The 142,205-nt window shown below is 49.4% G+C and overlaps 6 protein-coding genes across 9 annotated transcripts in view; 5 read left to right on the top strand and 1 right to left on the bottom strand.

The window, feature by feature from the left end:
• Positions 1–9,715, top strand: part of LOC134339575 (solute carrier family 35 member F3-like) — a 27,592-nt gene extending 17,877 nt beyond the window's left edge. Inside the window, exons 5-7 of the mRNA XM_063036200.1 lie at positions 3,720–3,912; positions 5,739–5,828; positions 9,450–9,715. Of these exons, the coding sequence (XP_062892270.1) occupies positions 3,720–3,912; positions 5,739–5,828; positions 9,450–9,715 (549 nt within the window). The remainder of the gene's footprint in view (positions 1–3,719; positions 3,913–5,738; positions 5,829–9,449) is intronic.
• Positions 9,716–14,090: 4,375 nt separating this feature from the next.
• srr (serine racemase) lies at positions 14,091–41,118 on the bottom strand. 3 transcript variants are annotated; one of them, XM_063036539.1, is made up of 8 exons: positions 41,000–41,118; positions 33,974–34,146; positions 32,422–32,551; positions 28,800–28,903; positions 21,377–21,496; positions 20,770–20,844; positions 16,976–17,185; positions 14,091–15,329 (listed from the first exon to the last, which is right to left on the bottom strand). In XM_063036539.1, the coding sequence occupies exons 2-8, from the start codon at positions 34,139–34,141 to the stop codon at positions 15,135–15,137; spliced, it is 1,002 nt and encodes a 333-aa protein (XP_062892609.1). In that variant the 5' UTR covers positions 34,142–34,146; positions 41,000–41,118; the 3' UTR covers positions 14,091–15,134. The 3 variants fall into 3 exon arrangements, with proteins under 3 accessions (XP_062892609.1, XP_062892610.1, XP_062892611.1); XM_063036540.1 differs by having other exon boundaries at positions 33,974–34,142; XM_063036541.1 differs by lacking the exon at positions 14,091–15,329 and adding an exon at positions 15,588–16,425.
• Positions 41,119–41,134: 16 nt separating this feature from the next.
• On the top strand, positions 41,135–51,152 carry znrd2 (zinc ribbon domain containing 2). Its single transcript, XM_063036543.1, has 4 exons — positions 41,135–41,200; positions 42,363–42,514; positions 45,560–45,644; positions 48,747–51,152. Exons 1-4 carry the CDS (start codon positions 41,185–41,187, stop codon positions 49,088–49,090), a joined length of 597 nt encoding a protein of 198 aa, XP_062892613.1. The 5' UTR covers positions 41,135–41,184; the 3' UTR covers positions 49,091–51,152.
• Positions 51,153–55,223: 4,071 nt separating this feature from the next.
• On the top strand, positions 55,224–57,620 carry LOC134339774 (leucine repeat adapter protein 25-like). Its single transcript, XM_063036544.1, has 2 exons — positions 55,224–55,647; positions 56,457–57,620. The coding sequence occupies exons 1-2, from the start codon at positions 55,411–55,413 to the stop codon at positions 56,724–56,726; spliced, it is 507 nt and encodes a 168-aa protein (XP_062892614.1). The 5' UTR covers positions 55,224–55,410; the 3' UTR covers positions 56,727–57,620.
• A 20,796-nt stretch (positions 57,621–78,416) lies between these two features.
• LOC134339801 (RNA-binding protein 4-like) lies at positions 78,417–102,973 on the top strand. Of its 2 annotated transcripts, XR_010016449.1 has the most exons (4): positions 78,417–78,913; positions 81,312–82,021; positions 100,577–100,649; positions 102,956–102,973. XR_010016449.1 is itself a non-coding variant. In XM_063036614.1 (3 exons), the coding sequence occupies exons 1-2, from the start codon at positions 78,574–78,576 to the stop codon at positions 81,989–81,991; spliced, it is 1,020 nt and encodes a 339-aa protein (XP_062892684.1). In that variant the 5' UTR covers positions 78,417–78,573; the 3' UTR covers positions 81,992–82,021; positions 84,310–85,477. The 2 variants fall into 2 exon arrangements, 1 of the variants encoding a protein (XP_062892684.1); XM_063036614.1 differs by lacking the exons at positions 100,577–100,649; positions 102,956–102,973 and adding an exon at positions 84,310–85,477.
• On the top strand, positions 95,913–134,727 carry LOC134339802 (copper chaperone for superoxide dismutase-like). The gene is made up of 8 exons (XM_063036615.1): positions 95,913–95,992; positions 100,577–100,649; positions 102,956–103,093; positions 105,064–105,241; positions 109,947–110,007; positions 111,819–111,896; positions 125,886–125,989; positions 133,925–134,727. Exons 1-8 carry the CDS (start codon positions 95,963–95,965, stop codon positions 134,079–134,081), a joined length of 819 nt encoding a protein of 272 aa, XP_062892685.1. The 5' UTR covers positions 95,913–95,962; the 3' UTR covers positions 134,082–134,727.
• Positions 134,728–142,205: the final 7,478 nt, after the last annotated feature.

Below are 142,205 nucleotides of genomic sequence, written 5' to 3'. Positions count from 1 at the left end.
GCTCAGCTCAGGGCTAGCAACCTTGACTGCTTACAGAAACAGCAATGAAGAATCCTTCTACATCTAATGGCCAGAGAGGGATGAAGGACCTTCATTGCTGTCCTAAATGCCAGCGGTGTAAGAGGAAGTAAGTCCATACGTACCAACTTCTAGAACAGTACACTACAGGAATAGGCCCCTTGGCCCACAATACAGTACCAAGCTAACTAAACTAGTAATTAAATGCCTAACTAACTCGCTGTCGCTTACACACATCTGTATTCCCACGTTCTCTGCGCATTAAAGTGCCTGTCTTCAGCACCCCGATCGTATCGGCCTCCGCCACCACCCCAGCTAGTCCGTTCCATGCATCGACCACTCGCTGGCAAAAATAACTTGCCCCGCACACTCCTGCTTTGAACTTTTACCCTCTCACCGTAAACGCACGCTCCCCAGTGTCAGACATCTCGGCCCTGGGGAAAGCGATCCCAGCTGTTGACTCAACACTCACAACACGCTGGAGGAACTCAGCAGGTCGGGTAGCATCCGTGGAAACGATCAGTCGACGTTTCGGGCCGGAACCCTTCGTCAGGACTGTAGAGGGAAGGGGCAGAGGCCCTATAAAGGAGATGGGGGGAGGGTGGGAAGGAGAAGGCTGGTAGGTTCCAGGTGAAAAACCAGTAAGGGGAAAGATAAAGGAGTGGGGGAGGGAAAGCAGGGAGGGGATAGGCAGGAAAGGTGAGGAAGGAATAGGGGAAAGCACAATGGGTAGTAGAAGGAGGTAGTAGGCAGCTGGGGGAGGGGGCAGAGTGACATAGGGATAGGGGAAGGGAGGGGGAAGGAATTACCGGAAGTTGGAGAATTCTATGTTCATACCAAGGGGCTGGAGATTACCTAGACGGTATATGAGGTGTTGCTCCTCCAACCTGAGTTTAGCCTCATCATGGCAGTACAGGAGGCCATGTATGGACATACCTGAATGGGAATGGGAAGCAGAGTTGAAGTATGACCGGCTGTTGACTCGACCTGTGTCTACTCCCCGTTACGCTGCTGCCGCTGAGGGCAGCAATGGAGGTCCCCCATCTCTGGCGGTGCTCAGGGCTTCCTTCATCCTGTCAGTGGCTTCCTCTTGGCTTTCACTCCTTCAGGAATACCATCTCACATGGATGTAGAAGGATTCTTCACTGCTGTTTCTCTAACAGTTTTGTTTGACCAGTCAGGGTTGTTAGCCCTGAGCTGAACCCCCAAACTGATGGGCTACTCTTAGTCTGGCCTCTACCCTTTCACATAAGAACATAAGAAATAGGAGCAGGAGTCGGCCATCTGGCCCGTCGAGCCTGCCCCGCCATTCAATAAGATCATGGCTGATCTGACCATGGACTCATCTCCACCTTCCTGCCTTTTCCCCATAACCCTTAATTCCCCTTCTGTGCAAAAATCTATCCAACCTTGTCTTAAATATATTTACTGAGGTAGTCTCCACTGCTTCATTGGGCAGAGAATTCCAAAGATTCGCCACCCTCTGGGAAAAGCAGTTCCTCCTCATCTCCATCCTAAATCTACTCTCCTAAATCTTGAGGCTATGTCCCCTAGTTCTAGTCTCACCTACCAGTAGAAACAATTTTCCTGCCTCTATCTTATCTATCCCTTTCATAATGTTATATGCTTCTATAAGATCTCCCCTCATTCTTCGGAATTCCAGTCAGTACAGTCCCAGGCGACTCAATCTCTCCTCATAGTCTAACCCCCTCATCTCTGGAATCAACCTTGATCTGTTTGACTATGAGGCAAAGCACAAAGCCCTGACTCCAGCCAACAGAGCTCTCCGGATCATTGAGGCACGCAAGCCTCCAAACCCAACAACAAGGCTGTCTTTCGCAATCTTATAAATCTCCATCAGATCTCCCTTCAGACTCTGCTGCTCCAGATAAAACACCCCAAGTTTGACCCACCTCTCCTTGTAGCACCTACTGCTTGAATCCAGACAACATCCTGGTGAACCTCTCCAAAGCCTCTACCTGGTCCCTGTAACAAGAGGCGTGGTTGAGCTTTTCTCGTTGGAGCGAAGGAGGATAAGAGGTGACTTGATAGAGGTGTAGACTGAGAGCGTAGCTTTTTACCAGGGCAGAAAAGGTGAGGGGACATAACTTTAAGGTCCTCCGAGAGGAACACAACCTTATTGTTGGGTTTGGAGGCTTTTGGACCTCAATGACTTGAAGAGCTGTGTTGGCTGGGATCAGGGCTTTGTGCTTTGGCGCTTGGTAGGGTCACCCGTGCCAAACAGGTCAAAGGGTGGAGGCCAGACAAAAAGTGGCCCACCGGTCCTCCAGGTTCGGGGCTAAAAACCCTGACTGGTCAAACAAAACTGTTACAGAAACAGCAACGAAGAATCCTTTAATATCTGTGTGAAACTGCATGGACAGACAGAGTCAGAGGAACTTCATTGTCGCCCTGAACTCTAGCGGCATTATGGACAGTAAGTCACAACTTTCAGGTGCTTGGAGCAAAATTAGGGGAGATGTCAGAGGTACACAGAGTGTGATACATTAAGGACATTTAAGAGAATCTTAGATAGGCACATGGATGATAGAAAAATGGAGGGCTATGAGGGAGGGAAGGCTGAGCTTAATCTTGGAGTAGGTTAAAGGGTCAGCACAACATTGTGGGCCGAAGGGCCTGTTCTGTGCTGCACTGTTCTACATCCTATGTTCTAGCAAGATGTGCAGAATCAAATGCAATTGAATATAATCGCAGAATGGCATCGTTAATCTTAGAGGTGCTTGAGCTGTTTTCCTTCCTAAGCACATACTTATTGGCCTGCACGTCGCCCATCCTGGGTTCCTTTGGACATCGGTATACCAGATCACGTTAGCATTCATTTTGAGATGAGCAGGATGTAAAAGCAAGGACGTAGAATGCAGAGGCTTCATGAAGCATTGGCCAGAAGCCATTCGAATCATTGCGAGCAGTGAGAAAGGACGTGCTAGCGTTGGAGAGGGCCCAGCGCAAGTTCGCAAGAATGACCCTGGGAATGAAAGGGTTAACATTCGACCTCTGCCCTCTGATGCCTAAATGGACATTGAACCCATGGACACCACCTCACTTTTTAGATATATATTATTTCCATTTTTTGCACGATGTTTAATCTCTTCAATATACGTATACTGTAATTGATTGAATTATTTATTATTATTTTATTTTGTTTTTTTTTCTTCCATTTTGCATTGAACTGCTGCTGCCAAGTTAACAAATTTCAAATCACATGCCAGTGATAATAAACCTGATTCTGATTTGAGGAGCATTTGATGGCTGTGGGCCTGTGCCCGCTGGAGTTTTGAAGAATGGCAGGGTGGTAGCAGGAAATCCCATCGAAACTTATTGAACATTGAAAGGCCGAGATAGAACGGGCGTGGAGAAGAAGCTTCCCTTAATGGGGGAGTCGAGGGCCAGAGGGCACAGCCTCAGGATACAACAGCGTCCCTTTAGAACAGAGATGAGGATGAAATTTCTTTTGCCAGAGGGTGGTGAATCTTTGGAATTCACAGCCACAGACAGCTGTAGAGGCTGAGTCATTGGGTGTATTTAAAGTGGTGGTTCTCGATTGGTAAGGGTATGGGCAGAGAGCAGAGAGCAGGGTTGAGAGGGGTAATAAATCATGATCAAGTTATTCTGCTCCTCTGTCTCCTGGTCACATGATCTTGTTGCTAACGCCCTGTACCTTACCTCTCCTTGGTCCACAGGTCCTGTTTCAGCTCCTGCTCGGCCCTGCAAGGTTTGGCGAAGTTTTGTTCTTCCTCAGTTCAGTGGGCGTCTTCAGCCTCCTCTTCCTGACCTGGGTCTCGGTCGCCCTCCACTTCGCCGGGGTGGAGCCCTGGCCACCTGCCGGCCTCGTGCCCTGGGGTCATCTGTGCGGGCTGGCCGGTCTCCTCCTCAGTGAGTGCGTGACTTCCCCTGGGTCAGCGCAGGTCCCTCTAGCCATCTGGGGGGTGGTAAAGAGAAGAATGCCTTTGTGTTTGTGTAGCTGGTGTAAGGACCTGGGCTCCCCACTGCCCAAGGCCACGTGATGTCGGATAAGACCATCAGATGCAGAAGCTGTATAGGCCATTTGGCCCATCGAGTCTGTTCGCACCATTCAATTGCAGCCATTTTTTCAGCTCCATTCTCCTGCCTTCTCCCTGTAATACCAATGTTTGTCGTAAATATACCCAATGATTTGGCCTCCACCAGCTTTGTGCAAAGCCTCTGCCGTGGATGGCACCAAACCCGGATGCAAGGGAGGAGGGTTGGGCGTGGTGCTAACAACCCCATCCTGTAAAAGCCCAGTGCTGCAGAAACACCAACAGAAGCTCCGAAGACTTCATTCCCTGGGTGAGGAAGGATACACGGAGAAGATGGGCTATACGTGGAGATAACGTGAAAGACTGGCCTGGGACGGAGGACCCTGGCGAGCTACTGTCGGTGGCCCATGCCCGGGTAGAGGTGATGGGCCAAGAAGTATCTCAGTGCGAACAGATTCCGTAAGACCGTGGGACATAGGAACAGGATTAGGCCATTTGGCCCATCGAGTCTGTTCCACCATTTATTCTCCCTATCAACCCCATTCTCCTGCCTTCTTGCCATGACCTTGACAGCCCCTCCCCTTTACAAATGAAGGACCCATCAATCTCTGCCCAGTAATTTGGCCTCCACCAAATTTATGGCAATGGATTCCACAGATTCAGTTGACCTTATTGTCAGTGATGATGGGGCATAGCACCAGGAACAGCACTGAATTTGGCAAGTTACTCAGAGGCTAAGCCGATTGATGTAAAAATCCAGAGGCGGGTAGGGTCACACGGGCACTCATGAAATGCTTGGTGGAAAAGTAGAAGGAGTTTCACTCTGTGTGTGACCCTGGGAGTGTGATGGGATGGTGTAGAGGGAGCTTCACTCGGTGTCTGACCCCGGGAGTGTGTGATGGGACGGTGTAGAGGGAGCTTCACTCTGTTTCTGACCCCGGGAGTGTGTGATGAGACGGTGTGGAGGGAGCTTCACCCTGCGTCTGACCCCGGGAGTGTGTGATGGGATGGTGTGGAGGGAGCTTCACCCTGTGTCTGACCCCGGGAGTGTGTGATGGGATGGTGTGGAGGGAGCTTCACCCTGTGTCTGACCCCAGGAGTGTGTGATGGGATGGTGTGGAGGGAGCTTCACCCTGTGTCTGACCCCAGGAGTGTGTGATGGGACGGTGTGGAGGGAGCTTCACTCTGTGTCTGACCCCAGGAGTGTGTGATGGGACGGTGTAGAGGGAGCTTCACCCTGTGTCGGACCCCGGGAGTGTGTGATGGGACGGTGTAGAGGGAGCTTCACCCTGTGTCAGACCCCGGGAGTGTGTGATGGGACGGTGCAGAGGGAGCTTCACTCTGCGTCTGACCCCAGGAGTGTGTGATGGGACAGTGTGAAGTAAATTGACTGTGTATCTGACCTGTGCTGTGCCTGCCATAGGGAACGTGCAATAGTAAAATGTAGGGGGAGCTTTACTCTGTACTTAAACTTGGTGTTTCTGCCATGGGTACGTAGGACAGGGTGGCGTTGAGGAACTGACTGTCCAATGCATACAATATGTGTGTTGGGTGAATTTGATCAGATGGTGTAGACCGGGGGCGGGGGAGGAGGGACCTTTTTTAGCCGTGGGGTCTGTGAACCCCAGGTTGGGAATCCCAGGCATAGAGAATGTTAGGTCACTCCTGTAATGAGCTGACCCAGGCTTCTTTCTCTTGCAGTGTTCCACGTCCTCATCAACTGCGGAGCTGCCGTGACCTCGCCCAGCCTCGTGTCGCTGGGGGTCTTCCTGAGTGTACCTCTGAACACTGGTAAGGAACGTCGAGTGAGGTGCTGAATATGAACTGGGGTCCTCAGTCGCATCTGGGTGAGAGAGGAGGGAAACGTGAAAGGGTGAGGGGGGGGGGGTTGGAATGAAGCCGGGTTTCTGCTCCTGATAAATGTCCAATTCAAAGTCAGAGTAAAAGTATTATCAAAGTGTGTATTTACTATCGTGATATCCATTTTCTTATAGACATCATCATTAGGTGCCCTGTCATTTGACCTGACTGTCCTACAGAAGTGTTTTGCCATCGCTGTCTTCTGGGCAGTGTCTTCACAAGCCATTACCGATACTCTTCAGAGATTGTCTGCCTGGGGTCAGCGGTTGCATGGCCATGACTTGTGATCTGCACCGGCTGCTCAGACAACCTGCTCCCATGGGGTTCACCCTGATCAGTGAGGGGTGGGCTACACCTTGCCCAAGGGTGACCTGCAGGCTAGCTGAGATAAGGAACGCCTTACACCTCCATTGGTAGAGACGTATCTCCGCCCTGCCACGATAGAATCAATGAAAAACTACACACCAACAATCCACGTGCGAAAGAAGACTACTTGTTCAAATACAAAAAAAATCGAAAGAAAGCTGGATATATCAATAAATAATACTGAGAACACCAGTTGTAGAGTCGTGCAACGCGGTTGTGGAATCAGTTCAGAGTTGAGGTGAGTGAAGTTATCCACACTGGTTCAGGATTAGGGTAATAACAGTTCCTGAACCTGGAGGCGAGGTTCATCACGCTTCCGTAGTTCCTTCCTGATGGCAGCAGCGAAAAGAGAGCACGGCCTGGATGGTGGGGGGAGAAGGGGTCCTCGATGATGGACGCTGCTTTCTTGTGGCAGCGCTCCTTGTAGACCTGCCCGGTGGTGGGGAGAGCTTTGCTTGTAATGGATTACAGTGGTCACTGAGTTACATTGGTGGGGGGGGGGGGTACTTTGGTCAGCCTGAAACCTGTTGGCTTGCCAGCACATCGAGACGCCTATAGAGAGAAGCTGCCGACTGGATATTCCGAGCTGCTGAGGGAGGCTCTGACGTTTGGTGCAGCCACCACAAGGGCTCAGTGGAGGGAGGGTCACAGTGTGGGGTTCTTCCCCTATTGGGCAGGGAGGGCCTGGGTTGGTAGTAGTTTTACCACTCCAGGGGCCACATGAGCAGCAACAGCCCTATTGGTTTAAGAAACGTAACTGAACAATATTTAATGCATTGTCTATGCCTGTAAGAATGAAAAGGCACTGCAGTTTATTATAGTAAATAATTATTTCATTAAAATAAAAGTTACTTTTGAATAAAAAAGGGGAAATTACTATTTTCTATTTGCCCCTCGCCGCTCCGGGCGGCAAACTTGCCGTTTCTTTAGCATTTTGTCCGTTTATTTTTGAAACAAGACCGAGTTGCTAGCTCGACACTCAACCCAGAACGGATGGAAAGCGTGCAAGGAGCTGGCTGATTTGAACCCAGGTCCGCTCGCCTCGAAGTCCGGAGCTCATGCCAGCCCCTGTCTATAATAGGTCAGACCAAATGATCTGCATCACTGCAAAAGTCTGGTCATTCAAACAGCCAACGGAGCCATCTATAGAGCCTAAATGCATGGCAGAGTGCAGTCAACAGTCTACAATGTACAAACTACTTCTTAGGAGCCTCCATAAGTATCAAGGATAACTCAAAAATAGGCGGCTGCAGTAACATCTCCTGATAACACTGGACAACAAGTTTTTTGGAAGAGTTCCTTCCTCAGAATTTTATTTTGTTTATGATAGAGCGCTTGAAGCTGAGCATAAATATCATTTCAGACTACTTGTATCACATAGGAATTTGGAGAAACAAGAAATTAACTTTTATTGAATATAATGCATTTAATTGCATGACGGTGCTGGCGCTTTGCAATAGTTCAACTAAACTATAAATGTTTTGTTAATGATTTTCATTTGTACTGCATCTGGGGCTTCTCGCTTAAGTGTCCAACAATAATCAGCCAGCATTGATGGATTCCAGTTGCCCTGATACCATTTCTCCATGACCGCAATGTCCTAGTGAAAACTTTCACCGTGCTCGTCACTGACAGTGCCAAGTTTGGCAGGGAAGAAGTCTAAACGGGAATGCAGAAAGTGAATCTTTAGTGACATGTTGCACTTCATGGTTTTGTATGCTTAAAGCATGTTGTCAACCAGCTGCACGTAGTTTGGTGCTCTGTAGTTGCCAAAACAATTACCAACATCCTTGAATGCCTTCCATGCGATTTTCTCCTGTCCCCCTAGAAGTTCTTCGAATTGCCTGCCATTGATGACCTGTTTGATTTGTGGACCAACAGAAGTACCTTTCTTAATCTTGGCATCAATTATTCTGACTTGAATTATGTATTGAAATAACAGACATAAGTATTTTTAAAAAACAGTACGAGATTGTGAAATTTAATGATTGGCAGCCCAAAATCCAAAAATATTCAGGAGGTGAAAATCTTTATTGTCCATTGTAATTGAAAGGGATCTGTTCAACAATGTGATGAATGGAAGACAGCTCCAAGATGCAAGCACAGGCCGTCCGTCTCCAGGTTACATCTGGGTTCTGTTGCTATCATCTGTTCAGGTCTCACAATTTGCAAGTTGGAAATGCATCCGCAAACCAAGTTCCCACCCGGCAGAAGATTCCTGCAACCCTTTAGCAGCTGTGAAATCAATCCTACCGGTTTCCCACTCGGCGTATCTATCTGTTAAATTGTGTGTTTGTAATGGGGAGGACTGGAACCCAGGATAAAGTCAGTTCTTACTCACAGCAAGCATGACTGACAGGAAAAAGGATAAAGATTATTAGCTTTATTTGTCATACGTACATCGAAGCATGCAATGCAATGCCTCATTTGTCTCCCTGACCAACACACTCCGAGGATGTGCTGGGGGCAGCCCACAAATGTCACCGCACCTCTGGCACCAACATAGTATGCCCACAATTTACTAACCGTAACCGGTACGTCTTTGGACTGTGGGAGGAAACCAGAGAACCCAGAGGAGACCCACGCGGTCACGGGGAGAATGTGCAAGCTCCTTACAGCCAGCGATGGGAACTGAATCCCAGTTGCTGGCGCAGTAAATCATCCTGCGAACTGCTATGCCAACACGCCGCCCCAAATAACCAATTCTCTATCCTGGGAGGGACCCTACACAGAGCCTATGAACCAGTTAAATTGTCACCTTCCACAATATTCCCTCAGAATCAGAATTAGCTTTAAAATCACTGGCATATGTTGTGAAATTTGTTGCTCTGTGATGCAGTAAAATGCAATACGTTAAAAAAACTATAAATTACAATGAGAAATATATATGTATAAATTAAACGAAATACATTGCGCAAAAAAAAGTGTTCATGAGTTCATTGTCCATTCAGAAATCCGATGGCAGAAGGAGAGAAGCTGTTCCTAAAACACTGAGTGTCTGCTTTCAGGCTTCTGTACCTGCTCTCTGATGAGAATAGGGCATATAATGGATGCCACCTTTCGGAGGCATCGCCTTCTGAGGATATCCTCGATGGTGGGGAGGCTAGTGCCCATGAGGAGCTGAGTTTTGCAGCCCTCTGCAGCGTTTCCCAATCCTGACTGAGTCTCTCGCTTTTTCCTCTGCAGCCGCTGACGTGTATCACGGCACGGACTGGGGACCTGGGAAGGTGCGACTCTCCGCCTTGTTCGTCCTCTGCCTTGCCTTCCTGTTGCTGCTGCTTCCAGGGGAGTGGGACACCATAGCCCTGGGGCTCCTCACCAGGCTGAGGGGCCGAATGGCCAAGGAGGATCCAGGCCCTGAGAACTCAGAGGGCAACTTGCAGGCCGGCGGCTGGCCCGCTACCGTACCTGGTCCCAGGTGCTCAGAGATGAAGGATGCCCCAAGCACGTAAGAACATCTGGTTCCTTAACAATGAGTCTTCTGGCTCCTCCAAAAAATTTAGTGCTGTACCATCAAAGTTTGAGTGGATAAATCCTCCAAGTTACACAAAGCTAAAAGGGTTAATAAGATCATTGGAGTAGATTGAGAATATTCAGTCCATCTACTCTGCTATCTCATCATGGCTGACTATTATCCTCTCAACCCCTTTCTCCTGCCTTTTCCATTGACACCATCGCTAATTAGGAACCTATCAACCTCCGCTTTAAATGTACCCAGTGATATGGCCTTCACAGCTGTCTGTGACAATGATGTCATAGTCATACAGCACTGAAACAGGCCTTTCAGCCCATCTAGTCCATGCCTAATCCCAACAACCACAGCCCTCCATTCCACTCTCATCCATGTACTTACCCAAACTTACCTTAAACATTGAAATCGGACCCCCATCCACTGGCAGCTCGTTCCACACTCTCACCAGCCTGAGTGAAGAGGTCCCCTCATAAACAGTTCACCTTTGACCCTTAACCCATGACCTCTAGTTTTAGTCTCACCCAACCTCAGTGGGGGAAAAACCCTGCTTGCATTTACCCGATCTATACCTTTCAGTCTTTTTTTTTAAACTTTAATCAAATCTCCCTTCACTTTCCTACGCTCCAGAGAATAAAGATAGAAGATCCAATTGTAGGCTGGGAATTTGATAGGGATTTTCCATAAGACCGTAAGATAAAGGAGCAGAATTAGGCCATTTGGCCCATCATGGCTGATCCTTTTTTCCCCTCAGCCCAATCTCCTGCCCTTCTCCCCATCTCCCTTCATGCCCGGACCAATCAAGAATCTATCAACCTCTACCTTAAATATACATAAAGTCTTGGCCTCCACAGCTGCCTGTGGCAACAAATTCCGCAGATTTACCACTCTCTGGCTAAAGAAATTCCTCTTCATCTGTGTTCTAAAAGGACACCCCTCTATTCCGAGGTAGTGTCGTCTGGTCTTGGGCAGTTCCGCCATTGGAAACATCCTCTCCATGTCTATTTCGAATAGAAACTGTGTCTAGAAGGAGCCCAAAAGAAAGGAGGATGCAATTGTACTGTTCAGGAAAGATGTCATGGGATACCGTGCCAAAGGGTGGTGGGAGTGTGGTGCAGTTGAAATTGGGTGGGGAGGGGGAGCGGTGATGTGAGGGAGTAATACAGGCAGTTCCCAGGTTACAAACACCTGCTTTAAGTTCATTCCTACAGACCAACGAGCTCCCATAAAATTATTACATAGACCCACAGTACAGCACTGGACAGGCTATTCAGTCCATGACCTCGATGCTAATTACTACTAACCAGCACCCTCCTGTGTCACCTACATCCCTCCATTCCCTTCACATTCACGTCTCTATCTAAAAGCCTCTTAACCCCCACCAAAACTCTGAAGTACACGTGTCTTATGAACAGCAGAACCAGTTGCAATCTCTCTCCCTCCCTCCCCAACCCCGCATTTGGTGTTTGTAGGTCCTTTTCTTAATGGGTTCTTTTGGGTTTCTTGTGCTGTGGTTGCCTGTTGGGATTATGAATCGCAAGGTTGTATAATGTATACATATTTTGCTAGTAAATGTACTTTGAACTTTGAAGGTGTGGTTACCGTCAGCTGGTGAGTTTTGTTCTCTCACTTACGGACAAAATGGAATTACTGATATCCACTCAAAGTACTGGAGGAACTCAGCAGGTCGCTGGGAGGGAAGGAACGGTCGACGTTTCGGGACGGGGCCCTTCATCGGGACTGGGAGGGAAGGGGGCAGAAGTCAGAATGGGAAGGTAGTGGGAGGGAAGCTGCCAGGTAACAGATGAGATCCGGTGGATGGGTGGGGGAGGGAGAATGAAGCAGGAAGCTGGGAGGTGGTAGGCGGAAGAGACCAAGAGCTGAAGTGGCAGGAATCTTGTTAGAGAGGACAATGGGCCATGGAAGAAAGGGGAGGAGGATTGGGAGGCAAGAAGAATGGGCGAGAAGCGACCCAGAATACGAAATGGAGGGAGGGGAGAAGAAATTACCAGGTTGAAGGCGACTCAAACAGAATATAAGGTGTTGCTCCTCCAACCCGTGTTTGGCGTCCCTTCTCCTTTTTCCATTCCCCATTCTGGTTCCCCTCTCATCCATTCTCTTGTCCTCACCTGCAATCACCTCCCTCTGGTTCCCCTCCTTCTTCCCTCTCTTCCATGGTCTACTCTCCTCTTCTATCAGATTCTTTCATCAATCTGTCATCTCTTCCACCTATCGCCTCCCCAGCTTTTCACTTCATCTCCCCACCCTCACACACCCCACCTTCCCCCTCACTTGGTCTCACTTATCACCTGGCAGTACCACCTTCTTATTCTGGCTTCTGCCCGCTTCCTTTCCAGTCCTGCTGAAGTGTCTCGGCCCGAAACATCAACTGTTTATTCCCCTCCAGAGACGCTGCCCAACCTGCTGAGGTCCTCCAGCATTTGTCCCCGCTGGAGGGCACCAACTCCCTACACTTCTCTCCTGGGTTTGGATGACACCGCAGCTTGAGGCCTAGTCCCCACTACGACCGAAGCCACACTGCTCCCCCAACATCCACCAATAAATCAGTGAATCGGTCTTGCAGCATTCTACATTAACGAAGCGTCTCTTACTTCTGTATAGACAGAATCCTCTCATTACCTGTCCACCAATAAATCAGTGAATCGGCCTTGCAGCATTCTATGTTAACAATGGGTCTCTTACTTCTGTATAGACAGAATCCTCTCATTACCTGAACCTGATAGACCTTTGATGGACAAGGCGGGTGAGGTGGGATTGTAGACTTAATCTGCAAATTCACTGAATGACTGAACAGAGTAAAGGGGCTGAATGGTCTTATAGTCATGGTCAGAATTAAGTGTTATGCGTTTAACTTACACCTTTCAAAGTAAATTGTGTTATCAGAGTATATATATATATATGTATGTCACCATATACAAACCCTGAGATTCATATTCCTGCAGGCATACTCAGCAAATCTATAGAATAGTAACTGTAAACAGGATCAATGAAAGATCAACCAGAGTGCAGAAGACAACTGTGCAAATGCAAATATAAATAAAAAGCAATAAATAACCAGAACATGAGATAGAGTCCTTAAAGTGAGATCACCGGTTGTGGGAACACCAGAAGTAGAATGAGTGCAGTCGTCCCCTTTTGTTCAAGAGCCTGATGGTTGAGGGGTAGTAACTGTTCCTGAACCTGGTGGTGTGAGTCCTGAGGCTCTTGTATCTCCTACCTGATGGCAGCAGCGAGAAGAGAGCATGGCCTGGGTGGTGGGGGTCTCTGATGATGGATGCTGCTTTCCCACGACAGTGTTTCATGTAGACGTGCGCAATAGCGGGGAGGGCTTTAGCCGTGATGTACTGGGCCGAATCCACTACCTTTGGTAAGATTTTCCTTTCGGGGGTGTTCCCGTACCAGGCTGTGATGCAGCCAGTCAATATACTCTCTACTACACATCTATAGAAGTTTGTCAAAGTTTCAGATGTCGTGCTGAACCTCCGCAGACTCCTAAGGAAATGGAATGAAATGTCTTCTAGACTATTTTTTTGAATTGTTACTCCCATGACCAAAGGTAAATTAGTCAATGTTCCATGCACAGGTACCACTGAACGGAATAAAGCATTTACCGAGTCTAACTTGCCCTGAATTTGTTTCAGTGATTGAAATAAGTTGTGTGAGTGAGATCTGTTATGTGGACAAAAATTGCAAATTTGTGAGGGGGATCCGTTACGTGAATGAGATTGCTTATTGTGAGCGGTTCTCCTGATTGTGTGGGTTTCCTCTGGGTGATCCAGTTTCCGCCCAGAGTCCAAAGATGCACGGGACAGGGGGTTAATTGGTCATTGTAAATTGTCCTGTCATTAGGCTGGTGTTAAACAGGTGGATCGCTATGTGCATGCAGCTCGAAGGGCTGGAAGGTCTGCCCCGTGCTATATCTCAAAATAAATAAATTGAATATACTGATAAGGCAGGACGAAGGTCGCGGATGGGGCAGCTGAAGATGGCTGGGCCCAGGACGCTGCCCCACGTAACTCCTGCAACCATGTCCTGGGGCTCTGACACTGGCCCACACGCAAACACAACAAACTATATGACTCTGGACGGTGGAGGGGAGTTTCTCCTGGACGTCCACTGACTAAATTCTGTTTTATCCCAGGCTCCTGGCTGCCGCATTTTCATCAGACATTGTCCTGGCGGCGAGGGCAGTCTTCCCCTCACCTCGGCCCTGGAGTTCAGTTCATTGGTCTGACTTGTCGCGGCAAAAACTGATCCAAAATCAAAACAGCTGCTCTGTTATACGCGCATGGTACACCCACCACTCCAATGAATGCTGCAAAGAGTCAAAATTCCCTATTCCAATCCTTTATTAGCAATCAGCAAACATACAATTAAGCATTGTTGAGCGTTATCTCAGCAAAGTTAATCTCACCATTGTGCCTTTCAATAAAGTCAACAACGTCTAAGACAAGGTCTGGAACTTGGTCCTGAGGTAACCTAAACATGATTGGTTAGACTCGGATAACCTGCTCTCCGATGAGTCAGAAATCCCCCTGGCTCACTAAGTGATGCTTGCCATCCTGTCTTCCTGCCCACAGGGGAGGCTGTTCCACCTTCCCCACTCACCCTCCAGGACCCTGTGCCCCATCTCTACCCACTGGGCTGCTGGTCCTTGCATTCCCTCCCCACTCATCAGCACCCCAGTCCCAGTTAAGTCTCCCTGGTGGACGAGAATAACGGCATACCATCAGGAAAAAAAGCACAATGAACATCCAATATCCGTAAAATCCCTCAGCACCACGCACAAAAGGTGCTGGAGGAACCCAGCAGGTCAGGCAGCATCAACGGAGGGAAATTAACTGTCGGTGTTTTGGGCCGAGACTTTTCATCAGGTCTGGGGCAGAATCCAGAATAAGGTGAGGAGGATAATCCTGACCAAGGGTCTCAGCCCAAAGCATCAACTGCTTATTTCTCTCCATTGATGCTGCCTGACCTGCTGGGTCCTTCTTCAACGGAAGTTTCCAACCTTTTCATGACATTAACCGAGGGGCTCTGTGGATCCTAGGATGTGAACCCCTTACTCAATGTTTCTAGCATCTGCAGAACCTCTCTTGTCCTGGTAAACCCCGGCTGTGCCCGGCTATCAGAGCTTTTGTTTTTAATCAGAGTATTCAGCTCCCCGACTCTGCCCCAGAGCACCCCTTGCACACACAATGCCATTTTGTCCACGATCGGTTCTAGCCCGTCTCTTTGATCCAAGTATTGATTACCACCCCTGATTTATTGTTCACTGTAAATTCAACGAGGAGCCCCCCCCCCGCCCAGCGGCGCGACGGGCTCCACTTACGGACGCAGTTGGCACACCAGCCCGCCCTTGCGCCGAAGAGGTCGGTACCTTCTCAACTGGCGTCGCTGGGTGCGCGGAGCCACCCCAGGGAGTCCAGGTCGACGTTGCCGCCGCAGAGCACAACGCAGACGTTGCGGAGACTGCCGGGGAGGTCTCGGAAACGCCGGGACAGCACTGCCGCCACGCCCAGCCCAGCCGTAGGCTCGATCACCAGCTTCGCCCGCTCCCAGATCAGGCGCGTGGCCCGCTGCGGAAGACAGACCACCCCTCCAGATTTATACAGCGCCTTCCATGTCGTCACAAAGCCCTCTACAGCAAATGAAACACAAACCCCGTGCCACAGTTGTCTTTATAATACGAGGCTGGCAGTAGCTAATTTAAAAATGAAGATCATTTGTCACGTCGGAACATCAAAACATTCAGTAAAATGCGGTGTTTGCGTCAACGACCAACGCAGTCTGAAGATGTGCTGGGGAAGGGGCGGGGGGGGACAGCCCTCAAGAGTCACTACACTTCTGACGCCAATATAACAAGCCCTCAACTTACTAACCCTAATCCATATGTCTTTGGAACGTGGGAGGCAGACTGCGCAATCACGGGGAGAACGAAGAAACTCCAAACAGACAGCGGCAGGAATTGAACTTTAATCACTAGTTCTAACCACTGTTAGATTATGCAGAGCAAGATCCCGTAAATGTTTAAGGAATTTGCCAGAGATCTGCCCACAGACGGGGGACGAAACTGTTAGCGACGAGTTGTAATCAGGCCAAGTGGTCGTGGGACCTTTAAGATCCACCAGCGGGTTTGTTGGGGGGGGGGGTTTCAATTAGCTCCCCACACCTCAGCTAGTGTGGCACTCCCGGGATACAGCACCGGAGGGCTGGCCTGGAGTCGGTCCCCGAGGTGGGGATTGAGACGGTGGTCTCCCGACCCGAGGGCGAAAGGGAAGCAGGCTGATCCAAACCCCTTGCCGCTTGCCAGGGGCTGGAGTGGGGACGGCTGGGGGACGCGACCATTAAAGTGGGCTTCTGCTACACTTACTGACGTTTATCCAGTGAATTCGGAATTACCAGCTTCTGGGAAGATAACTCCGGAACCATTCTGAAATAGGACGCTGAAGCTCATCAGGAGAAACCCGCTCTTCGGCTCGGGCTGATGGCGTGCCGTATTTTTCATGGGGCAAGCCTGGAGGTTTAACGGCGTGCACGAAAGACAGGAAATCCTGCAGGCGCTGGAAATCTTTGAGCGACGAACGCAAAATGCTGGAGGAACTCAGCAGGTCAGGCAGCAGCTATGGAGGGGAATAAACAGTCGACGTTTTGGGCTCAGACCCTTCATCAGGACTGGAAAGGAAGAGGGCAGAATTAAGTGGCGGCGGGAGATTTCAAGCTGGCTGGTGATAGGTGAGACCAGGTGAGGGTGAAGGTAGGTAGGTGGGATGGGAAGTAGAAGAGGCAAAGGGCTGAAGAAGATATTCCTCCCCCCCCCCAGCTTCTTTCTTCACCCCTCCTCCCCCATTCACCCACCTTCCCACTCCCCAGTCTCATCTTTTACCTACCAGCTTGAACTTCTTCTCCACTCCCCACCTTATTCTGGGTTGAACCTCCTTCCTTTCCAGTCCTGACGAAGGATCTCAGTCCAAAGCATCAACTGTTTATTCCCCTCCACACAGATGCTGCCTAACCTGATGAAGGGTCTCGGCCTGAAACGTCGACTGCACCTCTTCCTACAGATACTGCCTGGCTTGCTGCGTTCACCAGCAACTTTGATGTGTGTTGCTGCCTAACCTGCCGAGTTCCTCCAGTATTTTGTGCGTGTTGCTGCATTTATCGCCTGGTGCGGAAATAGGGTGCATCAGAGTTGTGGGACGGTGGGGGAGGATAGATACAATACCTGGATCTCCTCCTCGCTGACGGTGAACACATCATCTACCAGGTCCCTGATGATGGGCCAGGTGTTTGTTCCAATGCTGGTCTTCACTGCGTCAGCCAGTGTCACAGGAGGGCTTGCGTTGGGCGTCAAGCAGCCGTTCCTCTTTGACTGGTAGCAGTCATCCGCATTCTCTGGCTCTGCCGCGTAGATCTTCACGTGCGGGTGCTGTGTCTGCGGTGGGTAGGGGGTAGATGGAAGTTGAGACGTTAACGCCAAGCTAGGCATTGTGCAAGTCAGTGGCCGCTTTATTAGCTACGCCTGCTCGTTACTGCAAATATCTCATCAGCCAATCGTGTGGCAGCAACTCAGAGCAGAAAAGCACGCCGACATGGTCAAGAGGTTCAGTTGTTGTTCAGACCAAACATCAGAATTTGGATGAAATATGATTTAAGTGGAATGATTGTTGATGCCAGACAGGGTGGTTTGAGTATCTCATAAACTGATGAATCTCCTGGGATTTTCACTCACAACAGTCTCTACAGCAGTGGTTCCCAAACATTTCTAGCTCCCAGACCACATCCCCAGTGCACCCCTCTCTTTCCGGCCATTACGTAAAAACTATAAAGAATTTTGATTTTCGATGCACAGTGAAAGAAAACAGGAAGTAGAAATTGAAAACAGTGATAAATAATTGCTTGGGCCACGAACTAGAGAACCGTGGTCAAGACCATATTCAGAACTTTACCCCATTGACCATCATGCCCTGATTCATAGAAATTTCATCACTGCGTGATTAGAGTATGGGAATCATACTAGCTAACCCTGTACCACAGTAGTGAATGGCACAAATGCCGTAGGCTGGCCTGGAAAGAGCACGATTTCTTCAGTCCAAGCTTCTCATGATATGCCAAATACAGAAGTGTCACTTTGCTCTTCAAAAACTGTGGTACGCTTTGAGAGAACGGCAGGTTTGCAAGAGCAATATGTGATTATTGTAATTGATTATGAAGCACTGAGGATCAAATGCTTATATTGTATAATTCATTTCTTAAATTAAGCCTGTAATCCTTCAGCTGCACCCCCCCCCCGCTACCAAGCGCCCTCCCACCACACCCTTTATCTTTATCGCCCCCTTAGAAACTACCACCATCTCAGGGAGGTGATATCGCTCACTTTGGAAACCACTGCTCTAGAGCTTGTCAATGAGAGGTCAGAGGAGAATGGCTAGACCGGTTCAAGCTGACAGGAAGGCGACAGTAACTCATTACCACAGCACGCTGAATGCACAACATGTTGAACCTTGAAGGGAATGGGCTACAGCAGCAGAAGACCATGCCGGATTCCATTCCTCTACCTAATAAAATAGCCACTGAGTGTATAAAATCACTAACAAGAGAAAATCTGCTGATGCTGGAAATCCAAAGCAACACACACAAAATGCCAGAGGAACTCAGCAGGCCCGGCAGCATCTGTGGAAAAAAGTACAGTCGATTTTTTCGGGCCGAAACCCTTCGGCAGGATTGGAGAGAAAAAGCTGAGGAGTAGATTTAAAAGGTGGGGGAGGGAAAAGAGAAACACCAGGTTTCTCTTATATATTGGCGAGACTCGACGCAGACTGGGAGATGGTTTCGCTGAACACCTACGCTCTGTCTGCCAGAGAAAGCAAAATCTCCCAGTGGCCACACATTTTAATTCCATGTCCCATTCCCATTCTGACATGTCTGTCCACGGCCTCCTCTACTGTAAAAATGAAGCCACACTCAGGTTGGAGGAACAACACCTGATATTCTGTCTGGGTAGCCTCTAACCTGGCTTCTCAAACTTCTGCTAATGCCCCACCTCCCCCTCGTACCCCATCCGTTATTTAATTATACACACACATTCTTTTTCTCTCTCTCCTTTTTCTCCCTCTGTCCCTCTGACTATACCCCTTGCCCATCCTCTGGTTCCCCCCTCCTTGTCTTTCTCCCTGGGCCTCCTGTCCCATGATCCTCTCTTATCCCTTTTGCCTATCACCTGTCCAGCTCTTGGCTCCATCCCTCCCCCTCCTGTCTTCTCCAATCATTTCGGATCTCCCCCTCTCCCTCCCACTTTCAAATCTCTTACTAGCTCTTCCTTCAGTTAGTCCTGACGAAGGGTCTCGGCCTGAAACGTCGAAACCTAGACATCTAAGATGCCAGATGTCTCTAGCATCTTCCTAGAGATGCTGCCTGGCCTGCTGCATTCACCGGCAACTTTGATGCGAACAGCAGGTAATCCATGCTTGCTGCACTTGTGCTGAACTCACCGACTTCATCCACTTTGCCTCCAAATTCCACTCTGCCCTCAAATTTACCTGGACCATTTCCCACACCGCCCTTCCCTTTCTTCATCTCTGACTCCGTAGACTACTTATCCACCGGTGTCTATTATAAACCCACCGACTCGCAGAGCTACCTGGACTATACCTCTTCACACCCTATTACTTGTTAAAATGCCATCCCCTTCGCTCAATTCCTCTGTCTCCGCCGCATCTGCTCCCAGGATGAGGCTTTTCATTCAAGAACAAAGGAGATGTCCTTCTTCAAAGAAAAGGCCTTCCCTTCCTCCACCATCAACACTGCCCTCAACTTCATCTCTTCCATTTCACGCACATCTGCCCTCACCCCACCCTCCCACCTCCCTACCAGGGGTAGGGTTCCTTTTGTCCTCACCTACCACCCCACCAGCCTCTGTCCAGCAGATAATTCTCTGTAACTTCCACCATCTCCATAAGGATTCCACCCAAGCACACCTTTCCCTCTCCATCCCCCCAACTTTCTGCTTTCCGCAGGGATTATTCCCTACGCGACCCCCTTGTCTATTTGTCCCTCCCCACTGATCCCCCTCCTGGCACTTATCCTTGCAAGCAGAACAAGTGCTACACCTGCCCCTACACCTCCTCCCTCACTACCATTCAGTCCTTCCAGGTGAGGTGACACTTCACCTGTGAGTCTGTGGGGGTGATTTACTGTGTTCAGTGCTCCCGGTGTGGCCTCCTATATATCGGTGAGACCTGACGTAGATTGGGAGACCGCTTCGCCGAGCATCTATGCTCCGTCCGCCAGAACAAGCAGGATCTCCCAGTGGCCGCCCATTTTAATTCCACTTCCCATCCCAGTATGTCCATCCATGCCCTCCTCCGCTGTCGTGATGAGACCACACTCAAGTTGGAGGAACAACACCTCATATTCCGTTTGGATAGCCTCCAACCTGATGGCATGAACATCGATTTCTCAAACTTCCAGTAATGCCCTCTCCTTCACCATTTCCCATCCCCTGCATCCCTCCCTCACCTATCTCCCTGCCCTCCCATCGCCTCTCTCTGGTGCTCCTCCCCCCTTTTTCTTTCTTCCGCGGCCTTTGGTTTCTTTCACCACTCAACTTCCCAGCTCTTTGTTTCATCCCTCCCCCTCCCGGTTTCACCTGGTGTTTCGTTCTCCCCTCCCTCCACCACATCTGCTCCTCAGATATTTTTCTCCAGTCCTGGCGAGGGGTCTCGGCCCAAAACGTCGACTGTACTTTTTTCCATAGATGCTACCCTGGCCTGCTGAGTTCCTCCAACATTTTGTGTGTGTGTTGCTCTGGAGTGTATATATTCCATACTGGATATAAAGTGAACTTTGTTAATAGATACAGTGCCCACTACCTGACTGAAAATTACCTGCACCCATCACTGCACGTGTCTTTATAATCCATCACTGAAAAAGACGTCATTACTGGATATTAGATGCCCTTATCTCAGTATGGGGCATTATCCTGGTTAGCAGACTGAACCTCTGGTTCACCTATCTCACCTTGACAGCAACCGCGATCCCCGATATCAGACCTCCACCACCAACCGGTACCACCACTGCCTGGACATCTGGGACCTGCGGACATAGGAAAGTTCAAAGTAAATTTTTTCATCGAAGCATATATACGGTAGTTCTTTCAGTCAGAGCACTACAACAGTGTAACAGGTCCTTCGGCCCATCTAGTACGTGCCAAACTATTATTCTGCCTACTCCCATCGACCTCCATACCACTCCCATCCATGTACTACCCAAACTTCTCTTAAACATTGAAATCGAGCTCACATGCACCACTTGCTCATTCAACTCTCTCACCACCCTCTGAATACAAAAATTTCCCCTTAAACATTTCACCTCTCACCCTTAGCCCATGACCTCCATGTCTAGTCCCACCTAACCTCAGTGGTAAAAGCCTGCTTGCATTTTCCCTATCTATCCCTTTCATAGTTTCGTAGATTTTCAATCAAATCTCCCCTCATTCTCCAACGCTCCAGGGTATGAAGACCTAAGCTCTTCAACCTTTCCTTGTAAATTTTCTCCACCCTTTTCAGTCTTATTGATGATATTGCTCCCAAGGCTTCCAAACCCCTTCTCCAACCCCTTCCATTACCTGTTCTAAAATCTCCAATCCAATGGTGCCCTGGCCCGCAATCACGAGAGGATCCTGATTGGGATGGACAAGGATTCCTTGGGTCTCGATGACTGCTCTGGACACGGTTTCCGCTCTAGACTAACAGAAGGAGAGTGTGAGTTGGCCACCAGCCACATCCCCGTGTGTACTCATTCCACACAGCATTTGAACGCAGTGGTCACTAAGTGCCTACAGGGCTCAGCCTGACTGGAACGAAACGGAACATTAGTTTTCTTATTCAGTCACTGGATGTTATTACTGACGCTGGCTGGCGTCGAACGCGGTGATTGCTGAGCCATTTTACACAACCATCTCAGAGTCAGAGCTGAAGAGGAAGGATGAGAAACTTCCTTCACAATCAGAATCAGGTTTATTATCACTGATAGACACTCAGTGACCACTTTATTCGGTAACTCCTGTCGCTGATAAAGGGGCCACTGACCGTATTTATATGTGTTCGTGGTCTTTTGCTGCTGTAGCCCATCCACTTTAAGGTTCAGACATGCTCTTATGCACACCACTGTTATAACGTGTGTTATCTGAATTACTGTCAGCTTCGTATCACGTTGAATCAGTCTGGCCATTCCCCTCTGACCTCTGTCATTAGCAAGGCATTTTCCGCTCTCTAAAAACTCTAGAGCAGGGTTCCCCAACCTTTTTCGCACTGCGGACCGATTTAATATTGACAATATTCTTGCGGACCGGCAGACCTGAGGTGGGTGGGGGTAGGGTTGCCAACGGTCAAGAGTAGCAATCAAATACGCTGTGTTTACCCCGAGAAAGACTACAATGACCATGAAGCCTTGCGCGGCACCATTGTGCACGCGTGACTTGCGCATACATGTACCTGCCGATTTTTGATCTGCAAATCGTTTTTGGTGATTCTGTTCGGGGGGGGGTGTTAATCACCACCAGAATATCGGTGATAAGTGGCTAATACACTCACTTTCATTTCTAAAAGGGTGTATCTGACGAATTTAATATTAAACACAGAGCATATTTTCCTGGCATGAATATAGTGGTAAGTCAATTATCAGGGGAGCTTGAAGTAAGTGTTGAACGAACTTCCAGTAGAAGTGGCAGAAGGTGGTTCAATATTATCATTTAAAGAAAAATTGGATAGGTATATGGACAGGAAAGGAATGGAGGGTTATGGACTGAGTGCAAGTCGGTGGGACTAGGTGAGAGTAGCGTTCGGCACGAACTAGAAGGGCAGAGATGGCCTGTTTCCATGCTGTAATTGTTATATGGTTATATAAGTCAATAGCATCATAACATTTTAAGTAACGTTTGGATATTAAACACACAGTGCATATTTTCCCCAGTGTGAACATATAAAATCATTGCAACACACCAATATCGCTGAATCAGTGGGAGCCCTGGGCTTGTTTCCCTGCAACAACACGGTCCCATCAAGGGGTGATGGGAGACAGCGATACTCGAAGGGGGTTCCTTATGTCCAGTCTATTCCGCAATTTAGTTTTCGTTGCATTCATTGCAGGAAACTCTGCTTAGCAGAGATATGATGTTGGAAATGGAAGCAACGTTTTCAGTGCTTTCGTGGCTATCTCAGGATATTTAGTCTTGACTTTGATCCAGAATGCCGGCAGAGATGTTATGTCAAGCATAGTTTTCAGCCCGCTGTCACTTGCAAGCTCAAGGAGTTGAATTCCTTCCCGCGCTGACATGGATGACGCGCGGGTCATGACCTCGCATGGGTAATGGCTCAACAGAGCTTGACAGGGAACGAGAAAAGGTGCAGCTGACTCATATCGCCAAATCATATCGTTCCCTCGCGGCCCGGTAGCACATGCTTTGCAGCCCGGTATCGGTCTGCGGCCCGGTGGTTGGGGACCGCCGCTCTAGAGACTATTGTGTGTGAAAACTCCAGCAGATCTGCAGTTTCTGGGATATTCAAACCACACACTGTCCAGCACCAACAATCATTCCACAGTCAAAGTCACTTAGATCAAATTTCTCCCCCATTCTGATGCTTGGTCTGAACAGCAACTGAACCTCTTGGCCGTGGCTGCATGCTTTTATGCATTGAGTTGCTGTCACACCACTGGCTGATTAGATATTTGCATTAACGAGCATGTGTATGAGTGTACCTAATAAAGCGGCCACTGAGTGAGTGTGTGTGTGTGTGTATATATATATATACACATATACACACACACACACATATATATATATATATACACACACACACACACACACACACAATATACATAAGTAGCACCAAAGAGTGCAATAAATAATAGATTATAAGCTACAGAAATATTTTTTAAAATATATTTAAAAATAAGTACATAGAACATGGAAATTTACAGCACAGTATAGGCTCTTCAGCCCACATTGTTGTGCCAACCATGTAACCTACTCTAGAAATTGCCTAGAATTTCCCTACTGCATAGCTCTCTATTTCTCTAAGCTCTAAGAATCTCTTAAAAGACCCCATTGTATCCACCTCCACCACCGTCGCTGGCAGTGCATTCCAGGCACCCATCACTCTCTGTGTGAAAAACTTACACCTGACATCCCCTCGGTACCCATTTCCAAACACCTTAAAACTATGCCCCCTCGTATTGTTGGGAAACAAAAAGCCCTCAGGGAGCAAGTGGGGAAAGTGAAATAGTTCCAGTCGAGGAACCGCTGAGTGGTGAGCGAGAGAGAAGTGATTTACTTGGGTGGCAGTGAAGCGGGGGGTGGGGAGGATTAAACCTGGGGAAATTCTCTATCACGTGGAAAATTGGGATAAGATCCAACCATATAACAATTACAGCACGGAAACAGGCCATCTTGGCCCTTCTAGTCCGTGCCAAACTCTTACTCTCACCTAGTCCCACCGACCTGCACTCAGCCCATAACTCTCCATTCCTTTCCTGTCCATATATCTATCCAATTTAACTTTAAACGACAACATCGAACCTGCCTCAACCACTTCTGCTGGAAGCTCATTCCACACAGCTACCACTCTCTGAGTAAAGAAGTTCCCCCTCATGTTACCCCTAAACTTCTGTCCTTTAACTCTCAACTCATGTCCTCCTGTTTGAATCTTCCCCACTCTCAATGGAAAAAGCCTATCCACGTCAACTCTATCATTCCCCTTCACAATTTTAAACACCTCTATCAAGTCCCCCCTCAACCTCTACGCTCCAAAGTATAAAGACCTAACTCATTCAACCTTTCTCTGTAACTTAGGAGATGAAACCCAGGCAACATTTTAGTAAACCTCCTCTGTACTCTCTCAATTTTATTGACATCTTTCCTATAATTCGGTGGCCAGAACTGTACACAATACTCCAAATTTGGCCTTACCAACATTACAACCCAACTCCTATACTCAATGCTCTGATTAATAAAGGTCAGCATACCAAAAGCTTTCATCACCATCCTATCTACATGAGATTCCACCTTCAGGGAACTATGCACCATTATTCCTAGATCCCTCTGTTCTACAGCATTCTTCAATGCCATACCATTTACCATGTATGTCCTATTTTGATTAGTCCTACCAAAATGTAGCACCTCACATTTTAAACTCCATCTGCCATCCTTCAGCCCACTCTTCTAACTGTCCTAAATCTCTCTGCAACCTTTGAAAACCTACCTCATCATCCACAATGCCACCTATCTTAGTATCAGCTGCATACTTACTAATCCAATTTACCACCCCATCATCCAGATCATTAATATATATGACAAACAACATTGGACCCAGTACAGATCCCTGAGGCACACTGCTACACACCATCCTCCAATCTCACCCACAGTTATCCACCACTACTCCCTGGCGTCTCCCATCTAGCCACTGCTGAATCCATTTTACTACTTCCATATTAATGCCTAACGATTGAACCTTCCTAACTAACCTTCCGTGTGGAACCTTGTCAAAGGCCTTACTGAAGTCCATATAGACAACATCCAGGGCTTTACCCTCGTCAACTTTCTTAGTAACCTCATCAAAAAATTCAATAAGATTTGTCAAACATGACCTTCCACGCACAAATTCATGTTGACTGTTCCTAATCAGACTCTGTCTATCCAGGTAATTATATATACCATCTCTAAGAATACTTTCCATCAATTTACCTACCACTGACGTCAAACTCACAGGACACAATTGCCAGGTTTACTCTTAGAACACTTTTTAAACAATGGAACCACATGAGCAATATGCCAATCCTCCAGCACCATCCCCGTTTCTAATGACATTTGAAATATTTCTGTCAGAGCCCCTGCTACTTCTACACTAACTTCCCTCAAGATCCTAGGGAATATCTTGTCCGGACCCAGAAACTTATCCACTTTTATATTCCTTAAAAGCACCAGTACTTCCTCTTCTTTAATTGTCATACTTCCCATACTACCCTTCTTGTTTCCTTTACCTTACACAATCCAATATCCTTCTCCTTAGTGAATACCGAAGAAAAGAAATTGTTCAAAATCTCCCCCACCTCTTTTGGCTCCGCACATAGCCGTCCACTCTGATTCTCCAAGGGACCAATTTTATCCCTCACTATCCTTTTGCCACTAACATAACTGTAGAAACACTTCGGATTTATTTTCACCTTACTTGCCAAAGCAGCCTCGTATCTTCTTTTAGCTTTTCTAATTTCTTGCTTAAGATTCTTTTTACATTCTTTATATTCCTCGAGTACCTCATTAACTCCAAGCTGCCTATATTTATTGAAGATCCCTCTCTTTTTCCGAACCAAGTTTCCAATATCCCTTGAAAACCATGGCTCTCTCAAACATTTAACCTTTCCCTTCAACCTATCTGAACCCTCAAAATTTCACCTTTAAATGACCTCCATTTCTCTATTACATCCTTCCCGAAAAACAAACTGTCCCAATCCACTCCTTCTTAATCCTTTCGCATCTCTTCAAAGTTAGCCTTTCTCCAATCAAAGATCTCAATCCTAGGTCCAGTCCTATCCTTCTCCATAATTACACTGAAACTAATGATATTGTGATCACTTAACCTGAAGTGCTCCCTGACACATACCTCCGTCACCAGCCCTGTCTCATTCCCTAACAGGAGATCCAACACTGCCCCTTCTCTAGTTGGTAACTCTATGTATTGCTGCAAAAAACTATCCTTGCACACATTTTACAAACTCCAAACCACCCAGCCCTTTTACAGAATGGGCTTCCCAGTCTATGTGGAAAATTAAAATCTCCCACAATCACAACCTTGCACTTACTACAAATATCTGCTATCTCCTTACAAATTTGCTCTTCCAGTTCTCGGTCCCCATTAGGTGGTCTATAATACACCCCTATAAGCGTCACAACACCTTTCCCATTCCTCAATTCCACCCAAATAGCCTCCCTGGACGAGTCCACTAATCTATCCTGCCAGAGCACCACTGTTATATATTCTCCGACAAGCAATGCAACACCTCCCCATCTTGCCCCTCCTATTCTATCACACCTGAAGCAACGAAATCCTGGAATATTTAGTTGCCAATCACACCCCTCCTGTAACCACATTTCACTAATAGCTACAACATCATAGTTCCAGGTATCAATCCATGCTCTAAGCACATCCACCTTTCTTAAAATGCTCCTAGCATTAAAATAGATGCATTTAAGAAACTCTCCACCTCCCACTCTCTGTTTATCCTTAATGGAGCAAACTTTGTTATCTTTTTCTCCCTTTTCCCCTACATCAACCTCCCCTCTCCTAGTCTCCTTAATTTGATTCCCTCCCCCCAACCATTCTAGTTTAAAGTCACCTCAGTAGCCCTTGCAAATCTCCCCGCCAGGATATTCGTCCCCCTACGATTCAAGTGTAACCCGTCCCCTTTGTACAGGTCACCCCTGCGCCAATAGTGGTTCCAATGATCCAAAAACACGAATCCCTGCCCCCTGCTCCAATCCCTCAGCCACACATTTTTCCTACACCTCATTGCATTCCTACTCTCACTGTCTTGTAGCACAGGAAGTAATCTCAAGATTACTACCTTTGCAGTCCCTTTTCTCAACTCCCTTCCTAACTCCCTATATTCTTCTTTCAGGACCTCTCCCCTTTTCCTACCTATGTCATTGGTACCTATATGTACCACGACCTCTGGCTCCTCTCCCTCCCACTTCAGGATCTCTTGGACGCGATCAGAAACATCCCGGACCCTGGTACCAGGAAGGCAACTACCATCCGGGTCTCCGGACTTCGTCCACAGAATCGTCTATCTGACCCCTTGACTATTGAGTCCCCTATTACTACTGCCCTCCTCTTCCGTTCCCTACCCTTCTTAGCTACAGGGCCGGACTCTGTGTCGGAGGTATGGCCAGTGTTGCTTCCCCCAGGTATGCTATCCCCCCCCCCAACAGTACGCAAACAATAGTCCAACATTTTCTACCTCTGTCTCTTCTCCTTACTCCCTTTCTCTGCCTTATCCTTCATTGTCAAGGATTAACGTTATTCACCAGATACATTTACACGTATTAGGAATTTGCTGTGGTGTGTCGGTGTGACGTGCAACACAAAACAACATGTAGCATATATAGAGAATAAAGAATTCTATAAAATAAGTTAGAAGTGCGTAGTGAATAAGTAGCCGTCAACCCCAGGGGATTATGGGTTTGCGCCTCTGGTGGACAGTGTCCTCTCCAGGGCGCAAGCCTGGGAGGGCAGATTTGAAGAACCAGCTGTGGCCCATGCAGCCGGCTCCCCCTCTCCACATCACCGATGTAGTCCAAGGGAAGGGCAAGCAACAATATAGCTTGGTGCCAGTGTCATCACAGAGGTTGCCAACGTCAACAGCCTGAGGGACCCTGGCTCTGGATTTCTTTCCCGGGGTTTACCCCCGAAGCCTTTCCCATGGGTGGGTGTGGCCGCAAGGCAGCGGAGATTTAGAATCAGTGTTTTCTTTCTCCTCATTCCCTTCCTCTATGGATAGTGAATTAAATGTACATAAATATATAAATGCTAGTATGTCATAAACACAACAGAATTTGCAGATGCTGGAAATCCAGAGTAATACACACAAAGCGCTGGAGGAACTCAGAAGGTCAGGCAGCATCAATGGAAAGGAATAGAGACAATGTTTTAGGCCGAAGTTGTCATCCCAAAACGTTGACTCTCCATAGATGCTGCCTGACCTGTTGAATACCAGCATGGATTTACAAAGTAAACAGCATTATAAAAACTGGTTTGAAGTGTTTACAGTGCGGTGACTGAGGTAACAGATAGAGGGGGTGGGGGGCTAACTGGAATGGTTGACCTCTCTTTGCAGATTCTGTTCCCTCCATCCAGTCTCCTACCTCCCTTACTCCTTCCCCTCGGCACAGTCCTCCCTCTCCTGTTCTCCTGCCCCTCCATCTCTCCTCCTCTTACCCTTGGTCTGGCCCTTTCCCAACCCTCAATCCACACTCCCAGCGGGCACCTCCTCACCTCGTCGGTGGGTTCACACTCCAGGAGGTGTGCGCCGTACTCCAGCATGGCGGCCTTCTTGCAGGCTGGGGCTGTTCGAGGTACAACCACGTACGAGGGAATTCCTGAGGAGGTTCAAAGGTATGGTTGTGAATGGTTGGAAATGCAGCAAGAAAGGAGTTTGAGCTCATTAGGTGAATTAACTGGCCCTCCCTCAGCAGAGCAGGGACCCCATCCTCCCTCCTCCTCCTCCCTTGGCATCTCCTTCTCAAACTCTCCCCTTCACAGCACTCCCTTCCCTAACCCCTCCCTCCTCTTCCTCCAACCCCCTCCTTCCCCAATCCCCTAACCTCCCCTTTCTCTAACCCCCTCCTCTCAATTCCCTTCCCCTTCCTCTAACCCCTCCTTCCCCAATCCTCTTCCCTCCCCTTCCTCTAACCCCCTCCTTCCCCAATCCTCTTCCCTCCCCTCTAACCTCCTCCTTCCCCAATCCTCTTCCCTCCCCTTCCTCTAACCCCTCCTTCCCCAATCCTCTTCCCTCCCCTTCCTCTAACCCCCTCCTTCCCCAATCCTCTTCCCTCCCCTTCCTCTAACCCCCTCCTTCCCCAATCCTCTTCCCTCCCCTTCCTCTAACCCCCTCCTTCCCCAATCCTCTTCCCTCCCCTCCTCTAACCTCCTCCTTCCCCAATCCTCTTCCCTCCCCTCTAACCTCCTCCTTCCCCAAACCTCTTCCCTCCCCTCCTCTAACCCCTTCCTCCCCAATCCACTTCTCCCCTTCCTCTAACCCCCTCCTTCCCCAATCCTCTTCCCTCCCCTCTAATCCCCTCCTTCCCCAATCCTCTTCCCTCCCTTTCCTCTTCCCTCCCTTTCCTCTAACTGCTTTTTCCAATTCCCTTCCCTCTTCTTCTAATCCCCTCCTTCCCCAAACCCCCTCCCCGCCTACCTCTAACCCCCTCTTCCCCAATCCTCTTCCCTCCCCTTCTTCCCTCCCCTTCTTCCCCAATTCCCTTCCCCTTCCTCTAATCCCTTCTTCCCCAAACCTCCTCCTTCCCCTTCCTCTAACCCCCTCCTTCCCCAATCCCCTAACCTCCCCTTTCCCTAACCCCCTCCTCCCCAATTCCCTTCCCCTTCCTCTAAACCCTCCTTCCCCAATGCCCCTCCCTCCTCTCCTCTAACCCCCTCCTCCCCCTCCTTCCCTAATCCCCCTCCCTCCCCTTCTTCTAACCCCTTTCTCCAATTCCCTTCCCCTTCTTCTAATCCTCTCCTTCCCCAAACCCCCTCCCCCACCTACCTCTAACCCCTCCTTCCCCAATCCTCTTCCCTCCCATTCCTCTAACCCTCTTCTTCCCCAATCCCCCTCCACCCCTTCCTCTAAACCCCTCTTCCCAAACACCCTCCCCACCTACCTCTAACCCCTCCTTCCCCAATCCCCTAACCTCCCCTTTCTCTAACCCCCTCCTCCCCAATTCCCTTCCCCTTCCTCTAACCCCTCTTTCCCCAATGCCTCTCCCCTCCTCTAACCCCCTCCTCCAACCTCCTCCTTCCCCAATGCCCCTCCCTCCCCTCCTCTAACCCCCTCCTCCCCTTCCCCAATCTCCCTCCCTCCCCTTCCTCTAACCCCCTTCTTGCCCCAATTCCCTTCCCCCTTCTTCTAATCCCCTCCTTCCCCAAACCCCCTCCCCCACCTACCTCTAACCCCTCCTTCCCCAATCCTCTTCCCTCCCCTTCCTCTAACCCTCTTCTTCCCCAATCCTCTTCCCTCCCCTTCCTCTAACCCTCTTCTTCCCCAATCCTCTTCCCTCCCCTTCCTCCCCAATCCACTTCTCCCCTTCCTCTAACCCCCTCCTCCCCAATTCCCTTTCTCCCTTCCTCTAAATCCCCCTTTCTTCCTTCACCTAACTCCTTCCTTCCCTAACCCCCTTCCTCCTTTCACCTAACCCTTTCCTTTCTCAATTCCTCCCTCCCCTAAACCCTTTCCTCTAACACCCTCCTTCCCTAATCACCCCTTTCCTCTAAAACCCTTCCTGCCCTCCTCTAATCTCCTTCCTTTCTCGAATCTGCCTCCCTCCCTTCCTATAAACCCCCTCCCCAGTCCTCCTCTCTCCCTTCCCCTGACCCTTTCCTTCACTAATCTCCCTCCCTAAACTTCTTTCCTTATCCCCCTGAATGCCTCCCTTAAACCGCTCTTCCTCCCTCATCTTCTCTAAACCCTCCCTCTTTCCCCCAGCTCCTTCCTCCCCTTACCCCCTCCCTCTTTCCAACTCCGCCCTCCCCTTAGCCCCTCCCTCTTTCCCCTTAACTCCTCCCTCAAGCCCCTCTCTCCATCCTCTCCCCTAAAGCCCTCCTCTCCCCTCACCTAATCCCCTCCCTCTTTCCTCCAACCCTCTCCCTCCCCTAAAATATCCCTCCCTCTCCCAATCCCCTCCTCTCTTTCAAAGGGGCAATGCCTGCACCATCACAGCAAATGGTGTTTGTTCTGGATGAACAGTGCCCATGTACCTACAGTGAACAAAGACCTCCGCTCTGGATAATGAAGTGACCCTGTACAGCAGGACAGTGAACAAGCCACATCTCAGATAAACAAACACATTGACTTAGAAGATGATCATTTTGGAAGGTCAAATTTGAAGACAGGATATAATGTTAATGATAAGACTCTTGGCAGTGTGGAGGATCAGCGAGATCTTGGGGTCCGTGTCCATAGGACACTCAAAGCTGCCGCACAGGTTGACAGTGTTGTTAAGAAGGTGTATGGTGAGTTGGCATTCATCAACCGTGCGACTGAGTTCAAGAGCTGAGAGGTAATGTTACAGCTATACAAGACCTTGGTCAGACCACACTTGGAGTACTGTTCTAAGTTCTGGTCACCTCACTACAGGAAGGATGTGGATACCATAGAGTGCAGGAAAGATTTACAAGGATGTTGCCGGGATTGGAGAGCATGCCTTATCAGAATAGGTTGAGTGAACTTTTGGACTTTTCTCCTTGGAGCGACGGAGGATGACAGATGATCTGATAGAGGTGTACAAGATGATGAGAGGCATTGATCATGTGGATAGCCAGAGGCTTTTCCCCAGGGCTGAAATGGCTAACATGAGGGAGCATAGTTTTAAGGTGCTTGGAAGTAGGTACTTGGAGATACGTTTTTCACACAGAGAGTGGTGGGTGCCTGGAGTACAATGCCGGCAACGGTGGTGGAAGCAGATACAATAAGGTCTTTTAATAGACTCTTAGATAGGTACATGGAGTTTAAAAAAATAGAGGGCTATGCGGTAGGGTAATCCAAGGCAGGTTCTAGAGTGGGTTGCGTGGTTGGCACAACATTGTGGTCCAAAGGGCCTGCGATGTGCTGTACGTTTCTATGTTCTATGAAGGAATGTGCAGTGATGTGAAAACATTCAGTCATAACTTATGGGATAATGGAACAGGGCCAGCACAGGCATTTAAAGGGGTGGCCGTGCTGTGGCCAGTTAAAGAGACGAGGGGCGTTCCCTCTGCCATCCCATTACCCCCCGATCTCTATGACTGAGTGCGCCGAGCTTCAGTACTGGTGCCACTGTATACAATGGGGCCTTCTTCTCACACCGTACAGCACCTCGGTGCAGGAAAGGTTAGCCTCCATGCTGCATCCAGCCCTCCGCACCTTTCATTCGGGCAGCGAGGGCCAGCGCCTGTCCATGGTTGCCACTGCTGTGGGTCACCGCCGCTCGGGCCTGGAGGCCTTCCTGCCCCCTCTCAGCGAGGCCGGACACCGCATTCAGGGCTCCTCGGATCTGCAACAACACGTACACCAATAAGACTGTAAGACGCAGGAGCAGAATTAGGCCATTCAGCCCATCGAGTCTGCTCAGCCAGTCCAACAAGGGTGATTTGTTGTCCCTCCCAACCCCGTTCTCCTGCTATCCTCACTAGTTAAGAACCTATCACCCCCCACTTTAAATATACCCAATGACAGCCTCCACAGCTATCTGTGGTAATGAATTCCACAGACTCTCCACCCTCTGACTAAAGAAATTCCTTCTTATCTGTTTGAAAGGGACGTCCTTGTACTCTGACCCTGTGCCCTCTGGTCCTAGATTCCCCCACTACTGGAAACATCCACTCCACGTCCACTCTATCTTGGCCTTTCAATAAGTTTCAATGAGATCCCCCCGCCCCATCAATCTTCTGAACTCCAGCATGAGGCACCAAATGCTCCTCATACATTAACCCATTCACTCCTGGGATCATTCTCGCAAACCTTTTCTGGACCTTCTAAAATGCCAGCTAGATTTGGGGCCCGAAACAGCTCACAGTACTCCAGGTGGGGTCTGACCAGTGCCTTATAAAGCCTCAGCATCACATCCTTGCTTTTATATCCCAGCCCTCTAGAAATGAACGCTAGCATTGCATTTGCCTTCCTCACCACTGACTCAACTGTTAGGAAATCCGGCATAAGGATTACGATGTCCCTTTGCATCTTGGATTTCCGAATTTGCTCCCTGCTTGGAAAATATTCTATGCCTTTATCATTTGAACTGAAGTGCATGACTATACTGTGTATTCCATCTGCCACTTTTTTTTTACCAATTCCACTAATCTATCCAAGACCTCAGCTCCCTTAACACCGACTGCCCCTCCATCTATCTTCGTATGGTCCGCAAATTTGGCCACAAAGCCAATATCCAAATCAAGTTTGAATTTAAGTTCAATTTAATTGTTATTTAACCATACATGAATACAGCCAAATGAAACAGTGTTACTCCGGGGCTAAGGTACAAAACACAATATCATCAGTCATACACAGCACAAGGTACACACCGCACCTGTAAGATAGCAGTAAATATACAGTCACACAAAAAAATATAATATAGCCCAAGTCCTTGAGTGTCTTGTCCTGTAGATTGAGGTTGTCGGCAATGACAAGCCCCCAGCAGTTTACTGGTGCAGCCACAGACAAACGCAATCCAGCTTATCTGCCAGTGAGCGAACACTGGAGGGCAGCATCGGCGGAGAGGGGCAGCCCCCCAACCCAGCATGGAGTCCTTTGGTTGGACCTAGAGTGGCAGTTGCAACCATGCGCGCCGCCGTCTGACCGAACGTTGACCTAATTAACTATACGTAAAGACTGACACACAGCCAAGTTGCAAGAGAAAGCGAATACTGTCTCCATTTGCCTTCAGAGGATTGCAGAGGTCTGGCCAGAGGTGTCCTACCTTGAACGATCCCGTTTTCTGGAAAAGCTCGCACTTGAGGAAGACCCGCCGCTCCGCCCGACGGTCCAGGGTGGAGTTGGTGAGGACAGGGGTTCGGTGGACCAGGCCACCAATGGTGGCCTGAGCCTTCTGCACGCTGGCCAGCGAGACGCAGTACTGAGGGAGCATCCTGCCTAGAACGACAGGAAGCGAAAAGACATTGTGAATCGGGGGGTAGGCCACTTGGCCGCTTTGTACCCACCCTGCCCGTCCATAAGGTAGAGTCTACTCTGCACCGCTTTCTTGCACGTTCATTAATATTCAAAAGTCTGTTTGCTTCTGCTTTGAAAACAGACCATAAGACTAAAACACAGGAGCAGAACTGGGCCCTTGTACCTACTTCCAAGCACCTTAAAACTGTGCCCCCTCATGTTAGCCATTTCAGCCCTGGGAAAAAGCCTCTGGCTATCCACACCATCAATGCCTCTCATCAACAAATGAGAGCGTTGCCAAGAATCAAGAGCCTGAGTTATAGGCAGAGGCTGGGCTATTTCTTTTCAATTTGGAGATACAGCTCGGTCACAGGCCCCTCTGGCCCAATGACCCCTCACTGCCCAATTACGTCCACGTGACCTTCTGGAACGTGGGAGGAGACCAGAGCACCCGGAGAAAACCCGCTCGGTCACGACCCTGGTAAAACTGACCCGGGGTCGCTGGTGCTGTGATAGCGTTAGACCATCTGCTACACAGTTAAGACTGAGAGGTGACCGGAGGGAAGGGTATTAAATAAAGGGCCTCCCCAGGATGAATGTGTGTAGCCTTTTCCCCAGGGACAGGGCATAGGTTTGAGGTGTTGGGGGGGAAGAGATGTGAAACGGGCCTGAGTGGCAAACTCTTCACACAGAGGCTGTCACGTCGGTGAAACCAGCGGCTAGAGGAAGGGACATGGATAGGAAAGGTTGTAGGGGTTCCCAACCTTCCTTTTACACCATGGACCCCTGCCATTCACTGAGGGGCCCATGGACCCCTGGTTTAGATGTATATGGGCAAAGCTGGGCAAGTGAGCTTGAATGAGCATCCTGGTCTCTTTACTCAGTTATTATTTAGCGACAGGGCACACACAGGCCCTTCTGGTCCCTCAAGCCGCACCACCCAGCAACCTGCCAATTTAACCCCAGCCGAATCACGGGACAATTTACAATGACTAGTTAACCTTCCGACCGGTACGTCTTTGGACTGTGGGAGTAAACCGGAGGGAACCCACGCAGTCACGGGGAGGACGTACAAACTGCCCACAAACGACGTCAGAATTGAACTCCGAGCTCCAATGCCCGAGCTGTAATAGCGTCCCGCTAACTGCTACGTGACTGTTGTGCCCAACAAGTATTATTACTGAATTATAGCATGCGAAATTTGCTGTTCTTTTAAAACTTTTAAATTTTATTTAGATACAGCACTGTGATAGACCCAGTGAGCCCGCACCACCTAATTCAATCATGTGAGCAATTAACTACCGAACTGTACCCCTTTGAATTGAACTGACTTTATTTCCTACATCCTTCATGTACATGAGTAAAAATCTTTACGTTACGTCTCCGTCTAAATGAGTAATTGATAGTATGTACAACAGGACAGTCAATATAGCTTAGAAATACAACTGTATCAGCCTGAATTAATCAGTCTGATGGTCTGGTGGAAGAAGCTGTCCCAGAGCCTGTTGGTCCTGGCTTTTATGCTGTGGTACCATTTCCCGGATGGTAGCAGCTGGAACAGTTTGCGGTTGGGGTGACGGGTCCCCAATGATCCTTCGGGCCCTTTTTACACACCTGTCTCTGTCAATGTCTGGAATAGTGGGAAGTTCACATCTACAGATGTGCTGGGCTGTCCGCACCACTCTCTGCAGAGTCCTGCGATTGAGGGGGGTACAGTTCCTATTTATTGCCATTTGTGCGATTTGCTCTTTTCTCTTGCACTTCGGGTGTTTGGGGTTTCTTTTGAACAGGTTCCACTGTGTTTATTTTGTGGCTGTCTGCTGGACAATTTCAGGGTGTACATAGATAATAAATGTACTTTGAACCTATATCAAACATATAGTGACATGCGTCATTTGCATTAGTGCTTCATCTACAACCACCCTCTGCTTTCTATGGGCAAGTCAATTCTTAATCTGGACAGCCAAGTTCTCCTAGAATACATCCTTCCCGACTTTCTGAATGAGCCTGACATGGGAAATCTTACCAAATACGTCTCTAAAATCCTTTCACCAAATACCTCTCTAAAATCCTTTCACCAAATACCTCCCTAAAATCCTTTCACCAAATACCTCTCTAAAATCCTTTCACCTTCATGAATAGAGCACATCCTCTTCCTTAATGTCACCATGTTCCAGCATACCAGCCTGTTTTATGCTGTTCACCCAAACGTCAAGCTACCCCTGAGGATGTCCTGCGAGCTTTGCCACACCTGTGCACAGCGTTCAGCGGAACAACACGCAGCTAATGTACGGGAAGGCAGACAACAACAGCAAAACAAGCCCAATCCTAGCCCCCCTCCCCACTGAGGGTCACAGGCTCCTCGGGGCCCACAGACCCAACCTCCTTCCTCAAGGATCGCTGGCCTTCGACCGCAGAGAACTCTGGGCCCACTGACCCGAACTACTTCCTCCAGGATCACTGGCCTTCGACCGCAGAGAACACTGAACTGGACTCCATCCTTCAAAAGGTAAAATTTAAAAGTTCTCATGGGGCTTAATCGGCATCATGCTGCCCCCTAGATGGGATGTCTAGAATTACAGATCACAAAGCAAGGCGTCAGCCCTCCAGACGTTGACCCACGCAACATAGAAAAAGGCACTTCAGCCCAATTCCCGCTCTGTCTGGAAGTTTACTTTCTCCCCGTGTGGATTGCTTCCACATTCTCCTTCCAGAGAAGAAGTCATCACCCTGACACAGTGCGTCAAAAAAAAACCTCTCCCTCAATGTTGCAAAAACAAAGGAGCTGGTTGTGGTTTACAGGAGGAATGGAGATGGGCTAACCCCTATAGACATCAATGGTTCTGAGGTTGAGAGAGTAAACAGCTTTAAGTTCCTTGGCATACACATCACCGAGGATCTTTTGTGGTCTGCACACACCAGCTGTGTGGTGAAAAAGCACAACAGCGCCTCTTTCACCTCAGACGGTTGAAGAAGTTTAGTATGCGCCCTCAAATTTTAAGAACTTCTTACAGGGGCACAATTGAGAGCATCCTGACTGGCTGCATCACTGCCTGGTATGGGAACTGTACCCCCCTCAATCACAGGACTCTGCAGAGAGTTGTGCGGACAGCCCAGCACATCTGTAGATGTGAACTTCCCACTATTCAGGACATTTACAGAGACAGGTGTGTAAAAAGGGCCCGAAGGATCATCAGGGACCCGAGTCACCCCAACCACAAACCGTTCCAGCTTCTACCATCCGGGAAACGGTACCACAGCATAAAAGCCAGGACCAACAGGCTCCGGGACAGCTTCTTCCACCAGGCCATCAGACTGATTATTTCATGCTGATACAACTGTATTTCTATGCTATATTGTCTGTCCTGTTGTACATACTATTTATTATAAATCACTGTAAGTTGCACGTTTAGACTGAGACGTAACGTAAAGATTTTTACTCCTCATGTACATGAAGGATGTAAGAAATACAGTCAACTCAAGTCAGGCGAGCACTAAGCACCAAACCATAGAGTCACTGAATAGTCCAGGCTTAGTTCCATTTAGTGCTACAGCGCCAGTCCACCCCCATCAAAATGGCACAAAATAGCAGTGCGGGAGTGACCAGAAACATGAACTACAGAGTCTCAATCCACAAACTGCACCGACTAAACCTTGCCCAAGACCCCGCCAAACATAGACATGGTGGTACTGAATGACCTCATCCATTCCCGTGACGGTGGCTAACAGCTTAACATTTGGCTCCAGTCAGAACAACTGCTTTTCTTTGAAGATACATGCAGGAGTAGGTCATTCAGCCCTTCGAGCCAGCACCACCATTCACTGTGATCATGGCTGATCATCCACAATCAGTACCCTTTTCCTGCCTTCTCCCCGTATCCCTTCACTCCGCTATCTTTAAGAGCTCTATCTCTTTCTTGAAAGAATCCAGAGAATTGGCTTCTGAGGCAGAGCATTCCACAGAACCACGACCCTCTGTGTGAAAAAGTTTTTCCTCAACTCCGTTCTAAATGGCCTACCCCTTATTCTTAAACTGTGGCCTCCGGTTCTGGACTCACCCAATATCGGGAACATGTTTCCTGCCTCTAGCTTGTCCAATCCCTTAATAATCTTATATGTTTCAATCAGATCCCCTCTCATCCTCCTAAATTCCAGTGTATACAACCCCAGTCGCTCCAATCTTTCAACATATGACAGTCCCGCCATCCCGGGAATTAACTTTGTGAACCTACGCTGCAATCCCTCAATAGCAAGAATGTCCTTCCTCAAATTTGGAGACCAAAACTGCACACAGTACTCCAGGTGTGGTCTCACCAGGGCCCTGTACAACTGCAGAAGGACCTCTTTGCTCCTATACTCAATTCCCCTTGTTATGAAGGCCAGCATGCCATTAGCTTTCTTCACTGCCTGCTGTACCTGCATGGACTAATCACACTGGACTATTTGTAAAACGTCTGTAAATGCCCCCTCATCCATCTGAGACTGTGGTTCTCCATTAGGACTGCTCTTCCTCTTCGCCACCCCCTCACAATGCGAGGCTTTCCAGCAGTCCCCCTCCCTCAGGGCGGTGCTCCCTACTCTCCACCTGTCTCACAATGTTAGCCTCCCTCAACAGCTTTCCTCCAACATGGCGGTGCTCCCTCCTCACCACCCCTCTCACAATGTGGTGCTTACTGAGCAGAGGTATGGGGAAATACATACAAAACAAATACAAACTCAATATTTCTACTCCAAAAGACAGTCATACGAATTGTAAATAAGGCAAGTTATTGTGAGCCAACCAATCCACTATTTATTCGACTAAACACTTCAAAATTGAACAAAATTCAACATTGAAAGTGGGCATGCAGGTACAGCAGGCGGTGAAAAAGGCGAATGGTATGCTGGCATTTATAGCGAGAGGATTCGAGTACAGGAGCAGGGAGGTACTACTGCAGTTGTACAAGGCCTTGGTGAGACCACACCTGGAGTGTGCAGTTTTGGTCCCCTAATCTGAGGAAAGACATCTTTGCCATAGAGGGAGTACAAAGAAGGTTCACCAGATTGATTCCTGGGATGGCAGGACTTTCATATGAAGAAAGACTGGATGAACTGGGCTTGTACTCGTTGGAATTTAGAAGATTGAGGGGGGATCTGATTGAAACGTATAAGATCCTAAAGGGATTGGACAGGCTAGATGCAGGAAGATTGTTCCCGATGTTGGGGAAGTCCAGAACGAGGGGTCACAGTTTGAGGATAGAGGGGAAGCCTTTTAGGACCGAGATGAGGAAAAACTTCTTCACACAGAGAGTGGTGAATCTGTGGAATTCTCTGCCACAGGAAACTGTTGAGGCCAGTTCATTGGCTATGTTTAAGAGGGAGTTGGATATGGCCCTTGTGGCTACGGGGATCAGGGGGTATGGAGGGAAGGCTGGGGCGGGGTTCTGAGTTTGATGATCAGCCATGATCATAATAAATGGCGGTGCAGGCTCGAAGGGCCGAATGGCCTACTCCTGCACCTATTTTCTATGTTTCTAAAATTACGAGATTTCGTAGATTTTAAAATGATACAAATTATGTATAAAGTAAAAAATGGACAGCTACGACAGTATCCAAAGGTTGTTTAAAATGAGAGAAAGCCAACATGATTTGAGAGGAACATGTATGTTTCAAAAACAAAGGATAAGAACAAATGTAAAAAAAATCATTGTACTTCAGTCAGAGGGGTGAATCTATGGAACGGTTGTCGTGAGAATTTAAAAACATGCACCACACTTAACAAGTTTAAAAAATTTAAAAATAATTTACTGAACAAATATAAAATACGTGATTTAAAATGAATGGGAGTAATGTAAATAAATGACACTTGGAATTGGATTTTGTGTTAAAGGATTATGTAATTTGTTTTGATGTGATGATTGACGCCAGGTATGTTGTTGTTTCAGTAAGAGGGGTAAGGCATAATAAGCTGTAGCTTCAGCCTACACTCTTTCGGGGGTTTAAAGAACATCTGGTTTTTGTTGTAATTTTGTCCTATGAAATTCTCGTTGAAAATGATGCTTTCTGTTATGTTTGTACTGACGGAAATAAATTTCTTTCATTCATTCATACAATGTGGTGCCTCCTCACAACCTCTCACAATGTGGAGCTCCCTCAGAATGTGAGGCTCCCTCAACACCGTCCCGCCCCGACCATGGTGCTCCCTCAGGGCTGCGCTCCCTCCTCACCAACCCATTCCAACGTGACGCTCCTTCACCAGCCCTCCTCCAATACAGCACTCCCTCCTCGTCACCCCTCCTCCAATACGGCACTCCCTCCTCGTCACCACTCTCTCAGGGGTGCGTTCCCTCCTCAGCGCCCCTCTCGCAACGCGAGGCTCCCTCCTCAGCGCCCCTCTCGCAACGCGAGGCTCCCTCCTCAGCGCCCCTCTCGCAACGCGAGGCTCCCTCCTCAGCGCCCCTCTCGCAACGCGAGGCTCCCTCCTCAGCGCCCCTCTCGCAATGCGAGGCTCCCTCCTCAGCGCCCCTCACGCAACGCGAGGCTCCCTCCTCAGCGCCCCTCACGCAACGCGAGGCTCCCTCTTCAGCGCCCCTCACGCAACGCGAGGCTCCCTCTTCAGCGCCCCTCACGCAACGCGAGGCTCCCTCCACAGCGCCCCTCACGCAACGCGAGGCTCCCTCTTCAGCGCCCCTCTCCTAGAACGGCGCTCCCTCAGCCCCTATCAGTTTGCACGGAGGGAGCGCTGACGGGAACACATGAAAAGCTCCCTACACCGAGCAGCCCGGGGGTGAGGGGTAACGACGGCCCAGGTATGAAGGAGGTTCCCCCAACCCACAGGCGGAGACGCCAACCTTACCCGCCACTGCCCAGACCTCGGGCAGAAACGCTTAACCCCGACCACTAGGCCGCAGCGTCGCCATGGAGACGCGGGCCGGGCCAAGCGGCGGCAGCCCCGCTTCCTCCGTTCACTGCCGCCCCCACCGCCCCACGTGACGGTGATGTCATTTCCGGCGTGGTTGGGGGGGACGGCCTGAAGGCAGAATGGCAATGAGTGGAGGTAGTGTCTGGGCGTCTTTGGGAATCCCGCGGTCCTGGGGGTCGGGGATCGGATGTGAAGGGGGCGCCCAGATTTCGGGGACGGGGGAAATAGAAGGATGGGGAAAGACTTGCCTTCAGAGATTTAGCGGAGCAAGAGCTAGGGAAGCAGCACTGCAGATCCCCACCATCCAGGCCATGCTCTCCTCTCGCTGCTGCCGTCAGGGAGGAGGTACAGGAGCCTCAGGACTCACACCACCAGGTTCAGGAACAGTTATTACCCCCTCAACCATCACAAAGGAGATACAAGAGCCTCAGGACTCACACCACCAGGTTCAGGAACAGTTATTACCCCTCAACCATCAGGAAGGAGGTACAGGAGCCTCAGGACTCACACCACCAGGTTCAGGAACAGTTATTACCCCTCAATCATCAGGAAGGAGGTACAGGAGCCTCAGGACTCACACCACCAGGTTCAGGAACAGTTATTACCCCTCAATCATCAGGAAGGAGGTACAGGAGCCTCAGGACTCTCATCACCAGGTTCAGGAACAGTTATTACCCCTCAATCATCAGGAAGGAGGTACAGGAGCCTCAGGACTCACACCACCAGCTTCAGGAACAGTTATCACCCCTCAATCATCAGGAAGGAGGTACAGGAGCCTCAGGACTCTCATCACCAGGTTCAGGAACAGTTATTACCCCTCAACCATCAGGCTCCCGAAAACAACTACACTCACTTGCCCATCCATTGAGATGTTCCCACAACCAATGACCTCACTTTAAGGATTCTTTACCTCATGTTCTCATTATTTATTGCTATTTCTTTATATTTGCATCTGCACTCTAGCTAATCTTTCACTGATCCTGTTGTGTAGATTTCCTGAGTGTGCCCACAATTTGTGGTGACGTACATGTACCCTGATAATAAAATTTACTTTGAACTTGAATATGGGCCCCATATTATAGGGGTGAAGTGAGGGTGGTGGGGTGGGGGTGAATAGCCCCCCCCAGTACAAGCAGGGAGTTAGGGTGTTCAGGGGTGAGTACCCCGTGGGACAGGAGGGCAGAGATGGTGGTTCACAAGTGACAGCCCCGTGGGTTGTGTGTTGTTCCCTTGGACGTGATTGACCGGTGAAGGAAGGGGCTGGCCGTGACATGCTTTCTGGCTGTGTCCCCCACAGGTGACGAGGAGTTCGCCTGGACACCCCCCACGGCGGCGGAGATGAAGGTGATCGAGGCTCGACGGGAGCGCCAGGACAAGATCAGCAAGCTGATGGGGGACTACCTGCTGAAGGGCTACCGGATGCTGGCAGACTGCTGTGCGGAGTGCGGGGTGAGTACTGTACAACTGCTGACTGAACACTTTGCCCAGAGTGCTAATCTCTCTGAATAAACAGTGACTGACCCTCACCCTGAATAAACAGTGACCCTGTACAGTTACACAGTGACCCTCCCCCTGAATAAACAGTGACTCTGTACAGTTACAGTGACCCTGTACAGTTAACACAGTGACCCTCACCCTGAATAAACAGTGACTCTGTACAGTTACACAGTGACCCTCACCCTGACTAAACAGTGACTCTGTAGTTACACAGTGACTCTCACCCTGAATAAACAGTGACTCTGTACAGTTACACAGTGACCCTCACCCTGAATAAACAGTGACTCTGTACAGTTACACAGTGACCCTCACCCTGAATAAACAGTGACTCTGTACAGTTACACAGTGACCCTCACCCTGAATAAACAGTGACTCTGTACAGTTACACAGTGACTCTCACTCTGAATAAACAGTGACTCTGTACAGTTACACAGTGACTCTCACCCTGAATAAACAGTGACTCTGTACAGTTACACAGTGACCCTGTACAGTTAACACAGTGACTCTCACCCTGAATAAACAGTGACTCTGTACAGTTACACAGTGACCCTCACCCTGAATAAACAGTGACTCTGTACAGTTACACAGTGACCCTGTACAGTTAACACAGTGACTCTCACCCTGAATAAACAGTGACTCTGTACAGTTACACAGTGACCCTCACCCTGAATAAACAGTGACTCTGTACAGTTACACAGTGACTCTCACCCTGAATAAACAGTGACTCTGTACAGTTACACAGTGACCCTCACCCTGAATAAACAGTGACTCTGTACAGTTACACAGTGACCCTCACCCTGAATAAACAGTGACTCTGTACAGTTACACAGTGACTCTCACCCTGAATAAACAGTGACTCTGTACAGTTACACAGTGACCCTCACCCTGAATAAACAGCAACTCGGAGAGAAGGAGGGTGAGAGGTAACTTGATGCGGGGGGATACCAGACGATAAGAGGCGTACGTAGACCTCCAGATATCTCCCATCCATGCCAACGTCTCTGTTGTCAGATGTAAGTGTTTCTGCAGAGTCGTGGGTGCCTGTGATGCACTGCTGGGGTGACAGTAACAGCTGGTATGTTAGGGACGTTTAAGATTGGGGTAATATTAGCTTTATTTGTGATGCGTGCATCGAAATGCAGCGCTCCTGCTCAGTCACATCAGCGAGCGTTACACCGGGCGGCCCGCAGGCATCGCCACGCGTCCGGCGCCCGCGTCGCGTGCCCTCACCTCGCTGACCTTTGGAATGAGGTTCGGGGTTGGTGGGCGGGGGGGGAGACACGAGCGCTCGCGGGAGACCCACGCGGTCACGCGGAGGACGTTGAAACTCCTTCCGGGCGGCGGCAGAGGGGAACCCCGAGGGGTGGCCGTTGGCTCTGCAGCCATGTTGTGCTGACCGTGCCGCACGCTCGTGAGGGAACGACAGAGGGCTGGTTAGTGGGGGGGGGTGGTTAGATTGATCTTGAAGTAGGTTAAAGGGCCAGTACAACATTGCGGGCCGAAGGGCCTGGACTGTACTGCAGCATTCAATGCTCTAGGGATGGAATTCGGTCTCCAGCTCAGCAACAGGCTCATTAGGGCTGGCATGGCTCCTCTGGTGGTTCACCTTGTGGGTAATTCGTTCATCACACACAAAATGCTGGAGGAACTCAGCAGGCCGGGCAGCGTCTGTGGAAAATAGTAAACAGTTGACGTCTCGGGCCGAGACCCTTCGGCAGGACCGGAGAGGAAAGGCTGAGGAATAGATTTAAAAGGGAGGTGGGGGTAGGGAAGAGAGAACCACAGGGGTGATGGGTGAAACCGGGAGAGTGGGGAGCGGGATGAAGTACTGAGCTGGGAAGTCGATTGGCGAAAGTGATACAGGGCTGGAGAAGGGGGAATCTGATAGGAGAGGACAGAAGGCCATGGAAGAAAGAAAAATGTTGGGGGGGAGGTATGGAGGTAAGGCGAGAGAGGGAAATGAGAATGGGGAATGGTGTCAGAGAGGGCGGGGAGTGGGGTGGTTGTGTTTTATACTCTATTCTTGGTTGGGGCAACCGTAACGAAAATCAATTTCCCTCAGGATCAATAAAGTATGACTATGACTATTTACCAGATGTTCATGCCCAGATGGAATATAAGATGTTGTTTCTTCAACCTGAGTGTGGCCTCATCCCAGCAGTGGAAGAGGCCACGGACTGGCATACCAGAATGGGAAGTGGAATTAAAATGGGTGGCCACCGGGAGACCCCGCTTTTTTCTGGTGGACGGAGCTGATAAGCTTGATGATGCGCTTGTACATCAGTCACTGAAAGTAAGCATGCAGGTACAGCAGGCAGTGAAGAAAGCTAATGGCATGCTGGCCTTCATAACAAGGGGAGTAGAGTATAGGAGCAAAGAGGTCCTTCTGCAGTTGTACAGGGCCCTGGTGAGACCCCACCTGGAGTACTGTGTACAGTTTTGGTCTCCAAATTTGAGGAAGGACATTCTTGCTATTGAGGGAGTGCAGCGTAGGTTCACGAGGTTAATTCCCGGGATGGCGGGACTGTCAGATGTTGAAAGATTGGAGCGACTGGGCTTGTATACACTGGAATTTAGAAGGATGAGGGGGGATCTGATTGAAACATATAAGATTATTAAGGGATTGGACACGCTGGAGGCAGGAAACATGTTCCCGATGTTGGGGGAGTCCAGAACCAGAGGCCACAGTTTAAGAATAAGGGGTAGGCCATTTAGAACGGGGCTGAGGAAAAACTTTTTCACACAGAGGGTTGTGGTTCTGTGGAATGCTCTGCCTCAGAAGGCAGTGGAGGCCAATTCTCTGGATTCTTTCAAAAAAGAGTTAGGTGGAGCTCTTAAAGATAGCGGAGTGAAGGGATATGGGGAGAAGGCAGGAAAAGGGTACTGATTGTGGATGATCAGCCATGATCACGGTGAATGGTGGTGCTGGCTCGAAGGGCTGAATGGCCTACTCCTGCACCTATTGTCTATTCATAAGTTACCCATTCCCCTCCGCAGACCGTCCTTCTCCAGGACAAGAAGCAGAAGACCTACTGTGTGGCCTGCCAGGAGCTGAACTCTGATGTGGACAAAGACAACCCAGGTAAAGGGAGCATCAGTGCGATTATGCTCGGACCGCACTTTGAGTGTCGCGGGGCGTTGCGTTGGCGCAGGAGGAAAATGAGGCGCTGGGGAGGGTGTCGGAGCTTCACAAGCCTTGGATGGTCCATTAGCGCAGGGGTAAGCTGGACAAACTGTTTTCCCAGAGGCTGTGGGGTGATTTGCCAGTGGTATAGTCGCATTCAGAGTTTCTCCAGTTAGCGGGCGATTTCCCTCCACGCCTCTCTGACGTAGTGGGGAACCGCGTACGAGGGAAGTTACGGCAGTGGTTTACTGCAGGGTGAGATCACCAGCTCGTAACCCAGCACGGATGGAAAGCGTGCAAGGGAGCCGGCTGGATTCGAACTCGGGAGCTTTCATCCCGAAGTCCGGCGGCTGATGCCACTACGCCACCAGCCAGGTGCTAACGGTACAGAAAACTTTAAAGTTTTTTATCAGAGTATGTAGGCGGTACAGCCGGCCGGCGGTGTAGTGGCATCAGCGCTGGACTTCGGGGCCGGCGGGCCCCGACTCAAATCCGGCCAACCCCTTGCGTGCTTTCCTCCGGTTTCTCTGTCGTGCCCCCCCCCCAGGTGGTAAACTGGTAAATCACCACAAGGCCGGCAGTGTCGGGCTAGCGACTCGGCCTCGTAACAAAAAAAAACGGACAAAACGCTGAAGAAACGGCAAGGCTCCTGTATCCCCTCCCCTGGCGGTAGCAGTGAGACGAGGGCATGTCCCGGGTGGTGGGGGTCCTCAATGCAGGATGAAGCCTCTTTTTGAGGCATTGCTCTTTGAGGGTGTCCTCATGGAGCTGTCTTGAGTTTTCACAACCCTCTGCAACTCTTTCCCAGTCCTGTGCAGTGGCCGCTCCGTACCGGAGTTGGAAAATGCTCTCCTCGGTGCATCTGCAGAAATCTGCTGGAGTTGCTGGCGGCGGTACCGTCCATTTCCTTCACCCTGTTATGTCGCTTGAGCGTTTAGGGCAGCGATGAAGGTCCCCTGTCTCTGTCTGTCCTCGGCCATCTTCCCTATGGTGCCCCAGGTGTGGTTCTGGGTCCTCACTTCTGCCTCTACGGTACAGAACCAGGTTGTCTTTGGTCTCCCACCTCTCCTCAATCCCTCGGGGGTCCAGTCAAGTGCTGTCTCGATGATGTTGGCCTCTCCTCTCATCACGTCCCCAATCCATCTCCATGACGCTGGTGGCCGTGTCAACAGTACAGGGCAGGGCATAAAGAGTCACTCTGAGCGACACACACACACACACAAAATGCAATAAGTCAGGCAGCACAGTCATAGTCACACTTTATTGATCCCGGGGGGAAATTGGTTTTCGTTACAGTTGCACCATAAATAATAAATAGTAATAGAACCATAAATAATTAAATAGTAATATGTAAATTATGCCAGGAAATAAGTCCAGGACCAGCCTATTGGCTCAGGGTGTCTGACCCTCCAAGAGAGGAGTTGTAAAGTTTGATGGCCACAGGCAGGAATGACTTCCTATGACGCTCTGTGCTGCATCTCGGAGGAATGAGTCTCTGGCTGAATGTACTCCTGTGCCCACCCAGTACATTATGTAGTGGATGGGAGACATTGTCCAAGATGGCATGCAACTTGGACAGCATCCTCTTTTCAGACACCACCGTGAGAGAGTCCAGTTCCATCCCCACAACATCACTGGCCTGACGAATGAGTTTGTTGATTCTGTTGGTGTCTGCTACCCTCAGCCTGCTGCCCCAGCACACCACAGCAAACATGATAGCACTGGCCACCACAGACTCGTAGAACATCCTCAGCATCGTCCGGCAGATGTTAAAGGACCTCAGTCTCCTCAGGAAATAGAGACGGCTCTGACCCTTCTTGTAGACAGCCTCAGTGTTCTGCAGACAGCATCCGTGGAGAGGAATGAACTGTCAACGTTCCGCGCCTCCGTCGGCGGCTGCCCGACCTGCTGAGTTCCTCCCGCATTTTGTGTGTGTGGCTTATTATTTTCAGCATCTGCAGAATCCCCTGTGTGTGTAAGATGGGTATAGATAGGGTAAATGCGTGCGGGCTTCATCCCCCCCCACCCCACCCCTCAGCTCGGGTGAGACTAAAGGTCACAGGTTTAGGGTAAAGGTGAAGTATTAAGGGGCAGCTTCCTCAGAGGGGAGCGCGAACATGGAGCGAGCTGCCGGCGGCCGGAGGCGGTGTGCGTGAGTTCGGCTGTAACGCTCGAGGGAAGTTTTGGTCGGGTGTGAGCCGGGGGCGAGGTCGGCAGGGGGCTAGATGGGCCGAAAGGCCTGTCCTGATGCTGCAGTACCCTGTGGGAGGGGTAGAGTGATATATTACCCCTGTCAAACGCACCCTCCCCTGCTTCTCCTGTCCCCGTGGCCTGTTGCCCACACACGTCCGGCCTTGTGGTGATTTACTGGTTTACCACCTTGAGGGGGGCACGGTAGAGAAACTGGGACCCCCCCGTGGGAAGGAAGAGGAGAAACTTGATTCTCGAGTACAGGTATACAACCCAACAAAACAACATTCCTCTGGAGCATAGAATGTATATCGCACACAAGATGTCAAACAAAATATTACCATTAACAACAGGAACCCTGCAGATGCTGGAAACTCAAGCAACACACATCAAAGCCGCTGGTGAACGCAGCAGGCCAGGCAGCATCCACAGGAAGAGGCGCAGCCGACGCTTCCTGTGGATGCTGCCTGGCCTGCTGCGTTCACCAGCGGCTTTGATGTGTGTTGCAAAATATTACCGTTAGTAAGTTATTAGAATATAGTTCAGAATGCCTGTAGGGCACCGGACAGACAGACAGTAAACAGCTCGGTGACGAGACCATGGTAGTGGCAGGGTATTCATTAGCCTCACAGCCCGAAGGAAGAAGCTGTTAACCAGTCTGGCAGTCCTAGTGCTGAGGCTCCTGTACCTCCTTCCTGACTGTCGAGGGTCAAAGAGATTGTGGGACACGTGGCAGGGGCCCTCCATCTATGACGCCCCCCGGTAAATGTGGAAGAGAGACCCCGGCGATCTGCTTGGTGTATGGGACGGTGATGGTGCTGTACGGATGCAAGTCTAACGGGTGCTGTTCACGCCTTCTTCGTCCCACAGCCTTGAACCCGCAGGCAGCGCTGACCCAAGTGAGGGAGCGGCAACGTCTCTACAACGGCCAGCCCGAGCAGCCGTACGGGAGCTGTCCCACCCCGGACCTGCAGGTGGAGGCGCGGTCCCCGGAGCGGCCCGGGCCAGCGGCCTCCTTCCCGGACGCGGCGGCCCCCCCTCGCCCGGCCCCGGAGGCCGGCGCCCCCGCCGAGGCCGAGCGGGCGGTGCTGCGGAAGATGGCTTGGGCCTGCGCCGAGCTGGAGCGGGCTGCGTCCGTCGAGTACAGTGCACAGCTCTGCGGCCTGATCCGGAGCTGCGCCGACTCCCTGCACAGCCTGAAGCGGCTGGCGTAGGCGCGGGCGGTGAGGAGCGTCCCTGCCTGCCCCCGGCGCTGGTTGCGCCTACCCAGCAATGGTCACGCCCCTCCTGCTTCCCACCCTGGGCAGTGGCCTTGCCCTCGGACCCCCTGCTCAGGAGCGCTCAGAACCCGCCGGGGGTCTCTTCTCGACGAAGGCCACACCCACTCTGCACTCGCTACGGCCCTCAACCCCTTCTCATCGCTGGCCGCACCTACCTGGAATCAGTCACGCCTCTTCATTCCCCCCCCCCCGGGGGTCGCCGGCCTCGTCCACTCAGCACCGGGCAGAACGCCCTCAGTCTCCCTCTCATTGCTGGCCAGTCACGCTCCTGACCCTCCTCGCACTGACCCTGCCTCCGCAGGCCCTCTCCCTCTCCTGCCCCCCCACCAGCATTTCCGCGCCCTGCTGAAGCTAAGGGCTATCGTTTGAAACGGTCAGTGCACCCTAAACTTCAGAGGGCTTGACATGTGGCCCCCCCCCTCTAGTGCTGAGCACACCCCACCCCCCACCCTTGGATAAACCCCGCCCCCGCAGCACGCGATTGCCTTGACGTACCGCGTAGCTGCAGTTTGACGCTCCCCGTGTAGGTCCCTGAACCCTGCCACCGTCCTGCTCCCCGCGGAAGCGGTCGTTGCGATTCCACGTCTGGGCTCCAGGGAGCGGGAACGTGAGCATCTGAGGAGGAGGTTCCACAGTAGCTCCACTTCACAGGCCTCCCCACCCTGCGTCTCTTGCCACTGGAGTGAAGGTGCCCACCCCCCCCCGCCCCACCAAGACATCACGTAACCAATGCTGGAAGCCTGGTTAAAAGCCGCATTGATCCGACGAGTTTGGGTTCGACTCCGGGCCAGCCACGAAACAAGCTGCTAGAGGAGCCCAACGAGGACGAGCAGCATCCGTGGAGGTAGAGGGACAGTGGAGATTTTGGATCGGGGTTCTGCATCAGGACTGCCCGACGCCCTGCAGTGCCTCCAGCCCAAACTTCCTGACAGCCTCACGCAGGAGCGGGCACCCACAGCAGTATTAAATTCTGTCGCCTGACGTAAGTGTATGCTTCAGTGTTGTTACTGCAAACAAAATCACCAGAGAGACACTGACACTAGTGGATCGGGAAGTCTTTATTCAACACAAGCAGGCGTCGTACCGGAGACGTTAGAACATCGGGAAGTTTTTGGCAAGAACCAGCCATTCGGCCCAATAAAGCTTGCCAAATTCCTATTCACACAGTGTGTTGAAATAACTAACGAGTTTAGATTTGAAAGTCTCTTAAGTTACTTCTCTCAACTACGCAACTAGGTAGTTTGTTCCCTGTGTCCACAACTCACCGTGTAAAGAAATGCTGTCTGAGGTTTGTCTGAAATCTCCCCTTAACCAGTCTCCACCTATGGCTTCGTGTCCTCATTGATGGATTAATTTTGAAATAGCAGCTGGCATCCACCTCACCTCTACCCTTAATGATTTTGAACACTTATCATTCTACGTCTACTTGGGCTAAACAGATTTAATCCTGTCAATCTTCCTTCATAGCTCATACCCTGCAGACCCGAAATGAGTCTCATCGCCCTTCTCTGCCCTTACATCCTTCACTCAACATGGAGACCAAATGCCTCATAAGTACATTATACAGCTTAAGGAGAACGTCCCTAGAGTTGAACTCTCACTGGGCGCATTATGTAGCCCAACATTCTGTTCGCTTTCCTCATCGCTTCCGTGCATTGTCCAGTTGACAGTGATGAGTCTATCAGAATACCCAAATCATTCCCATACTTGGACAGAGACCCGTAAACTCAAAGCACATCACATTTTTATACCCTTAAGATCAATCGTAACTCAATACATTTAAACCTTAACCAGGATCAATAGTTACAATAACATCATTTGCTTCAATACCTTGGGTTGACAATGCCTTCTTTGAGTTACATATAATTTCCAAAACACCTAGACCTTCACACGAACACTCCAGATGCACTGGTCCCCAACCTCCGGGCCGCAGACCGATACCGATCCGCGAAGCATGCAGGGGTGCAGCGGTAGCCGGAGCGCACCCAGCACATCTTTAAGAAAAAAGCCGAAATAAACAAGCTGATTAATTAGGTGCCGCCCCGGCACATAAATGTCAGCCCAGATCAGAGGAGATTGCCGATTGCGTAGAGCATGTGATGTAGAGCAAGGCGGCACCTAATTAATTAGCTTGTTTATTTCGGCTTTTTTCTTAAAGATGTGCTGGGTGCGTCCCAGCTACCGCTGCCCCCCTGCATGCTTCGCGGTCTGGTATCAGTCCGCAGCCCGGAGGTTGGGGACCACTGCACTAGATTGAATGTTATTTACTGCTGTCTCTGAGCTGCATTCATGCATATGCAGACATCTCAGGCCAGTAGGGTGTTTATTGCATTCATGCATATGCAGACATCTCAGGCCAATGGGGTGTTTATTGCATTCATGCATATGTAGACATCTCAGGTCAATGGGATGTTTCCTGGTTTGCAACTGACCCCAGCCTGCAACTCCAGGAAGACCATTGTTCTGAGCTGCATTTTAAATTCAGTCTGCAATCCACATTCAGATCTGAAGACTAGTTGCTGTTGAAATTGATATTTGCTGCATTCCATAACTCCAGAATACGCCCTAATGTTGGTTTCTGCAAACGGCAGAATTAGTCCCCTCCCTCCACTTTCGGTATTTGCCCTTTCTTCTCAGTCTTGCGTGTTTCTGGCACCATTCATTACACAACGGAGTTGCGGTACTGAGAGAGTTTGTAAATATATTACGGCCAAAAGTGACTGATGTAAAATCCGAACCCTTTCGCTACCTCAAGACAGCCTGTGGACTTCAATTTTTTTTTTGTGTACTGGCCAACATCGCAGACATATTTATGAAAGTTTCAATGCAAGACCAAGTGTCCTGCCTTGTCAACTAATCCCACCTTCTCTACACTCAAAATGTCAAAACATACTTTGTTGGTGACTTTGATGCATTATTGGTGGCAGTGCCGGCATTAATAATTACTCCTTGGTGTCTGAGACAATTCTGGAGCATTGGCCATTCAAATGGAGAGCTCTGCTGTTAGGCTGATGAAGGGTGTCAGTCTGAAACGCCAATGCTTTACTCCCATCCCCTGCCTGACCCGCTGAGATCCTCCAGCGGTCCGTATGTGCTACTCTGCCATCGTGCAGACTTGCTAACGTTTCAAAAGGAGGGTTGAACACGGCGGTGCGGATCTATGATAGGGAGGGGAGGAAGATGCAGTAAAGGTCAGTCGGGCTGTAACCTTTGACCTCGCGCATCTGTTCAGTACTCCTGGGAGAAATTTTTCTCCGTGGGGGAATCCAGGCTGCCATCCGCCCGTGAGGGAGAACCTTAAATCATATTCTCTTTGACAGGGGAAGTATTAATCTGCATAAAAAAACAGAGATCAGGCCAGGGTAAGTTGGGGCATAATTCAGTCTTAACCAAGTTCGAAGCCGATTGCAGGCTTTGGGTAGCTTCAGTGTTGTATGGACATCGGCCTCTGGGATCAAGTGTTCCCACTCATTGGAGAACAGTGCCCCGCCGAGAATGACTGTAATGCACGATCCTGGTTTTTGAATTTTAATTTAAAGCTAATAAAGAGTGTGGATTTAAAATTCAGAATTTATTGTCTTGAGTATGTAAAGACTCAGTGGCCAGGTACCCCTGCGTGCTAATGTAAATTTATTTGGTGACACAGCGCGGAGCTGGCCCTTCACGCTACATCGCACCAGCAACCCCAATTTAACCCTAACCTAATCACGGGGCACTTTACAATAAGCAGTTCACTTACCCGGTACATCTTTCGGCTGTGGGAAGAAACTGGAGCACCTGAGGAAAAACTACACATTCCACGGGGAGGACACTCCCAGGCGCCACCCCAGCATCGCGCTGATTCTGTGCTATCATGGTGCCCGCGGAGTCTAATATCAAAATAGCTAATCAGCCAATCGTGTGGCAGCAACTCAGTGCATTAATGCACACAGACACAGTCAAGAGGTTCACTTGTTCAGACCAAACATCAGAATGGGGGAAGAAATGCGATCTAAGTGACCATGATTGTTGGTGCCAGATGGGGTGGTTTGAGTATCTCAGAAGCTGCTGATCTGGGGTTTTCACGCACAAGACTCTGGAGTTTATAGAGAACGGGTGCAAGAAACAAATAAACACCCAGCGAGTGGCAGTTCTGTGGGTGAAAACACCTCGTTTATGAGAGAGATCAGAGGAGAACAGCCAGACTGGTTCAAGCTCACAGTAACTCCAATAACCACATGTTACAATGGTGGTGTGCAGAAGAGCATCTCTGAACGCACAACATATCAAACCTTGAATCAGCAGAAAACCACAAATACACAAAAGTGGCCACTTTATCTTGTACAGGAGGTGCCTATGAACCCTGTTCTTGCGGGCATTCGCGGTAGATCAAGGAAATACAATAGAAGCAATGAAAAACTGCACACAAAAGCTGACTGACATGTAAAGACAAACTATAAATACAAAACAAAGTAAATAATACTGAGAATATGAGTCCTTGAAAGTGAGTGGGCAGTGCTGAGGTGAGTGAAGTCATCACACTGGTTCCATTCAGGAACCCTGATGGTCCTCATTAACCACAGAACAGAGTTCCCAAATCCTGGGAGGGAAGGGGCGAACAGTGATCAAGCAGGGAAGATCTTGGCAAGAATATAATGCAAATCCATCTCTCGGTGTGTTGTGTGGGGTGGGGGTGGGGGTAGAGGAGCACTTAGATTGGGCTGCAGTGTTTCCAGACGGGGGCGCTGTAGAGTCAGAGAAGAGTACAGCACAGAAACAGGCCCTTTGGTCCATCTAATCCGTGCCGACCCTTTTACACTGCCTACTCCCCTCGACCTGCACCATGACTGCCCCCCTCACGGGAAAATCCTATTAAGGGAAGGTGGGGCAACTGTAAACCCTCCACAATCAAAGTTAATTTTACTATCCATGTACATGTATGTCACCGCATACAACCCTGAGATTCATTTTCCTGTGGGCATACTCTGCGAATCTACAGAATAGTAACTGTAAACAGGATCAATGAAAGATCAACCAGAGTGCAGAAGACAACAAACTGTGCAAATGCAAGTAGCAATAAATAACGAGAACATGAGATAAAGAGACTTTAAAGTGAGATCATTGGTTGTGGGATGAGTGTGGTTATCCCCTTTTGTTCAGGAGCCTGATGGTTGAGGGGTAGTAACTGTTTCTGAACCTGGTGGTGTGAGTCCTGAGGCTCTTGTACCTCCTTCCTAATGGCAGTGGCGAGAAGAGAGCATGGCCTGGGTGGTGGGGGTCTCTGATGATGGATGCTGCTTTCCCACGACAGTGTTTCATGTAGACGTGCGCAATAGCGGGGAGGGATTTACCCGTGATTGACCGGGCCGGATCCACTACCTTTTGTAGGATTTTCCATTCAAAGGCATTGGTGTCAATACACTGCACTACACATCTACAGAAATTTGTCACTGTTTTGATGTCATGATGAACCTCCTAAACAAGTAGAGATGGTGCTAATGTGTAGGTGGGATCCTGCTGCCCTTATTCTCACTTTTCCCGTCTAACAAGGAACTCCACCAACTTACTGGAGGAGTAACTCAGCATCTATGGGAAAAAGTACAGTCGACGTTCCGGGCCGAGGATCTCCACCGGCTGTTAACTGGAGAAAGCTATCTCCACAGAGCCCCCTCAAAATCAAATTAAAACGCCTCAGGTTGAAAGAAAATGAAGGGTCTCGGCCCGAAACGTCGACTGTTTATTCATTTCCGTGGATACTGCCTGACCCGCAGAGTTCCCCTGTGTTTTGTGTGTCCTGCTTTGGGCTTCCAGCGTCAGCAGATTTCCTCGTATTTGTAAAAAGAAAATCAGACGTTTTACTTTCTAAAAATAAGCGAGACGGCCCTCGCTAGTTCTGGGCGTTTAGTGCAACAATAGCCATGCGAAGGAAGTGTTGGAAAAACAAAATCAAAGTTTCGAAGTCGCGAGTGGCGGCGTCTCTGTCTTGGCGGCTGAGCTCGGGGCGTGCCGTTCAATAAACAAAGGGATTGGGAGCGCTTTGTACGGGAGGGCTGTAACCACACAGCTCGGGAGGGGAAAGCCGGGGTGGAGAGACCGAACGCACAGGAAGGGCGGGCGGGGGAGAAGGTTCCAAATCGTGACCGGGAGTCCGCGATGGACTAAGTTGGAGAAGGGGGCATCCATAAACCGGATGGAAACCGGATTAGCTCGGAAGCAGCGAGGCTCGCGGGACGATTAGGGGAACTTGCCAAGCGCTGCCTCACCCCGCTGGGGACATGGCGACAGCGCAGGCCGAGGCAGCGGCCGGCATCGAGGGGCTCCCCCCGCTGCCCAAGGGGCTGAGCGGGATCCTGAACTCGGCCGGCGGCTCCTGGAGGGAGATGGAGCGGCTCTACACCAAGAAGACTATGATCCAGGAGGAGCTCAGCCGTCCCCGGCCGGCCGCAGGCAACCTCCGCCGGAGCAGACCGGCCAACCTGGACGCGGCGCTCGCGTCCCTGCGGAAGGAGATGGTGAGTTCTCTCTCTCACACTCACACAGACAGTGGGGGGGATCTCTCTCTCTCTCTCTCACACACACCCCCGGGGGGGGGGGATAGGAAATGTGTCCCATCCACCACTGACCCTCCCATCCATTGGAAGTCAAGCAGAGGTGAACTTGCTGGGAACTCCGGAGCTGAGCCCGAGGGGTGCGTTTGCCCCGTCTCTCTCCCAGCTCCTACACAGGATGCGGCAGCAGCCGCTGAGGGAAGTGAGAGCGTGATACGGGAAAGGAGAGAGGACCCTGCAGGTGCCGAGGTTGACACGGTTACCCGCTCCGGGCAGCTGCCCCCTGCTTACTTCATTCTTTCTGTCCCATACCATTATCTGCCTCGCCGAACCCTGGCGGATTCACCCCCACCCTCTCTCTAACCCAGTGACGGGGAACAGGAACCCTGACTGATTCCCCCTCTCTCTCACCCAGGGGTGACCGGTCAGTGATGGGGAGCAGGAACCCTGGCTGTTTTTTTTCCCTCTCTTCCCCCCCCACTCTCTCTCCGCTCCTCACTCCCTCCTCTCCTCACTCCCTCCCCTCCCCTCTCCCTTCCCTTCCCCCTCTCCCTTTCCTTTCCCCTCCCTTCCACTCCCCCTCCCCCTCCCCTATCCCTCCCCATTCCTTACCTCTCCCTCCCTCCCCCTTCTCCCCTCCTTCCCCCTCTCCCTCCCTCTCTCCCCCCCCCCCCCTGGATTACAGGGCATTTGTGTCGGTAACAAGCTGGCTACTGGGCCCCCTGTCAGACCATGCCGTGCCCCTCACCAGTTCTGTCCTCTCCCCTCCGCAGGTGGGCCTCCGGCAGCTGGACATGTCCCTCCTGTGCAAGCTCTGGTCGCTCTACGAGGCCATCCAGGAGTACAAGGGCCTGTACCAGGACGCCAGCGCCGCCGCGGCCCCCGAGGGCCCCTTCTCCCCGGAGAACAGCTACTACGAGGAGGAGGAGGAATACGAGGCCGAGCAGGCGGGGGACGAGGCACCGCGCAGCAGTCTGAAGGTTCCCCACACCCAGAACTCCCGGGACAAGTGGCTGGAGGACTCCTTCCACATCACGATATGAAGTAGAAACCGTTGGGACTGGTAGTTTCCGTTCTGAAAACTGGTTTTGGTCACCTTTTGTGTTCTGCTGTCTGACACCTTGACTTCACTGGGAAGCGTGGCGGTTAGCGCGACGCGTCGCCGTACCAGCGTCCCCGGGTTCCATTCCCGCCGCGGCCTGTGAGGTGTTTGTACATTCTCCCCGTGACCGCCTGCGTGTCCACCGGGGGCCCCCACTGTCTGAAGACGTACCGGTTGGTAGGTTAATTGGTCATTGTAAATCGTCCCATGATTAGACCAGGATTAAATCGGGGGATTGCTGGGCGGCTCGACTTGAAGCGCCGAAAGGGACTGTTCCACATTGTATCTCAATACGTAAATAAAACTTACACCCTAAGGTATCAAATGCAGAGTTAGTGCATTCAGACCATTCAAACATGCTAATTCCCTTTCTCAACCTGCTCTTCCTGACCCTTAAACCCATTACCAATCAAGAACATGACAACCTCTGCCTTAAGTACTTGGCCTCCACCATCTAAATGGCAACAAATTCCACAGGTTCATGGCCCGAGAGTTGAAACATTTTCCTCGTCTGAGGCGGTGCCTTGGGACGCTGCACTCTCCTACCGATGGAAGCATCCTCTCCAAGTTCACTATGTCCAGGATTCGGTAGATTTGAATGAGGTTCCCCCAGGGTTGGGCGCTCCCTGGCCTCTGGGTCAGTGGCGGTGGGGCAAGGCCACAAGAATAGCAGATTGACGTGGGAAATACAGAAGTGGTCCCTCAGGCACTTGGGGAAGGCTTGGTGGGACAGTGTGGAGGCAGATTCACTCTGCGACTGACCTCCTTTTTCAAAAATACAAAATATCTTTTTTACAAATTCAGTGCTATATATACAAAACAGTGATGAACACAATTACTTCACTACAAATAAACAATACACTTTAAACATCTCCATCTCTGTCATTGATAGCAATAACTCCCCATGGAGCCCAACGGTCCTGGAACGCCTCTAAGGTCACCGTGGACTGCGCGTGTTCCTTCTCAATATTTACCCAGGCACGAATATACCCCCTAAACATTGCCAGGCAGTCTAACCGGGCAGATCCTCCCACCACCCGTTCCCAAGACCCACGGATGGCTGATTTCGCCAGCCCCAGGAGCAAGTTGACAAGGACATCCTCATCCCTCCATGCCCCCCTCCTTACTGGATAACCATATATAAATAGGTGGGGCAGCTGTCTGATCCCGGGATTATGTGATGGGACAGTGTGGAGGGAGCTTCACTCTGTGTCTGACCCCGGGAGTGTGTGATGGGACGGTGTGGAGGGAGCTTCACTCTGTGTCTGACCCCGGGAGTGTGTGATGGAACGGTGTGGAGGGAGCTTCACTCTGTGTCTGACCCCGGGAGTGTGTGATGGGACGGTGTGGAGGGAGCTTCACTCTGTGTCTGACCCCGGGAGTGTGTGATGGGACGGTGTAGAGGGAGCTTCAGTCTGTGTCTGACCCCGGGAGTGTGTGATGGGACGGTGTGGAGGGAGCTTCACTCTGTGTCTGACCCCGGGAGTGTGTGATGGGACGGTGTGGAGGGAGATTCACTCTGTGTCTGACCCCGGGAGTGTGTGATGGGACGGTGTAGAGGGAGTGTGTGATGGGATGGTGTAGAGGGAGTGTGTGATCGGACGGTGTAGAGGGAGTGTGTGATGGGATGGTGTGGAGGGAGCTTCACTGGCTGTCTATCCCTAGGAGTGTAAATTCATTGAAATGGACTATGTTGATGATAATTTCCATTTTTGATCTACTTGCTTATCCGAGTTAAGGCAGCACAGTAAGGTTGCAGCTCGGGGTGTTGGAGTCCATTCTGGTGCCGTCTGTCTCCTTTCTGTAACTGCGTGGGTTTCCTCTCACAGTCCAAAGACATACCGGTTGCCAGGTTATTTAGTCATTGTAAATTGTCCTGTGGTTCAGCCGGGATTAAATAGATGGGTTGCTGGTCGGCGTGGCTCGAAGGGCCTGTTCTGCACTGTATCTTTAAATAATTAATTACATTGAATAATTAAATAATTACACTGAATAATTAAATGAGACTGTCAGGATGCTGGAGCAGGGATGCAATCACAGACCCAGTACTATGCGCACTGTGATATTTACTGAGTAACAAATCCCGAGGTGCAAACGAAGTCGGCATCAAAGTTCATTCAGGCCGAGATCAAAACATCCAGAGAAATCCAAAAACCAGAATCTGGAAACAGGCAGGGTCGATATTCAGATGGACAGAGTACAGATACAAATGCTGGAAAGGCTTAGGGAAATTCACTGGCACAATCTGGCAACAAACAGGTGAAAGCACAGGACTGAAATACACTGACAAGAGACAGAGAGGCAGATGATAGGTGAGCACAATGAGACACAGGCGGCAGCAATACAAGTAATAATGAGAAACAGGTGAGAGACAGAGTACTCAGTGATACAGGGGCCGGAGTAGAGCAGGAGCAGGGACAGGAGCACATGGCAATACAAAACCCACAGACTGACAGCTAGGGGGAATGTTACATACCTCATGGAGATCTTGTGACTTTCTTGTGAGAATGATGTAGTGGTCTTTTGGAGGTCACCTGATGTGATTTTCCCGCCAATGTGAGGTCACGTGATGACATGTTCGCCACGGGTATAAAAGGGAAGACCCCTGGTGGCGCAGTTAGTTTTCCAGTTAGAACGTCAATGAGATACTCCACTCCGCTGCATATTTGCATTATGACGCAGTTTTGATTTTAAACGGAGTTTTATGTTCTATTGTAAGGTACAAAAGTCTGGGCCGGCAGTTTGACAATCACTGCCAGGTTTGTTAATGTATCTTTTCAGTAACATTGGAGAGTGAGAACCGGACCCTGAAGGAGGCGTTCGACGGGTTTGGAAAGGATCGACCATTATTGAATTCGTTCAAGATCTGCATGAGATAGTCTCTGCTAAAAGTGGCAGAAAGGGCAGTGCAGGATCTATTCTACGGAGGAGGAAGGTCAGTGCCTTTAAACCGTTTTATTTCCATCGTCGTGAATCCTGCGGACGAGGCGGGATCCGGCTGGGAGTGGCAGTGACGTCGTGTCTTCGAGGAATTCGCTACTTCATGAAAGTCTCTCATATAAATCTCCTGGACTTTAAAATTTACCATTCGAAGAACTGTGTTTGAATTTATCGCTTTAAGAACTGGTTTCACATTTATCACTTTAAGAGCTAGTACTGAGTGGCCGCATAGCAGTTTACTTCCAGTTAGGGTTTCCGTTTGTTTTTTTTTCATTAATAAATGCTTGTTTGTTTATAAATCCTGACTCAATATAGTCATTAAACGCAAACAACAGGAATTCTGCAGATGCTAGAAATTCAAGCAACACACATCAAAGTTGCTGGTGAACGCAGCAGGCCAGGCAGCATCTCTAGGGAGAGGTACAGTCGACGTTTCAGGCCGAGACCCTTCGTCAGGACTAACTGAAGGAAGGGTGAGTAAGGGATTTGAAAGTTGGAGGGGGAGGGGGAGATCCAAAATGATTGGAGAACACAGGAGGGGGAGGGATGGAGCCAAGAGCTGGACAGGTGATAGGCAAAAGGGGATACGAGAGGATCCTGGGACAGGAGGCCCAGGGAGAAAGAAAAGGGGGAGGGGGGAAAACCAGAGGATGGGCAACGGGTATAGTCAGAGGGACAGAGGAAGAAAGAGAGAGAGAAAGAATGTGTGTATAAAAATAAATAACGGATGGGGTACGAGGGAGAGGTGGGGCATTAGTGGAAGTTTGAGAAGTCGATGTTCATGCCATCAGGTTGGAGCCTACCCAGACGGAATATAAGGTGTTGTTCCTCCAACCTGAGTGTGGCTTCATCTTTACAGTAGAGGAGGCCGTGGATAGACATGTCAGAATGGGAATGGGATGTGGAATTAAAATGTGTGGCCACTGGGAGATCCTGCTTTCTCTGGCGGACAGAGCGTAGGTGTTCGGCAAAGCGGTCTCCCAGTCTGCGTCGGGTCTCGCCAATATATAAAAGGCCACATCGGGAGCACCGGATGCAGTATATCACCCCAGTCGACTCACAGGTGAAGTGTTGCCTCACCTGGAAGGACTGTTTGGGGCCCTGAATGGTGGTAAGGGAGGAAGTGTAAGGGCATGTGTAGCACTTGTTCTGCTTACATGGATAAGTGCCAGGAGGGAGATCAGTGGGGAGGGATGGGGGGGACGAATGGACAAGGGAGTTGCATAGGGAGCGATCCCTGCGGAATGCAGAGAGAGGGGGGGAGGGAAAAATGTGCTTAGTGGTGGGATCCCGTTGGAGGTGGCAGAAGTTACGGAGAATAATATGTTGGACCCGGAGGCTGGTGAGGTGGTAGGTGAAGACCAGGGGAACCCTATTCCTAGTGGGGTGGCGGGAGGATGGAGTGACAGCAGATGTACGTGAAATGGGGGAGATGTGTTTAAGAGATGCGCTTTGCTAAACATCTACGCTCTGTCCGCCAGAGAAAGCAGGATCTCCCAGTGTCCACACATTTTAATTCCACATCCCATTCCCATTCTGACATGTCTATCCACGGCCTCCTCTACTGTAAAGATGAAGCCACACTCAGGTTGGAGGAACAACACCTTATATTCCGTCTGGGTAGCCTCCAACCTGATGGCATGAACATCGACTTCTCTAACTTCTGCTAAGGCCCACCTCCCCCTCGTACCCCATCTGTTACTTATTTTTATGCACACATTCTTTCTCTCACTCTCCTTTTTCTCCCTCTGTCCCTCTGAATATACCTCTTGCCCATCCTCTGGGTCCCCCCCCCCCGTCTTTCTTCCCGGACCTCCTGTCCCATGATCCTCTCGTATCCCCTTTTGCCTATCACCTGTCCAGCTCTCGGCTCTATCCCTCCCCCTTCTGTCTTCTCCTATCATTTCGGATCTCCCCCTCCCCCTCCAGCTTTCAAATCCCTTACTCACTCTTCCTTCAGTTAGTCCTGACGAAGGGTCTCGGCCTGAAACGTCGACTGCACCTCTTCCTACAGATGCTGCCTGGCCTGCTGCGTTCACCAGCAACTTTGATGTGTGTTGCTCAATATAGTCATTGTTGCCAATCACGTGACAGGAAACGCACAAAAAGGGAGTTCAACTGAAAGTACTGACAGACACATTGATAACATCAGTTCACCAAATGCTGAAGCCCTCCTCCAATGTCTTTTACCCTCACTGGATAACTCCCTTTGCTGACTCCTCCCTCTGCTGTACGAGCATGTGACCTGGGCACAGGAAGATCCCACTCAACCCCTTGAGCCCGCTCTACCATTTGGTGTGACCGTGGCTGTAACCGCAATTCCACAGTCATTGTCCGGCCTCTTGCCTACAGCGCCTTAAAGGCCCCTTTGAGGATGAGGCTTGCCACCCATCTTAAACGTTGTATCTTTCAACAGTGGCTCCCAGCTAAACGGTAGTATTGTGGGCATTCGAGTTGAGTATGATGTTTCCTTGAGGCAGGGGTTCCCAAACTTTTTTTTTAACACTGTGGACCCCTACCCTTAACCGAGGGGTCCCTCGACCCCAGGCTGGGAACCTCTGCTCTAAGGGGCTGTCTACTGGGTCCTCGGGTGGCTGTAGAGACCAATCCTGAGTCTGCATCACAATAGGTTCAATAAGTACATTTAATGTCAGAGAAGTGTAAACAATACACATCCTGAAATTCTTTTTCTTCGCAAACATCCACGAAAACAGAGGAGTGCCCCAAAGAATGAATGACAGTTAAATGCTTACAACCCCAAAGCGCTCCCCCCCCCCTTCTCTATGGAACTTAATCCGGGATGTTAGGGTGGATTGGCTCAATGGTGGATGCCTGTGTGTGATTTTGGGAACGCTGATCCAGGGGTGGCCATCACATGGACCTTGTTAGGTTCGGTCCGGTGCCAGAATGCAAATCAACTCAAAGATTGGAGTACATTTATTATCAAAAGTATGTATACACTATACAACCTTGAGATTTGTCTGCTTACAGGCAGCCACAGAACAAGAAACCCGAAAGAACCCAATGTAAAAAAAAACAACCTGGAATGCACAGAGAAAGAGAAAAAACAACAACAAATTGTGCAAAGAATAGAAGCAAAGCAACAGCATTCAGGATGAAATTGAGTCCATAGACACAAAGCTCAGAGTAGGCCCACAGCCTCAGTGTCAGTTCATCACACAGCAGGGCAAATCAACGTGAAGCTCGCAGGGGCAAAGCCTGGAGCAGCCTCACGGCCTCAGTGCCATGCAGAGTGGGGCAAATAGCGGGCAGGACTGGGGACCACTTCGCAGCGAGACTTTGTGAGACTTTCTCCGCTAAGTCTCACAAAACGCAATACCAACACTGAGTGGATCTTAATCAAGCGCCTTTATTACTTGCAAGGGGAAAGCACACCTCCACTCCCAGGGATGGCAGGAACTTACAATACAGTTTACAAAGCAGTCCTTTTATAAATAAAGAGCGAGATGAGGTTATTAGACAATAGACAATAGGTGCAGGCGTAGGCCATTCGGCCCTTCAAGCCAGCACCGCCATTCACTGTGATCATGGCTGATCATCCACAATCAGTATCCAGTTCCTGCCTTCTCCCCATAACCTTTGATTCAGCTATCTCTAAGAGCTCTATCCATCTCTTTCTTGAAAGTATCCAGAGATTTGGCCTCCACAGCCTTCTGGGGCAGAGCATTCCAAATATCCCCAGTCATTATCAATACTCTTCAGAGATTGCCTAGCCTGGTGTCAGTGGTCGCATAACTGGCACTTGTGATATGCATCAGCTCCTCCATCTGCTCCCATGGTCCCACATGACCCTGATCAGTGGGACGGGGGGCTAAGCAGGCGCTCATCTTGTCCAAGGGTGACCTGCAGGCTAGAGGAGGGAAGGAGAGCCTTACACCTCCTTTGGTAGAGACATACTTCCAACCCACCACTTTGACAGGTCTTTGCCGTTCATTTTGGACGCCAGGACCCTCATGGGTGCTGAGCTGGGTCCACAACTTTCTGCAGTCACCATACCAAGCTGCAGGAACACTTCCTACGGTGCGTTGGTAAAAAACTGGTTCAGAGTTGACAGGGACATGCCAAATTTCTCTGGCCTGCTGAGCAAGTGGAGGCATTGGCGAGATTTTGTGGCCATGACGTCAACGTGGTTGGACCTGCTCAGGGCATTGATGGTGTTCATGCCCACACCTGGGGCATTGTTGCAATAGAACGAAGCGTAACAAAGGCTAGCCAGATGGGTTCTTGGGAAGGGAGGTTTATCGCATGAGGAGAGAATAAAGAGGGTGGGCTCAAGCTCTGAGAAGAGTGAAGGATGACCCCATTTAATCATACAGGGTTCGACAATATAGAGATAAGTGTTTGCCATGCCTGGAGTGTCTGGAACTAGGGAGGGTGGGACTGTAAGGTTTCGGAAAAGGGTCAGTCAGCCAGAAACGGGTGTAAAGAAAGTTCTCCCCCCAGGCTGTGGAAGTTTGAATGCTGGGGGGGGGGCGGTGTTGCTGCAGAGGTACCATCACCGAGTGTATGCAAGGCAGAGACCGATAGTGTCACGTATTAAAGGGTAGTGCTGCCAAGGGAAGAGTTGGTATTCAGGGCAGACTGGCCGTGCCCCCACCTCTTACGTTGGCACTCGCCTGTCTGGGCATGAAGTGGAAATCAGACTTGGGTTTATTGTTGTCTGCACCGCCTGCTGCTGTCTGTAAGGAGCTTGTACGATCCCCCTGTGACTGCCCGAGTTGCCTCGGTGTGCTCTGGCTTCCTCCCATAGTTTACGTCAAGTCGGCTCCGCCATTCCATCATGGCTGATTTATTATCCCTTTGAACCCCACTCTCCTGACTAATAGAGAACCTATCAATCTCCGCTTTAAATATACCCCCATGACTTGGCCTGTGGCAATGAATTCCACAGATTCACCACCCTCTGGCTCAGTACATTTCCAATAGTGGGAGAGTCTAGGCCCAGAGAGCACAGCCACAGCAGGGAAGTACGTCCCTTTAGAACAGAGATGAGGAGGAATCCTTTTAGCCGGAGGTTGGTGAATCTGTGGAGTTGGCCGCCACCGTCTGCGGCTATGAGTTCATGGGTGGTGTGGCTCGAAGGATAAAATAAAATACTGGCTCTCACCAGCAACGCTCACGTCCTGCGCTACAGGTAAACCTAATCTCACTGGGGCTCCCAGTGGCTGTGACTATTGCCCCGTGGAAATAAAAAGGAAAGAAAATATGACAGAAGCTCACGGTGGTTTAGGGTTGAGTTGAGCCTGTTGAGATTCAGAGATAACAGGAGCTTCAAAGCGGGACTGAGGGGAAATAATTTGCAGGGGTGGGGGATGGGAGCATGAGGTGCAATCTCGATGGGCTAAACGCGCTTGGTACCTGCCGTCATCCTAAGCGGAGATCTTGATTCTCCATGCTAGATCCTTCGTGCATTTCCAGTCGGCAAACACTGTCCATGTCTGGCCTGTCTTGTTTTCAGTCAGATATCTTACGTCGGTATGAAAAGTTCAAATTAAATTTTATTATTGGTACCTATAAAACCACCCCCCCCATGGAAGTTTTCATGTTTTATTGTTTTACGACATTGAATCACAGTGGATTTAATTTGGCTTTTGACACTGATCAATAGAAAATGACTCTTTCCTGTCAATTTGAAAACAGGTCTCTACAAAGTGATCTGAATTAATTACAAATAAAAAACACAAAATAATCGATTGCATAAGTATTCACCCTCTTTAACATGTCACACCATATCATCACTGGTGTGGCCAACTGGTGTTAGAAGTCACATAATTAGTTAAATGGAGATCACCTGTGTGCAGTCAAGGTGTTTCCATTGATTGTTGTAGAAATACCCCCGTATCTGGAAGGTCCAACTACTGGTGAGTCAGTATCCTGGCAAAAACTACATCATGAAGACAAAAAAACACTCCAAGCAACTCTGCGAAAAAGTTATTGAAAAGCATAAGTCAGGAGATGGATACAAGAAAATTTCCAAGTCACTGAATACTTGGAGTACGGTTAAGTCAATCATCAAGAAATGGAAGGAATATGGCGCAGCTGTAAATCTGCCTGGAACAGGCCGTCCTCAAAAACTGAGTGACCGTGTAAGAAGGGGACTAGTGAGGGAGGCCACCAAAAGACCTATGACAGCTCTGGAGGGGTTACAAGCTTCAGTGGCTGAGATGGGAGAGACTGTGCATACAACAACTGTTGCCCGGGGGCTTCACCAGTCACAGCATAATGGGAGAGTGGCAAAGAGAAAGCCACTGTTGAAAAAAACTGAGATGAAATCTCAGCTAGAGTTTGCCAGATGGCATGTGGGAGACTCTGAATTCAGCTGGAAGAAGGTTCTATGAAATCAAAATTGAGTTTTTTGGCCATTAGACTAACACTATGTTTGGTGTAACCCAAACACCGCATATAATCGACAACACGCCATCCCTACTGTGAAGCATGGTGGTGACTATATCATGCTGTGGTGATGCTTCACTGCAGCAGGCCCTAGAAGGCTTGTGAAGATAGATGATAAAATGAATGCAGCAAAACACAGGGAAAGCCTAGAGGAAAACCTGATGCAGTCTGCAAGAGAACTGTGACCTGGGAGATTTGTTTTCCAGCAAGACAATGACCCCAAGTGTAATGCCAAAGCTACACAGAAATGGCTTAAAAACAACAAAGTTAATGTCCCGGAGTGGCCAATTGAGAATTTGTGGCTGGACTTGAAAAGGGCTGTTCACTCATGATCCCCACACAATCTAACAGAGCTTGAACAGTTTTGTAAAGAAGAATGGGGAAAGATTGCAGTGTCCAGATGTGCAAAGCTGGTAGAGACCTATCCACACAGACTCAAGGCTGTAATTGCTGCCAAAGGTGCATCTACTAAATACTGACTTGAAGGGGGTGAATACTTATGCAATCAATTCTTTTGTGTTTTATATTTGTAATTAATTTAGATCACTTTGTAGAGATCTGTTTTCATTCTGGCACAAAAGTGTATTTTTCTGTTGATCAGTGTCAAAAATAGCCAAATTAAATCCACTGTGATTCAATATTGTAAAACAATAAAGCATGAAAACTTCCAAGCCGGGGGTGGTGGGGAAGCGTGGTGAATACTTTCTATAGGCACTGTATATGTCACAATATACAAACCTGAGAATCCTTTTCTTGTGGGCATACTCAATAAATCTATAAAATAATAACCATAACAGAATCAATGAAAGACTGCCCAACTAGGGTGTTCAAGCAGAGTGCAGAAGATAACAAACTGTGCAAATACAGAAAGAAGAAATAATAATAATAAATAAATAAACAACAAACAAGAAAATTAAGCCTCTGCAACTGGATCCTTGACTTCTGAACCAGAAGACCACAATCTGCGTGAATTGGAAATAACATCTCCAGCTTGCTGGCAATTAACACTGGTGCACCTCAGGGATGTGTGCCTAGCCCACCCGTCTACTTTCTCTACACCCATGACTGCGTGGCCAGGTATAGTTCAAAAAGCATCTATAAATTTGCTCATGATACAACCATTGTTGGTAGAATCTCACACAGTGACGAAAGGGCGTACAGGAGTGAGATATACCAGCTTGTTGAGTGGTATTGCATAACAGCCTTGCACTCAACATCAATAAGACCAAAGTGCTGATTGTGGACTTCTGGAAAGGTAACAAAAGGGAACACAAATCAATCCTTATAGAGGGATCAGAAGTGGAGAAAGTGAATAATTTCAAGTTCCCGGTGTGAATATCTCTGAGGACCTAATCTGGATGCAACATATCAATGCAGCTACAAAGAAGGCAAGACAACGGTTATATTTTACTAGGAGTTTGAGGAGATTTGGTTTGTCAATTAAAACTTTCGAAAACTTCGACAAATGTACTGTGGAGAGCATTCTGACTGACTGCATCACCGTCTGGTATTGGGTGGGGTTTGGCTACTGCACAAGATAAAAATAAGTTGCAGAAACTTGTAAAATTAGTCAGCTCCATCATGGGTACTAACCGCCATAGTATCCAAGACATCTTCAAGGAGCGGTGCCTTAGGAAGGCAGCGTCCATCATGAAGGACCCCCACCACCCAGGACATGCCCTCTTCTCATCGCTACCATCAGGTAGGAGGTACAGGAGCCTGAAGGCACACACTGAGCGATTCAGGAACAGCTTCTTCCCCTCTGCCATCTGATTTCTGAATGGACGTTGAACCCGTGAACAATGCCTCACTTTTATTATTCCTGTTTTTACACTGCTTATTTTAACTTAACTATTTAATAGACAGATATATACTTAACTCGGTAATTTTTATCTTTATATTTATTTATTATGTATTACATTATCCTGCTGCCGTAAAGTTAACAAATTTCATGACAAATGCCGGTGATATTAAACCGGATTTTCATTCTGAATTAGATGAAGAGTCCTTGAAAATGAGTCCATTGGTTGTGGGAACATACCAACGATGGGACAAATTAAGTTGAGTGAAGTTAACCCCTGATGGCTGAGGGGTGCTATGAGGCACTTGTACCCTCTTCCTGATGGCAGCAGCGAGAAGAGAGCATGACCTGTGGGTAATGGAGTGGAGTAAGGTGATTTAAAACATTGAACTCAAATGGGTCTAGCCAGTTGAAGCAGACAGATCAACTGTCTTTGTTCCTGCCACGTGCTTGGAGATAGCCCAGGATATTATACAACAGTGAGTCTTACTTCAGTGGTTGGGAAGTTGATGGAAAAGATCCTGAGAGCAGGACTTGTGAACATTTGGAGAGGCATAATATGATTAGGAATAGTCAGCATGGCTTTGTCAAAGGCAGGTCGTGCCTTACAGCCTGATGGTATTTTTTGAGGATGTGACTAAACACATTGATGAAGGTGGAGCAGTAGATGTAGTGTATAAGGCGGCATGGGATCCAAGGGGACCTTACTTTGTGGATCCAGAACTGGCTTGCCCACAGAAGGCAAAGAGCGGTTGTAGACAGGTCATATTCTGCATGGAGGCCGGTGACCAGTGGTGTGCCTCAGGGATCTGTTCTGGAACCCCTTCTCTTTGTGATTTTTATAAATGACCTGGATGAGGAAGTGGAGGGATGGGTTAGTAAATTTGCTGATGACATAAAGGTTGGGGGTGTTGTGGATAGAGTGGAGGGCTGTCAGAGGTTACAGCAGGACATTGATAGGATGCAAAACTGGGCTGAGAAGTGGCAGATGGAGTTCAACCCAGATAAGTGTGAGGTGGTTCATTTTGGTCAGTCAAATATGATGGCAGAATATAGTATTAATGGTAAGACTCTCGGCAGTGTGGAGGATCAAAGGCATCTTGGGATTCAAAGCTGCTATGCAGATTGACTGTGTGGTTAAGAAGGCATACAGTGCATTGGCCTTCCTCAATCACGGGATTGAGTTTAAGAGCTGAGAGGTAATGTTACAGTTATATAGGATCCTGGTCAGACCCCACTTGGAGTACTGTGCTCAGTTCTGGTCGCCTCACTACAGGAAGGATGTGGAAACTATAGAAAGGGTGCAGAGGAGATTTACAAGGATGTTGTCTGTACTGGGGATAGGTTGAGTGAACTTGGCCTTTTCTCCTTGGAGAGGCGGAGGATGAGCGGTGACCTGATAAAGGTGCATAAGATGATCAGAGGCATTGATTGTGTGGATAGCCAGAGTCTTTTTCCCAGGGCTGAAATGGCTAGCACAAGCGGGCATAGTTTTATGGTGCTTGGAAGTAGGTACAGAGGAGATGTCAGGGGTAAGACTTTTTACACAGAGAGTGGTGAGTGCGTGGAATGGGTTGCGAGCGATGGTGGTGGCGGCCGATACGATAGGGTCTTTTAAGAGACTCCTGGATGGATAAATGGAGCTGAGAAAAAAAATAGAGGGCTATGGGTAACCCTAGGTAATTTCTAAAGTAAGTACATGTTTGCCACAGCATTGTGGGCTGAAGGGCCTGTATTGTGCTGTAGGTTTTCTTTTCTTTTTCAATATTTTTATTAAATTCTTACAGAAAGAATACAGAGTACAGTAGCATAATATATATCGATTACAATATATTGAAATCACAAATAAAGTGTAATTACCCCATATCCATATAAATTAAGTTTAAACATAATTTATAAATGAAAAGAGATAATTTTATTGTACAAAAAAATCTAAACCCACTACCAGGAAAAAAAAAACAGCTGTTAGGTTAAAAAAAAAAGGAAGAAATCCTTAATATATAATAAAACATATTATTAGCCAACATCTGTGCTTAATAGCAAATCAAAGATTTTGAAAATAATTCAAAAAAGGTCCCCAACAATGTGAAAAAATCTTGTCTAGGTTCAGAAATTGAACAGTGAATCTTCTCTAAATTTAAGCATGACGTAACATCATGTAACTAATGAGTAGGAGTAGGCGGTGTGGCATCCTTCCACTTAAGCAACAATGCCTATAGAGAAATAAAGGCCAACATGTGAAAATCATGTGACTCTGAAATAATGTCATTTCCTCCAACAATACCAAACAAGGCAGTCGAAGGATTAGGTTTAAAATTTACTTTAAAAAGCACTGAAAAAGTTTGAAATACTTCCTTCCAATATTTTTCAAGACTTGGACAAGTCCAAAACATATGGATTAATGAAGCTTCTCCATTACTACATCTACCACAAAAGGGAGATATATCCGAATAAAAACGAGACAGCTTGTCTTTAGACATATGAACTCTATGAACCACTTTAAATTGTAGAAGGGAACGACGGGCACATAACAATGAGGTATTAACCAATTTAAAAATTTCATTCCAAGTGTCCTCTGAAATTGAAATCTGTAAATCTTGTTCCCAAAGGTTTTTAATTTTATCAAAAGGAATATTTCTCATTCCCAACAACATACCATAAATATTGGATATAGATGCATTATGGAAGGGTTTTTAATTAAAAATTATATCAAGTAAATTTTTATCTGGACGTTTAGGAAATGTTTGTACTTGAGAATGCAAAAAGTCTCTAATTTGTAAATATCGAAAAAAGTGAGTTTTTGGAAGACTATACTTAACTGACAGTTGTTCAAATGAAGAGAGACCATCTCCAACAAACAAATCATGAAAACATTTAATACCCAATCTATTCCACTCCTTAAAAACTACATCAGACATATAAGGTTTAGTTTGAAAAAATGGGACTGGAAAGTGAAAAACTCAATAAACCAAAATATTTTCTAAATTGTATCCAAGTCCTCAAACTGTGTTTATAACTGGTTACACTGCATGTCAGACAGGAGGATCCTGAAAGACCTGCTGTATGGGGAACTGGCCTCCGGCAAGAGAGCACAAGGGCGGCCCCATCTTTGTTTCAAAGACGTTTGCAAGAGAGACATGAAGTCACTGAACATGAACGTCGAGAGGTGGGAGGACTTCACAAGCGATCGCTCTCACTGGAGGCTGGAAATACGCAGAGGTCTAAAAAGAGGAGAAGAGAAGCTGAGGCTTGCTGCTGAAGAAAAGCACACTCGTCGGAAAAACAGCACCAAGACAACACTGGAGGACAGCGCCTTCAAGTGTAGTCGCTGTAGCCGAGACTGTCACTCCGGTGTGGGCCTCTACAGCCACAACAGACGCTGCTCTACCAACACAGACTGAAGCAAGACTTTCCAGGCGCAGATCCATGGTCTCGCAAGACTAACGGATGCCACCACCATGTTTAACTACAATTAAATTACTTATAGATAAAGGAATTGAGGATCTGAGAAGAGAAATGATAGAGAATTTATTAACAGAGTTAGCTTCTAATGAAACCCAGACCGGACAGTCCTCTTGATTAATATAATATAACCAAAATGTAAGATTCTGTATATTGACTGCCCAGTAATAAAACCTAAAATTGGGTAAAGTTAAACCTCCATTCTTTTTAGCTTTTTGAAGATGAACTTTATTTAATCCAGAAATTTTATTTTTCCATATATAAGAAGATACAATAGAATCCAAAGAATCAAAAAAGGATTTAGGAATAAAAATAGGTATGGCCTGAAATAAATATAAAAATATAGGCAAAATATTCATTTTTATGGAATTGATTCGGCCAATCAACGATAAAGAGAGAGGTGACCAATTTGGAAGTGCCTTCTTAACATAATTCAGAAGTGTAAAAAAAAAATTCTTTAAAAAGGAATTTATAATTCCTGGTAATTGTTACGTCCAAATAAGTAAATTGATTTCTTTCAATTTTAAAAGGAAGGTTAGTATTAACTAATACCAAACTATTCAAAGTTTATATCCAGAAAACTGACTAAAGCAGGAAAAGACCCCACATTAGAAATGTAGAGCAAAAGGTCATCAGCATAAAGCAAAACTTTGTGGGTAATAACCCTCCTTAAAATATCAGTGATATCATTAGATTCCCGGAAAGCAATAGCTAAAGGTTCTAAAGCCAAATCAAAAAGCAAAGGACTCAAAGGACAACCTTGTCTAGTTCCACGATAAAGTTTAAAGAGTTTAGAGTACTGAGAGTTAGTAAGAACATGAGCAGAGGGAGATAAGTAATCTAATTCATTGAATAAAATCGGGCCCAAAGTTAAATTTTTCTAAAGTTTTAAATAAATAATTCCATTCAACCCGATCAAAGGCTTTCTCAGAATCTAAGGATATCACACATTCCAAAACCTCTTTAGAAGGAGAATAAATAAGATTCAATAAATGACGAATATTAAAATGGGAGTATCGATTTTTGATAAACCCAGTCTGATCATCAGAGATAATAGATGGCAACATATTTTCAATCCTACAGGCCAAAAGTTTAGGTAAAATTTTAGTATCAACATGAAGTAAGGAAATAGGTCTCTAAGAACAGAATTCAATGGGATCCTTATTCTATTAAAAATAAGCACGTGCTGTAGGTTTTCCACCTTTCTATGAGATGGAGGCTGCCATTTTGTGGAACTGTTTTACATCCTCCATTTTGTGAGACGGAGTCCCTTTGCTTTCTGTGTTTTAAAGTAGACACAGTGATGCTTCGGGTCATCTGCTGGGCTGGAGGTCGTTTCCAAAGAAGTTATTTGTGAGGTGTTCCCTGGTTTGTGAATGTTGGAGCTGGCATCTGCCTGGAGTGAGTCGAGCTGGTTACTGAACTAGAGGGGATAACGTCACTCGCCCCATCACTGAACTGTTCCCGCAACCCGTGGACTCACTTTTAAGGACTCTTTATTTCATGTTCTCAATATTTATTTAGTATCATTATTATTAATTCTTTTTCTATTTGCGTAGTTTGTTGTCTTTTGCACACTGCTTGACTGTCCAAGTCGATGCGGTCTTTATATAATAATATGGTTATTATTCTATTATGGATTTATTGAGCATGCCTGCAAGAAAATGAATCTCAGGATTGCATATGCTGACATATATATACACTTTGATCATAAATTTACTTTGAACTTTTGAATGTTTTGCCTGGTTGTGATGAAGAGGCTCGGCCCACAACATCGCCTTTTTTTCCCCCCTCCTTAGATAGATACTCCCCGAATTGCTGAGACCCACCAGCGTTTGGCATGTCTGGACTCAGAGAAAACGGTCTTTCTTCATTGAACCAACAAACTCATTCGTAAGGCCAGTGATGTTGTGGGGATGGAACTGGACTCTCTGACGGTGGTGTCTGAAAAGAGGATGCTGTCCAAGTTGCATGCCATCTTGGACAATGTCTCCCAGCCACTACATAACGTACTGGGTGGGCACAGGAGTACATTCAGCCAGAGACTCATTCCACCGAGAGGCAACACAGAGCGTCATAGGAAGTCATTCCTGCCTGTGGCCATCAAACTTTACAACTCCTCCCTTGGAGGGTCAGACACCCTGAGCCAATAGGCTGGTCCTGGACTTATTTCCTGGCATAATTTACATATTACTATTTAACCATTTATGGTTTTATTACTATTTAATTATTTATGGTGCAACTATAACGAAAACCAATTTCCCCCGGGATCAATAAAGTATGACTATGACTACTATCTGCAGTATTCATTATTTCTCGCGAATAAGAGGATTTAGTGCGATCCACCATTCTACGAAGCGGAGCCTTGTCAGAAAGTTTGGGAGACAATAGATGAAGGGAATGGGAGGTCTGGTCTTCAAAACTCCCCAGGATGGACTGAAATGCAGGTCTCAGTACCCCAAATGGGACAACGGTGACATTTACTGAACGGGCGGCCAGTCAGAACTATCTACCAGCAATCTCACCGCGACTGGTTAGGGAATTAAAATTCCACACAATTAAATGTATGTGGAATGGGGAAAAATAGTTTCAGAAATGACCATATTGTCATAAATACCAGCTGGGTCCTCGAAGATTACTCAAAGATAATTTACTCATTGAGGTACAGCGCGGAATCGGCCCTTCGAGCCACGCTGCCCAGCAATCTCCCGAATTAGTCGTGGCCTAATCACGGGACAATTTACACTGACCAATTTATCTAACAACCGGAACGTTCTTTGGACTGTGGGAGGAAACCGTGGCACCCAGAGGAAACCTACACGGTCACGGGGGAGTGCGTTCAAACTCCTTACAGGCAGCGGCGGGAATTGAACCCGGGTCGTCCGTACTGTAAACCATTGTGCTAACTACTAGCAACACACATAAAAATTGCTGGTGAATGCAGCAGGCCAGGCAGCATCTCTAGGAAGAGGTGCAGTCGACGTTTCAGGCTGAGACCCTTCGTCAGGACTAACTGAAGGAAGAGTGAGTAAGGGATTTGAAAGTGGGAGGGGGATGGGGAGATCCAAAATGATAGGAGAAGACAGGAGGGGGAGGGATGGAGCCGAGAGCTGGACAGGTGATTGGCAAAAGGGATATGAGAGGATCATGGGACAGGAGGTCCGGGAAGAAAGACAAGGGGGGGGGACCCAGAGGATGGGCAAGGGGTATATTCAGAGGGACAGAGGGAGAAAAAGGAGAGAGAGAGAAAGAATGTGTGCATAAAAATGAGTAACAGATGGGGTACGAGGGGGAGGTGGGGCCTTAGCGGAAGTTAGAGAAGTCGATGTTCATGCCATCAGGTTGGAGGCTACCCAGACGGAATATAAGGTGTTGTTCCTCCAACCTGAGTGTGGCTTCATCTTTACAGTAGAGGAGGCCGTGGATAGACATGTCAGAATGGGAATGGGATGTGGAATTAAAATGTGTGGCCACTGGGAGATCCTGCTTTCTCTGGCGGACAGAGTGTAGGTGTTCAGCAAAACGGTCTCCCAGTCTGCGTCGGGTCTCACCAATATATAGAAGGCCACATCGGGAGCACCGGACGCAGTATATCACCCCAGTTGACTCACAGGTGAAGTGATGCCTCACCTGGAAGGACTGTTTGGGGCCCTGAATGGTGGTAAGGGAGGAAGTGTAAGGGCATGTGTAGCACTTGTTCCGCTTACACGGATAAGTGCCAGGAGGGAGATCAGTGGGGAGGGATGGGGGGGACGAATGGACAAGGGAGTCGCGTAGGGAGCGATCCCTGCGGAATGCGGGGGGAGGGAAAGATGTGCTTAGTGGTGGGATCCCGTTGGAGGTGGCGGAAGTTAGAGAATAATATGTTGGACCCGGAGGCTGGTGGGGTGGTAGATGAGGATCAGGGGAACCCTATTCCTAGTGGGGTGGCGGGAGGATGGAGTGAGAGCAGATGTACGTGAAATGGGGGAGATGCGTTTAAGAGCAGAGTTGATAGTGGAGGAAGGGAAGGCCCTTTCTTTAAAAAAGGAAGACATCTCCCTCATCCTAGAATGAAAAGCATCATCCTGAGAGCAGATGCGGTGGAGGCGGAGGAATTGCGAGAAGGGGATGGCGTTTTTGCAAGAGACAGGGTGAGAAGAGGAATAGTCCAGATAGCTGTGAGAGCCAGTAGGCTTTTAGTAGACATCAGTGGATAAGCTGTCTCCAGAGACAGAGACAGAAAGATCTAGAAAGGGGAGGGAGGTGTCGGAAATGGACCAGGTAAACTTGAGGGCAGGGTGAAAGTTGGAGGCAAAGTTAATAAAGTCAAAGAGCTCTGCATGCGTGCAGGAAGCAGCGCCAATGCAGTCGTCGATGTAGCGAAGGAAAAGTGGGGGACAGCTACCAGAATAGGCACGGAACATAGATTGTTCCACAAAGCCAACATAGATTGTTCCACAAAGCCAACAAAAAGGCAGACATAGCTAGGACCCATACGGGTGCCCATAGCTACACCTTTAGTTTAGAGGAAGTGGGAGGAGCCAAAGGAGAAATTATTAAGAGTAAGGACTAATTCCGCTAGACAGAGCAGAGTGGTGGTAGAGGGGGACTGATTAGGTCTGGAATCCAAAAAGAAGCATAGAGCTTTGAGACCTTCCTGATGGGGGATGGAAGTATATAAGGACTGGACATCCATGGTGAAAATAAAGTGGTGGGGGCCAGGGAACTTAAAATCATCGAAAAGTTTAAGAGCGTGAGAAGTGTCACGAACATAGGTAGGAAGGGATTGAACAAGGGGGGATAAAATCGTGTCGAGGTATGCAGAAACGAGTTCGGTGGGGCAGGAGCAAGCTGAGACAATAGGTCGGCCAGGACAGGCAGGTTTGTGGATCTTGGGTAGGAGGTAGAAACGGGAAGTGCGGGGTGTGGGAACTATAAGGTTGGTAGCAGTGGATGGGAGATCCCCTGAGCTGATAAAGTCGGTGATGGTGTGGGAGACAATGGCCTGGTGCTCCTTAGTGGGGTCACGATCGAGGGACCAGCAATTGAGTCACCAGCAACTTTTATGTGTGTTGCTTGAATTTCCAGCATCTGCAGAATTCCTGTTGTTTGCGTGCTAACTACTACACTACCATGCTGTCCTTATCTGATCAGAACATGATTATTTTGGGAGGGGGCAACGTCAATCTAAAATACTTTTTCAACAAAATAAACTTTATTCATAATAAAATTATTTACAGGAATAAACCATTGAATGCCTTTTCATTTTTTACATTCGTAGTCAATACTTTCCGTTATGTCCCACACATCAGTGTTACTGCTGCCATCTCAACTAAATGCTGTTCTGGCCACTTTTTGCCCATATCCCATGAAATTAATCGGCCATGGGAATTTTTCCTTCCCTTCCACCGGGCTTAATAGCTAAGTCACATGTGAAGGCCAGGAGCTGGACTTGGTTGTCAGCAGCTATTTGAATGCACGCTATTGGGAGCACTTAATAGGTAGTGGGAGCTTGTCCCCATTAAATATCCCCACTAAACATATCTTTACCTCCCCCTGTACGATTTCCCCAGGGATCGCTTCCTCTGGAATTCCCTTATCCATTTGTCCCTCCCCACTAATCTCCCTCCCGGCACTTATCCCCACAAACGGCCAAGTGCTACACCTGCCCATACACCTCCTCCCTCACCTCCATTCAGGGCCCCAAACACTTCACCTACAAATCTGCTGGGGTCCCCCATTGTGTCCAGTGCTCCCGAAGTGATGCGGCCTCTTCTACATTGGTGAGAACTGTCATACACTGGGAAAACGCTTCATCAAGCACCACCACTCTATCCGATACAAAAACAGGACTTCACAGCGGCCAACCATTTTAATTCCGATTCCCATTCCGGCGTGTCAATCCATGGCCTTCCCTCGTGGCAAGATGAGGCCACCCTCAGGCTGGAGGGGCAACACCATAAGACGTAGGAGCAAAATTGGGCCATTCGGCCCATTGAGTCTGCTCTGCCATTCCAGCATGGCTGATCCCGGATCCCACTCAACCCCACACACCTGCCTTCTCACCACAGCCTTTGATACCTTGATGGAACTTCGAACTTCCGCCTTAAATATACTTACGGGCTTCATCCAGCTCTTTGTGTGTGTGTGCGTGTGTTGCTCAAGAATTCCAGCCTCTGTATAGTGTCCCCTCTGTTTATAAAGAGTTGAGGAAGGTGGACTTTCATAGGAGATGGCAGTACCCCATGGAATGAAGGTGGGGAACATTGCAGGGAGGACATTGAAGGCAGGGAGACATTGGTGACAGGAGTAATGGGGTCAGGGGGGTATAAAGTAATACAGTAAAACAAAGGCGGGGTAGGGTTCTAACAAAATGAAAAGAGCAATGGTGTGGCTTGACAACTATCCGTCACTTGAAAAAACACTCTATGCATCTAACAATGGGTCCTGACGAAGGGTCTCGGCCTGAAACGTCGACTGTACCTCTTCCTATAGATGCTGCCTGGCCTGCTGCGTTCACCAGCAACTTTGATGTGTGTGGCTTGAATTTCCAGCATCTGCGGAATTCCTCCTCTATGCATCTAACAGGTGGGCGGCATGTGAGACCTCTGACCTCTCACCTTTGACCAGCGATCCGACCGAAAGCCTCGTCACTGCCCTTACCCCTCCGTATACGAATTCTTCCAATTCTCACGCCTCAAAATCATCAGAAGCTGTTTCGCACATAAAAGTGACCCCGCATCCTTTCGACGCAAAATTTATAGCTGACGTGAGTGAGAAGTATGTGAGCGAATGGGAACACGCGCGGTCACGCAGCGCGCCCAATCCGCGCTGCAGAAAGCGGCAGTGTGTCCCGCCCCTTTCCGCCGGATGTAGCTGTGCGAGAGGGAGTGGGCGGGCTTTGGAGACAAACGGAGGGGAATATCGGAACACGATTGGCTGCCCATCCGGCGGCGGGACGGTACTCCGATTCTGATTGGCTGAGAGCGCCATCATTTAAAGAGGGTCGTCCCCTCCCACTCCAACTGCCTGGGCGAACGTTGGGACCGGCGCCATTTTGTAGAGTGGGGGGCAGCATCGTCGCGCTCTATTCAAAATAAAACAAACAGTTTAAACATAAATACGCGAGGCGAGCGGTGTTTGCATAAAGCGATTACAGTAGAAAGGGAAGGGAGGAACAGAGAGCAAAATGAAGATATTTGTGGGCAACATCCCGACTGAGGGCACGGTGGAGGAGTTGCGTACGCTCTTCGAGTATTATGGCACGGTGCGGGAGTGCGATATCATCCGGCACTACGGCTTCGTGCACATGGACAGCCCCGAGGAGGCGGCGCAGGCTATCGCCGCGCTCAACCAGTACGAGCTGCACGGCCAGAAGCTCAACGTGGCCGAGTCGCGGCCTAAGCCCCCGATCTCCGCGGCCGTCACCAAGGTCTACGTGGGCAACCTGGCGGCCAGCTGCAGCAACCAGGAGCTGCGGGCCAAGTTCGAGGAGTACGGCCGCGTGGTCGAGTGCGACATCGTCAAAGGTGAGGGGGCCCCGGGGGGTTGGTGGGGGGAGGCGCAGGTTCGCTTTGGGCCTCCGAGAGCCCGGCGGAGGAATAGAAGGGATTCCCGTGACGTCATGACGTTACGCAGCCCGGCGCCATTGCACGTCAAAGGGAGAATGAGCCCGTCTGTGTACATTTTATTATCAAAAGTGCGTACACAACCCTGAGTTTTAGAATCTAAAGGTGATCTGTAGCTTTAACAGGATCAGTGAAAGATTGATCAGAGTGCACAAGACAACAAAGTCTGCGGATGCAAATAAGCGATAAATAACGAGAACATGAGATAAAGAGCCCTTAAAGTGTGAGAGCATCTCAATGATGGGGCAAGTGAGTGTAGTTAATCATTAGTTTGAGAGCCTGATGGTTGAGGGGTGGTAACTGTTCCTCAACCTGGTGGTGCGAGTCCTGAGGCTCCTGTACCTTCTACCTGAAGGCAGCAGCGAGAAGGGTGGTGGGGATCTCTGGTGATGGACGCTGCTTTTCTACGGCAACGTTTCAAGTAGATGTGCTCAATGATGGTGAGGGCTTTACCTGTGATGTACTTGGGACAAATCCACTACCTTCTGTAGTATTTTCTATACAAAGGCAATGTCGTTCTTGATTAGTAAGGACATCGTAGCTTATGGGGAGAAGGCAGAAGAGTAGGTTTGGAAGGGATAATAAATCAGCCATGATGCAATTGTTGATTCGCTGATGGGTTGAATGGACTAAATGAACTCCTATGTCTTACAGGCTTTATGTGATTACATGGATTTAGTGGGATATGTGAAGATGTGTGGTTGACTAATTCACTGATAGAAAGATAAATTGGAGACCCGAGATACATTCAGGTCCATTCCTTTCATTCTGGCAAAGGGTGCTGCTGTTAGATGTATTATTTCCCAGTCAGTGACCCCAGGGTTACTGCTGGGATCACTAAGATTCTCCAGTGAAGGTACACCTGTAGTATTCCAATCACAAACAAGAGAAAATCTCCAGGCACTGGAAGTCCAATCAACACTCACAAAATGCTGGAGGAACTCAGCAGGCCATGCACCATCAATGGAAAAGAAGTACAGGCCAAGACCCTTCAGCAGACACGATAATAATGTCCATAGTAATGTTAGGTAGGCTCAAAGCCAAAGATTACAGAAGTAGTGTGTTATTTGGGATGGTGCGTGGTATTGCACAGGGTGGTGTTCCAGTTGCTGCAGAAAATGTAGAAAGAATTAAAGGATGACTACTTTTCTGTTAGTGGATTATATACCAGTCCACCACATCCACACTGAACCATTAGTGCTAACGTTGGTTAGTCCTGTTTATGTTCCCCTGCCCCACCCTCCCCCCCCCACATCCTCATTGACCCTCCTCTCTCCTGCCTCCTCTCATATTCTTACCACCTGCCCACGCACTGGGCGCAACTTGCAGAGGCGAGTTAACCAAGCAAAATGCACGTCTTTGGTGTGAGACGGAATCGGGGGACCTCGGGAAACTCGGTGCAGTCCTGGAGAAGGCATGAAACCTCCATGCAAACAGCCCCTGCAGTGAGGATTGAGCCTCGGTTCACTGGGCGCCATATGGCAGCAGCTCTACTTACTGCCACAATTGTAGTATGCTTTAGTTTAGCGTGGAACTGGCCCTTCCAATCCAAAGAGTCACGCTGTCTAGCACTCCACTCTTTAACACTAACCGAACCACAGGACAAATTAACCTACTAACCAGTACCTCTTTGGAATGTGGGAGAAAGCCCACGAGGTTATGGGGAGAACGTATAATCTCTGGAATTGACTCTGAGTTGTAACAGGTTCCACTAACCAATACACCCCCTTGCTTTTGTAGCTGATTCCCACTGAAGCCTCACTGTGGGGGGATGTGGATTGGAGCGAGCGTTTACAGTAGTGGATGGGGCGTTGAGCAGCTCTGTTAGCCACGGTTAGTTCACTGAGCTCCCAGTCAGATGGAGGCAAACTTGCAGAGGCGTAGAGCCCAATGTGTCCATGTCATATCGTGATGCCCAACCATCTAATCTCAATTTCCTCCATTTGGCCCAGATCCACCCCCCATAGTATCCCAGTGGTTTTTAAATGGTATCATTGTACCTGCCCCATTTCAAGGTGAACCCTGATCAGAAATGACCATCGTCCACCATGTAATTTTCCACTTTTCAGCCTGGATATTGACTAGATCTGATCGTGAAAGATCATGAAAGAAAATTAAGTAATTGACAGGACTGAAGGTGACTAGGCATCTGCTTGTGTATCATAGCGGAGGTTTAGTGCTACTGTGTCATGATTCAAACAACAGCTTTCTAATGGCCCTGCTGGGGTTTGGGCAGCAATTGGGTGCCAATGCTGTTTTCTAAGATGCGAATGTAACTTTCCTTCCTCCTCTTTTTCAGATTATGCTTTTGTCCACATGGAAAAAGAGGAAGATGCAATCAAAGCAATAGCCAGCCTAGACGGCCAGGAGTTCCTAGGGAACAAGCTCAGGGTGCAGCTCTCCAGGTCGACCTATGGGAAATCTGGTGGGCAGCGGGAAGTATGTCAGCGTTGCGGAAGGCAGGGCCACCAAGCTCGAGATTGCCACTCGCTGCGCCTCAATCAGTACAGCCAGTACCAGCTGGCGTCCCAATACTACCCCTCTTACTATTCCTATTACGACTACGATTACGGTCACGGCTCCTATTACGACTATTACGAAGATTACCAGACGGCCACCGCGGCCGCTGGTTATGCGACTCTCGATTATGGAAGAGAGAGGAGCCCTAATCGTCTTGCCTCGTCTGCAGTGACCACCAGTAACAACTCCCTGTATGAGCGCACCCGCCTCTCGCCGCTCACGGTGCCAAAATATCAAACAGAGAAATACATGGACGAAAGCCTCAGGTACATAGCCGTAGCACGCAAGCAGGCGGCGGCGGCAGCAGGGCACGCCGCCCTTACTTCTGCAGTGGGGACAGGGGAGAGCATGGCGGCCTCGGCAGCGAATAATGTCGTTTACGTCGCTGCTGCTGCGTGGAATACGGTGGCACCCGTTGAAGACTCTTCCCTTGGGACTGCCCAGGTGACGGAGCAGTAATGCCACACCAGGCATCCTGTGGGCTCCACAGTAAGTAACGCAGAACTTGGCGCTGGCGCGGAGTGGCGTGTTGCGTGGCGGTTGGGGCGGGTGAGGAGTTGCAGGGGAGAAAATTAAGAGATGAAATTATCTCAGCATTTGCCTTCTGAAATGGGGTTGGGTGTCCCCTTTTTATCTACTTTGAGAATGCATATGTGGGAATGGTGCCCTCTCTGTTTGGATTTGGATGAATGTTACCGGAAACAGGTATTGTGTGTGAGTTTCTGGAGTTCTTGATTTGGACACTGCCTGTGTAAAGGTCCCAGAGGACGTTTGTCAAAGATTAGGCTAAAGGAGGCCATGTTAGCTTTCCACCCCCAGCTGCAAATTGATGATTTTTGGGTCATTAACCAATCGTAGCCATCACATGCCAATACGAAGCCTGCTATAGAGCCATACGTGACTGGAGGGGAACCCTCCCGTCCCCACCCCGAGCAGCAGAGAGAACGTTGGGGTTAACAAGGCTGTAAGTGGACATTTACTAGGATACTGAAGGTGGGAATTACCTCTGAAGCAGAGCTTTGACAGATATTCCAAGTTCAGGAGAGCAGACAAGTCTGTGACCCTCCCCCAAAGCCAAGTCAGTGACTTCACGAAGAATATTTGGCGAGGTGTGAAATTATAAATAATCACAGGCAAAGAACAGGATCAGGATTGATGGGGTGCCCCTTTGGGAGTCATTGCAAACACAGTGAATGGGCTTGAATGACTACTCTGTTAGATTATTCTGCAACGCCCTGAACTTGCATGCTAGCACAAACATTGATTTGGTAATGTAATTGCACTGTTAAGGACAGGGCAGTCACTGCTTCTCCCCATCGCCACACCCCAGATTTGCTTTTATTGAGAACGCAATCTTATGAAAGCGACCCAAGTGGAATCTGACTCAATCCTAATCGTTAAACCCTTTTTATGTGTCACAACTTCAGACATCCCTGGTAACCCAGTAGTTTATCTTGTGGTAATAAGAAAATTCCCACAAGTACATGGCACTGGTTTAATTGGCCTGGACCCCATTCTTCTGCAATAAATCCATTCACAGAGTGTCAGATTATTAGCCTTTGATGCTCTTGCCATCTTTCCTCAGACTGGCTTCATTCTGAATGTGAAAAAGGTGAAAGTCTTGCGATAGTCCCTTTTTGATTCTGATAAGTGTGCCTGTCTTGGAAAATCACCCAGGTGCTGAGTTACATCTGCATCATGTTTCCCGGGATCCTGTAATCCTGAACGGTGATGAACAAGTAAGAATATCTTGAGTAGGCAAACGCTTTAGTTATACTCCTGTTTGATTTTACCTTGTGCCTTGGGCTGGATGCAGAGCCCATTTAGAGATTACCATCACCGTTTCCCTTGTTCCTACCCAGGGGATGTGTAAGAAAGAGATTGCGAGGTCTTGGGAGAGACTGACGTGCTGTTTCCAGCCCTGCCATAGTTGTAGGTGGGATCACCTGGTGGCCTGCAGCCCTCACAGTGGCCTTTTGGTTGAAGGGATGAGCCGTCTCCATTCTTGCCTTGGCATTTACTTCATTGACGGTTGTGGATGCTTTAGATAATCTACCAGAGGCTGCTTCACTCCTGTTTGTGGTGCTGGTGGGTCTTGTGTGTTGTGCCGGGGCCTGCTTCTGTTAAACGTCCCTTTATATTCTCTGTGTCACGCAAATGGTCTGGATCTCTGCATCTTTGACAGTGTCTCTACTGGAGGTATGGACTCAAAACGTGATGGAGGGGTGGTGACTCCCTCCTGGATGAGTTCAGATTGTCCCTGAACCATACGTCATTCACAGACATTGAGGGTGTTGGTAGCACAGTAAGATGCCTATTCCAGAGAGCCTAAACCCTGGAGTAGGAGGGATGTAGGTGAGAGAGAATGGTGTTCCAAATTGCCTTATAGCAGGTTGTCAGGATTTAAAAAAAAAGGTGAACCCCCACCACTGTTGATTTAAGAGTGGAAGAGGTGACTTGTGAACCAGAGTGACTGGGCAGGGGAAGTGGGTGCTGGGGTGCTTACGGCACCATCTTTGGTCATTTATGGCCCCAGATACCATCACAAAACCTGGCCGAACACCATGTCCTCACCTCAAATTCCGTGCTTCATTGGCGAGAGATGAATTTTCAAATTGTTAGGTGACCCTCCCTCCCCACAGAGCCCCATTATATTAGTCCCCCACAGTGCTCACTTCTGGCTTGCCTCCTCCCCCCGCGCCCTCTCCCTCGGTGAATGCGTGAGCGTCTTTCCTTGCCACCCTCTCTGTATTGACATGATGTGCTTTTTCTCTTAGGTATGATCAGTACGGCTACGCTTATTCCACCGAACCCCACTATTGCCCAATGAACCGACGATTTCCTCCTCCTCCTCCTCCTCCGCCGCCGCCGCCGCCGTCCGACCGGAAGTTTGCTCTCTCCAGACGAATACACGACCCGCGCGATCGTGGCACGAACAGCGCCGTGGCATTTAAACAAAAAAAAATTATATATATTATATCTTTCTCTCTTTCTCAAAACATATAATCTCTGCAGCTCCACCGTGTGATCCGTAGGTTATGTGAACACACTTGACGCTTATCTCTCTCCCTGATTGTGATTGGATGCTGTTCCAGGGGTTTTATTTTTGGTTCCGTTTTCCGGACATCTCCCTGCACCCAAACCCAATCCCTCCCCCCTTCCGAAAAAAAAATCTCTCCGTACAAGTCCTACAGATCTCTCTGAATGCAAGTTGGCAAAAAGGCGCCTTCAGTAACTACTTCCCAGCACGTTTTAAAGGGGGGAGCCTGTTCCATTAATTCACCATGCAGGTCCCTCAAGTAGCGATGGGTTCGCAGCCCCTTTACTGCCTGTAGGTGGGCAGCTTTGGGAGGAGCTGCTCTTGCTGTGGCACCTTGTTGCCTGGGGTTCAGAAGCTCGGAGCTGACCCTGGGGCCTCTGGTGCTTGAAACTAGCTGGGATTCCAGCCATTCCTCTGGCCCTGCGTCGTCCCCACCGGTGGCTTCTTCTACTTGCAGTTGGCACGGTGACTTGGTCCTCCAGTTTGGCGATTGCATGGTGAAGCAGAGCAGGCTTCCCCTTTTAAATATTCGTCGCTTCTGAATCGTACCACCACCACGATTGATACAAAAAAAAAAGAAAGAGTAGCTTTACTGTCACTCTCTCCCTCCCCATTTGTCTCAGCCACACCCAACATGTCGCCACAGTTGGTCCAGTCCCCAGGTTGCACGGGAGCAGTTGTTCTGCCTGTGCTTGTGCTCTCTTCGTTTTTGTTTTCCTTGTCACTCTTGTTTCTCTGCAGCCTCTGGACTCGGGTGAGGGTTGGGCAGGAGGGGGCGGAGAGCTGGTGGTGGGGGTCAGTCAGGGGTGGGGTGTGTGGATGACCTGCGCAGTGTCAGTCAGGGTTCAGTGATGCCGTTGTGTGGTCTACCTTCTCCAGTTAGTGCCCCCCTCCCCCACCCCACCTTCCCCATTCTTGCATTCTTCCCCACCCCATCTCACTTTAATCTGGAATATGGGTGACCTCATCAGTGTGAAAACTACTGGCACGATGGGAAAAGCAGCAGAATTTTGACCAGGGTTACTACTTATTCTAGGAGCTTGCTTGCTAGGGGCAACAGTTGACAAGGGGGCAAGAGGCATGTTTCTGAAACTGATATGCTGTAAGAGGACACTGCATCTTTTCTGGGCTCTTTCTGTGTGTGAGTGTATGTGTGTGCGTGCATGCATGTGGCGCTCTTCCTGTTCCTTTGTTAATGTGCAGTCATCTGAGAGGGAGCTGTAAAAAGCATCTCTCGTGCCCCATTGGCCCAGTGCGGACGTGTACTGTGTTGTGTGTGGTAGAAAGTTCCACCGTGTGTGCACTTGTAAGGTGTGTGTGTGGGAGTGAGAGGGTTGTATTCGGTCACATTGTCCCCTGAGGTTGACCAGCCTGCTGGCACTGACTGTACCTGTTCCTGTCTGTGCTGGAGAGCTGTTATCATCCCTCTGTTAGTGCCTTTGGCGGCGGGAAGGTTGCAAAAGAAACTGCAGACGTTTTTTTGGGATGGTGGGTGGGGATCGTAAAGGAATGGGATTAGGGGAGGCGCACTCATATGTCCTTTCTGGTATTACAAATTATTAAAAGAAATAAGGTTCATTTAATTTACCTATAGCATGAGAAATGATTTAGTAGTTTTGTGTAATTGCCTACCCTAAAACCAGTGTCTGAAATTAGATTTGGAAGGGATGGGCAGGGGTATTTGTAATTTAACCTGTAGCTTAAGATTCAATAAAACTAATCTGAAACATTTATTTGTGTGTGTTTTCACTTACAATGGTAGTCTGCTGGGCGCTTACCTGTGGGCTGTCTGGTTCTCAGAGCTCAGTGCTTTCACCCTGTAACACTGTCGCTCTTAATTCACGGGCTTGACCTATTGAAATTGTGGGTTGGGGTGGGGAGGGTGAGATCAGCTCAGTTGGTAACACATTAGCCCCCATTCCAGAGCTTATGTGTAATTGTTTGGACTGGCACCCCACTGCAACACCTGGAATGGAAAAGAGCAAAGAATTTGCTCTGTGACCTGGGACATAACTTGCTGACCCCCCCCCCCACCAAATAAACCCTTGGTATTGCAGCTGATGAGGTCTTTATGACCGCACCTTGGCAGCATCTCTTCACTGATTAGTGTTTACAGATGGACAGTGAATGGGAGGCTTCTGAGCTTGTACAGAGCATCACCTTGTTAGGCTTAATCTGTGGTATCTTTTCCGCTAGTGATAAGAGCACTTTTCGTACAGGCGAAGTGCTTAACAATGCAAACATGGAAATACAAAAGTAAACATGAAAGTAAAAGACAGAGTTAAATAGGTTTTGAGCTAACATTTAAAAGTGTCAACTGAGTCTGCATCCTTTATAGTTTTTGGTATTGAATTCCACAGTAGCTTAGAAAAAGCTGACCTGCCCAATTATCTTCTGAGGGAAATTGTTTAAATTTAAGAGACTAGCAGAAAAAGTCCTGAGAGCTCAAGTAGGATTATAAAATGATTCTGTGACGTACTCTAGGTTCAGAACATTAAGAACTTAAAAATACGTTAAGAGAACTTTAATGAGTTCTAAAGGATAACAGGAAGCAAATGTTGAACTGATAGGCCAGGGATGATGTTTCCTCACTTTTTCTTTTAATTAAAAGTCTAGCAGTGACCTGAATGTGTTGCAGCTTGTCAATAGATAGCTTTGAATTTGATATCAGTATGTGCAAAGCAGGGTCATGGCAGATGCTTGGAGTGGCAAGTCTGCCAGACAGTGGCACTGCCTTGAAATGAGTGCAGCAATGGTTCCCACTCTGGTGTGGAAAACAGTGCTTCAAATTGCCACATCATTTTTACCTATCGACTGAGAGTGGTCACTTCCATGCACTGTCGAGGATGGTGCGAACAGTATCTCTGTACTGGTTCTCAGAAAAAAAGTCTTCATTTATACAGCAACTTTCAGTGTTGTATTTAATTGCTTTTTCAGGATCTCCACCAACAAAAGTGGTGGTGAACTGCTGGTTGAAGCTATTACAGTCCAAGTGAAGGTACTGCCACTGTGCTGTTGGGAGCACGGCTGAGAATTTAGATCTAGCACCCAGCGGTGATGATAGGACAATCTTATGTACTGTAGATACAGCACCTCCTCTGACTATGAGCACCTAACTTGTTTACACTGGGGAGACCGGCCGGCTGCTTTGGGGTTGCGGGCATCTTCTGCTGGCTGCAAACTTGGTTTGTGTCCACCTTTCCCAACTTGTGAGCTGTCATGGAATAGATCCCTGTCAGCCTAGGGAAGACCTGTAGTATACCTCAAAGACCATAAAACCTAAGACATGGAGGCAAAATGAGGCCAATTGGCCTATTCGTCTGCTCTGAAGTCCAAAGATGGTGGAGGTTTTTGGGTTGGGAGCTGCTGTAGCTAATACACACTGCACTTCAGTGTGCTTTGCTACTCCACAGTTCCGTCAAGCAAAATGTGGCACCAAGACAGTGTAAGTACTCAAAAGATTTAGATGTTACAGCCTATTGTGCCGCTGGAGTTTAGGACAGCAATGTAAGTCCTCCATCTCTGGCGGTGTTCAGGGCTTCCTTCATTGTGTCAGTAGCCTGGTTTCATGCAGGCCCTGGGTGGAGACTCGGAAATGCCGTTGCACTGATGTAGAAGGGGTCTTTATTGCTGTTTCCATAACAATTTTATTTTACCAGTCAGGGTTGTTAGCCCTGAGCTGAACCCCCCCCCCCCCCAAAACTTGGAGGACCAGTGGACCACTATTAGTCTGGCCGCTACCCTTTGACCCTGTTTGGCATGGATGACCCTACCAAGAGCCAAAGCCCTGACTCCAGCCAACATTACACTCTGGGTCGCTGAGGCATGCAAGTCTCAAAACCCGACCACAACGTTGTGGTCCTCTTGGAGGAAAAGCTTTGGAGGTGGGGGAGGGCATCACTTTTTTGAGAGAGTTGGAGAATGAGTTCCATAGCTTACTGCTGAAGGCTAGGATGCTAAATGGTAGATGGAGATAAACCCTTGGAGCAACAGCAGGCAGAGGTGTAAATTTTACAAAGATAATGGGGTGGCGGTGGTAGAATCTGTACAAATAACACTGTACCAAGGGTGAAAAGGGTATATTTTTAAAACAAATGATTGGAAAAAAAACGTAAGTGCAACTGCAAAATAGATTCCATCAGCTGTCAAGTAAGTCAGGTTAACTCTACAGAGAAGATGTAGGCCTTCCTACCAGCTAACCGTGTGGGACATTGCCAGAGTTGTGCTTCTTGTAAAATAAAGGCCTTCCCCTTTGTGCTCCCTTCATCTTTTGAACTCTAGTGGAAAACACATTTAAGATTGCATTAGAGAGAGTATGGCTCAGGGAACAAAGCAACAGCAGCTTCTGAATAAAGCCAGTCCTACCAATAAATTACGATGAAATAAGTCCTGTCCATAAATTGAAGTTTTAGCTTCCCTGAATGTCTTGGAAGATGTGATCAAAGTTCATGGTAATGTTGTTATCAAAGTACATGTATATCATGATTATACTACCCTGAGATTAATTTTCAACTGGTTCAATTTAATGTCAGAGAATGTATACGGTATACAACCTGAAATTCTTACTCTTCACAGACATCCATGAAACAAACTCTAAAGAATGAATGATAGAGACAGCAGAAACCTGAAGCTCCCTCCCCATTTCATAAGCAGCAGAAGTACTGACAACCCCATCCACCATGCAAACAATAGCAAAAGCCCCCAAAGAGACCTTGATGTAGAGTCCATAACCCAGCACTTTGGTATCTCAGGTAGGCTCGCTCTCTCGTGGGCATTCACAGTAGAGATGCAAAGAAACACAATGGAATCAATTGTCTGAACGCAAAGGCGGCCAAACAACCGACGTGCAAGAGAAGGCAAACTGCAAATTACAAAAAAAAATAATATTGATGGTGCTAATTAATTTAAGCATGTGGTAAACCTGCAATTCAAGGGAACATCTTGTGAATTTTTGTTGCAAGCCTCTCTGTCAAGTACTATTTTTTTAAAGTAGTAGAACAGGAGCAGGCCCTTCGGCCCACAATGTAGTGCTGAACCAATTATTAATTAAATACTAAACTAATCCCTAATACCTACACAATGTCCATATCCTTCCATTTCCCCCACATTCATTTACCTATCTAAACGTCTGAAATCCCTAATGTATCTGCCTCTACCACCACCCCAGGCAGTGCATTCCAGCCAGCCAGCCACCCACCCACACACTGTGTAAAAAAAAAACTTGCCCCTCACATCTCCTTTGAAATTATGCTCTCTCATCTTTAATGCATATGGGAAAAGAGATAATATCTGTATATGTGGTGAAAAAGGCACAATGCACCTCTTTTACCTCAGACAATTGAGCAAGTTTGGTATGGGCCCCTAGATCCTAACAACCTTATACAGGGGCACAATTGAGAGCATCACTGCCTGGTATGGAACTGTACTTCCCTCAATCGCAGGACTCTGCAGAGAGTGGTGTGGACAGCCCAGCACATCCGTAGATGTGAAATTCAGGACATTTACAAAGACAGGTGCATAGGATCATTGGGGACCCAAGTCATCCCAACCACAATCTATTCCAGCTGCTACCACCCGGAAAACTGTACCTCAGTATAAAAGCCAGGACCAATAGGCTCCAGGGCAGCTTCTTCCACTAGGCCATCAGACTGATGAACTCACGCTGATGTGAGTGTACTCTATATTACATTGACTGTTCTATTTATTAGAAATTACTGTGATTGCACATTACACATTTAGATGGAGGCGTAACACAAAGATTTTTATTCATGTATGTTAAGGATGTAAGAAATAAAGTCAAGTCAATTCAATTCATAATCTTATAAATTACGAGAGCTTATCAGATCTCTCTTTTTGAGACCAGAACTGGCATAGAAACATAGAAAATAGGTGCAGGAGTAGGCCATTCAGCCCTTCAAGCCAACACCGCCGTTCAGTACGATCATGGCTGATTATCCAACTCAGAACCTGTACCTGTCTTCTCTCCATACCCCCTGATCCCTTTAGCCACAAGGGCCATATCTAACTCTCTCTTAAATATAGCCAATGAACTGGCCTCAACTGTTTCCTGTGGCAGAGAATTCCACAGATTCACCACTCTCTGTGTGAAGAAGTTTTTCCTCATCTCAGTCCTAAAGGGCTTTCCCTTTATCTTCATACTGTGACCCTTCATTCTGGACTTCCCCAACATCGGGAACAATCTTCCTGCATCTAGCCTGTCCAATCCCTTTAGAATTTTAGACGTTTCAATAAGATCCCCCCTCAATCTTCTAAATTCCAGAGAGAATAAGCCTAGCCGATCCAGTCTTTCATCATATGAAAGTCCTGCCATCCCAGGAATCAATCTGGTGAACCTTCTTTGTACTCCCTCTATGGCAAGAATGTCTTTCCTCAGATTAGGGGACCAAAACTGCACATAATACTCTAGGTGTGGTCTCACCAAGGCCTTGTACAATTGCAGTAGTACCTCCCTGCTCCTGTACTTGAATCTTCTTGCTATGAATGCCAGCATACCATTTGCCTTTTTCACTGCCTGCTGTACCTACATGCCCACTTTCAATGATTGGTGTACAATGACACCCAGGTCTCGTTGCACCTCCGCTTTTCCTAATCGGCCACCATTCAGATAATAATCTGTTTTCCTGTTCTTGCCACCAAAGTGGATAACCTCACATTTATCCATATTAAATTGCATCTGCCATGAATTTGCCCACTCACCTCACCTATCCAAGTCACCCTGCATCCTCCTCACGGCTAACACTGCCGCCCAGCTTCGTGTCATCCACAAACTTGGAGATGCTGCATTTTAATTCCCTCGTCTAAGTCATTAATATATATTGTAAACAACTGGGGTCCCAACACTGAGCCTTGCAGTACCCCACTTGTCACTGCCTGCCATTCTGAAAAGATCCCGTTTATTCCCACTCTTTGCTTCCTGTCTGCCAACCAATTCTCTATCCACATCAATACCATACCCCCAATACCGTGTGCTTTAAGTTTGCACACTAATCTCCTGTGTGGGACCTTGTCAAAAGCCCTTTGAAAATCCAAATATACCACATTCACTGGTTCTCCCCTATCCTAACTACTAGTTACATCCTCAAAAAATTCTGAGATTCGTCAGACATGATTTTCCTTTCACAAATCCATGCTGACTTCATCTGATGATTTCACCGCTTTCCAAATGTGCTGTTATCACATCTTTGATAACTGACTCTAGCATTTTCCCCACCACCGATGTCAGGCTAACCGGTCTATAATTCCCTGGTTTCTCTCTCCATCCTTTATTGAAAAGCGCGGTTACATTAGCCACCCTCCAATCCTCAGGTACTAATCCAGAATCTAAAGAGTTTAGAAAAATTATCACTAATGCATCCACTATTTCTTGTGCTACTTCCTTAAGCACTCTGGGATACAGACCATCTGGCCCGGGAGATTTATCTGCCTTCAATCCCTTCAATTTACCTAATACTACTTCCCTACTAACATGTATTTCCCTCAGTTCCTCCATCTCACTAGACCCTCGGTCCCCTACTATTTCCGGAAGATTACTTATGTCCTCCTTAGTGAAGACAGAACCAAAGTAGTTATTCAATTGGTCTACCATGTCCTTGTTCCCCATGATCAATTCACCTGTTTCTGACTGTAAGGGACCTACATTTGTCTTAACCAATCTTTTTCTTTTCACATATCTATAAAAGCTTCTACAGTCAGTTTTTATGTTCCCTGCCAGCTTTCTCTCATAATCTTTTTTCCCTTTCCTAATTAAGCCCTTTGTCCTCCTCTGCTGGACTCTGAATTTCTCCCAGTCCTCAGGTGTGCCGCTTTTTCTGGCTAATTTGTATGTTTCTTCTTTGGAATTGATACCGTCCCTAAGTTCCCTTGTCAGCCACGGGTGCACTACCTTCCCTGGTTTATTCTTTTGCTAAACTGGGATGAACAATTTTTATAGTTCATGCGATCTTTAAATGCTTGCCATTGCATATCCACCATTGCAAAGGACCTGTATTATTACAGGGAACTTATAAAGGCATTGGGAAATACCAATGCCTCTGAACTGAAAATCCTCCAAAAAAATAGGGGATACATCATGGGTAAATTCCTCCCCTTCAGTGGTCACACCTATACGGAGCGTTGTTGCAGGAAAGCAGCATCCATCATCAGGGACCCCCACCATCCAGGTCATCCTCTCTTTTCGCTGCTGCTATCAGAAGGAAGGTACAGGAGCCTCAGAACTCACACCACTATGTTTAGGAAGTTATTACCCCTTAAGCATCTAGCTCTTGAACCAGTGGGGATAACTTCACTTGCCCCATCATTGAACTGTTCCCACAACCTACGGATTCACTTTCAAGAACTCTCCATCTCACGTTCTAGGTATTTATTGCTCATTTCTTACTAACTTTTTCTTTTAGTATTTGCAGAGTTTGTTGTCTTTGGCACACTGACTGGACACCCAAGTTGCTGTGGTCTTTCAGTGGTTCTATTATGTTTCCTGGATTTACTGACCATGCTCATAAGAGAACAAATCTCAGGCTTGAATATGGTGACACACAGTGTCTTGTAAAATTATTTAGCCCCCCCAACCAGGGATTTTGAGCAATCTAACAGAGTTTTTATTTGTGAATCATATGCTCCTGTTTCCATAGTAGAGCTAAAAAAACTAAATTGTAAAGAACAAAAAACTAAAAATTCAAAAACTGAAATGTCTGCAGTTCAGAAGTATTCATCCCCCTTTGCCTAATACCTAGTTGAACCACTTCTCACAGCTATTACAGCCAGTAGTCTTTTTGAATGTGTCACTATTAGCTTTGCACAATGTGATGGAGCAAGATTTGCCCATTCCTCTTTTGCAAAATTGCTGGAGCTGTGCCAGGTTTGTTGGGGAATGACGGTGGACAGCAGTCTTGAGGTCTTGCCAGGGATGTCCGATGCAGTTAAAGTCAGGACTCTGACTGGGCCATTCAAGGACATCAATTTTCTTCATTTGAGGTCACTCCATGGTTGCTTTGGCAGTGTGCTTTGGGTCGTTGTCCTGCTGAAAGACGAACTTCCTCCCCAGTTTAAGCTTTCTGGCAGAGAGTAGCAGGTTTTTAATCCAAGATCTGTCTATGTTAGGCAGCATTCATCTTTCTGACAACCCTGTCCAGATTTCCAATCCCTGCTGCTGAAAAGCATCCCCAAAGCATGATGCTACCTCCACCATACTTTACAGTAGGGATGTTGTTACCTGGCTGATGCACAGTATTAGATTTACACCACATGTACTGCCTAGTAATGAGGCCAAAATGTTCCACTTTAGTCTCATCCGACCACAAGACCTTCTTCAACATCTTTACAGCATCTTCCAAGTGATGCTTTGCAGGCAAGGATATGTTTTTTTTTAGCCAGGGATCCATAAATACCCTTTTGTGCAAGACCTGGCTGAGAGATTGTGGACCCATGAACTTCATCTCCAGTTGCAGCCACTGACTCTGCAGCTCACTCAGAGTGATTGTTGGTGTCACAGTAGCCTCTCTTACAAGTCCCATTCTTCACCGGTGACTATGTTTAGAGGGGCGGCCTGACCTAGGCAGTGTGGCTGTGGTTTCATATATTTTCCACTTTTACATGATGGACTGCACTGAGCTCCATGGTATGTTCAGTGTCTTTACCCTTGCCTAGAATTGTGCTTCTCTATTATCATTTCCATGACTTGCTTTGAATGCTCTATTGTCTTCATTTTGATTTGGCCTGGTTGAAAATTTGACATACTGTTGGAGCTTACAGAGAGAAGGGTATTTATTCTTATGAATTCATTGTAAACAGGTGATCCTCCAAATTTCTACGTCAACGAAGTGGTTGAGATGGTAAGATAATACATTGCACCCGAGGAAAGTTGGCATAGTTACTCCAAAAGGGATGAAAACTTTTTTCAGCCTCACAATTTTGTTTTTTTTTAATTTTTAGTAAATTGTTGACAGGTTTTGGAATTTTTCTTTTATTTTGACATGATGCACAGTGTTTTGTAGATTAGCTCAAAAATCCTACTTCAATATATTTATAAATTTAGAAGATGAGACAGTAAAATGTGAAAATAGTTGTGGGGGCTGAATACTTTTTCAAGGCACTCCGACAATAAATTTACTTTGCACTTTGCTCCACTACTTGAATTCTCTCCTAATAAAATTCCAAAACTGTGTTTCTCAGTGCTACAGTGACTGGTGTACAAGATCATACAAGTCCCTTTAAAGGGGCTGGTAGTGGGGTTGGATTGAGTGGGATTAGAATGAATATGTAGGAGTGGGGCGACTGTGCAGGAGGAAGAAATTTGGAATATTACAGGTTAAGGAGCTGGGGGGTGATGGAGGGATCCGGCCAGGCGGGATAATAAGGGGTGCTGCAGTGAGGGGAGAGTGGGATAAGAATGGAAATAATTAAAATACGTGGCAGTGAGCGAAGTCGGCGTGAACATTTAGAGGGTGCTGGAGAGCGATTAGACCGGGTGGAAAGTTGAATATGAGAGAGTGGTGAGGTAGTCTCTCCTGCCATATTTTCTACCACCCCCTCCACCTCCTGCTCTTGTGACTATCCTCAGGTCTAATGTTTGCTTCTCTCACTGGATTGCCACTCTGTAGGGCAGGAATGAGGGAATGCCGCAGGGCCGAGGGACAGTACTGAAGGAGAGCTGTGCTGAGGGGCAGTACTGAGGGAGAGCCACGCTGAGGGGCAAAACTGAGGGGAGGTACTGAGGGAGAGTCACACTAAGCGGCAGTACCGAGAGCCACACAGAGGGGCATTACTGAAGGAGGGTCAATAGTGCAGGAGAGCCACCCTGAGGGGAGGTACTGAGGGAGAGGCACTCCGAGGGGCATTACTGAGGGAGAGCCACATTGAGGGACATTACTGAGGGAGGGTCACACTGAGGGTCAATAGTGCAGGAGAGCCACACTGAGGGGCAGTAGTGTAGGAGAGCCACACAGGGGCAAAACTGAGGGGAGGTACTGAGGGAGGGGCACACTGAGGGGCATTACTGAGGGAGGGCTATGCTGAGGGGCAGTATTGAGGGAGAGCACACTGAGGTAGGGTCACACTGAGGGGCATTACTGAGGGAGGGTCACACTGAGGGGCATTACTGAGGGAGGGCTATGCTGAGGGGCATTACTGAGGGAGGGTCATGCAGTGAGGGGCAATACTGAGGGAGGGCCGCGTTGAGGGGCATTACTGAGGGAGGGCCGCGCTGAGAGGTTTTGCCTTTTTAATTTTATGCACGGTTTGGGGGGATGATTTGTTTTTGCAGGAACGCGTGTAGTTTAAATTAATCGTAGGAGAGGGGACGGAAAGGGTTTGGGGACAAGTGGAAGGGAATTACTTCTGGGTCAGCGCTGGGCGGTTCGTGTGGGAGGTACAACATGGCAACAGGCGGTAACGCGGAGTGCAAGGTAAAGTGGGCGGCGGGCGGCGAGAGGCTCGGGTTACGGCGGGGGAGCTCGGCTGCCGGTCCCCGGAGTCCACGGGACCCGTGCGGACAGGCGGCGGGACCGCAGAATGCTACGCCGGTTTGCTACAAAGTTCTGCCTAGTCATGGTGCGAGCGGCTCCGCCCGCCCGCCCGCCTTCGGAAACAAACACGGTCCGGCACAGGAAAAGCATGCCCTCCCCGAGCTCCCCCAGCATTTTGTGTGTGGTTGTCCGTGACGCCGATCGAAACACAATTCCTCATCAACGCTGCCTCCACCACATGCCCTGTCAGAAAGTTCCAAGCACCCGTGGAATTGAAAAAACACAAGCGTCGTAAATCGCCTTTATACTCCCCCCACTTTAAACCTACATCCCGTAGCGTTTATTGAATCTTCACAACATACAGTAGAAAAAAACACTTTCTGCATCACCCCAGAGAATCGAGATGGCGCAGAGAAAATAGAGAGAACGAGGAATAAGGTTTTACCCTTACAGATACAGTACAGAGTAGATAAACAGCAAGATTGTACGTCTAAGAGCCATTTTATTGAGCGAGAGCACCGCTCGACCATGATAGACGCCGACCCTAGTGTCTAGTGTCGGGTTTTTCTCCCGGCTGTCCAATGGGGAAGGGGGTGTTTGATTATGTTTGCTGCTTTATTGAGGCCGGGAGAGGTGTAGACAGATGAGGGGAGAGCCTTGTACTTAACTCCCCGTAGTTCCCAGCAGTAGGGGCCCAGAGCACCAGCATTTTGCGTGTGTGCTCTGATGCATCAAGAGAGAGGATGCTTTCTGTTAGTAATACACACACACACACACAATGCCGGAGGAACTCAACGGGGCAGGCAGCATCTACGGAAAGGAATGAACAGTCGACGTTTCGGGTCTGGAAAGGAAGGGGTGTAAGAAGGTGTTTGGGGAGGGAGGGGAAGGAGGCTAGCTGGAAGGTGTTAGGTGAAGCTAGGTGGATGGGAAAGGCCAAGGGTTGGAGTGGAGAGAATCTGATAGGAGAGGAGAGTGGACCGTAGGAAAACAGGACGAAGGAGGGGACTCAAAGAAACATAGAAACCTACAGCACATTATAGGCCCTTCGGCCCACAATATTGTATCGACCATGTAACCCACTCTAGAAGCTGCCCAGAATTTCCCTCGTGCATAGCCCTCTATTTTTCTAAGCTCTGTGTACCTATCTAGGAGTCTCTTAAAAGACCCTATTGTATCTACCTCTACCACCTTCACTGGCAGTGCATTCCACGCACCCACCACTCTCTGTGTGAAAAACTTAAATCTGACATCCCCATTGTATCTACTTCCAAGTACCTCAGAACTATGCCCCCTCATATTAGCCACTTCAGCCCTGGGAAAATGCCTCTGGCCATCCATACAGTCAATACCTCTCATCATCTTATATACCTCTATCAGGTCACCTCTCGTCCTTCTTCACTCCAAGGAGAAAGGGCCAAGTTCACTCAACCTATTCTCATAAGGCACGCTCTCCAATCCAGGAAACATCCTCGTAAATCTCCTCTGCACTCTCTCTATAGCATCCACATCCTTCCTGTAGTGAGGTGATCAGAACTGAGCAATGGCTGTAACACTACCTCTCGATTCTTGAACTCAGTCCCAAGGTTGATGAAGGCCAACACACCATATATATGCCTTCTTGATAATACTGTCAACCTGTGCAGCAGCTTTGAGTGTCCTATGGACATGGACCCCAAGATCTCACTGATCCACCACACTGCCAAGAGTCCTACCATTAATGTTATATTCTGTCTTCAAATTTGTCCTACCGAAATGGACCAGGGGTAAGTGATAGGCAGGTGAGAAGGTCAGAGTGGTGAATGGGTAGAGGGTGGGGGTGGGAGATTTGTTTACCAGAAGGAGAAATAGGTATTTGTGCCGTCGGGTTGGAGGGACCCAGAGGGAATACAAAAGTGTGGTTTTGCTCCAAGCAATAAACATGCCTTTGAAAAGATGCACGCTTTTTTTTAGGTCATTGTTATCAGATGCGGGACGTTCAACGCCAGACTCGGTGAAGGTTCAGGGTACCTGCCTTCATCAACTTGAGTGTAGAATATAACAGCAGGAGGCTTACAGTACAGCCGTTTAAAACATTGGTTAGACCACAGCTGGAGTACTGTGTACAGTTCTTAAGGATCATTTTTATTCGCCGTATACATGTACGTTCAATGCTTCCATTTAATATCAGGGAATGTAAACAATATACAACCTGAAATTCTTCCTCTCCCCAGACATCCTCGAAACAAGAAACCCCACAGAATGAATGGCAGAAAAAAGATACATGAACTCCAAAGCCCCCTGCCGCCCTCCCTCCCCCCCCCAAATTATTCTAGCATAAAGCATCGGCATTCCCACCACCCACCAAGCCTACAGCAAGGTCAATAGTATATCAAAAGCTCCAACATTTCTACATCCCACAGGCACTCGCTCTCACTGACAAGGGAGGGACAGATATCGCTCCTTCGTTAGTGAGAGGGGAGACTACAGTCAGTCTGAAGCGTTGGTTTTTCATCTCGAGTCCCCCAACTCGAGAATTGGCAGCGAATTTTCCCTCACCATCGAGCGAGAGACATTGCTCGAGTGTAGAGCCCTCCAACAGCCGCCCTTCACTGACTTAGATGTTCCGGCTCCCGGCTCAGTTCGCGACTCCGGCGAGAATTCATGTCCGCAAGGCCACGTCCCGAAGGCGTCCGACTTCAGGCCCAACCCGGACGTACCGAAACGCGGCCCATCGGCGAGTTCCAAGAATAGGAACACGTCGCCATGCAGAACCGCAGGTTTAGGTGCCGCTGTAGATCAAAGATCCCGACTGGGCCCTAGACACCCGTTAAAGGAAAATAGAGACGTTAGAATAGGGAGAATTTAACTGTTTGGGCGATGAGCTGGGAGAAGTTGCCCTCTGCGGCCATCTTTGTGTCCGCCAAAAAGGAATTAGCTATGGTGTGTTGGTCAGGGCCCAGCATGCACCGAAAACATTCAACTACTATAAAGAATAGGGAATTATATCAAAATAATGATAGAAATATGGATATGGAATACAGTGTGCATAAATACATAAATATTTACACTAACCAGCTTTATAAAAAGTGTTTTTAAGTGTTTATAATTCAGTACAGTGACTGAGGTAATAGACAGAGGGTGGGGGTGGGGGTGGGGGTCTAGCTAGAAAACGATCCAATTAACTGCCTGGGGAAAAATATAAGATAGTGTGAAGTTTTTGTTTCAAAAGCCCTATAGTACTTTCTAGAAGGAAACTTTTGGAAAAGGCAGATGTGGTTGCACTGGAGAGGATGCAGAGGACATTTACAAGAATGTTTCCAGGCTGGAGGACTTTGGTTATGAGGGGCAACTGGGGTGGGGGCTATTTTATATAACAATTAAATAAGTAGTGTAGATATAGAAATAAAAAAAGTGGTGAGGTAGTGTTCATGGGTTCAATGTCCGTTCAGAAATCGGACGGCAGAGGGGAAGAAGCTGTTCCTGAATCGCCGAGTGTGTGCCTTCAGGCTTCTGTATCTCCTCCCTGATGGTAACAATGAGAAGAGGGCACCTCCTGGGTGATGGGGGTCCTTAATGATGGACGCCGCCTTTTTGAGGCACCGCTCCTTGAAGATGTCCTGGATAGTACGGAGGCTGGTGCCCATGATGGAGCTGACTGAGTTCACAACTCTCTGCAGATTACTTCAAACCTGTGCAGTAGCCTCCACCCCCCTCTCCGTACCAGACGGTGATGCAGCCAGTCAGAATACTCTCCATGGTACATCTGTAGAAATTTGCGTGTCTTTGGCGACATGCCACACCTCCTCAAACTCCGAATGAAATACAGCCGTTGTCGTGCCTTCTTTGTCGCTGCGTCGATATGTTGGCACCAGGGGACCAGGTTAGATCCTCAGAGACATTTGACTCCCTAGGAACTTGAACTTGCTTACACTTTGAAATTGCACACTTAGTTATGACAGAAACAGCAGTGAAGAATCCTCCTATGTCTGTGTGTGACGGGTTAGGGTAAGGAGGAGGTTTAAAGGGGATCTGTAGAAGATTCTGTTTTCACTCAGGATGCCTGAGGAGGTGGTGGAGGCAAAGACTTACAACATTTAAGAATTAAGAAATGATTTTAAAACTATCCAGGCGAGAGGTTTGGCTCGCAGGCCACATGGTGGTAAATCCCATGACTTCAACAGGGACAGCACAGACACGACGTACCGAAGGGTCTTTTTCTCTACTGTATGACTCTGCTCTCTGCTCCCACCCACCTCCACATCCCCAGTTCCAGTCTCCTGACCGCCCATTCTGGCCCCAAGCTCTGGAATTCTCTGCCACCTGCTCTCACCTTTCAAAGGTACAAAGGTTTATTTATTATCAAAGTATGTATGCAGTATACAACTCTGAGATTCATCTTCTCCAGCTAGCCACAAAACGTAAAACGATGGACATCAGTTCAGAAGGAACCCCTCCCCGCACAAAAAAGGAACGGCAACACAATCATCAACCCCAACTTAAGCCACACGGCGCCACATCAATGCAATTTCTTGTCGTTTGCAGCTGGAATTTGCGGTGCAGATGACCTGCGAGAGCTGTGCCAACGCCGTCAGGAACGTGCTGGTTGGAGTTGATGGTGAGCATTTCCCTCCCCCCCCCACCAACCACCCAACCCAACTGACTCCCAGCCACTGCACAGGGTTGTCCCCATTTTGTGGCCTAGATGCTTGTTTCCCAGGCGGGTCCGAGCAAAGTGGGCTTGTGCCAAGCCGGGCGGCGAAGGTTACGGGCCGACGTGTGGTTTGTAGCGGGGGAGACGGTTTCCACTGGCTAGGGAGTCTTCGGTAAAAGGGGAAGATCCTTAAAATCGGACAATCACAAGAAGGTTCAGTCGGTACCTTTAATGTAAGAGAAGTGTATACAATATATATCCTGAAATTCTTTTCTTTTTCTTCACAAACAGCGGTGCGCCCCAAAGAATGAATGACAGTTAAATGTTAGAACCCCAAAGACTCCTCCAAGCCCCCCTCCCACGCATAAGCAGTAGCAAAGCAATGACCCCTTCCCCACAAGCAAAAAGGCTTCGGCACCCTCCACTGAGCACTCAAAGTGCAGCAAAGCATCGTTAAAGATACAGACTTGCAGTACACCAAAGACTACTCGTTCACCCGGTAATTCAACAAACCACGGCTTCTCTCTCTCTCTCTAGTAAGGGATAAAGAGGTGTGTCCATTTCACAGCGAGAGGGGAGACATAACAAACCAACACGCTGACTTACGATGTTAAAAGTCTGTTGCGTTGCTCTTTCCAAGCTCTGCACCCAGAGAGTCCACACCAGAAAGGCGCGGCTCTGCGAACGTACAGCCCCCGGCAGCCAACCCGCTGCTCCCGCTGTTCCGTGGTTCTCCCGCAATGCTTCAGTCAGGGGGCACATCTCCAGAGCCACGAGAATCTGTCACCTTGAAGGCGTGCTCACCTTCCAGGCCACGTCCTTGGGATGTCAAAAAGCAGCCAGTCGCGAGGCCCTGAGAGCGGGTCCCATTCCTGCAAAGAACTGAAGTCAGCATGTAACTCCAGGTCAGGGTCTTCAAAAGAACCTTGAAAAGATAGATAGATAGATAGACATACTTTATTGATCCCGAGGGGAAATTGGGTTTCGTTACAGTTGCACCAACCAAGAATAGAGTATAAATATAGCAACATAAAACCATAAATAATTAAATAATAATATGTAAATTATGCCAGATGGAAATAAGTCCAGGACCAGCCTGTTGGCTCAGGGTGTCTGACCCTCCAAGGGAGGAGTTGTAAAGTTTGATGGCCACAGGCAGGAATGACTTCCTATGACGCTCTGTGTTGCATCTCGGTGGAATGAGTCTCTGGCTGAATGTACTCCTGTGCCCACCCAGTACGTTATGTAGTGGATGGGAGACATTGTCCGAGATGGCATGCAACTTGGACAGCTTCCTCTTTTCAGACACCACCGTCAGAGAGTCCAGTTCCATCCCCACAACATCACTGGCCTTACGAATGAGTTTGTTGATTCTGTTGGTGTCTTGCTACCCTCAGCCTGCTGCCCCAGCACACAACAGCAAACATGATCGCACTGGCCACTGCAGACTCGTAGAACATCCTCAGCATCGTCCGGCAGATGTTAAAGGAAACAGAGCTGTTTCCGAAGATGCATGCAAAGGGGGTCACTGTCTAGCGCCATCATAACTTCACTCTGCCCCTCAGGGTCAGGCAATAACAGGGGTCCCCAACCCGTCGTTAGTAATCCGACCCAGAGTTTTATACCAGGTATAAGATAACGGGGGTCAGCTCCAAGTTACAAGGAGGACCCACGAAAGACTGCAGAGGAAGCGAGAATCTGACTTCCGGACCTGGTATAAAGTTCCTCCACTACAGGACAGACAGTGGTGGTTACAGAGAAAGTGCAGTGTAGGTAGGTATACAAAGCAGGGCAGTGTCACGGCTAGCGTGATGCTTACAGCGCCAGGAATCGAGCTTTCCAATCTCCGCCGCTGCCTGTGAGGAGTTTGTACGTTCCCCCTGTGATCGCGCGGAATTCCTCTGGGTGCTGCGGTCCACCGATGTACAGTTTAAGGTGAGTAAGTTGTGGGCACGCTGCGCTGGTGCTCAAAACCCTGGCGACAGTTTGTGGACTGTCCCCAGCACGTTCCTCCACCGTGTCGGTGACTGGCGTGAGTGACTCAAACGCGAAAGGTGGGACGGAGAGTACCAGATCAGCCAGATGGTATTGGAGGGTAGAAGGGGGTACGAGGGGCCGAGTGGCCTGCTGCTGAATGGTGCAGTTTGCAGAACTCACAGGCTGGCTTTGGGCCTTTGTTGTCGGGGTGGTGGGAGAGGGGGGGCGGACGCTGCAAGACCCCGAGCCCTTGGGCAGCAGCTCTGGCAGCTGACGTCTCCGCATCTCTGCAGGGATCCGTTCGGTACAGATCAACCTAAGCGAGGAGCAGGTCCTCATCGACACCATGCTGAACTCCGGGGAGGTGCAGGCGCTCATCGAGAGCACGGGGAGGAGAGCTGTGCTGAAAGGAATGGGCAGCAGCGCCCTCCGTATGTACTGACAGTAATATTGGGAGTCCGTGATGCCCCTCTCCTGCGCGTGTGTGATGGGACAGTGTGGAAGGAGGTTCACTCTGTGTCTGACCCTGGGAGTGTGTGATGGGACTGTGTAGAGAGAGCTTCACTCTGACCCTGGGAGTGTGTGATGGGACAGTGTAGAGAGAGCTTCACTCAGTGTCTGAACCCGGGAGTGTGTGATGGGACAGTGTGGAGGGAGCTTCACTCTGTGTCTGACCCCGGGAGTGTGTGATGGGATGGTGTGGAGGGAGCTTCACTCTGTGTCTGACCCCGGGAGTGTGTGATGGGACGGTGTAGAGAGAGCTTCACTCTGACCCCGGGAGTGTGTGATGGGACGGTGTGGAGGGAGGTTCACTCTGTGTCTGACCCCGGGAGTGTGTGATGGGACTGTGTAGAGAGAGCTTCACTCTGAACCCGGGAGTGTGTGATGGGACGGTGTAGAGGGAGCTTCACTCTGACCCCGGGAGTGTGTGATGGGACAGTGTGGAAGGAGGTTCACTCTGTGTCTGACCCCGGGAGTGTGTGATGGGACAGTGTGGAAGGAGGTTCACTCTGTGTCTGACCCCGGGAGTGTGTGATAGGACTGTGTAGAGAGAGCTTCACTCAGTGTCTGAACCCGGGAGTGTGTGATGGGACAGTCTGGAGGGAGGTTCACCCTGTGTCTGACGCTGTGTGTGATAGGACAGAGTTGAGGGAGCTTCTGTGTCTGACCCCAGGAGCGAGTGATGGGATGGTGTGGAGGGAGTTTCACTCAGTGTCTGACCCCGGGAGTGTGTGATGGGACAGTGTAGAGGGAGCCTCTGTGTCTGACCCTGGGAGTGAGTGATGGGACGGTGTGGCGGGAGCTTCACTCTGTGTCTGACCCTGGGAGTGTGTGATGGGATGGAGTGGAGGGAGCTTCACTCTGTGTCTGACCCCAGGAGTGTGTGATGGGACAGTGTAGAGGGAACTTCTATGTCTGACCCCGGGAGTGTGTGATGGGACGGCGTAGAGGGAGCTTCACTCTGTGTCTGACCCCGGGAGTGTGTGATGGAATGGTGTAGAGGGAGCTTCTGTGTCTGACCCCGGGACTGTGTGATGGGACAGTGTAGAGGGAGCTTCTGTGTCTGACCCTGGGAGAGTGTGATAGGATGGTGTAGAGGGAGCTTCACTCTGTGTCTGACCCCGGGAGTGTGTGATGGGACGGTGTAGAGGGAGCTTCACTCTGTGTCTGACCCCGGGAGTGTGTGATGGGATAGTGTGGAGGGAGCTTCACTCTGTGTCTGACCCTGGGAGTGTGTGATGGGATGGTGCAGAGGGAGCTTCACTCTGTGTCTGACCCCGGGAGTGTGTGATGGGATGGTGTGGAGAGAGCTTCACTCTGTGTCTGACCCCGGGAGTGTGTGATGGGACGATGTGGAGGGAGCTTCACTCTGTGTCTGACCCCGGGAGTGTGTGATGGGATGGTGCAGAGGGAGCTTCACTCTGTGTCTGACCCCAGGAGTGTGTGATGGGACAGTGTAGAGGGAGCTTCTATGTCTGACCCCGGGAGTGTGTGATGGGACGGTGTGGAGGGAGCTTCACTCTGTGTCTGACCCCAGGAGTGTGTGATGGGATAGTGTGGAGAGAGCTTCACTCTGTGTCTGACCCCGGGAGTGTGTGATGGGACAATGTGGAGGGAGCTTCACTCTGTGTCTGACCCCGGGAGTGTGTGATGGGATTGTGTGGAGAGAGCTTCACTCTGTGTCTGACCCCGGGAGTGTGTGATGGGACGATGTGGAGGGAGCTTCACTCTGTGTCTGACCCCGGGAGTGTGTGATGGGACGATGTGGAGGGAGCTTCACTCTGTGTCTGACCCCGGGAGTGTGTGATGGGACGATGTGGAGGGAGCTTCACTCTGTGTCTGACCCCGGGAGTGTGTGATGGGACGGTCCCTGCTCCTGACCCGTGCTGTTTGACCGCAGGGGACCTCGGCACCGCGGTGGCGATGCTGGGACCGGAGGGGCCCGTCAGTGGGGTGGTGCGGTTCCTGCAGCTGACGGAGCAGCAGTGCGTTATCGAGGGTACTGTGGATGGACTGAGCCCCGGTCCGCACGGGCTACACGTCAACGAGTTTGGAGACGTCAGCAACTCCTGCCTCAGGTAACGAGTCTTGATAACCTGCTATCTTGTAGTTGCAATGTTGACCTTCTGATTGGACGCACTCGCAGCCCCTGCGGATATGTGCTTGCCACCAGCGGTGCCAGTGATTACTACCTCTTCCTTGTCCCTCCTCTTGTCTTTGAGCCTGCCCAGGTACTCCACTTACTGTTGCATGGACAAAAGATTCGGGTCACAAGGATTAGCTGTTTTCGCGACTTGTGTCCATTCCCAGTGGAGACTGATCCTGAATTTTCAGACTCTTTGCGGTGGGACTCTTTAAGGGTGTACAGCAGGGATTCCTAATTTCTTTTGTTGCATGGTGCCCCCCCATTAACCGAGAGCCCGTGGACCTCAGTTTGGGAACCACTCCTGGTCAGAACCTCTGCTTGGTCTCGCCCCGATACTGGAGATTGGTCAGACGCACCAAGGTAACAGTGCCGCAAATTGATGTGCAGTTCCTGGGAGTCCGTCGACCAACGCACCCTCACAATCCAGCCTGTCATTTTTCTGGTCGGACACTGGGGGGCAGCACCGCTGGGAGGTGGCAGCCCCCAACCGAGGATGGACGCCACGCTGCACCACCTCCAGCGTCTCCTCACCTGGACTGCAGCAGCAGGCGAGCCTGCGGCTTGAGGTCTGGCCCTTACTTCAGCTGTGCGGCTCCCCTGCGTCTGTCGCGCTGCCAAGCGAGGGAAGCAGGCCTGCAGCATCTTACGTGATCAACATCCAACAGGGTCTCGCGATCGCAAGAGAAACGTCCAAGACAGTCACCCGTGGTGCACTGCACGCCGCCTTCGATGCCATCGTGTAGCAGGCAGCAAGACAGCCTGGGAAAAGTAAACAGAATTCAGAATATAGTGTTTAAAGTGCAGACAGGCAAACAAACTGAAAGAGCCATGAAAGTTTTCGATTCGGGTGGTGGATCGTTAATTTTCCTTTGCTTCATGTAGCGTTTACATGTATGGATGTGAAATTGTTCAGCAAATTTGCTGGTGAATGAGGTATATTCTGTATTTTCTAGAGGAGGGATTCCCCCTTCCTGGGGCTCACTTAATGGTACTGGTTCATGGCATAAAAAAGGTTGGGAACCCCTGTTCTAGAAGCTTCTCAGCTTCTCGGCAGCAGGTGCCACGCAGTTAAATCTGCCTGTTTCATTGGCTATATCTCGGTGGGGGGGGGGTGCAGTATGGTAGTGTAGTGGTCAGCCCAACGGTTTACAGTACCAGCGACCTGGGTTCAAATCTCGCTGCTGCCTATAAGGAGATTGTACGTTCCCCCCGTGGCTTTCCTGTCCCACTGTCCAAAGACGTACTGGTTAGGTAGGCTAATCGGTGATTGTAAATTGTCCTGTTACCGAATTCCTTCCCAGCAGAGGAGATACAAGATTTGAACTATGGATAAAGAAAGGTCTTACAACCTACCTCTCATTCACACATCAAAGTGCATTACAAAGTTTTCAATCCCTGCAGGATTATTACGGCCTAGTACACAATGATTTTTTAGGTACCTTCAAGTACTTCAACCAGAGTTGTAGATGTACAGACTTATCAATAGCAGAATTAGAATTTTTCAAGATTCTGAAATCGGCTTACAGCTCAATACCCAGTAAATTAATTTCTTGATTATATAATGCCCTCTCTCATGCCAAAAATGAAAACACATTGTATATTACAGAGAAATGGGAAGAAGAAGCGGGGTTGGTACTTTCGGAGGAGGATTGGGGGAAAATGTGCAGCTTCCAGTGGTTTTCGAATAACTCTTTGGTTTGGAGAGAACATTACTGGAAAAATATTATAAAATACTTCAGGACCCCATACCAGGAAAAGATACAAACATGGCTTGTTGAAGAAGGTGCGGCTCCTAGGAGGCAAATCATTTCCATATTTTTTGGGATTGCCCTAAGTTAAGTTTATATTGGAAAGGTATTCACAGAACAATAGTTAAGGTATTTAAGACTCAGGTACTTCTGAACTTGGAGACTCTTATTTGGGGCATGTATTGTTTTTGAACAGAAGAAACATATAAAGTTGCTGCAGGCCCTTTTAGCAGCAAGTAAGAAATCAAACACCAGAAAGTGGCTAAATCCAGCATTACCTACATTAGAAGATTGGCATGAAATTATTTTGGAAATATTTAAAATGGAAAAGATGACTTACTCTCTGAGAATTCAAAAAGAAAAAAAATTGTCAAATTTGGAATAAATGGATTGAATTTATAGCCCCAATGCGAGCAAACTTTAGATGACTCTCCTAAAGGTTCATACTGCTTTCCGCATCAACGTAGTAATAGTGTTAACGTAAGCTCCCTTGGTCCGAATGTTCACTGTTTTATTTCTGGAAAATATGGAATTAATACAAGTAAAGAAAAAGATTTGGAAAAAAATGATAAAATGAAGTAAGTAAGTACACTGGGATGGATAAGTAGGTCTGTGGGTAGGAGCAAATGTGAACGTGTACTTGTGAATGTATAAATATATATAGATTTATACATATATAAAAAGAAGTTTTTATATATGCATGTGTAAAGAAGTTTGTGTAATACTTGCGAATACCTTAGCCAAATAAAAATAAAGTTTTAAAAAAGAAAAAAAAAGTAAATTGTCCCGTGATTAGGCCGGGGTTAAATCGGGGGTTGCTAGGCAGCGAGGCTTGAAGGGCTGGAGGGTCTGTTCTGCACTATATCTCAATAATTAATAAATAAATTAACACCTTATCACTGGAACGTGCTTTATCTGTTGCTTGAGTATGAGACGATCGCAATTTCTGGGTTTTTTTTCCCTTTGTCCTTGTAACACTAAATAAAATGGCTGTACCCACCAAGCTCTGCTCCTCTTTCTTGACTTCCAATTAAGCTCTGGATGCATTATCACCCGATCAACACAAGGTAGACCGAGATGAAGAATTAATTTTTATTGCTCGAGAGGTCTATTGTTTGTCTAAACTTCTTGCTGCCTCAGCAAAGCAGCCAGCACAATCAAAGACCCCCCCCCTTCCATTCTCTCCACTCCCCCCTGCCCGTTGGGCAGAGGATTCAAAACGCTGAAAGCACGTACCACCAAGACTCAAGGACAGATTCTACCCTGCTGTCATAAGAGTGATAAATAAATGCTTCAGTTGGATTCTTGACCTCCCAATCTCCCTCGTTATGATCTTGCAACTTATCGTTTTCCTGCACTGCACTTTCTCTGTCGCTATTGTACTTTATTCTCAAAGTTCAACATAAAGTTTATCATCATGTCACCATATACAACCCTGAGATTCTTTTTCCTGCAGGCATACTCGGCCAATCTATAGAACAGTAACTTAACAGGATCAGTGAATAACTAACTGCGCAAATGCAAATATAAATAAATGACAATAAATAACCAGAACATGAGATAAAGAGTCCTTAAAGTGAAATCGTTGGTTGTGGGAACATCTCAATGGATTAGTCTAATTACCCTCTTTTGTTCAAGAACCTGGTGGTGCGAGTCCTGAGGCTCCTGTACCTTCTACCTGATGGTTGAGGGGTTTATAACTGTTCCTGAACCTGGTGGTGTGAGTCCTGAGGCCCCTGTACCTCCTTCCTGATGGTTGAGGAGGTAGTAACTGTTCCTGAACCTGGTGGTGTGAGTCCTGAGGCTCCTGTACCTCCTTCCTGATGGTTGAGGGGGTAGTAACTGTTCCTGAACCTGGTGGTGTGAGTCCTGAGGCTCCTGTACCTCCTTCCTGATGGTTGAGGGGGTAGTAACTGTTCCTGAACCTGGTGGTGTGAGTCCTGAGGCTCTTGTACCTTCTACCTGATGGCAGCAGCGAGAAGAGAGCACGGCCTGGGTGGTGGGGATCTCTGACGATGGATGCTGCTTTCCTACGACAGTGTTTCATGTAGATTGCTCAATGGTTGGGAGGGCTTTATCCGTGATGGACTGGGCCAAACCTACCGTCCTTTTGTAGGATTTTCCGCATTCTGCATTCTGTTCTCGCTCAGCGTACTGTCTGTGGATTTGATCTGTGTGTATGCAAGACAAGCTTTGCACTGCATCTGGGAAACAATATAGCAGTAAGAACAATGATAAACCAGTACCAGTTCCATTAAAGGCTGACCTCGAGCCTGCTGGTCGGTGCTGTCAGGGTTTAGTGTCTTCTACCCAATGGTGGTGGGGACAACCAGGCTGTAGAAAAGTCCCTGATCAGGTCGGTTGCTTTCCGCAAAAAGTGCAGATGGAGTCCGTGGAGGGCAGGCGGCTGTTTGTGATGTTCTGGGCTGTGTTCACCGCTCGCTGTGGTTTCCCGCGATCTGGGACTTGGGCAGCGGCCGTTCCAGGCTGTGACCCTGTTGTGGTGCGTCTCTGTGCGATCTGGGCATCACAGGAGCCGGACTGACCACTCGCCCCCTCTGGGGCCGACGCTCGCCCAGCCGTCTCTCGGGATGACCGCGTGGCCGCCGGCGGGCCCCGTCTCTTTGACAGGGGAGAATTCCCCGGCCATGTCCCACGCCCCCTGCCCCCCACTTTGCCAACCTCCCCCACACCCTCGAGCCCAGGGGTGGAGGGAAGTGGTATCTCGGTTGGCAGACCCCCGTCTCTGACTCGGCTTGTTGGCTTGTTGTGGGGACAGGGTTCTGGGACAGGACTGGAGGAAACTGGGTTGTGGTGGGGGTGATGGGGCTTCCCCTGGGTCCTCAATCCCACCTCATTACCCGTTCACCTCTGCTTCTTCTCCCACAGCTGCGGTGGCCACTACAATCCGGGGAACAGCCGCCACGGGGGGCCGAAGGACGCCGAGCGGGTGAGTGTGAGCGAAGACACCACACACACACACACACACACACACCCACCCACCCACCCCCGAGCAGTGTGTGAACTGCCTGGTACAGAGGGTCACCAGTACTTGATTCACCCTGTGGCCCTTCTCCCGGTCCAGATATACGACTGCACTGGCGGACCCCTGGCCCTGATCTTCCTGGGGCCCCACTCCTTTCTCTGATCTTCCTGCCCCTTTCTGTGACCAAGCCCTGACCTGCTTGCAGTGGCTCCATGCTGTTTCTGTAGCCCGCCCCCTTTCCGCGGGCACCCCCCCTTCCTGTCGGTGGCCCCGCCCCATCACTCCCTCCCTGCGGCTCAGCCCCTTCCCAGTCCCCGTCCCTTTCCGCAGTGCCACACTTCCCTCTGCCTCCAAACACTCAGCCCATCAGGATCCATGCCAGCTGCGTAAAATCTGATCCAACAGGTCCCCTTCCTCTTGCCCCAAAGCCATGCGGGTTCTTTCTAATTCCAGCCCCCCTCACGAGTGCTGGCGTTCACGTTCCTCAAACACAATGGTTTCCTCGACCTGCACCCCTACCCATTCTGATTTAAAATCCCTCCATAGGTTCCCCTCACGGTCTCAGTTGTGCAGACAGAGAGAGAGAACAGCTCTACCTTCTCAACGGTCTGCCTGCTCCAGATCCCCTCTGTGCTCTCCCAGAGGCCTCCGTATCTTTCCCGAGGTGCGGCCCCAGGGACCGGAGGTGATTCTCCGTCTGTCAGCTGGTAGTTCCAGCCTGCCCATCGTCCCTCATTTCCCGCCACCCGCTGAACTCCGCTCCCCTCTCTGCGTAAAGACAAAGAATTAGCTTTATTTGTCACATCGGATGGAGGCCAGCGTCTCGCCACAGCACCCGACCACACTGGCTGTGAGTTCAGGCTTTGCTCCTGCCACTGTAAGGAGTTCGTACGGCATCCCTGTGACCGCCTGGGTTTCCTCTGGGTGCTCCGGTTTCAAAGACGGTACAGGTTGGCTTTAAGCACTTAAGTGCAGGTTACGTGCTACGTTGGCCTTAAATACAGGTTACGTGCTACGTTGGCCTTAAGCACTGCGACACTTGCGGGCTGCCCCCCTCGCTGACTTGATTTGACGCAAGCGACACGTTTTACTGTCTGTTTCGACACACATGTGACCAATGGCGCCGATGAGAATATACACACTGTGAAACGCTTCTCTTGCACCAAATGACCAACACAAGATTTGCTGGGGGCAGCCGGCAACTCTCACCACGCCATTATTTATTGACCGATTGAGATTACTGTGCGGAATAGGCCCTTCCAGCAAACCCTCCCGATATAGTCCTAGCCTAATCACAGGACAATTTACAACTTACAACTGACCAAGTCGGTACGTCTTTGGACTGTGAGAGGAAACCGCAGCACCCGGAGGAAACCCATGCGTCACGGGGAGAACGTACACACTCCTTACGGGCAGTGGAGGGAATTGAACCCCAGTTGCCAGTACTGTAGAGCGTCGTGCCAACCACGACGTCTCTGTCATAGCACGCCTACAACTGACTAACCCTGACCTGTATGTCTTTGGAGACGCCGCGGTCACGGGGAGAACGTTCAAACTCCCTACAGGCAGTGGCGAACGTTGAACTGTAGGGCAACCTCCGGAGAGTGCGGAGGGTGGAACGAGGGAGGCCATTTGTGAAAAGAGCCCGGGGGTTTGAACGTGAGATAATGGCCCCTCTCTATTTGGCCCCCAAGGACCCCGGCACCATCCCCTCCCTCCCTCCAAGGTTAATCTGGCCCAAGTGACGATGGCTTTCCCCACCATTTCTTTTCCAGCACATTGGAGACCTGGGGAACATCCACGCCAATGAGCAGGGGAGAGCCACGTTCCGTATCCAAGACGACCGTCTGAAGGTAAGCAGGCAGCTGCCGGCAATGGAAATCAGAGCACATTGTTCAGCGGACCAGGCAGCAACTACGGAGAGAGAAACTCTTCATCATAGCTGGTAAAGGGAGAAGACAAATTAGTTGTATATACCACAGGGTATTGAGTCCAGAATAATTATATTAAACTTCATCATACGATTGTTAATTCTCACTGGCTAATAACTCTAGCGTCTGGCTGGCCATGGATGTTAAATGCAGAGTCCTACCTTCTGACTGACTTGAACAAGGCAGCGTGTGTTGTAACGTGGGTGATTATCTTGGATGCTTCTCTTGTCGGATATTGATAATGTAAGATGCAGGCCTGCTTCCCTTGTTCGGTGGTGCAACAGGTTGCGTGGGAGCTGCGTAGCCCCGGTTGTAGTGAGGACCAGACCTCGGGCCGTGGGCTTGCCTGCTTCTGCAGGTCAGGTGAGGAGTTGCCGGAGGCAGTGTAGTGTGGCGTCCGTGCTCGGTTGGGGTCTGGTCTCTCCCATCGGTGCTGCCCTCCAGTGTTCGATTGGTGGAATGACAGGTCAGATTGGCCGGGAACTGTACAATCAATTTGTGGAAAAAGTCGTTCAAGGTCTTGGACTATGTATGTGTTTTTTTCTTGTGTGACTACGTTTTTTTTGTTTGCTGTTTTGAATGTGCTGTGTATGCTTTGCATCTTGGCCCCAGAGGAACACTGTTTTGTTCGGCTTCATCCATGTATGGATGAATGATATTTGAACTTATTTGATTTAATTTGAAGAAGCCATCGAATTTCCCCTCCTCCCACTGACTTTTTCTGGCTTCTGCCCCCACTTCCTTCCCAGACCTAATGAAGGGTCTCGGGCTGAAGCGCTGACTTTATTTCCCTCCACAGCCCTGTGGCATTTTGTGTGTGTTACTCTGGGCTTCCAGCACCTGCAGCGTGTTTAAGAAAGTAACAGCGGACGCTTTCTAAAGTTAACACCCGCAAAAACGTTGGGGGGGAACACAGCAGGTCAAATTCCAGGTTTCCAGTCTCCAAGAACCGTCCCGCAATTTAGCGGAGTTTGAGAAGTTTCAGCTGCTGGGGTCCTCGGTTCCTGCAGTCACTTCCATTTAAAAAAAAAACCTCCACCAGCTTCAGGAGCAGTTATCACCCCTCAACCATCAGGCCTCTAAAACCAGCGTGGGTAACCTCACTCACCTCAACCCTGAACTGATTCCACAACCTACAGACTCACTTTCAAAGACTCTATCACTCATGCTCTCAGAATTATCTATTTATTTATTATTTGTCCTCTTTTGCTCTTTTGTTATTTGTCAGTCTTGCTTTATATACAGTTTTTCATAAGTTCTATTGTATATTTTAATTTTCCTGTACAGAGCTGTAGGAAAATGAATCTCAAGGTACAACGTGGTGACGTATACGTAATTTGATCATAAATTCACTTTGACTTTGACATATCTTCCTTTGCCTAACCCCCATCCCAATGATTTATTCCTTACAATTGAGATTTCTACAAGGTCCTCCATTTTATTTGAAATTGGTACATCTGGTTAGTCACATTCACTGTGGTGATGCAAAAAGCTCTTCCTGAGTCGTTGAGTGGGTGCCTTCAGGCTTCTGTATCTCCTTCCTGATGGTAGAAATGAGAAGAGGGCATGTCCTGGGTGGTGGGGGTCCTTAATGATGGACGCTGCCTTCCTGAGGTATTGCTCCTTGAAGATGTCCCGAATACCACAGAGGCTCGTGCCTATGATGGAGCTGACTGAGTTTACAACTTTCTGTAACTTCTTTCGATCCTGTGCAGTAGCCACCTCCCACCCCATACCAGACGGTGATGCAGCCAGTCAGAATGCTCTCCACAGTACATCTGTAGAAGGTTTTGAGTGTGTTAGGTTACCAAATCTCCTTATACTCCTAATGAAATATAGCCTTCGTTATAGCTGCATCAATATAGAAACATAGAAACATAGAAAATAGGTGCAGGAGTAGGCCATTCGGCCCTTCGAGCCTGCACCGCCATTTATTATGATCATGGCTGATCATCCAACTCAGAACCCAGCCTTCCCTCCATACCCCCTGACCCCTGTAGCCACAAGGGCCATATCTAACTTCCTTTTAAACATAGCTAATGAACTGGCCTCAACAGTTTGCTGTGGCAGAGAATTCCACAGATTCACCACTCTCTGTGTGAAGAAGTTTTTCCTAACCTCGGTCCTAAAAGGCTTCCCCTCTATCCTCAAACTGTGACCCCTCGTTCTAGACCTCCCCAACATCGGGAACAATCTTCCCGCATCTAGCCTGTCCAATCCCTTTAGGATCTTATACGTTTCAATCAGATCCCCCCTCAATCTTCTAAATTCCAACGAGTACAAGCCCAGTTCATCCAGTCTTTCTTCATATGAAAGACCTGCCATCCCAGGAATCAATCTGGTGAACCTTCTTTGTACTCCCTCTATGGCAAAGATGTCTTTCCTCAGATTAGGGGACCAAAACTGCACACAATACTCCAGGTGTGGTCTCACCAAGGCCTTGTACAACTGCAGTAGTACCTCCCTGCTCCTGTACTCGAATCCTCTCGCTATAAATGCCAGCATACCGTTCGCCTTTTTCACCGCCTGCTGTACCTGCATGCCCACTTTCAATGACTGGTGTATAATGACACCCAGGTCTCGTTGCACCTCCCCTTTTCCTAATCGGCCACCATTCAGATAATAATCTGTTTTCCTATTTTTGCCACCAAAGTGGATAACTTCACATTTATCCACATTAAATTGCATCTGCCATGATGCAATATGATGGGACAAGGTTAGGTCCTCAGAGATCTTGACACCCAGGAGCTTGAAACCACTCACTTTCTCCACTCCTGATCCTTCTATGAGGATTGGTTTGTGTTCCCTCGTCCTACCCTTTCTGAATCCACAACCAGCACTTTGGTCTTACTGAGGTTGAGTGCCAGGTTGTTGCTGCGACACCACTCCACTGGCTGATAGATCTCGCTCCTGTACGCCCTCATCATCACCTGAGATCCTATCAACAATGGCGATATGGTCAGCAAGTTTACAGTCAATAGGTGAGCTGAGCCTGGCCACGCAGTCATGGGTGTAGAGAGAGCAGTGGGCTAAGCACACGCCCCTCTGGAGTACCAGTGTTAGTCGTTCTGTTGAGCACAGATTGTGGTCTTCCGGTGAGGAGGTCGAGCAGCCAGTTGCAGAGTGAGGTACAGAGGCCCAGGTTTTGGAGCTTTTCAACTGATGGTGTTAGATGCTGAGCTGTAGTCAGTAAACAGCGGCCTGACGTAGGTATTAGTATTAGTATTGTCCAGGTGATCCAAGGCCGCGTGGAGAGCCAGTGAGATCACATCCACTGTAAACCTGTTGTGGCGATAGGCAAATACTGCAGCGGGTCCAGGTCCTTGCTGAGACAGGAGTTAATACTAGCCATAACCAACCTCCCAAAGCACTTCATCACCGTAGATACGGGGTGATAGCCATCACCCTGCTCTTGGGCACTGGTATAACCGTTGCCCTTTTAACGCAGGTGAGAACTTCCGTCCACAGCAGTGAGAGATTGAAAACGTCTTTGAACACCCCCGCCAAATGGCTGGCACAGGTTTTCAGAGCCCTACCAGGTATTCCATCGGGGCCTGTCACCCCTAAGAGGGTGAACCCTCGCAAGGTGACTTTTCTACTCCCTGTTATTAATTCACCAGCCTTGTCCTGCATGTACCTTATGCGCCTTCCTGTTTATTCTATTTATTGAAGTACAGCGTGTTTGATAAATAGGCCCTTCTGGGGCCACGCTGCCCAGCGATCCCCGCGATTTAACCCTAGCCTAATCACAGGACAATTTACAATCACCAATTAACTTACCAACTGCCTCGTCTTTGGACTGTGGGAGGAAACCCACACAGTCACGGGGAGAGAACGTACAAACTCCTTACAGGCATCGGCGTGAATTGAACCCGGGTCTCCTGCACTGTGAACCGCTCTACCCTGCCACCATTCTATTAATTTTTAGGAATTAGTCTTAATTCAGGAATTAAAATGAATCTTTCTGTTGATTTTTGCCCTCAAACACCCCCTCCTCCCATATTCCCCCCCAGCAGAACCCCCTTCCGAGTTGTAGCACTGGGGATCAATTCCCCTCCCATTGCGGACCAGAAGAGACGACCTAGGCACTGGCAACGGGCAGATAACACCGTGTCAGGGACTGAAAAGAGTGGCCATTCCCCTAACTGTACTGTCCCCTGTACATTTCCCTTCTCCCTCCTCACTCGGAGGGCACCACAGTGCTCCGCAGTGTTTGCAGTCACCACTAGAGGGAGCAAGAGACTCGTCCCTGTTGTCCTTCTTCCTCTTGCTCCCCCTTCTGCATTTGCAGTTGTCTCCAGACATTCACTGACTTATAGGGCGCCAATGTGAGGAATGCGGCCTCTCCTGAAATACTGTGCCCAGGCTGTTCTATCCCACCACTCACATGTGACATCTCACATGTCAACTTTGAATTTGCTGGCGATACAGCCATTGTTGGCAGAATCTCAGATGTTGACGAGAGGGCGTACAGGAGCGAGATAGTTGAATGGTGTCTCCGCCCTTCGGAAATACTGGGCCCCTCTCCCCCCACCAATGTGTCAACTCTTGTGTGAGATTTCCTCCTCGGGCGGCCAGCACTCTCTGCAAGTATAATCTCTGTTTTTAAACACAAAATAATCTGCACACGCTGGGGTCAAAGCAACACTCACAACACGCTGGAGGAACTCAGCAGGTTGGGCAGCGTTCGTGGAAAAGATCGGACGACGTTTCGGGCCGGAACCCTTGCCACCATTCAGGGCCCCAAACAGTCCTTCCAAGTGAGGCAACCCTTCACTTGTGAGTCTGTTGGGGTCATCTATTGCATCCGGTGCTCCCAGTGCGGCCTCCTCTACATCGGTGAAACCCGACGCAGATTGGGGGACCGCTTCGTCAAGCACCTCCGCTCCGTCCGCCACAACAGACAGGATCTCCCAGTAGCCACCCACTTCAACTCTGCTTCCCACTCCCATTCAGATATGTCCATACATGGCCTCCTCTACTGCCATGATGAGGCTAAACTCAGGTTGGAGGAGCAACACCTCATATACCGTCTAGGTAGTCTCCAGCCCCTCGGTATGAACATAGAATTCCTTCCCCCTCCCTTCCCCTATCCCTATGTCACTGTGTCCCTTCCCCAGCTGCCTATCACCTCCCTCATCGTTCCGCCTCCTTCTACTACCCATTGTGCTTTCCCCTATTCCTTCTTCACCTTTCCTGCCTATCACCTCCCTGCTCCCCTCCCCCACCCCTTGATCTTTCCCCTTACTGGTTTTCCTTCTGGCACTTACCAGCCTTCTCCTTCCCACCCTCCCCCCCCCCCACCTTCTTTATAGGGCCTCTGCCCCTTCCCTCTACAGTCCTGACGAAGGGTTCCGGCCCGAAACGTCGACCGATCTTTTCCACAGATGCTGCCTGACCTGCTGAGTTCCTCTAGTCTCTGTTTTTGGTGGCAGGGGGAGATGCGTCTCTACCAAAGGAGGTGTAAAATGCTCCTTCCCTCCACTAGCCTGCAGGTCACCCTTGGGCAAGGTGTAGCACCTGCTTAGCCCCGCGATCAGGGTCACGTGAAGCTGTGGGAGCAGGCGGTGGATGGTCGTACAAGCAGCCGGTGCTGATCGCAAGTCCTGGTTATGCGACCACTGACACCAGGCAGACAATCTCTGAAGAGTATTGATAATGGCCGGGGGTGGTGGGGGGCGGGCGGTCACCCATCATGTGAAGTCACTGCCCAGAAGACGGCGATGGCAAACCACTTCTGTAGAAAAATTTGCCGAGAACAATCACGGTCAAGGCCATGATTGCCCACGTCATACAACACGGCGCAGAATGATGATGTCACACAACACGGCACATGATGATGATGAGTCTCTGTTTACCACAATGGGAGATGGTCGACCATTTCCCACATGCCTGCAGCAACACACACCACCTTCTGACCTGACTAACTCGTATTTAAACGCGCAGAGTTATTGGAGTGGATGTAATATAGAACTCTGCAGCACAGGAATACGCCTTTCAGCCTGCAATGTTGCGCCAGCCTTAACTAAATTTGTACTCGTACGCCCAACGGACCTAATCCCTTCTGCCCACACGTGTTCTGATGAAGGGTCTCGGCCCGAAACGTCGACTGTTCATTCCTCCTTCACAGATGCTGCCCGGCCCGCTGAGTTCCTTCAGCGTTTTGTATGAGCTGCTGTGGACACCCAGAGCAACGCAGACACAAAACATACCAATTCATGATCTCCTGTAGATTTCACGTTCCTCTCCAAGAGCCTTCTCTGTAGTAGTCGCCTCTTCTACCGCTCGTAGCCGCCACCACTCTCTGCGCAAAAAAACCCCGACCTTTAACATCCCCCCCACCCCATACTTTACTCCAATCACCTTAAAATTATGCCCCCTCATATTAGTCATTTCCACCCTGGGAAAAGTCTTCTGGATCTGTGCCTCATATCATCTTGCACACCTCTATCAAGTCACCTGTCATCCTCCTTCGCTCCAAAGAGAAAAGCCCTAACTCACTCAACCGATCCTCATAAGACATGCCCTCTAATCCAGGCAGCATCCTGGTGAATCCCCTCTGCACCCTCCCTAAGGCTTCCACATCCTTCCTGTAATAATGTAACCAGAACTGAACACTATTCTCCAAGTGTGGTCTAACCAAGGTTTTGTAGAGCTCAAATATTACCTTACAGCTCTTGAACTCAATCACCCGACTGATGAAGGGCAACACTGGCTCTGCCCAGTCCTGTTACTTCCGAAGTGCCTCGTTCCCTCTTCCTTCAGCAATGAATTTTTAGCTTTTTGCCTTCATTGATCCCAAGAGGTGAATCCCATTGGGAATCGGGAGAAGAATTTCCTGTCCCAGAGAGTCTGCTCCCACAATCGGGAGCAATCTGGTGACGGGAGCCTGGACATTACAACACAAAGAGAGGGAATGGGAGGGGTCTCGTCCGGAGTGGAGACCCCAGCATCGAGCGGAGGGGCTGAGTGGTCAAGCTGCACGCTGACGGGAACTGACAGAATGGAGGATTTGGAAAAGGCAGAGCAGGGGACCTGGACAGCGTGAGGAAGGTGTGTGGCGCATTGGCTGCTGGGTGCGGTGTTTAGGATGTCATATTGCACTTCAGGTGAGCAGCAAGGCCGCACTTGGAGTATCCTGCACAGTTCTGCTCACCCAGGCATAGGAAGGATGCCGTTAAACTGGGAAGGCATCAGAAAATGACTCATGAGGTGGTTTCTGGCTCTAGAGGGCTTGAGAGAGCGATCAGAAGTGGAGAGAGTGAGCAATTTCAAGTTCCTGGGTGGTCCATATCCCTGAGGACCTGACCTGGACCAGCTACAAAGAGAGGGCACGACTGCAGCTGTATTTCTTCAGGAGTTTGAGGAGGTTCGGTTTGCCGCCAAAGATGCATTCTGACTGGCTGCATCACCGTCTGGTATTGTGGGGGGGGGGGGGGGGTTGCTACTGCACAGGATCAGAGTAAGCTGCAGACAATTGTAAACTCAGTCAGCTCCATCATGGGCACCAGGCTCCGTAGTGTCCAGGACAGCTTCAAGGAGCGATGCCTCAAAATGGCAACATCCATCATTAAGGACCCCCATCACCCAGGACATGCCCTCTTCTCATTGCTACCATCGAGAAGGAGGTACAGGAGCCTGAAGACACACACTCAACGATTCAGGAACAGCTTCTTCCTCTCTGCCACCCGATTTCTGAATGGACATTGAACCCACGAACACTACCTCACTACTTTTTTATTATTTCCTATTTTTGTACTAATTATTTAATTTAACTATTTGATATTTATATACCTACTGTAATTCACAGTTTTTTTCTCTCTATTATCATGTATTAGATTTCTCTGCTGCTACAAAGTTAACAAATTTCCCCACATATGCCGGTGATATTAAACGTGATTCTGATTCTGACCATAAGGAAAGAGCAGACAGTCTGGATCAAAGGAGGCTGACAAGGAGAGGTTTATAAAACAATGAGGGGCAAAGATGAGTTGAATGGCCACACTGTTGTTCCCCAGGGTTTGAGGGGGGGGGCGCAGGTTAAGACTAGAAGGCAAGGGTGAAAGGGGAGAGGGGATAGATCTAAAAGGAACCTAGGGGTAAGAGTCTCACACAGAGGATGGTGGATACATGGAACGAGCTGCCAGTGGAAGTGAGGTTTTTAATATCAACAAGTGCGAGGTGTTGCACTTCGGTAGGACCTACCAGGGTAGGTCTAACTCTGTGAGCGGTAGGGAACTGAGGAGTGTGGCAGAACAAAGGGACCTGGGAGTACAGGTCCTTAATTCATTGAAAGTGGCATCATAGGTAGATAGGGCCGTCAAGAAAGCTTTTGGCACATTGGTCCTCATGAATCAATGTACTGACTACAGGAAATGGGATGTTATGTTGAAGTTGTAGAAGACGTCGGTGGGACCGAATTTGAAGCACAGTGTGCCCATTCAACTTATCTTTGCCCCTCATTGTTTTATAAAGCTCTCTAAAGTCTGCCCGTCAGCCTCCTTTGATCCAGACTGTCTGCTCTCTCCTTATGGTCAGAATCAGAATCTCGTTTAATATCACCGGCATATGTGGGGAAATTTGTTAACTTTGTAGCAGCAGTGAAATCTAATACATGATAATAGAGAGAAAAAAACTGTGAATTACAGTAGGTATATAAATATCAAATAGTTAAATTAAATGTAGCCCCCGGGCACTGCATTCAGGGTCGCTCAGCTCGCTGTCGTCTAGGGAAACAGCCCTCGGTCCCGCTAAACTGGGTAATTAGTTTGTGTGGATGCTGTGCGATGTCCCTCACCCCGCCAAGTAACAGACAATACACCAGATACGATTAAATGAATTACAGTTTATAGATATTACTGGAACTATATAATTAATAGAGAATAAAATATAAAAGGAAAATCAAAGGCGCCACACTTATCAAAGTTCAATCTCTTCGTGCACAAACAGTTGGAGCTCAAGACCCTCCTTCTTCACTCTGTGATCCCCTCGGACCACCTCGACCTGCCGCCTGGGACCAACAACAGTGGTCGACCAGACGCTCCACACGAGTCCGTCTCGGTCTCCTCTCCTCGCCAAACACCCTGGACCTCGGACTCCTGCTCGGGGTCCGACCCCGTTAGCGGACTCACAGCACCTGGTCTATCCTCTGTCTCTCTCTCTCGCCTTCTCCCCAAAAACCCCCACATCACAATATCTTACGGACACACAGAAAGCATAACATCTATCCCAATTGGTTCATTCGCTCTATTATCACGAACCTAACCCAAACAGACTGCTAGCGTAAGAACTTTCTCAGCATTTATTGATGGGAAGTATTCTTAGAGATGGTATATATAATTTTCTGGATAGACAGGGTCTGATTAGGATCAGTCAACATGGATTTGTGCGTGGAAGGTCATGTTTGACAAATTTTATTGAATTTTTTGAAGAGGTTACTAAGAAAGTTGACGAGGGTAAAACGGTGGATGTTGTCTATATGGACTTCAGTAAGGCCTTTGACAAGGTTCCACACGGAAGGTTAGTTAGGAAGGTTCAATCGTTAGGCATTAATATGGAAGTCGTAAAGTGGATTCAGCAGTGGCTAGATGGGAGACGCCAGAGAGTAGTGGTGGATAACTGTCAGGTTGGAGGACGGTATGTAGTGGTGTGCCTCAGGGATCTGTACTGGGTCCGATGTTGTTTGTCATATATATTAATGATCTGGATGATGGGGTGGTAAATTGGATTAGTAAGTATGCAAATGATACTAAGATAGGTGGAGTTGTGGATGATGAAGTAGGTTTTCAAAACTTGCAGAGAGATTTAGGCCAGTTAGAAGAGTGGGCTGAAAGATGGCAGATGGAGTTTAATGCTGAAAAATGTGAGGTGCTACATTTTGGTAGAACTAATCAAAATAGGACATACATGGTAAATGGTAGGGCATTGAAGAATGCAGTAGAACAGAGGGATCTAGGAATATTAGTGCATAGTTCCCTGAAGATGGAATCTCATGTAGATAAGGTAGTGAAGAAAGCTTTTGGTTTGCTGGCCGTTATTAATCAGAGCATTGAGTATAGGAGTTGGGATGTAATGTTGGATTTGTATAAGGCATTGGTAAGGCCAGATCTGGAGTACTGTGTACAGTTCTGGTCACCGCATTATAGGAAAGATGTCAATAAAATTGAGAGAGTACAGAGGAGGTTTACTAGAATGTTGCCTGGGTTTCATCTCTTAAGTTACAGAGAAAGGTTGAACAAGTTGGGTCTTTATTCTTTGGAGCGTAGAAAGTTGAGGGGGGCTTGATAGAGGTGTTTAAAATTATGAGGAGGATTGATAGAGTTGACATGGTTAGACTTTTTCCATTGAGAGTGGGGAAGATTCAAACAAGAGGACATGGGTTGAGAGTTAAAGGGCAAAAGTTTAGGGGTAACATGAGGGGGAACTTCTTTACTCAGAGAGTGGTAGCTGTGTGGAACGAGCTTCCAGCAGAAGTGGTTGAGGCAGGTTCTATGTTGTCGTTTAAAGTTAAATTGGATAGATATATGGACAGGAAAGGAATGGAGGGTTATGGGCTGAGTGCAGGTCAGTGGGACTGGGATAGGGTAAGAGTTCGGCACGGACTAGAAGGGCTGAGATGGCCTGTTTCCATGCTGTAATTGTTATATGGTTATTTAACATAACAAAGAAGCCATCTCAAGTATAACATAACAAAGAAGCCATTTTAATTAGCCTACGCAGTAACATAAAAGGAGAAACCCCTTACATAAATAATTAGTACAAAAATAAGAAATAATAAAAAAGTAGTGAGGTAGTGTTCATGGGTTCAATGTCCATTCAGAAATCAGATGGCAGAGGGGAAGAAGTTGTTCCTGAATCGCTGATTGTGTGCCTTCAGGCTTCTGTACCTCCTTCCTGACAGTATCAATGAGAAGAGGGCATGCCCTGGGTGATGAGGGTCCTTAATGATGGACGCTGCCTTTCTGAGGCATCGCTCCTTGAAGATGTCATGGATACTACGGAGGCTGGTGCCCGTGATGGAGCTGACTGAGTTTACAACTCCCTGCAGCTTACTTCGATCCTGTGCAGTAGCCGGCTAACCCCACCCCAATACCAGACGGTGATGCAGTTTTGGCCGCCTACCTACGTGAAAGATATAAATAAGGTTGAAAGAGTACAGGGAAAATTTACAAGGATGTTGCCAGGTCTGGAGGACCTGAGTTATAAGGAAAGATTGAATAGGTTGGGACTTTATTCCTTGGAATGTACAAGATTGAGAAGAGACTTGATAGAGGTATACAGAATTATGAGAGGTATAGATAGGGTAAATGCAAGCAGGCTTCTTTCCACTGAGGTTGGGTGGGACTACAACCAGAGGTCGTGGGGTGAGGGTGAAAAGTGAAAAGTTTAAGGGGAGCACGAGGGGAAACTCAGGGGTTGGTGAGAGTGTGGAACGAGCTGCCAGCACAAGTGGTGCATGCGAACTCGAGTTCAACGTTTAGGAAAAGTTTGGATAGATACATGGATGGGAGGGTATGGTCCCGATGTAGTTCGTTGGGAATAGGAAGTTTAAATGGCTCAGCATGGACTAGATGGGGTGAAGGGCCTGCTTTTGTGCTGTACTTTTCTATGACTCTGAAAGATGCACACAGGGATAATAGAAAATTGGAGGGCTATGTGGGGGGGAAGGGTTAGATTGATCAGAGAGTAGGTTAAGGAGTTGACACAACACCGTGGCCAAAGGGTGCTGTAGAGTCTTACGTTCTGTAAGAGCCAGAGATGCAAACACTGATAGGAAAGGTTTAGGGCAGGGGTTCCCAACCCTTTTTTATGGCTTGAACCCATACCATTAAAAATTGAATTGTGAATGGACTTTATTTCTTACATCCTTCACATTCATGAGAAGTAAAAATCTTTGCGTTACATCTCCATCTGAATGTGCAATCATAATAATTTATAACGAATAGAGCAGTCAATGTAACATAGAAATACACTTAAATCAGCGTGAATTAATCAGTCTGATGGCCTGGTGGAAGAAGCTGTCCCGGAGCCTGTTGGTCCTGGCTTTCATGCTGTGGTACCGTTTCTCGGATGGTATAGATTGTGGTAGGGATGGCTTGGGTCCCCAATGGTCCTTTGGGCCCTTTTTACACACCTGTCTCTGTAAATGTCCTGATTTGTAGGAAGTTCACATCTATAGATGCACTGGGCTGTCCGCACCACTCTCTACAGAATCCTGCGAGTGAGAGAAATATAGTTCCCATACCAGGCAGTGATGCAGCCAGTCAGGATGCTCTCAATTGTGCCCCTGTAGAAATTTTTTAGGACTTGGGGGCCCATACCTAATTTCCTCAACCGTTGGTGTGTACAGACCACGCGAGGTCCTCGGTGATGTGGATGCTGAGGAACTTAAAGCTGTTTACCCTCCCAACTCCAGATGCATTGATGTCAATAGGGGTTAAGGCTGATTTATACTTCTGCGTCAACGCGTCGCCGCAAACCCTACGCAAAGCCGACGCGGAACCCTACGCGAGAGCTTGCGTTGCTGCGACGCGCACATCTCCCAAAATGTAACTACACGTCGCGTCGTCGCAGACCGCAACAACTGTGATTGGTCCGCTTGGTAGCATCGCATTTCCTCCTACGCTGCAATAGCTTCCCATTGGGCGACTGAAGGGCAGGGAAGGAACTCTGGCCGCAATGCTTTCCATAAAGCTTTGCAGACCTCCGAAATTATGGAGGATACTTCTTGCACGAAAAAAGACACTCGCGTCTTGTTTACCCCGAGACTACCATGACCACGAAGTCTTGCGTGGGCAGGTGTGTGCGCATGCGCGACGTGCGCGAATTGCAGAGCAATGCAGATACACCAACGCACAGGTATAAATGCTCACAATGCACGTAGGCCACTTGCGTAGGTTACGGCGTCCAGTTAACGCAGAAGTATAAACCAGGCTTTAGCCCGTCTCCATTCCTCCTGTAATCCACAACCAGCTCCATTGTTTTTGGGACATTGAGGGAGAGGTTGTTTTCTTGACACCACCGTGTCAGAGAGATGACTTTTTCCCTGTAGGCTGCCTCTTTATTGTTTGATGTAAGGCCAGTCAATGTAGTGTTGTCGGCAAATTTAATAAGCAGACTAGAGCTGTGGGTGGCGATACAATCATTGGAATACAGGGAGTAAAGGAGGGAATTTAGTACACAGCCTTGAGGGGCTCCTACGTTGAGAGTCATAGGAGGGTGGAGGTGAGGGAGCCCACTCTTAGCACCTGCAGGCGATGTGACAGGAAGTCCAGGATCCAGCGGCACAAGGCAGGGTCAAGGCCGAGGTCTCTGAGCTTCTTGTCGAGCCTGGATGGAACTATGGTGTTGAATGCTGAACTGTAGTCCCAAGAACAGCATTCTCACATAAGCATCCCTCTTCTCCAGATGTGTGAGGACGGTAGGTAGAGCAGTGGCTGCTGCCGATCGGTTGTGTCGGTAGGGGAGCTGTCGGGGGTCTAGTTTGGGTGGTAGCAAGCTGCAGATGTAATCCTTGACCAGCCTCTCAGAGCATTTGCTTATTATTGAGGTGAGTGCGACAAGACGCCAGTCACTCAGGCATGTTACCTTGGTCTGTTTTGGTACAGGGACAATGGTGGTTGGGAACCCCTGATTTAGAAGGATATGGGCCGAACGCGGGCAAATGGGACTAGCTCAGGTAGCCACCTTGGTCGCTATGGGCAGGTCCAGTGAAAGGGCCTGTTTCTTCCCGTGCACCAGAGAGCAAGGTATCACCAGGAAAGCGATACCCATGTGAAATGAGCCCTAGGGATGAGGGGAGTGGGGCAGGGGGGGGCGTTGAGGGGAGTGGGGGGAGGTGAGGGAGTGGAGGGGGCCGCTCGGTTTTTCAACACGCGTGCTGAGTCTACCCCTTCCTTGAACCCTCCTCAGGTCTGGGACATCATCGGGCGCTCGGTGGTGGTGGCCAGCGGTGAGGACGACTTGGGTCGAGGAAGACACCCGCTGTCCCACGTCACGGGAAACTCCGGAGAGGGGTAGGTGGCAAGCAGCATCCGACCTCACCCCCCCTCCCCGACCCTCGCCCTCGAAGCAATCCAGGCAGGGCTCCCAGAATTGGAGATGTTTCTGACGCAAGAGATGGTCTGAAGGAGACACCCCTTCAGTCCGCTCTCAACCCCTGTGGGGGTTTGTGCCTCCTGTTATGCCCCTCCGCACCCCTAGAAATCTCCTTCCCTGCTGATCATCATCCTTGCCTAGGTTCATTGGTCCTTTTCGTATCCCTGCCCAGCCTCTTGTGATCTCGTGATCGGGTACACCTCCATCCTCTTTCTCCTCTGTCCCTCAGAAACAGAGCCCCAGTCCAGACAGTTCTCTGTAATGTCAGCGTCCATTCTGGCAAGGTTCTCGAACATCCCTCTGAACTCTCCCTGGCAATGGGACAGTATAGAGAGATTATCACTCTGTGTCTGACCCCGGGAGTGTGTGAAGGGACAGTGTGGAGGGAGCTTCACTCTATGTCTGACCCCGGGAGTGTGTTATGGGATGATGTAGAGGGAGCTTCACTCTGTGCCTGACCCCGGGAGTGTGTGATGGGACGGCGTGGAGGGAGCTTCACTCTGTGTCTGACCCCGGGAGTGTGTGATGGGACGGCGTGGAGGGAGATTCACTCTGTGTCTGACCCCGGGAGTGTGTGATGGGACGGTGCGGAGGGAGCTTCACTCTGTGTGTGATGGGACGGTGTAGAGGGAGCTTCACCCTGTGTCTGACCCCGGGAGTATGTGATGGGATGGCGTAGAGGGAGCTTCACCCTGTGTCTGACCCCGGGAGTGTGTGATAGGACGGCGTAGAGGGAGCTTCAGTCTGTTTCTGACCCCGGGAGTGTGTTATGGGATGATGTAGAGGGAGCTTCAGTCTGTGTCTGACCCCGGGAGTGTGTGATGGGACGGCGTAGAGGGAGCTTCACCCTGTGTCTGACCCCTTTTTTTTAACAAAATTCTTTATTACAAATGTCGGTGCTATACAATATTTACAAAACCAGTGACTAACATATTTACTACACTACAAACAGACAATACATGTTAAACCAATATATTGCCATCCTCATCAATGATGGCATTTACACCCCGCGGAGCCCAACGGTCCCGGAACACCTCTACGGTCGCCGTGGACTGTGCGTATTCCTTTTCAATGTTCACCCGGGCACGAACATACCCCCTAAACATAGCCAGGCAGTCCGCCCGGGGAGAACCTCCTGCCACCCTTTTCCAGGAGCCACGGATGGCAATTTTCGCCAGCCCTAGGAGCAAGTTGACAAGGACATCCTCATCCCTCTGTGCCCCCCTCCTTACTGGATGACCATATATGAATAGGGTGGGACTGAAATGCAACCAGAAGGCGAGAAGCAGCCCACGCAAATACGCGAAAAGGGGCTGCAGTCTCGTGCACTCCACGTACATATGGTACACGGTCTCCTCCAGCCCGCAGAAGTGACACGCGGCTGGGAGATCCGTGTACAGACTAAAGAACTTATTGCAGGGCACCGCTTTGTGCAGCACTCTCCAGCCGAGATCCCCAAGGTGCATGGGGAGAACCCCCTTGTAAAGGGACTTCCACTGGGGACCCCCCCTCACCTCCAGGTGGAAAGACCGACCGCCATGGCGTGTCGGGACGGTGGACAAAGGCTAGGAAGTGGAGGGTGTGGAGCAGCAGCCCATAAAGGTACCTCCTGCCTGCATCCCTGAACGGGATTGTGGGTGTCGATGAGAGACGGCTCAAGTTGTGTGGATTCGTCTCTCGGGTAGGGCTGCGGGGCCTGGGCCCGACGAGCAGCTCAGCTTGAGTCGATCCACACACCTGAGCCGCACCGACATCCGCTGAGGCAGGGCAAGGGTCAGCCAGGACCCCGCCCTCTGCCAGAGGAGGGGATTCCCGGCCTGAGGCAACCATGTTCCAGACTCTCAGTAGGTCCTGATAGAAGCCTGGCAGCCTCTGCAAAGCCGCACGGCTGACGCCTGCCAGTGGTAGCTGCATATCTTCATGAAGACAGCAGCCCCTCCGGAGGAAGAAAGTCGCCAACACGTGCCACCTGGGAGGGTGCTCGGCGTACAGGAATCTCTGCAGAGTCCTGAGGCGGAGAGCCGCCAGTCGTGTGCGTACGCACACCAGCGACTGTCCGCCCTCTCCCACTGGGAGACTCAGAACCGCTGCAGAGAGCCAGTGTTTCCTGTTTCCCCAGAAGTCGTCCACTAGCTTCCTCTGCATTCTCGCAACAAAAGGGGCAGGGGGGGCCAAGGTGACCATCCGGTACCACAACATGGAGGCCACCAGCTGGTTTATGACCACCACCCTGCCTCGATAGGAAAGCACCCTGAGAAGGCCTGACCAGCGCCCCAGCCAGGCCATGACCTTTGTCTCCAGGTCCTGCCAGTTTGCCAGCCAGGTCTCCCCAGAAGGACTCAGGTAGACTCCCAGATAGAGAAGACGTCTGGTGCTCCACTCAAAAGCTCTCATCTCCTCCGGCAGGGAGTCCATCTGCCACTGGCCTACTAAGAGTCCGGAACATTCCGCCCAGTTGATCCTGGCGGAGGATGCCGCCGAGAAAACATCTTGGCACTCGCGCATCCTCCGCAGGTCACAGGGGTCTGTCATTATGAGGAGTACGTCATCGGCGTAGGCCGAGAGGACGGCCCCCATGTCCGGTTCGCGCAGAACCAGACCTATCAGCCTTCGCCGAAGAAGGCTGAGGAATGGCTCGACACAGATCGCATACAGTTGACCGGACATGGGGCACCCTTGACGCACTCCTCTTCGGAAGTGGATAGGTCCTGTCAATGATCCGTTAATCTTAACTAGGCACTCTGCGGTAGAGTACAGGAGCCGAACTCGGGCCACAAAGTGTGGTCCGAGCCCAAAAGCTTGCAGGGTGCCCAGCAGGAAACTGTGGTCCACCCGGTCAAACGCCTTCTCCTGGTCAAGAGAAAGAAACGCTGCCGGGGTCCCAGTCTCCTGGAGTAGGTGGATCAGGTCCCGTACTAGGTGGACATTGTCCTGGATGGAGCGGCCCGGGACTGTGTAAGATTGGTCAGGATGGACCACCTGTCCAATTACCGAACCCAGACGGTTGGCCATTGCCCGGGCGAAGATCTTGTATTCCGCGCACAAGAGGGAGACCGGCCGCCAGTTCTTTAGCAGGCGGAGGTCTCCCTTCTTGGGCAGTAGGACCACAACAGCTCTTCGCCATGAGAGGGGCATTCCTCCGGTAGCTAGGCTCTCCCCTAGGACAAGGCTGTAATCATCCCCCAGGACATCCCAAAAAGCCTGATAAAACTCAACACTCAGTCCATCCAACCCAGGGGACTTGCCCCTCCGGAGTTGCCGAAGGGCAGTGGACAGCTCCTCCCGAGTCAGGGGGGCATCCAGACGCACTGCATCCTCTGGACTGACCTTAGGCAAATCCTTCCAGACCTCATTACACGCCTCCGCATTTGACGGATCAGGCGAGAATAAGGACCGATAGAATGAACGGACCTCGTTGTTAATTCCATCAGGGTCCGTGATGGAGGAGCCATCGGCAGCCAACAATTCCACTAGCTGCTTTTGAACTCCCCGCCACCTCTCCAACGAGTAGAAGAAGGGTGAGCCACGGTCCAAATCCTGCAGCATTTGGATCCGTGACCTCACGTACGCACCTCGGGACTGCTGAAGCTGCAGGTCCCTTAGTGCATCCTTCTTCTCCTGGTATTCCTGCCACAGCGGCTGGTCTCCAGTGGTCGGACCGAGGCGGGACTCCAGGTCAAGCAATGCTCTCTCAAGCCGCTCAATCTCAGAGCCCCGCCCTTTGGTCGACCCCCTAGTGTACTCCCGACATAAAAACCGGATGTGGGCTTTGCCCACATCCCACCATAGCCGTAGGGAGCAGAACTCTCTCCGCCTCTCCTTCCAGGAGACCCAGAACGCTCGGAACGAATCCCGGAGTCGGCTGTCCTCCGGCAGCCAGTTGTTAAAATGCCAATACCTGGATCCCACCCGAGGGTGCAGAGGAATAAATTCCATCCACACAAGGTGATGATCCGAGCACGACACCGGCCGCATGGAGGACGCCGTCACGCGGGAGACGTAGGCCCGAGAGATGTACATGCGGTCTATCCTGGAACCTCCTTCTCTAGACCTTCTCGAGAAGGCGCTAGAGTTGGGGTGAAAATTCCGCCAGCTGTCCACCAAGTCAAAGGAGCCGACTAGCTCCTTTAACTTTTTTGCCGATGCTGGGTCGCGTTGGAGGCCCGAACGGTCCTCCGCCTCGAGGGTACAATTGAAATCTCCCCCGAGGATGACGCAGTCCCCAGGATCGATGGAGCTCAGCAGGGTGGACAGCTGACAGAATAGGCGCGTCTGCATCACACCGCGCCTGGGAGCGTACACATTGATAAAATGCAATGGTACGCCATCCAGGCGCACAACCAGGTGGAGCAGACGGCTGGGCACAACGTCCTGGACTCTTTCAATTACTGGCTGGAAGGTCGGGGCCAACAGGATCGCCACCCCGCTAGAAATGGAGCTGAGGTGGCTCATGTAGACCCCGCCCTGCCACTCCAGGAGCCAAGCAGACTCGTCCCCAGGGATGGTATGGGTTTCCTGCAGGAAACTCACCGTATACCGCCCATCCCTGAGGACTGAGAGATTGTTATGCCTGCGAAGAGGACCCCTGCTCTCGTTTACATTGAGACTAGCTATGGTAAGCTTCATGGCGGGAGCACACTAGGTCTCAGCAGCTGCGCCCATTTCGGTGAGAGCGGAGGCGCCTTCCACCACACTGTCCGGAAAGAAAGCAAGGATACCTTTTGCTTTCCGGGCTCGAGCAGTACCAGCAACACCCTGTGACCCACCATCCCCCGTAGGAGCGAGGCTGCTTCTCCCTCTGATGTCCCTTACTAGGTCATCTAGGAAAGATTTTAGTTGCCGTCTGTCGTTCCCCGACACCGCATTCCTCTTTCCCTTTCCCTTTCGTCTGAGGATGACTCGCAGGGACCTCACCAGCCTCGGCATGCTGGGCCAGCGAAGCGAGGCTAGCTGAGGCCGGTGCTTGGCACCCTCAGAGGTGAGAATGAAATGCTTAATTTCCTCTACAGGTATCAATGGGGATTTCTCAGGAGGGGTGAGGATGTCCATTGTTTCACTATCGAAAGAGTCCCCCTCCAACCCGTCACTGCAGACAGAATCCCCATCGGCCTCCCCGCATGTTCCAATAGATGGCTGCGCCTGCGACCCACACCGCGCAGCGGGCACCTCGCTCTTACCTGCCTGCTCCACCGTCGCATCAGCCTCATCCACATTTGCGACAGTGGAGAGACAATCCCCAGGGACTCCCTGCAAGTCATTTATTGCTGGGGTCGATGTGCACAGAATATCGTCCTCCCTAGGGGGCAGGCATAGAGGGGAACCCGGCACCTTTGGTCCAAGGGATTCATAAGCTGCCTGGTGCTGAGAATGAGAGAGCTTTGCCTCGTCTCCTCTTACACTATTCGGTACACTGGCCTCCAGAGAGGCGCTGACTTGTAGGTCCTGGGTGGAGGCCTCCAGGGCTGCCTCATTTGTGCAAACAGGGTTATCACAAGCTTTTTGCACAACCACACCATCTACCCCAGGACTGGTGGCTACATCTGAGGACTCAGGTTTAGAACCAACCCCTACCCGGATTCCCACCCCTTCCTGGGACTCCCCCGCATCTACATCCCCTGCCCTCTTGCGGGAACGTTCCCTTCTCCTCTTCACGCTGGAGGAGCACACAGGTGCAGGCTTCACCGATGGGGCAGCGCTTTCTGTTTCCATCGCCCCGTCTGCTTGCGCACCTCCCCGAGCCCCACGCTCCACTTCAGGGGAAATGGGCGTGAGCTCTGCGGTCTCAAAGGCCCACTTCTTCCTGTGTTTGGATTTCCCCTTTGCCTTCTTACTCCGCACAGACTCCACCCCGTCCCCCACCTGAACTACAGGGAGAGGAGCAGGGACCGACCCAACCGTAGGAGTAGGGACGGGGGTAGGGGCAGGGTGAGGGGCCGGGGCAGGATCACGGGCGGGGGCAGGGTCAGATGCAGGCGCAGGAGTAGGATCAGGGGCAGAGGTAGCTGGGGCATTGGTGCCCGAAGTGGGCTCCCTCGGGTTCCGGGCGGCAGGACAGTCCCTCCGAAAGTGCCCCACCTCCCTGCACGCATGGCACCGTGGGCGCTCGGAGCTCCAGTACACCTGATAATCTACTCTCTCATGCCGGACAGTAAACCGGCCCTCAACATCGTCCTCCCTTTCCAGCTGCATGAAAACCTGACGCCAGAAAGAGATTACGGTGCGGAGGGTGCGTCTGTTAAATTTGTGTCGGATGGCAGTGATCTCCGACCTTACTTGCCCTAAACAGGCCAGTGGGGGAAGCAAGTCCTCATTTGGAATGAAAGGCTTGACATGGCGTGGGGGCCGTCACCAGCTCCATAGGTAAAAAGATGTTGTCTACCGTGACTCCCCTGCTTAGGGCCCGGTGCACTAGCTCTTCATTCGCCAGATAGAACACCGCCTTTCCGAACTCCTCGGTGGCCAGAATACCACCTTTCCCCACAAGGTCCTCCATTGCCTCCGTACACTTTTCTAGTGTCATTCCAGGGCGCAAAATACATTGCACCCCACGTTCCACCTTCACCGACCGAAACAGGGCGTTGTCCGAGGCCGGGGAGGCAGCCGCCCTTGTGTAACTCCCCGAAGGCCCGCGACTCCCTGGAGACCGGTCGGGCATGCTGGCGCTCTTTCCAGTCCGAGAATCCTGCAGCAGTGTCGATTAGAAGTCCTGGAGCGAGTCGAATAACTGGCCGGGAACGTTTGCAGTCGACAGTTCCTCGCTGGCTCGGCGCCAGGAAAGGCTCCGTCGGACTTGCAGAGACCCGGGCCGGGAGAGGCCGAAACGTCCTTCCAGATGCTCCGGCACCGACACCGGACGAAAATCAGGAAAACAATGGAGGAGGAACGTTGCCCCGATGTCAATGGGGGGAAACGACGGCAATTGCCTCCGGTTTTGGAGCGAATCGGCTTCCTGGCGAGTTGCCAGCGGCTGCAGCTGGGAGCTACGCAGTAAGCAGCCGCCAACAAACCCAGTCCAAACCGGCAGCAAAAACTCCACACCGAGCTTCCACGCCAACGCCGTCACTCACTCAGTTGTCCAAGAGACTTTTAGAGCCACCTCCAAAGTATTCCACGAACTTTATCCAGTAGTTTTCCTTCGATTTCTCCCAGCTCAGTCAGCACAGCTCCTCTCTGTGTCTGACCCCGGGAGTGTGTGATGGGACGGTGTGGAGGGAGCTTCACCCTGTGTCTGACCCCGGGAGTGTGTGATGGGACTGCGTAGAGGGAGCTTCACCCTGTGTCTGACCCCGGGAGTGTGTGATGGGACGGTGTGGAGGGAGCTTCACCCTGTGTCTGACCCCGGGAGTGTGTGATGGGACTGCGTAGAGGGAGCTTCACCCTGTGTCTGACCCCGGGAGTGTGTGATGGGACGGCGTAGAGGGAGCTTCACCCTGTGTCTGACCCCGGGAGTGTGTGATGGGACGGCGTAGAGGGTGCTTCAGTCTGTGTCTGACCCCGGGAGTGTGTGATGGGACGGTATGGAGGGAGCTTCAGTCTGTGTCTGACCCCGGGAGTGTGTGATGGGACGGTATGGAGGGAGCTTCACTCTGTGTCTGACCCCGGGAGTGTGTGATGGGACGGTGTGGAGGGAGCTTCACTCTGTGTCTGACCCCGGGAGTATGTGATGGGACGGTGGGGAGGGAGCTTCACTCTGTGTCTGACCCCGGGAGTGTGTGATGGGACGGTGTGGAGGGAGATTCACTCTGTGTCTGACCCCGGGAGTGTGTGATAGGAGCGTCACTCTGTGTCTGAGCCGTATTGTTCCCTTCTGTTAGCTAATTCTGCCCCTTGTTTTTCCACCCCTTCATGTGTAGTTTGGTGTGTGGCATTATCGCTCGCTCCGCTGGACTGTTCCAGAACCCAAAGAGGATCTGCGCCTGCGACGGCGTTACCCTGTGGGAGGAGCGTGACCGGCCAGTCGCGGGGCCCGATCGGAAGAAGCCCAAGGAGGCGCCCACCGCCAACCTCTGACCTCTGACCCTCATCGGCCACGGGATCAGACCTGTGACCATCAACCAGAGACTTTCAGAACAACATCCTGACCCCGGACAACATCTGAAGTTGACCTCTTCGCCCCCCCCCCAGCCCGATGGAGCCTGCACCCTGTTCCGTCATCCCAAAATCCCCTTGCTCTAATCTTCAAGCACTTTCTCCAACCCATCAGGATTGGCTTGCTCTGTGAGCCTTGAAGAACACTTCTTCCCCACCGACCTTCTTACCCGCAGTCCCTTGTATCCAGTCCCGATTATTGTTGGCCGCCCACTCCTCATTCACTTCTGGTTTCAGCAGGTCAGCTCCAACCCTAGCTTCTCAAAGTCAACCGAAGGAGAGCATCTGATTGGACACCGTGATGGGACCAACGAGACATGCCTTCTCATTCTGGAGTAGAGTTGTGCCAAGCAAGGCCTGCCCTCATTGGCCAATCCCTGCCAGGCTGTGCTGGCCGCAGTATTAACCAATCCAGTGCAGTGCTGTGCGACAAGAAGTCCTTTGGGTGCTGGGAGGCGGGCAGGGATCGGCCCTTTAAGGTCAGGGCATGTCTTTGTTGACTTGTACCCTCAGGGAAATGTATCACATCCTGCGAGCCTCAATTAAAGAGTGTGATGGTTTGAATGCACCTCCTCCCCTGTTCCGTGGTCTGTTATTTGCTGGCGGGCAGCCACCTGCTCCGTCTCCAGTGAGAGTCGCACGTTTGCTCCCTCCTGCCGTGCTCTGCCCAGAACGTGGGACAGTACACTTCTCGGAGGCGGTCGTAGGTCTTGGTGCCGGAGGGGGTGGCCACCGTATCTTGGGATCAGCTGGCCCCGAACTGCTTGCCTGCCTCCCGGTGGAAGAGGGGGCGTGAATCTTCTGGCACCTCTCAGGGAGGAGACATTCCTGGAGTCCCATCGAACCCCCCCCTCCCCGCCCCAACTCCCCAGTCCTGGTTGTGCCATCCGTACAGATTGTGGGATCTCACTGTGCACAAAATGGCCGTGGCTGTGCCAAGTTGGGGAAATAAACGGAGGAAGGGCTGGCGAGGAGGGAACGCTGCAAGGGAGAGGCGGTGAGGGGGGAGCGCTGCAGGAGAGGCCGTGAGGGGGGAGCACCGCGCCTATGGGGGAGGTGGCGGTGAGGAGGGAGTACTGCAGGGTGGTCCGTGAGCAGTGGGCGCTGCGGGAAGTGTCGGAGCTGCGGTGGGTGCGGCAGGGTATAGAGCACCGGACCACGGGAAGGGTGCGCCGGGGGACGGGCGGCAAGGTGAGACTATCTACAGCAGTTAAAGAGTTAAAACGACCTTGGCTGTCCTGACCACAGTGTACGTTAACAGGCAGGCGCCGCAGGCCCCTGGGCCAACAACGAAGTGTCATCCTGGTCCGGGTTAAGGCGGTGGAGCCATGATGCCCGGACCAGAGTCGAGGATCGAGGTGCACGTCCGACACGCCGAGAGAGATCATGTGGTACGGATGTGCTTGGAAGTGCCCAAGTGACGGCAACCAGGCAGTGCAGCGTCAATGAGTCAGATCTGGTGGAATGTCGACCGTTTCGTTGGCGGGAACGGCAGGGAGAACTGCACCCTCACAGCTATGTGGGTGCGCGGCCACGCAGTGACTGAAATGCTCCCGCGCACGTACCCTTTGTAGCTGTGCAGCTGGAATTTTATATAGCGTTCATATAGTTCTTAAGTCTGTTAATATGATTATGAAATACCCTGTAATTAATTGTGTTAATACAATCCATACTTTTTAAATTAATAGCCATACCACAACCTTCATTTGAAACATTTTAGAGCTTTGTCAGGGTGGAGGCAAAGTCACTGGATATATTTAAGGCAGAGATTGATAGGTTCTTCATTAGGAAATGAAGGGTTACAAGGAGATTGGGGCTGAGAGGGAAATGGATCAGCCGTGATGAAATGGCGGAGCAGACTCGATGGGCCAAATAGCCTAATTCTGCTCCTATGTCTTACAGTTTCAAGTTACTGTATAACACTGTTACTAATTGGAACAATAAACACAGAATGGAAGTCAGTAGCTCATTGTTAATAAACTGCCAGGCTGCTGAACGCCAACGCCATCTCGCCCGAACATTTTACTTTTGCCATTGTGCCTGCAGTTTTTTTGAATGCCTGACATTGTTCACTTGTGTTGTGGGTTGTACTTTGTGTTTGTTTGATGTGCAAATTACAGGGGGGAAAAAAACACATTTAAAGTGCTGCTCAGTTTTCAGGCCATGTAAAATCTTCCTGCTCAGAGCAGTGGCTGGTCCGCGCAACTGTAAAATGAAATTCAAGAGAACGTTTACAGGGAGATGTGTCTCGGAGCCAGGTCTGAACCCCTGAGCTGGGAGCTCAGCGAAATCTTCCCACCGACAACGCAGGGTGCTTTGAAGAGTGTTTCCGTACAAGTGCAGTGTTCAGTGCTGTACGGACCCTCCTTACCCTCCTAATAAAGATGCTTGTTATCCTTCCTTGTGATTGCATCTATGTGCTGTGCAGGTCAGGTTGTCAGGTTACAGAACACTACCTCACGGTACAGGCCCTTCGGCCCATAACATGCTGACCTTTTAACCTACTCTCAGGTTAATCTAACTCTTCCCAACGTTTTTCTATCATCCATATCTCTATCAAAGATTGACGGCTTTGTGGCAAACAGGTAGGTGGAGCAGATAGTGTTGAGGTAACGGAGTCTGCAGAAGGTCTTACTGAAGAATGGGCACAGAAGTGGCAGATGGAATATAGTGTAGGAAGGTGTATGGTCATGCACTTTGGTAGAAGGAATAAAGGCATAGAGTATCTTTTAGACGGGGAGAACATTCAGACATCAGAGGTGCAAAGGGACTTGGGAGTCCTTGTGGAGGACAAATTGGAGGTTGAGTCAGGGGTGAGGAATGAATGCAACGTTAGCGTTCATTTGGAGAAGACTAGAATACAAAAGCAAGGATGTAATGTTGAGGCTTTATAATGCACTAGTGAGGCCTCCCTTGGAGTATTGGGAGGCATATCTAAGAAAAGATGTGCTGGCATTGGAGAGATCCAGAGGAGGGTCACGAGAATGAAAGGGTTAATGTATGAGGAGCGCTTGATGGCCCTGGGCCCGTGCTCGCTACAGTTTATAAGACTGAGGGGGAGATCTCACTGGAACCTCTAGAATATTGCATGGCCAAGATCGAGAAGATGTTTGGTGTTGTGAGGGAAGTCTAGGGCCAGAGGGTAGAGCCTATGAACCGAACGTCCCTTTAGACCAGAGATAAGGAGGAATTTCTTTATCCAGAGGGCGGTCAACCTGTGGGAATTCATTGACACAGACGGCTGTGAAGGTCAAGCCATTAAAGCGGAGGTTAGTAGGTTCTTAGTTGACCAGAGCATCAAAGGTTAGGGGGAGAAGGCAGGAGAATAAGGTTGAGAGGGGTAACAAATGATGGAATAGCGGAGTCATAGAACATAGAATAGTACAGGCCCTTCGGCCCACAATGTTATGCTGACCCTCAAACCCTGCCTCCCATATAACCCCCCACTTTAAATTCCTCCATATACCTGTCTAGTAGTCTCTTAAACTTCACTAGTGTATCTGCCTCCACCACTGACTCAGGCAGTGCATTCTACGCACCAACCACTCTGAGTAAAAAACCTTCCTCTAATATTCCCCCTTGAACTTCCCAACACTTACCTTAAAGCCATGTCCTCTTGTATTGTGCAGTGGTGCCCTGGGGAAGAGGCGCTGGCTATCCACTCGATCTATTCCTCTTACTATCTTGTACACCTCTATCATGACTCCTCTCATCCTCCTTCTCTCCAAAGAGTAAAGCCCTAGCTCCCTTAATCTCTGATCATAATGCACACTCTCTAAACCAGGCAGCATCCTGGTAAATCTCCTCTGTACCCTTTCCAATGCTTCCACATCCTTCCTATAGTGAGGCACAGTACTCCAAGTGTGGCCTAACCGGAGTTTTATAGAGCTGCATCATTACATCGCGATTCTTAAACTTTATCCCTCGACTTATGAAAGCTAACACCCCATAAGCTTTCTTAACTACCCTATCTACCTGTGAGGCAACTTTCAGGGATCTGTGGACATGTACCCCCAGATCTCTCTGCTCCTCCACACTACCAAGTATCCTGCCATTTACTTTGTACTCTGCCTTGGAGTTTGTCCTTCCAAAGTGTACCACCTCACACTTCTCTGGGTTGATCTCCATCTGTCACCTCTCAGCCCACTTCTGCATCCTATCAATGTCTCTCTGCAATCTTTGACAATCCTCTACACTATCTACAACACCACCAACCTTAGTGTCATCTGCGAACTTGCCAACCCACCCTTCTACCCCCACATCCAGGTCGTTAATAAAAATCACGAAAAGTAGAGGTCCCAGAACTGATCCTTGTGGGACACCACTAGTCACAATCCTCCAATCTGAATGTATTCCCTCCACCACGACTCTCTGCCTTCTGCAAGCAAGCCAATTCTGAATCCACCTGGCCAAACTTCCCTGGATCCCATGCCTTCTGACTTTCTGAATAAGCCTACCGTGTGGAACCTCGTCAAATGCCTTACCAAAATCCATATAGATCACATCCACTGCACTACCCTCATCTATATGCCTGGTCACCTCCTCAAAGAACTCTATCAGGCTTGTTAGACACGAGTCGATGGGCCAAATAGCATAATTCTGTTCCTATGGCTTCTAGTCTCCAGAACCAGACAGTGAGTTACAGGGCCAGGCGAGGTCTTTATTTGGAATGCAGAAGAATGAGCAGTGACCTTACTGAAATGTTTTAAACAATGAGAGGCATATTTAAAGTGTACGGTGACAGCTTCCTCCCCCCGCCCCAACCCCATCGCCAGGGTAGGGAGTACAAAACTAGAGGGCGTAGATTTAGGGCGAGAGCGAAAAGAGTTAAAAGAGACCCTGAGGGGCAATTCTTCTCACGCAGAGGGTGGGTAGGATATGGAACAAGCTACCATTGGTGCAGGTACAATGCTATCATGTGAGAAGGCCATTACTTTGATAGGGATATGGGCCGAACGCGGGAAATTGGGACCAACTGGGAGGGCACCGTGGCCGGCATGGATTGATTGGGCAGAAGGGCCTGTAGTTCTGTGTTGATCCGTGAATCATCTCAACCATCTCTCAGTTTTGTTTTTATTCTTTCCCGGTCCTTTCAAGTGGTTGCATCATGATTCCAGGATTACGACATGCACTCTGTTTCTCGAAATCAGACCAAGGAGAATCCCCTTTATAGGAGCTATATTTTCCATCCCGAGGTCAGACGTGACACCGTGCAGGGCCAGGTTCTCTGGCTGGTCCCTCCTGTTGACACCAAGACTGGTGTATGGGAAATAAATCTCGACTTGCTGCGGTAACCCTGCTCCCCATCACTGACCGGTCACCCCTGGGTTAGAGAGAGAGGGGGAATCAGTCAGGGTTCCTGCTCCCCGTCACTGACCGGTCACCCCTGGGTCAGAGAGAGAGGGGGAATCAGTCGGGGTTCCTGCTCCCCGTCACTGACCGGTCACCCCTGGGTTAGAGAGAGAGGGGGAATCAGTCAGGGTTCCTGCTCCCCGTCACTGACCGGTCACCCCTGGGTTAGAGAGAGGGGGAATCAGTCAGGGTTCCTGCTCCCCGTCACTGACCGGTCAACCCTGGGTCAGAGAGAGAGGGGGAATCAGTCAGGGTTCCTGTTCCCCGTCACTGACCGGTCACCCCGGGTCAGAGAGAGAGGGGGAATCAGTCAGGGTTCCTGCTCCCCGTCACTGACCGGTCACCCCTGGGTTAGAGAGAGGGGGGGGGAATCAGCCGTCGCTGACCGGTCACCCCTGGGTCAGAGAGAGCGGGGGAATCAGTCAGGGTTCCTGCTCCCCGTCACTGACCGGTCACCCCTGGGTCAGAGAGAGAGGGGGAATCAGTCAGGGTTCCTGCTCCCCGTCACTGACCGGTCACCCCTGGGTCAGAGAGAGAGGGGGAATCAGTCAGGGTTCCTGCTCCCCGTCACTGACCGGTCACCCCTGGGTTAGAGAGAGAATGAGCCCCACTACCATGTGACTCTTGAACTTAATCCCCAAACTAATGAAGGCCAACGCCATACACCTTCTTAACCACCCTGTCAACAGTGAGGGCTGACGATCCCTTTGTTCTTCCACCGTCTGGAATGTTGCCATTAACCCCGTAATCTACATCCAATCCGGCCTTTCCAAAGTGAATCGCTTCGCACTGTTTGGGGTGGAACTCTATCTGCCACTTCTCAGCCCACCTCTGCATCCCATCAAAATCCCATCGTGACCCTCGACCACCTTCTACGCCATCCACGGTACCACAAACCTTGGTGTCACCGACAGAATTGTTAACCCACCCTTCCTTAAGAAGGCTTATGAAATGCTTGTTTTTGTTAGTGGAGACACTGAGCTCAAAATTCGGGAGGTTATGTTGCAACTTAAGCCACATCCGGAGTATTGCATCCAGTTCTGTTTGCCTCACTTTAGGAAGGATGTTGAGGCTTTGGAGAGGGTGCAGAAGAGGTTCGCCAGGATGTTGCCTAATTTAGAGAGCATGAGCTGTACTGAGAGGCTGGACAAACTTGGGTTGTCTTCTCAGGAGCGCTGGAGGTTGATGGGAGATCTGATAGAGGTTTATAAGATTATGAGAGGCATAGATAGAGTGGACAGGGAGTATCTGTATCCCTGGGTAGAAATGTCTAATACCAGAGGGCCTGCATTGTAGCTATATATACAGCTCTCCTCAGGTCTACCACCAGCTCCTTAGTCTTTTTCACATTAAGCTGCAGATAATTCTGCTCACACCATGTGACAAAGTTTCCTACCGTAGCCCTGTACTCAGCCTCATCTCCCTTGCTGATGCATCCAACTATGGCAGAGTCATCAGAAAATTTCTGAAGATGACAAGGCTCTGTGCAGTAGTTGAAGTCCGAGGTGTAAACGGTGAAGAGAAAGGGAGACAAGACAGTCCCCTGTGGATCCCCAGTGCTGCTGATCACTCTGTCGGACACACAGTGTTGCAAGTACACGTACTGTGGTCTGCCAGTCAGTTAATCAAGAATCCATGACACCAGGAAAGCATCCTCAACTCCTAGTCGGGGCTGGTAGGTGAACTGGAGGGGGTCTAAGTGTGGCCTGACCATAGGCTGGAGCAGCTCCAGAACGTCTGTCCAGGGTCTTCATGATGTGGGAGGTCAATGCCACCGGTCTGTAGTCATTGAGGCCGCTGGGGCGCGGCGTCTTCGGCACAGGGACGAGGCAGGACGCCTTCCACAGTACAGGAACCCTCCGGAGCCTCAGGCTCAGGGTGAAGACATGGCGAAGTACTCCACATAGCTGAGGGGCACAGGCTTTGAGCACCCTGGTACTGACACCATCCGGTCCTGCAGCCTTGCTTGGGTTGAGACGTTTCAGCTGTCTTCTCACCTGTTCAGCTGTGAAGCCCACCGTGGTGGTTTCGTGTGGGGGAGGGGTATAGTCATGAGAGCAGGGTGGGGGACTGTGAGGAGGAGTAGGAGGGGAGTGTGGAATATGTGTTGGTTGGGGGCCGACAACAGATGACTCATGAGGGGGATGGGCAGGGGCCATAATGTCAAATCTGTTAAAGAACAGGTTAAGTTCGTTGGCCCTGTCCACACTGCCTTCTGTTGCTAGTTTGCCGGAACCCAGTGATGGTCCTCATCCCACTCCAGACCTCTCTCATGTTGTTCTGCTGGAGTTTCCACTCAAGCTTCCTCCTGTACCTGTCTTTAGCCTCCCTGATCCTGGCTTTCAGGTCTCTCTGTATTGCCCTCAGCTCCTCTCTATTTCCATCTCTAAACGCCCTCTTTTTAGCGTTCAGGATGTCCTTAACATCCTTTGTTACCCATGGCTTGTTATTTGAATAACAAAGGACAGTTCTTGTCAGGACATTGCAGTCCACACAGAAGTTGATGTAAACAGTGATGCACTCTGTGAGCCCATCAATATCCTCTCCATGTGGCTCACAGAGTGCCTACCAGAATCACAAAGGTTCTATACTTCTAAGGGGTCCCAGAACGGATCTCTGTGGAATATGACTGGCCACCAGCCTCCAGGCAGAAGATGCTCCCATCTACTACCAACCTCTGCCTTCTCTGGGCAA

This window comes from Mobula hypostoma, chromosome 30, assembly GCF_963921235.1.
Source record: "Mobula hypostoma chromosome 30, sMobHyp1.1, whole genome shotgun sequence".
NCBI lineage: Eukaryota > Metazoa > Chordata > Chondrichthyes > Myliobatiformes > Myliobatidae > Mobula > Mobula hypostoma.
Note: the sequence above shows the minus strand (reverse complement) of the source record. Positions and strands in the feature narration are given on the sequence as shown.

What these genes read in the sequence shown, in the direction of transcription:
- LOC134339774 (XM_063036544.1), top strand. Translation starts at nt 55,411, where the DNA reads ATGGCGACAGCGCAGGCCGAGGCAGCGGCCGGCATCGAGGGGCTCCCC. An exon ending in CGTCCCTGCGGAAGGAGATG is followed by an intron (nt 55,648 to 56,456) that starts GTGAGTTCTCTC and finishes TCCCCTCCGCAG; the next exon opens with GTGGGCCTCCGGCAGCTGGA.
- LOC134339801 (XM_063036614.1), top strand. Translation starts at nt 78,574, where the DNA reads ATGAAGATATTTGTGGGCAACATCCCGACTGAGGGCACGGTGGAGGAG. An exon ending in CGAGTGCGACATCGTCAAAG is followed by an intron (nt 78,914 to 81,311) that starts GTGAGGGGGCCC and finishes CCTCTTTTTCAG; the next exon opens with ATTATGCTTTTGTCCACATG.
- LOC134339802 (XM_063036615.1), top strand. Translation starts at nt 95,963, where the DNA reads ATGGCAACAGGCGGTAACGCGGAGTGCAAG. An exon ending in GCGGTAACGCGGAGTGCAAG is followed by an intron (nt 95,993 to 100,576) that starts GTAAAGTGGGCG and finishes TGTCGTTTGCAG; the next exon opens with CTGGAATTTGCGGTGCAGAT. An exon ending in CGTGCTGGTTGGAGTTGATG is followed by an intron (nt 100,650 to 102,955) that starts GTGAGCATTTCC and finishes GCATCTCTGCAG; the next exon opens with GGATCCGTTCGGTACAGATC.
- srr (XM_063036539.1), bottom strand. Translation starts at nt 34,141, where the DNA reads ATGCTCCCTCAGTACTGCGTCTCGCTGGCCAGCGTGCAGAAGGCTCAG. An exon ending in AGAAAACGGGATCGTTCAAG is followed by an intron (nt 32,552 to 33,973) that starts GTAGGACACCTC and finishes GTGTTGTTGCAG; the next exon opens with ATCCGAGGAGCCCTGAATGC. An exon ending in GATTGGAGATTTTAGAACAG is followed by an intron (nt 20,845 to 21,376) that starts GTAATGGAAGGG and finishes CTATGTCCGCAG; the next exon opens with GTCCCAGATGTCCAGGCAGT.
- znrd2 (XM_063036543.1), top strand. An exon ending in ACTGCTGTGCGGAGTGCGGG is followed by an intron (nt 42,515 to 45,559) that starts GTGAGTACTGTA and finishes TCCCCTCCGCAG; the next exon opens with ACCGTCCTTCTCCAGGACAA. An exon ending in TGTGGACAAAGACAACCCAG is followed by an intron (nt 45,645 to 48,746) that starts GTAAAGGGAGCA and finishes TTCGTCCCACAG; the next exon opens with CCTTGAACCCGCAGGCAGCG.